Raw genomic sequence first — 121,896 nt, 5'->3', positions numbered from 1 at the left:
CCTTCTGCGGGGAGATTCTTTTTCCATCCCAGAGCAATATTTCCTTTTTTTTGTGTGGGTGCGTTGTCACACCCATTTCCCTCTTCATCTACTATGCGTCTCCGTGCGTATTTGTTTTTGCTATTGTCACTGTCCCTGCCTTTGTGTCTGTGGGATGCTGGTTTGCCTCCTCATCCATCTCTCTGTCTCCCTCTATTTGTCTGTCAGTTCCTCTCTCTCACTTTTTGGACCCTCACATACATCCCTCATGCACCACCACCACCATCACCACCGCCAATGAAACAATCACACCCCCTTTTTGCCGGGTTTCCCAAAACCACCTCACTACTGCAAAAGTGAGAGTATACAGTAGACTATATGCACAGTCTGCAAAGGACTGACAGGGATTTTAACTGGATACGTCACAACTAAGGGGAAGGGGAAAAGGGAGGGACGGAGGAGAGGAGAGAAGAGGAGAGCAAACGATGAACGGAGACGGAGAGAGAGAGGGAGTACAGAGGGGTATATTGACTCAAAGCTGGTCTTCATGCTCCTTAGTGTGTGAGAGACAGAGGATGTGAGAGCAGTCAAGATGGAGTGCTGGCACAGATGAAGACTGTCCCTGGGTTCGTATCCGAGGAAGGCTATATTTGTGCATGTGTGTCTGAGTGCGTGTTCCTGCATGCAGTGTTGTGAGCCAATGAGTTTGCAAGCAACATGCTGCAAGTGATCCTTTGTGCATGCGGGTACCCAAGCAGTGAATTAGGGTGTTGTTACATAAGAGCGGATTGACTGACTGAATGAGTGTAGGTATTGGAAATTGGAACAGGCATTATGTCGTCTTTAAATATGTGCGAGGCTTCAACACTCATTTGAGTGTATTTGAGCACTGTAACTTTGTATCGAGGGGAAGGAGGGAGATTACGGAAAATGCAAGTTTTCAACTCATGTTATGTTTAGATGCAAAGTAGCTGTGTATTTAGTAATGCTTCCCCAGCAAAAAACTTCTGTGGGATTATCACACCGGTGTGAAAGGGAGGAAGGAGGAGCCGGTATGATTCCAAACACCTAGTTTGACAAAGGGGTCTACATCCCAATCTTCATACCTCAGGACTGAAGAGTACAGCTTAAATGACACTGTTGTCATCATGTTGGCCCAAAAGCTTTGCCAGCTGTAAAAAGAAGATGGCAACAATTTATCAGCCAATCAGGAATTTACTCAACAATGTAGATAATCGCTGAAGCTATTTTCAAGCAGAAGTCACACCTGTGTTCCCAATTTATCAACTTTAGCTCCCTTCATTTGATTGGAAATGTTAATATCAGTTACCTCATATAATTTGCCTTAGATGGCTACGCCTGTTCTCATAGAATCAGGAGTTGCAGTGCGTTACTAACTGCTACGACTATTGTAACTTACTGGTAGTTTGCGCTTTGATATCTTTGTGTGATATTTTTTTAATACGATTTTCAAAGGCAACGCAAGACAAATCCCTGAACTCAGAAGAAGCTGATGATTTGTATTCAGATAACAGATCTCAAGCATGGGGAAGGGTCGAAGGAGAGAAGGGAAGGACGCCATATGAGTTTTTATGGGGGGGAATATGTGATATGACTTCGCAAAACTACACAAGACAAATAATAGAGAGGCCAAACATTGAAATGGATATTTTTGATTCTATTTTTTTTTATCATCATTTATTGTTTAAAATTTAATTGCGATTAGTCATTTTGGGCAATATGTGTGGAAGGCTTGAGAATGTATAAAATAAACATGGGGCAAAATACTAAGGCCCATAGACAATAGACACAAAAACCAACACAATAAACAAAAAGTCTTACCTGAGCTAAAATCTTTGTAGGTTGTCTTTTCCAAATTTATTTCAATAGGAATGAGTTGAATTGGCACATGGTTCAGTAACCTTGCAGTGGACATAGCTATTTATCGTCTCTGGCTCTGATCAACATTGATGGAAATACAAAACCTGGGTGAACCTTCAACTTTGCAACCACCCACTTACTATGTGTGGTCAAGACTCCTTTATCAACACTTACAAGAATACAATGATAGCTTGCTGACTTTTTTATTTGACTTCAAATTCAACCCTTCTGTGTTCAAGCAGCCTTCTAGCGTCCTTCAGTTGGCGTTGAGTCTGAAATACCGACGAGAGCAAACGGTATGAAACAGTTCCCACCGAATCCTCATCGCTAGTCTCTCTGCTGGCTCTTTGTCTTCCGGTGGGTTGCAATGCCACATGCATAGGAAGAAAGGTTTCGGAATGACATGATGGACATTTGTAGGAGGATCAAGAGGGAAGACCAGGGACACATCTTCAAACATCACGCCTTGGTGGCAATATTCTTCTAGTGATATCTTTAGCTTCTACATCTAGTCAATTATATTCTGATGGCATGTCTGTTTTTTTTATATCACCTATAGAATTATGTAGGTCTTCAGCAAATGAATGATTAATTTAAAGGGCGTCTCTCTCTTCACTATGACAGCAGCAGTAGACAAAGAGAACAGTTTGTCATTTCCTGATCATGAGATCCCTGTGATCACTAAATCAAACCATCTCACTCCTAATGGAGGGACAGGACTGCTGGGGGGATTCATTAGAAAAACATGTCTTCACTCTCCTAATGATGTGAGGAGAACAGGAAATGATAGCATTCAGCTTAGCAGGGTTGAAGTTTGGAAACAGTTTTAACGCTTCATTTAAAAACAAATAAGCTGAAGGCTTCAACCGGTATTGTGAGAATGTTGCTCGGGGGGCTTTCAGATGAGGGGGTGAAAGAGATAAGGTGGAGATGAGAGGGAGGTGATAGAGGAGTGAAAGAGAGAGATAAGGGAGGGATGAAGGGGAAGCTACTCGAATGACATCACTTGTTCAAACTTTACAGCATCACATTTGAATATTCATTCAGAGCAGAGACTTGGTGTGCCGCTGACACAATGTGTGAGTCACGCTTCAAGTGGCAAAGGTTCCGGTGAGTTCTATTTTAGCCTTTTAGAAGTCAGGATCGCATCAACGGATGAAAACATATTTCCGTTTTCTCCGGGGTGTTTCAGGTGTGTTATGAATCTCAACACATATTGCCCACGTTGACTCGCTTGAATGACCCCTGCTGCAGCTGCTGTTGTACAAACTTGCAGAAAGTGGAAAGCAGGAAACTCAGAGGAGGTGGCTGAAGATGTGTTGTTTTGTTGTTGTTGTTGTTCCTCACCTGGTCCCAGCTGTTATTCTACTTTTCACTTTATTCTTTTTCTCCTCTTCTCACTTCCAAATTTCACCCCGAAGGTCCTGTTTCCACAGTCCACATGAGCGTCTCCAAACCACCGCCGCCCCCGTCCACCTCCCACCTGACTATCCCTCCTTCCTCCACATCCACCCCTTCGTCATCCGCCTCCTCCCCTTCTGTGACACCCCACTCCACTGCTCCCCCACCTCCCTCACCTGTCAAGATTTCTATGCAGGAGCATTTTGCCATCAATGTGTGCCCAGGCCCCATCCTCCCTATCCCGCAGATCTCAGATTTCTTCCCACGTTTCCACGACTACCCCTGCACGCCACCACCACCGAGGGAGAAGAAGATCCTGAAAGAGGAGACATTTAATGGGGAGACGGGTGGAGGCTACAGAGATGGAGAGAGGGGAGGAGACAATGATGGCGAAAATGATGATGTTGCTGACTCTGATGACGATGACAGTGAGTGACATCATGGCTATTAAAGCCATACTTACCCCAAAAAGTGTAGTACACACAAATGGGTGCTTTTATGCTGCTGCATCACTTCTTTGAGACACCAGAACATAGGAAGAGCCAGCCACGTACATGTAGCTTCGAGCTAATGGTGCCCCATCGCTAACAACTACAAACAACAGAAAAACTGTCCAAAAGCATCAGCTAACAAACCTTCAAGTGCATCGTCTCATATAAAGCACACAACAATGTCTGGTTCTTACTGCATTCTGGAGTTAGAAATAGTGACGCGGGGGTGAACCTATTTGTGAGCTTTCAACACTTGAAAGGCAAAACCTATAATGTATGCAAACATTTTGAGTACAGTCAAGCAGAAAAACATTGCTGCCAGTTCTGAAACTTTGGAGGGAAGTTTTTTGCATTTTTTCCCCCCGCTGAAGCACAACATATGCTTACAGAGCAATTGTGAATTCAAGCAAGGGTTTGTCACTCCTGCTTTATGCAGTGCTGTGCCTCCAGTGATTTATTATACAATGTTGCAATAGTTGGCCCCAGCATATACATTTCTGCTCATTTCCCGAAAATTAATCAAACAAGACAGATCAGTTCAAATTACGCAGTGTCATCTTTTAAAAAGGCACAACAGCTACAAATATGACTCAGAGTATATGAATGTGTATGTGTGACCGAGCGTGTCCCTTCCCATGGCAATGATTGCTGTGTTTTTGTATTTCCAGCCTACCTGGGAACACTGGAGTTCACCCTTCTCTTTGATCAAGAGAACAACTGTCTACACTGCACGATTCACAAGGCGAAGGTAAATACAATTTCTATTTCTTCTTCATACAAACAGACTGTTGTTAGTGTATGTGCGCGTATGTGTGCGTACGTGTCTATGAAGTTGCATAATCCTCCCTGAAAGCCCAATAAAAACAACGCTCCTCCAATGCTTTTATGTTTGTACAAGATGACAGGCCACTTCTCTAAACCTTTTTAAAGCAAAATGTTTGCCACACAGCCTGTCAATATAAGACAATCTCATGGCACCAGCAAATGTTTGGAAATAGCCCCCCGTTGCTAGACTTACACATTGGGTATGGCCAGTGTGCAAGGACACAAGCCTTGAATTACACGTTGTGTACTGTCATATGAGGTTAATTATGTAAAACTGACTGAATGGTTCCCTTGAGGACAACACGAAGGAGTTGAGGAGAGTAGGAAATAATGGCATGTAAGGAAACACCCAGAAGCACGATGCGACGCAACCATAGAAGAAGAGGTCTGTCATCTTTGCTGTCTTTTACTGACCCTGTCAGTTGTGTGAAGTGTTTGAGGGCATGATGACGTCACCTTTGACACAACTGTGTGTTTGTTTGTGTGTGTGTGTGTGTGTGTGTGTGTGTGTGTGTGTGTGTGTGTGTGTGTGTGTGTGTGTGTGTGTGTGTGTGTGTGTGCGTGCGTGTGTGTGTGTCTGCATGTGTCCACAGGGACTGAAAGCCATGGACTCCAATGGGCTGGCTGATCCATACGTCAAGCTGCATCTTCTCCCCGGGGCTAGCAAGGTCACCGCTCCAACCTTACCTCAGTGGCAATTAATGTAACATGCTAACACACTGTGCGACACGCTCTGTCCCAGGCACTGACACTCCCTCAGGAAGTCCTCGGACACACACAGACACTGGCAACTAAAGACAAAATTTATTCAAAAGCATTATTTACTTTTAGGAAATGACATCCCCCTGGTCACTTCTACTATGAAAAGGTCAAATGCTGTCACTAAAATGTAACATGGCAGCTGGCAAATTTAGTGTCGTTTCAAGCCATTGAGCGGGGTGCATTTCGGTTGGTTACAGCTTAATGCAACTTGTTCGATGCTTTGCTTTATTGAACACAAACATGTTCTGCTCTGCTGCACTGCTCTTGTCTTGTTTTCAGTTCAAGCAGCAGGAAAGATAAGGTGTTCCACAACAGCAAACCCCCCCAGCCACACCACAATGCAACATGTTGTCAGCCATTTTGGCTCAAGGTTGGCACAAAATCAGGTTATGATAAGCACAAGGAGGATGCCTGCCCAGATAGGTCGAACGAGGGCACGCTGTGAGGTCTAAGGTGCTAACAATAACGACGTCTGGAGGATTTTTGTCCTCCAGCCTTCCTGTGTCTTTCCTATTGTTATCGTTCTCCTTTGCCGACTTTCTACCTCTATCTCTGTCTCTATCTGGTTATCTCGCTGTGACCCTCTTTGACCTTGAAATACCAACAGTGTGCAGAGAGAAGGAGACAACTGGGGGGGGGGTGTTGGAGGGTGAGAAGGGGGGGCAGATGAGGGGAGGACAGCAGCAGGTGGTTGTCATGGAAACAAGGAGGATTGTTACACGGCTCACGTCAACAGGCAAGTGTTGATGAGGGAGAGGGGTAGCACGCGTGCTTGTGTGTGTATGTGTGTGTGTGTGTGTGTGTGTGTGTGTGTGTGCGCTCGCGTCAGTGTGTAGGTAAGTACCCATGACCTGTCATCTGTTAAATATCCACCAGACACAGGCCACGTCACTTGAAAAGTGAGAGCATGCACATGTGGAATAGAGGATGACGAACACACGCTCACACACACCTGCACTCTTGCCTCAGCATGTGAAAGGAAAACAAAAGGTTTCAGTTTCAAGAAGGGATTGAGTTGTCAAATCACGGCCAGCCGGAGCCACATGTGTCATCTGTCCCACACAGTTTCGCCCCCCCCCCCCCCCCGTGCTCTTTAACCAGCCAGTTTACTCTCAAGCATGTTGTTGGGTGCTGCAAACACACAGCAACACATGTGGCACATGACCTTGATTATATGCAGACACGTTCCGGCTTTACTCACAGTCACACGGAGACGTGTGATGTTCTCTGCACAACCCTCTTCCTTCTCTAGCACGCCCTCTTTCTTTCTCTCTCTCTCACATTCACACACACACACACACACACACGTACACACACACACAGAAAAATCCTGAATGAGAAAATTCAGCCAGCTTCTGTTCATCCACAGCTCTGGGAAGTAAGGAGGCAGAGAGAGAAAGCGTGAGAGAGAGAGAGCCAGAGAGAGCGAGTGTGGGATAAGTCGAAAGATCCATACAGACAGATGGAAAAAAGAAAGGGTGAGTGAGATGGACAGATGGCGAGCTAGCGATAAAACATTTAGAAACAGAGGCAAAAACACTGGTCAAGTGGGGAAATGGAGGCTGAGCAGGAAGACTGACTGGTGTGTTTGTAGATGGAGCATGTGGCTCACTGACAAATATTCAGCCCAGTTCAATCAATAAGGAGTGGTGATTAGTTGTGGGATGTTGGTTCAGTTGAATGGTGCTGTGCAACAACACTGTGAGTCACGACTCTGCCTGTGCATGTCTCCTCCTGAACATGAATGAGTCAAACAAACAGCATAAGTCCAAAGCACTTGTTCCCTTTATGGAGCAAACCCTGGAGAGCTGACTCTTGTTGATAAGCCAGACACTTTCCAGTAGAAAATAGAGGATAAATGAAGGGGCAGTGATGAGGATGAAGGAAGAAGTGGGAAGAGGAGTGGAAGAGGCAGGCTGGCAGAACAATAGGAAGGGTTTGGCATTTGGCCCTGAGGCAGTGAGAGACAGAGAAGGACAGAGAGATGAGGTGTTTATCTTTGACGCATCAGACATGAGCAGAAGCTTTGTGACAGAATAGCACATTCTCAACCAGCTGGACATTCAGAGAGAACTAGCTGTTTCAGATTGGTGCTGGAAGATCTTTTTGAGTGAGTGAATGAATATAGAAACACAGTTTAGGAACACTGTAAATTTAGCCAACATTGTGCCTCAGTAAAAGTGTTAAGTTTAAATGCTGAAGCCTTTTCTAAATGTTTCACATTACAATACCTTACCTGGCCTATTTTTGCTCAGATGTGGTGCAGGTCAGGTTGTTGGAGTGTAAACAGGAAATAAGGCACATGGAATTGGAACTGGATACTCTTGTTGCACTCCCTTCTCTCCCTCCCTCACTCTCTCTCTCTCTCTCTTGCTCCCTCTCTCCCCAGAATAAGGATAATGTTAAACAAACCATGTAACTGTTCTCTGATTGCGGTTATCTACTTTGAAACCACTTTGAAACACTCTGTTATTGATGGTCATAATCACAGCACACTCAGAAACACACCAACACTAAAACCTTTCAGTGAGGTTTTGGTTTGTCTGAAAATTAAAGACAGTATCCCATGTTTATGCACCACAGCAGACATCTGAGCGAACGGCAAATTTTGGAATGATTTGCTGATATGGAGCTGTTTTTAACAGTGGCGTTGAAGGCAGCTAGCATTCCTCGCTAACTGGGAGGTTTCCGACAGCTGTCTTATATGAGTAACTCATGCTGTGGTTTGCCGTCAGCTCTAATATCTATGTATTGGTTTGAGTTTTTAACACCAAGATTATTGTATAAAAGATGCTTAAAACATCTTCCTCCTCTCGGTCTTCATTTTCTTCTTGACAAATCAGCTTACAGATGCATTCCAGCCACCTTCTGGACTGGAGTGTATAGACTGTCGCTCCAATAGCAGCAGTATTACTCTCTTCTTTTCTGCAAGAAATTACACAGAGTTTGACTTGAAAAACGCCAGTTGACTCGAGACTTTCCTGAAAGATTATTCAATCCGTCGGGTTTCAGGGGGGTAGGCCTACTGTGCCCCAAAAATGATGTTTTCCTAAAGACTCGAATGTGAATGTATTATTTGTCCTCATTCCAAGTTAGCAGAGAGCTAATCTTAAATAGCTGATCTGTTGTAACATGGTCATCGCATAGCCAAGGGTTGCTGCTGTACAAAAGCAGAAAAAATATTTTGAGCCCCTGGGAAATGGCTTGTTTCACTTTCAGAATTTTATCAAATTGGTCTAATAGCATTTGGAAAGTCTAGAAAAGCCGCACAGTAAAATATTTTTCCTTATGACTATTGTTACATGCTATTAACACAGAGCTATCCAGCAGTGGCCGGTTTAGGCAGGTTGATGTGTCTCATCCATGTAATGGTGCCTTTAAGCCAGCATACATACAAGTTTCCCATTAGTCCCATTTAAAAGTAAATGTAAGGGAAAAAAAATCTAATATGTACAAAGAATTAGAGCGGCATATCAAGACCTGCAGTGGGAATACAGCCTTGAAATCCTCCTGAGGCAGGATGTCTCAGAAATATTCTTATATTTTATCTTTGGGTTGTTGTTACGATGCAGATAGACAGCAACTAAACTAACATTAAAAACTAAGGCTAAACTAAATCAATACTCTCAAACTCTTCCAGTCTGTCTGTCCCAAGCTCATGTGGCCTTAATGAAAATGAATATTTAGAAAGTAACTAAACTGCATGAAAAGAAAAAAATCCATAGAATTCCCCGCTACAGGTCAGGTTATTTAGCGCTCTGGTCAGTAACTGTAGAACTGGACAATACAATGTGTTCATAACAATGAAGGAACAAGTGCAGCAGTGTGATTCTGGTTTTAGTCCATCTGTCTTTTTTCATGTGTTCTTGCAGCCTTTTAAAACTTCCATCTGCGATGTTATTATTCGATAAAGCTGCCAATAAATGAAGATGAGGTAAAATGTTCAATGGTGAGAACAAAATTGAAACTAATTGAAAGTAAAATACCTCCAAATTCTACTTACAGTTCTTAAGTAAATACTTTCCCTCGCTGATCAGTTGTGCCTTTGGCTCTGGGAGCTGTTATTAACCCGCATTTCATGACAGGAATTCATGTACAGCTTCAGCCTTTGAGCCAGAGGTTTGGCTTTACAGGATTAGTTAGTGGGGAAATAGCTCTGCGTAAGTCAGAGAAAATGCATTTTATTACGATGCAAGAATTATTTCTAGGTTTCATAAAATTAAAAGAAACTCTGCAATAAAATCCAAAAGAACATATCCTGAAGGCAACCGTAGGGGTGAGGCAGTAAGCGACTGTGAAACCTTATTTATGGATGCTGAGGCTATTAGGGACTTGTGGGCAATTCCTCCTCCTGAAAGCTTTCATTTTTCATTCAGAATATGTTGCGCAGTTTATTTGGCTGCTGTGTTGTGATGTGTTGGAGACACTGTGCTTGTTTTGGACGTCCGGCTAGCGTTAATGCACTGTCTTATCACAACTGAAAGGGAGACAGATGGACAGGTGAGGCGAGGGAAGCCTTGTGTCCTCTTACTCTCCTCTACAGATGTCTGCTCCTTCCTGAGGGACAAAGATAAATGATTTCGCCTCACTTTTTTTCTTTCCCTCCCCCTTCTGTCTTGATCTTTCAGTGCTTTTTCATGATCTCTCCTTCTTTCATAGTGATCTGATGAGTTTGTTCCCTCACCCTTTAATCACTCCGTGATTGAATTCTCACATTTCTTTCACTCTCCCTCCACAGGCAAACAAGCTCCGCACAAAAACCCTCAAGAACACGCTGAACCCAGTGTGGAATGAGACGCTGGTGTATCATGGAATCACAGCGGCCGACATGACCACAAAGACACTCAGGTAGGTTCTCAGCTGTGACTGTCAATCTGGCTGGCAATTAGCTCTTGTTCCCCAGACAGCCAAATGACCAGTTTATTAAGCGAAGGATGAAGATTCTCTAGTGAACTGCCACCGGCAAACTTTGCTGTCCAGTGGACTTTGCCAGACAATTTATTATTGCAACCCGGCAGCACCAGCCAACTGCTCCATTTGCTGTTGCTCCTCAGGTGTTGGCTGTGCAGTGAGTCTCTGCCCACCCCCCCCCCCCCCACATACACACACACACACACTTTCCCAGAGTCTCCCCATATGGAGTGATTGAGGTCAAGTGTTACCATCTTGTCCCAAAAACTCTTGTCATCCTGCATGTTGATTGAGAGGCTGGGTTTTATGTTTGTGAACTTATGTGTGTCGCGTACAGTCATTTCCACAGTGGATTTATAATCGGGTTGGATGGGATTGTGAAAGGAAACACACACAAAAGCACACACACACACACAAACACGTACACACACACACCTGTTTCCACCACACACACACACACACACACACACACACACACACACACACACACACAAATGCAGCCAGTCAGGTGTGTGCTTATCCTCCTGTGTCTACGTCAAGGACAATCACTGGTAGGAAAGAACATGCATGGTTCCTCCTCTGCACGCCGAGAAAATACAAACACACACGCGCATACAGACACACACACATACGCAAACAAAGCACGTCCTTGAGCTTTAACAGGCACGCACACTCGGAAATAACATTTACTTGCCCTCCCCAAACACACATGCTCAGACACACACAAATGATAGCTTGAGGAAAGACCCCTCAAACTAAAGGAAGCCCACCTGACCTCTATCCAAGGACATAGACAACAGACCCAAACCAGCATGGAGGCTGTGGCGCGAGGAAGAGGAGGAGGAGGAGGAGGAGGAGGAGGAGGAGGAGGAGGGGTGTGTCCACAGCAGTGCAAGGGATGAGGAGAGAGAGTGGTGGATGCCAAGATGAACAAAGTGAGCAGGGGGGGAAGTGGGAGTGATGTCAAGTGACAGGTAAGGGGGTGGAGAAAAGAACCACGGAGGCCGAGACTGCGGTGGATGAGAGTATAGAAGGATGGAGAGAGAGAGAGACGGATAAATTGATGAATGAGTACATTCACTTAGTTTGGAAAGAAGGGCAAGTGATTGGGAGGAGTTAGTCAAGGGGGAGCCAAAAACCAGGACAGTGAGATATATATGAAAGAGCAAAGAGTGAATGAAACGCTTCCTGACAGCAAGGGAAGAAGGGACACGAGTGACAGACAGAAAGAGGAAGGATGTGGTCTGGCACCGGCACAATACCTCCACCGATAAACAGGCATTGTTCTCGTTACTCTACAGAAAGCAGAAAGCCGCCAGAGAAAGAAAAAGCAGACAGTGATCCCCGGAGAGATGTTTACTCACTGGGTTGTGCCCTGCTGCATTCTGCTCTGCCGGTCTCAGCAGAGAGCAGAGGAGGGCATGTTGTACTGTTTGATCCCCATGCTCTGTGCACCGCTGAGCAGGAGGACTCAGCCTCTCTGAAGACCAGCCTCAAGGCCTCCACGTAGCACAGATAACGGTTAAACAGCAGTCACACCAAACCTGACGTACGTTGCTTTTGATGTCAGAACAAAGACTGTTTCTGAGAAGCAGTTTTCATTCAGGTATTTTTACTGCTGCTCAGATCTTCAGTGTCTTCTGACAAAGGTATTTTTTGAAGTGGAGAGTGAATAGACACACAGTGATCAATTTTGTCATTCCCTCACTTGTTTACAGTTATAAAGATGATATAAACATGCTTCAGTAGGAGTAAATGTGTATGAAAAACTGGGGTAACACTTAATTTTAAGAACCTTTCACTAAGCATGAACTCATAGATAATTAGGTCCCTATAAATTCTTATAAGATGCATATTTCATGTTAGTAAACCTGAGAGGTGTGCATATGTAGCTTATTTGATGCTGTTTGAAGATTTTGACATATTTTATTATGTATTTAATAGCACTTAACGAAGCATTTTGTAGCCACTTGGTGTAAAGCAAAAATTATCAAGGATAATGAGCAAGAATAATGACGTATTTATATTACTAAAGCCTGTTTTATGTTTCCAAAGGCTTTATTACCTATTAATTAATCTTATCACACGCACAGCAGCATTTTACGGCTACAGGGGCAAAAGCGAGAGTTTCTGAGGTGAATAACATCAGAATAACATCTTATTAACACGAATAAAGCCCTTAGTATGCTTATTGAGACTACATTACCTATTAATTAATGGTTATTACAAGCACCACAGTGTCACAAAAGCTGGTTATGAAATTACTTGACTTAACAGTTAACTCAAAGTAGTTATAGAGTTATTTTCTATATTCTGTATTAAACAGCCCTTTTCCCACAGCACTTAATCTCCAGGACCACCAGAGGTCCAATCTGTTATTACGACTGAACCAACTGAGTAAACTCATAACCATTTTCCTCAGTCCAGACTTCATGGTTGACCTCATACCAGCTAATCCTTTAATTGGTGCAGGAAGGCTGCTGGAGCTGCTCAGGTCTGGAGTGAAAAGTAAACCTAACGGTACAGAATTCTCTACCCTGAAAAATAATTCAGTCTTTTATTGTGATCTAAAATCATAATTGTCACAATCAGAAGTAATTTCAAACTTCAACAAAAGTCATTTTAATTGAAGTCCATTTTTTTTTTCATGTATTAATTGAAAATAACTTAGGAGCTGCAGTACTGGAGCCAAATAGATCGTTTGTTCTCTTTTGAAGTTTTAATATGAGACTAGATGATGCTGAACATTGTTTAATTTTATTGAAGCCAAGACTCATCCCCCCCCCCCCCCCGCCCCAACAGTTACTGCAGTCTACCGCTGCCTTTAAACAACATGATTTAGAAAGCTGTAATAAGGTGGCACTTCAATCTTTCCCCTCCCGGCTGCTTCATAATGGAGGTTCATGAATGTCTGGGGTGGAATCTGGCTCCTGTGGGATTTTATCACTAAAATGATCAGGCTGCAAGTTACCAGAGAAGAAATGAGCATGTGGAGGTGTTTTTGATGAATATATCCTGCCTGCGTGCGTACGTGTGTGCGTGCGTGCGTGCGTGCGTGCGTGCGTGCGTGCGTGCGTGCGTGCGTGCGGGTCTTCCAAGTCTAAGTCTATCCATCCCTCTGTCAAGCTTGGTAATAGACTCTTACTGTCCTCGGCTCTGGGGAGATGGGGACAAATCTAGGACTTGACTCAGTATTGGATGGCGGATGAGGCTGAAATTGGTTACTGGATGCCTCAGGTGATATGTACAGTCAGGTGCTGATATGATCTGGGCGAAAAGAAATAGTTTGATCAGAAATTATATGCTGGAGTAAGAATTTAGGTTGTGGCTTACTTGTTTGGGTTTTTTTTGGACAAAGAATTGATTCTTGCTGGTTGGTCTATATTCACTTGTTGAGGCTGTGTGCTTCAGACTGTGCATTCTTCATGTATGTTGTCCGGAGGGCAGGTACACGGTCGATATTCCTTTAGGGTCTTTAAGATAAATCAAGGGGGTACCACAGTACATGGTTGGTTGTATTAATTCCCCCATCAGAGTCACCGCTTTAGCTGAATTAAAAGCTCTCCATGGCTGTTGCAGCGGCATAGCACAGTGGCAGCAGCATCATTTACCTCTGTGGGCCTCAGAAGAGTAAAGTAAAGCTCACAACATTAACGCCCAGACATTTCATTTCACTGTGACGTTCTTCTCCCTTCACCCACCCACTAGCTCAGAATGATGCAAGTACTTCCACGATATAATTGTCGTCCTCTCTGCCATCTCACTGTCTGAGCTGCACTGCTACTGACCTGCCACTGACCTTGGTGCAGCTACCGCCCAGTAGGAGAGAAACCGGAACAGTATAAATGTGCCAGGGATTATCTACACTAATGAGGTTCCAAAGTACTGATTTCTTCAATTGCAGTATGTTTCTAGTTTCAGAAAGAAAAGTAATCTAATGACTCCAACGTGCAGCTATGTAACACATCTCCTCTTATACTGTCTTACACTGGCTGTAGCCTAGCTTTGGGAGATGCACTTAGAGGTCCAGTCTCTGGAGCAGCAGCAGGAAGCTGAGCATCAGGAGCATTCGGCACAAAAATGTCTGTTGTTGGACTAAATCTGCATCGTGCCATGTACAGTAGGAATAGAAAGCTTCACCCATGTTAGGCTCGGCTTAGCACGCAACCTCAAGGAGGCTGTGATTCTACAAAATTGTTTTATCTCAAACACCATAATTACCGTACTCGAATGCTCCCTTAAACCAGTAATTTTAAGAAACCGTGTAATTTCTCGTCACAGCACTAAATCAATATTGTAAATTATATATACATTGCCTTGAAGAGTTTAACTAATGTTTGGGAACGGGGAGTAATGAAGACTTAACCAAATGAGAGATTAAATTCCTATCCATGGCATTAAAGGCAATGTGACTAATTCATTGACAGGCTAATGCAAAGATTAGTATATACAGTGTATGAGCTTTAATATACCAGTAAGCTTCGTGTATGCCAATTATGTTCTAAAAGGGTAAAAACAAGACCAAAGCAAAGGTCGCCCTTGTTTACATCAGAGTTGAATTTCTTCAGACTCCTTCAAGACAATTTTTTGTGTTAGTTTCACTCGTTCAGACAACACATAGGCCTGCTAAAACTCCACGGTAATCTGATGTAATTCACAAGGCTGATTTTGACAGCAACTCCACACTGAACTTGGCACCGTAGGTTGAACAGATTCCATGAGCATCTGCTTGATTTTTAGAGTAACTCTGATGCTGGAGTGGGAGAGGGTGCGAGCAAACCGGATGAACTGAACAGAAGGCCTAAAGTTGTTTTTTTTTGTTTTTTTTTTAATTTTTTGGGAGGCGGGGACTGGTGTCACATTTCAACGCAACCTTCGACTCATCACAGACACCCTACATGTATGACAGAGCAAAGGCACATAAATCATCTGACAGCCGTGGTCATGAGTCAGAGTTATTTCCGGGCTTCTGCTAGAACTACTCATCGGTTATGACTACAGAGCTTGTATCCAGCATGTCAAACATCAAAAAAGGGGACAGGAAGAGAACAGGAAAAGATGGGGGGTGGGGGTTGCGTTTTTGTATGAAGGTGGAGCGGGAAGAGAGAAAAACTGACATCCATCTGGGAATATTTGAGCACAGAGGGAATATTGTGGCAGGTGATGAGCTGTGAAGACTTTACTGTAGCAGATGGAATTGTCACCCTCCATCAACCATCACCATCAGACTGAAAAGGTGTGCTCTGTACAAGAAATCACTTTACAAAACTAAAGCAAGATCACATGGATTCAGTTGTCTTTTGAGAGTAATGTCATATAGAACTTTTTGGCATTTGGCGTTTCCCATGTAATGTCACACGTCTGGCCTTTGCCAAGGGGGTGATGTGATCGTCGGCATGTGTTTGTCAGGAGGTTAACTAAAAACTAGAGGATTATGATAGAATTTGGTGTGAAGACGTGTAAAATAATTAATAATAAAATACAAGGAACAAGTGCTTAACTTGAGGAGGTGCTTTGAATTAAATTGTTGATTCTGGATCTGAAGACTGCTCAATGTTATTGGCAGGATGTAGCTTTTGGCTGTATGTCTGAACAAATCAGATGAATTTTGATCAAAATCCTTGGCGATGCATAATGAGGAAGAAAGTTGGGAAGAACATTTATGAAAGGATTTGGTGAAACTCTGTTCATAGTATGTGTCCAAGTCTCGTTAGCTCAGGTATCCTGCTCAAATTCAATGGCTGCCGTTTTTCATCTCTGGGAGAAGGGACATGCATGGACTTACATCATGATTTATACCTTTACGTTTGTTTCCAATGTATTGTTTTTCCTTGAAATGATAATTATTAACATAGATTAAATAAAGGGATGAAAGTATAACTTGTGTCCCAAAACACACCTTTGTTCATTTATTCAGTGAAATCCCAACCATCATTAAACTCATGCACAGCTAAAGCGCACAGGCTGAAGATGTTAACATGTTGTTGTCTTCGCACCAATGACAGAAGACGCTTGTTGTGGCGATGTTGTGGTGACACAGTATAGGGAATGTATATCGTAACGTTAGCTTTGTAATTCTAACGATGGCATTTATATTTCAAGACTCATAGATGTGCTGTTCATGTCTGAAGATTATCGTGCAAAACAAGTAGTGTAAATCTCTGAGTTGCTTTTTCCTTTTGACTATATATCTCTCCATTACCGTTTGATGGGAGAACAGTCAGGAAATTATTAAAATACCTGAGAAACCTGTCCTCCTCAGCAGTCACACAACTTCTCATTATTCATGAAGTTGTTCGTGTGAAACCGGAGCCTTGTATTGCAGATGGAAGCAACGGAGGAGTTGATTGCTGATGCTTGCTTCACTATAATGAGAAGGGGGTTCATCTTTAACTTGACTCTCCTGCTTCTCTTCTTCTCTTATGTGCTTGATTTGTGTATGAAGGCTGTGTGTGTGTGACATGGACAGACTCGGGCGAAATGAATTCATTGGAGAGGTGAGAGTGGCACTGAAAAAGTTGAAAGAGGGTGAAAATAAGCGCTACAACATGGGCTTGGAGAGAATTGCACAGGTAGGTGTGTATGCATGACTGAGCATGCACATGTCAAATGGTGCACACATGTGTGTGTGAGTGTGTGTGTGTGTATACACACACACATATAGATATATATATGTATGTGTGTGCGTGTGTGTGTGTGTGTATATATATATATATATATATATATAAAGGTGTGTTCCATTGTGCATGTTTGCCTGAGGGCTATCAAGTATCAATTTCAAATGCTGCATTATGTTGTGAAATAGATATTCACCTGGGGGCTCGGAAGACTATAACCATGATTTCTCTCTCTCTCTCTCTCTCTCTCTCTCTCTCCCTCTCTCATTACAGAATAAAGAATCTAACAATCAAACAGTGGAGCAGGGAGCGCTCGTGGCAGAGGAGGAGGTAACTCTATCGTCGGATTTATCAATTGTCATTCTCCACCAAAACGCGTCTCATTGTATTTCCTTTTATACCCTAAAGCTTTTCTCATTTTTGGGTAAAAAAAGTCGTATCGATCTTTTCTTTTCACCAGCTCAAAAGAAATAGATTAACCGGTAGCTTATATATATATATATATATATATATATATATATATATATATATATATAAACTAGTGCTGGGGAAACTACTAGCAGGGGCACCGTATGGCAAGAGATTGTAAATTATGAGTGCTATCAGTCCAGCATTGCTCTCCTCTGGTGGTTATCTAATTTCTCCTCATGGTTTTAGAGACAGAGGCTAATAGCTTTTGGTCTCCAGAGAGAAGAAAGCAGTGTCATTTTCCAGGCCCAGATAAGGCTTTTAATTATAAACTTTCACTGTTGTTCACGCAGGCACACATGTAGGAAACACTTCTGCAACAACCAGCGTATTTAAGTATGAGGGTGAGAAGGGTCCTGAAACAGTGTTTTTATGTACGATTATGAGACTGCTGCAGTATTTAACGCCGTTGTGTGTATTCGTTGAAAAGAGGGGGGAAATGTCATGACGGGAAACAGGTGCTGTGTCTGACACTCTTGTTTTCTTTGTCGCCAGCGTGGCCGCATCCTGGTGTCACTGTGCTATAACACGGAGAAGGGCTGCCTGCTGGTGGGGATCATACGCTGTGCCCATCTGGCTGCCATGGACTCCAACGGCTATTCTGACCCTTTTGTCAAAATGTGAGTCATTTCAGAATTTTTATGAACGAACCTGGTTTCCTACAAATGATGCTCATATGCAACAAGTCTGCAATGGACATAAATGGGCAGCAGCAGTGTCCACCATCAGTTTGTGTGAGTTAAACACTAAATACCCACTATCAACAGCACGGTGGCTCAGGTTCATGTCTTATGTGTGTTAGAGTATTGAGCGGCAGTTCTTTTAGTTTGGCCATCGTTGTGTTTTTGTTTTTTGCTTTCTGTAACTTTACCTGTTAGCCCCTATTGCTTAAAACAGCCATGTACTGACAGTAAATCCATATCATGAAAACTACGCAAGTCAAGTACAAGAACCTCAATGATCTCAAGAGTCTTTCTCTGTTGTTTTGCTCTGTCATGTTGGAAAAACTGAACTTTTTCCACTGATTTCTGAGAGGTCATGGGAAATGTGTGAGCAAAGATGAGCTAACAGGCTACAAGATAGCTAACAGGCTATTGCTCTATCTGCTGCAAGTTCTGTAGGGCTCCCTGTTCATATTATACACAACTCAGTTGGGGGGGGGGGTAGACACAACTAGCATCTCCACTCTGTCTGATCAGGTGAGGTTTCTATCCATCCATAATCTGCATATTGTACAGAATCACAAACACTAGACACGTCATTGTGAGAACAAGGCATTAGGGCATATTCACATTTGTAGCCTGTTTATTTATTAATTTTTCTTTACAATTCAGCAATTGAAATTGGTTCGTTAAACTTACAGCTGCTGGACCGTCATTTGTTGATGATGTTTTTTATTGAGAGGACATATCATTAATGTAAAAGTCAAGGTGAGGTAGATGATCAGGATTGTTTTGGCTCATGAGTCTGTCTCTAAAGGCTTTGCTTGCTGAGACTGAAGAAAATCTCCATGGTTTTGTTGCATAAAGTGGGTGGAAACGGTCAGAGACTTTGAATAAATCCTTCATTGCAGAATCAATCCAACGTCTTTAACACAGCGCTTCACTGACATGCAGCGCACATTTATCTCAGTTCAGAACTAGCAACTAACATTAGGACATCCATGTGTAATGATTATGAAGCTCTGCAGAGTTAATCTTGTTGAGTACCGTTGGACTTGCCTGTGGTTTCACACTTTAACTCTCTACCTTTCCAAGTCATATTGTTTTGTAAGGCCTCTCTCAGCCGTCTCAAGGCCTCCTCTAAACACAGGGAGAACATCCAACATTGTACACCTTAACCAGCCTGCCAGAGAGGCATGAGTGGTGACAGATTAAACCCACTCAGTTTAATCTCTGATCTGTCTGCTGCACTTAAATACCAACAGTGCTTAGAAAGAGCGCTCCCACACAGGACAGTGGATCCTGAAATCCAGCACCACCTCCAGAGGTAGGAGGCTTTGAGGCAGAAGGTGCACCAGGTTGTTGAAATTGCCTGTAAATGATGTTTAATGGCTCTTAAGAAGGCTTTAACTCTGTTATTTGGCATGATGCAAATGCAGTTACATGTAGTGCATCAGTGAGGCTTTGCTGGGTTTTCACTCTGATTGTGTTACAGCCTGAGTATGGCGGAGTAACATGGAGAAATAGAGACGGATTAGCTGGAGTCTCCTTGTATGTTTTCTGTAGGTTTCCATTAGAAACTGGTTCTTGAAATGCAGTGAATGGAAGAGAAGTGCACTTTGGAACAGGCTGAACGAGCGGGAGAGCTGGAAGGAAACATTTACATCTGATGTTTCCTGTAGGTTGTTCAAGCGGGAAATATTGAGCACCCACAATATTGAGATATTTCTTAAGTTTTTTTTAACCAAGACAAGAGAGGGGAAGGTCATGTGTTCTCTTCCTCTCTCAGACGCGCTTTCTTTTTCTTCATTCTTTTCAGGGCATCAATCCAGCACAAATCCAGTACTTTATCAGACCATTTTAATTTAAGTGCTTCTCTGAAACTCTTTTCTTTTTTACTAGGTTTCATCTCATCCCCTTTTTGTTGTGTCTGTGTCCTCCTATTGTGGCTTTCATTTCCCTCTCTTTGAGTTTACATGATTTCTTCAAGCCCACTGCACTTTCATTACGTGGATTTTTTTTCCTTAAATTTTCCTGCCTTCCAGGCTGTCTTTTTTTATCCTCTTTTGTACCAGGGACTCATCACATAGTGCCTTGTTCAGCAGCTGGTCTGCAGTTTATTTGTATATTTCTTTATTGGTTTCCACCGCAGGACTTTTCTACCGTCACTCTTAACGTAATAGACTGGTTTAATGAAGTTAACTTGGACAAATAAAAAGAACAAATAAAAGATTTAAATATTGCTGTCGTATATAAATGATGTCCATATATTATGCTGAGCAGGTACTGTAAATTAGCATAAGGAATGAATTTGCTTCACCAGCTTTGAGATTTGTTTCAGTCAGCATTGATGTCCTCAAGCTGCAACACCATCAGTTGTCCAAAGGAACCTTTAAATAAAACGGTTGATGTTGTATACTTGTGGATTTGTGTGTGTGTGTGTGTGTGTGCATGTGCGCGTGTGTGTATTCACCACAAGTGTGTGAGCGTGTGTGCATTTGTCCAGAAGGCACTTCCAATCGGGCTTTACAGTTTGACTCATTGAGTCTTTTCAGGCACACAAGGTCAGACAGATCTGCATCTTTGGCCATTTGAAAGTACAAATAAACATTTTAAAGACAGCACGAGTTCTTCTGAAGGGCTGTTTTCTACACAGTAAAATTTTTAATAAACACATTATCCTGCTGCAGAAAGAAACATGTGAAAGCAGAAAAAGAGCAAAACATGTCAGATATTTCCTGCTGACCAAGCACACTGCCATGCATCACAGTTTGGTTCACAATCTCTTCCCCTCCGATAGCTTGCGTGGAGCGAAAATCCTGACTCGTCACAGCAGCGCTTGTAAATTTAGCTCCTCTTTCCAATCATCACCTTTTTTTTTTTCCTTGCACTTTTTTATTTTTGCATCCCCACGTTGTCGCATCTTGAACACCGGCTCCCTCGTCCACCCCTCTCTTCCATGCTGTCTTTGTCTCTCTCCACAAGCACGCTCTCTCTGCAGTTTCCATCAGATTACTGTCGAGTTTTTTTTTTTTCTTTCTTTTTTTTTGGTACCAGATTCTCGTGACTCCAGCAGCTAGAGAGTTGCTGTCATGTGATCCCCTCATGTGGTTCCAAGGACATTTCACATACAGTATGAGAGGTGAAAAAATGTCATGTGCGCCATGTTTTGAGTGTTACAGCTGTCTGTGAATCCCTTTAAGTGTGTGTGCATCCCTCCTCTGTTGAGTGGGTTTATTGACTTCATTTAATAACATTTGCACAACAACACAGCATTCAGGCGAAAACATTAAATGGCTTGTCAAGAAGACAAAGACTTCTTCAGTGGGGCAAGATAAACTGAACAACAAAAGGACAATGTGATTCATGCTTAGCTTCGCTTTTTCATGCTCATATCTGCGCTGATATAATTACTGATCACTGTCATTATTCATCCTGTTTACACAGGAAACACACAGATCCCTTTGTTAGATCACCATGAGGAGTCTGATTCTGAAATTATATGGTTCAGAGGTAGCATGGTGGTCCAGCAACCGAAGTGTCGCTGGTTCGATCCTCACTTCCCCCGGTGACCATGTCAAAGTATCCTTGAGCAAAATACTGAACCCCTGATTGCTCCTGATGGCCCTGCGACGGACTGGCGACCCGTCCAGGGTGAACCCAGCTGGGTTAGGCTCCAGCCAGAGGGAGATTAAACCTGTTCTAATGTTTTTATAAAAAGATAAGTCGTGCTGTTCCACAGACTTACAAAGTAAACGCTGAAGTGTACGTTTTATTTACATATAAATCCTATGCAGCTGAACTGTCAGGTTTTCTAAAAACTGCACAAGGGTGCTGTGTTTATGGGCTACGTTAGTTTCCATTTGTTTTATCTCTTATGTCACCTCTGACATTGTTTGTCCTTCCTCGTCCATAATACTTTACTGTGGGAATAAACAAAGTAGTTTAATGGGTCATTGTCGGTGAGGAAAGGCTGTCAGTTCCTGTTAACCTCTCGCGTGAGTTTGGGTTTGTTTTTCAGGAGGATTCGAAGCACAAATGCAATGTTAGTTACAGTAGTTTCCTGTATTCTGCTACTTTTGAGGAAACAGACAGCAAACAGCTGAGGGGATAATCCTCCCTATCTCTATAGACCAGCCTCCCGTGTTAGGAATTATTTTTCACATTGAATTTTCTGCGGTAATTTGAGCATAGTTTGATGGCTGTACAGAGTATTGTTATTTATGCTATCATTATTTTGTATATTACTGTCAAATGATCTTTTGTTACCCTGGAGATTGGAAACCCCCCCCCCCCCCACCACCACCACCTCCACCACCCCACCCCCCCACCCTCATTTGAGCAGCCTTGAAGAGACTATGTAAATTGTGATTTGGCACAGTTCAGACTGAAGGAGCCCCCCGGCTTCCACCTCAGCGTCTCATAGGCTGCCGGTCACATACAGACTGTGTTTGGCTGCTGCTCTCAAATCATTCTTTTCTCTTCCTCATGTTTGTCTGTCTATGGAGAAAATTATATCAAATGGTCATAAACTAGAGTCAGATTATAGAAGTTATTCAGTAGCACGTCATGACCTGAATGGTTTGAACCCCCGTGATGTATATACATACAGTGAGGTTCTTGTTTCTTAAAAAAAAATACCTTCCTTAAAAAACACATTCTCTATTTGTGAATGAGTGCAGTTTCTTGCAGATTTCATTGACTACCTCCACCAAGAAGGCCACGCTTTGGTGAAGGTATTCTGTCCGAGTGCCCTCAGGTGATGTCACAACATCACACGAGAAACTGTCAAGTCAGGCTTCAAGGTAGATTTATTTATGATGTCTCAACACTGTGGGTGAAATCTGGTTAGATTTAGACCCAGAGAAGAGAGGACGTACATACAGACATTTCCTTTATCTGGGTCATGTTTCGCCAGCGCCCCGTCCCGCTAGGAGAAGTGTGGCGAGTCGTGACTCTGTTTACTCTAATGAGAGACGTGAAAACAAATCAGAGGAGAATTAACTCTTTTTGGAGACCAGTCTCCATCTCAGCAGCACGCTCTCACAACATCTGGCATCACATCTCTTCTCTCTCTTCATGCCGAACCGTCTGCCAACGTTAGTTTCGGCTTCATAAAGAGAAAGTACGAGGGAGATTCATTAAAGAAGAAAGTGAAGTAAAAATTCATCCACACATCATTCAACCCAGCCCACAGAAGAGACAGGAGCGCTTCAAACCCCCATGTTGACTTTCTGACTCAAGACTTTATTTTGTCTCTGTTTTTTTCAATTCATTGTAAATGATTTCCCTTCGATACATAATTGATATTGCAGTTTAGTTTTATGGAGAAAGGCTTGTCTTCCTTTTACTCCTCTACTCAGATTAAAAATGGAGATTTTTATAGCCCTGGAGATTGTTTCCTCAAGGAGGAGCTGTGTGATAATCTCCAACAATATTCAGAGCCTCATTACAAAGTCAAACTTGATGAATTAAAGGAGGGTGTAAGAGGCCAGTAATTCATATCTGAAGTATTTTCAAAATTTTTATACTGCATGATTTTTCAGCCACTTGGATGGTTGAAACCTCATATTAGTTCTGACTTGCCTAAAGCTAAGAATAACATACATTTCAACCTATATAGAATTTCCATAAATTACATGGATTTTCCCCTATTGTTGGTTTTATGGCGTACATGCATTTGGCTTTTAAGAAAGAACACAAACACGCACACGGTTCAAACAATTAATATTTTCTAGCTTCATTTTGAATGCATGCGCAACATGCTGCTGGGTTGTATGCCCTGATGCTAACTAACACTTACCATTCACTCCTATTCTTTGTGCAAAGCTAACAAGCTAAAAGACAATCAGTGAGTGAGGGCATATATTTCCCAGAAAGTCGGCGTGATCATAGATGCTGGCATCGAAAGGGCAACATAATGCATGCACAGTGAGGATGATGGATCTTTTCATATCTCCCACTGAAAATCCTTTAAGAAGCGATTCCTTTATGGTCAGTACGGAGAGGAGGAACGATCCTATCGGTCCTGGTTAAGATAGAGAAGCAGCAAAAAGATAAGCTGCTTTATTGTCATTGAACAAAAAAAAAATCATTTGACTCCCAGACAAGCAGCCAAAGACACCATCAAAGGTTAAAAAAACAAGATAAGATAAAAAGATAGATTTGATATTAATAAGTGAGGCAGCAAAATATTAATGATACAATCATGGGAGCGGCACTTATCATTTATGACAAACTGAATGTTTGCGTCTCTTATTTGTCTCTTCTAATTGCAGCTTCTGCTGCTCATTTCACGTCAGGAACGATGACATGTTGTAGTGCTGACACAAGCACACACTGGATCATGTCTTTTGTGTTTCCTATCAGTTTCTCCTCCTGTTCCTTCCCCACCTGCATCCTCACATCTATTTCACTCGCTCTGATTCCGGCTCTGCGGTGACAGCCCCAAGCCCCTCTCATGCATCAGCTGTCAGGCATAGCTTCGTCACTGCTGGTGGTGGTGGTTGGGGGTAGGGGGGCGAGGGGGGGAGGGCTGGAAGAGTGAGATATCTCACTGCATCTAGACTTTGAATTTATGCTGATGATGACTCTCATTGCCCTCTAGCAATCCTTCTGTCGCCCCCTCGCTGGAGCGTACACTCCTTCAGCATCGGCACTATTATCATCTTGCACTGGTCCTCTCTCTCTTTCTCTCTCTTTTTCTCTCTCTCTCTCTCACTATCTCTCTTTTGCTCCCTCACTGTCCCTGTCTTTATAGACTTCTGGGTCACAATTATCTCAGAAAGAGATTTTGCAAACTTTCTGTCTTCATTTGACTCTGCCATTCAGCAAGGTCTACTTTCATGAAAAGATAAAAAGTCACGGATTAATTACTTCTGTCCCAGAAATGATTAATGTTCTGGTGCTTTTAAAAAGGTACAATACATTTCAAGATCTCGGTTATAAAAACTCCTTTCAATTTCACACAGCACAAAAAAAAAAAAAAAAAATCTATGGGAGCCGAGTCTCATTGAACTCGAGTTTCAGATTTCCTTAAATGTTATTCAACAGGTTTGGCTTTGTGTACTGACCGAAAAAAAAAAAAAAAAGTTGGGGAAAATGTCTTGCCTGGTTCCATTTAAAGGTGATAAAACGTCTCATTAAGGACACACACTTTCCAGTTTTTTTTCATTTCATCTTTTGAAAAGATCAGCTCATCTTTTTGTCCAGAAAGAAAATTATCCAACTTCCCATAGTAGTTTTTTTGTTTGTGTTTTTTTAGGGAAGTAGAAGAAAACTTGAGTTATTTATTTTAAGAACTGGACCAAACTTAAGCTCTTGCTCTCGCTTTTGTTTCTCTCTCTCCTCAGCATCTTGCAGCCAGACATGGGGAAAAAGTCAAAGTACAAGACGTCGGTGAAGAAAAAGACTCTCAACCCTGAATTCAATGAGGTGCAATTTAGCTTACCTTTCAAATGATTTGTCTTTTTTTTTTCACTTCTGACATGTGCTCCAAGCGTCAATCTGCATGTTCGCACTAAAAATGCACTAAATTATGAATTAAATTACTTTCAAGTCTCATGCTCATGAGTCACTGATATAAATATCATCCTGTGTTCACCACCTGCACAGGAGTTTTCATACGAAGTGTCCCTGGACCAGCTGGCGAAGAAAACCCTTGAGATCTCTGTGTGGGACTATGACTTGGGAATGAGCAATGACTTCATAGGTATGAAACTGAGGTGTTGAGGGGTGGAGAGGACAAAAAAAGCAGCAGCAAAAGTAGGTGACTGTACCAGAGCGTCCCTATATGAATGCAGCGCAATTGCAAAAACATCAAAACCAGGCCGAGCGTGGGCGGCGAGAGGAGTAAGAAAAATGCTGAGGGGTAATTATGAAGCTCGAGTAGCGCAATTGAGCAAAGCAAAAGAGAAATTGAGAGGAAAAGGAAATGGAGAGGCTTTAGAAAGACATTTTCTCTGGTTTCCCCCCTCGTTCATGAGCTCAGCACCTCAGATTGCTTCCACTTCATCAGACTACTAAACAGCTTTGGCGTGGCCGTGTGTGTATATCATGGCAGCAGATGCGTAGTTCAAAGAGTGATGGGGAACTTGTGGGGAGGTACAGCAAGAATGGAGGCTCAGCCTGTGAGCTCGAAGGTCTTCAGATGGAAGTGTTGTACTCTGACGAAAGTGTGTGTGCGAGACAGTGGGTGGGCGGGTTGTAGGGAGGCACCCAGTGTTTAGATAAGCCCGATGAGTTATTATCCCTGCTGGGAGAAAAGGCAATCAGTTTTAACATACAGCCCCAGATAGCAGCTCTTCCCTTGACCATTATCATTACAGGTTTAGCGACAGCAGCCTGCCAGTTATGCTAATTGGGACCAGGAGAAAAATGACATTGAGATGAAGACAAATGGTGAAAAAAAAATGACTTGATAAAGAGGGCAAGTGAATGCAATAACAAGTGGGCTAATAGGTTTTTGCAGTAGATAGGGAGGATGTAAAAGGTGAGATTTTGGAGATACAAACTGTACGGTGGAGGAGAAAAGTGAACAAAAACTGAAAAATGAATGCAAACAAAAAACCCAATACATCAAACCATGATGGAGCATTTGATATCTAAGAAGAGATGGGAAATTTATCCTGCACGCCTGCTTATATCTGAAAATTATTATTATGTTTTACATTTAAATAATCACATTACAGAAACAACCAGCACAGACATGAGGGACGAAGTGCAGAGCATATTCTCACCACAATGTGACAGCTGAACAAATGCAATTCAGGGATGTTACTGTCGTTCTATGAAGTCACATGTGATTGCTACTCCAATTTTTAGCATTCCAGCGAGGTAAACAGGCTTGACATTTGGGCGAAACAGAGTACAGCACGGAGTATCAGCATATAACATCCCATATAACATTAAAAGGCTGCGATCACATGAATGAATGCAAAATAAGCCAATTTCAGTTGAATATGTGGGGGCTTGCATATTTCCCGCATTTTTTTTTTTTTTTGCAAAGGTTTGCTGGAATGTTGGAAAATGTTGCATTTTCCCTTGATACCAGAGCTAGAAGTGTCAACAAGTCAGTGACGTGAATTCTGTGACGCTGTATGACAGTTCAACAATTTTAAAAAAGGGAAAACGTCTTATTCACAAGGTTTATAAACTCGGGGGGTGGGGGATGTTACGTTTTCTTTTCTTTTTACAAATATCAATTTCCACTCCAAATTGTATATTCCTTAAAATTTTCAAATTATGAATCAAAATCCTGTGACTTTTGTTGCAATTTTGAAGGAAAATCAATTATTTTTGACAGCAACAATGACAAGAAAAAGTGATGGTCTCTGCACAACCCTCTTCCTACTGCAGCACGCCTTCTGTCTCTCTGTCTCTCACTCTCTCACACACACATACCCACACACACACAAAAACCTCCTTGAGGGACTCCGCATCAGGAAGAAATAAATTGATCCATACATCATATCATATATATGTATCTTAAAGAGAAATATTTTTCAAACTTGGACTTATTTTATTTGCGTTTAAATGACCGAAAGTGATGAAAACTATCGGAGTCGTTTCGATATTCAGCAAGAACACTGACGACAACTGAAAATTCGCTGCAACTGTTATACAGGGGCAACATTCTGCATCAGTCCTCTAGAAGAGCTGGTTTTTGCAGCTGACAGGCTTAGAATGTTACTATCAGTGTCTGACAACACCACTGAAAGGATTGTGTGGAACTATTTTGATCTGAAGTCCCTTACTTGGTGGATGGATGGTTTCTTCGGTGCTCCCTCTGGACTCGGCTGTCTCTTCCACTTCATTTTGGCTACATGAAAGAACGTGTCCAGCACAGCTGTGTGGATGAGAGGGAAGAAATAGACTGAAAGTGTGACACAGTGTGGTGGAGTTTTCAGCTCTCACTGGTGGACTCATGCACATCACTAATATAACACCGGCGCTCTTCCTCTGTGGGCGTCGGATCACAGCACCCACAGCATCACCGCCATTTTCCAGAGCTCAGCGGACTCACAAACCTGTGGTCCTGCTCTAGTGTAGTCTGGATCAAATGCTATGGACAACCATTGCATTCTATATATACACTACCAGTCAATAGTTTGGACAAACCTTCTCATTCAAAGTTTTTTTCTTTACTTGCACTACTTTCTACATTGTAGATACATACTGAAGACATCAAATATTTGAAGCAAGATATATGGAGCAAAGAACAATTGTTCAGTAACTGCAAATATGTTTTATATTTTAAATTCCTCCAAGTAGCCACCCTTTGCTTTGTTGACGGCGCTGCAAACCCTTGGCCTTCTCTCTATGAGCTTCATGATGTCGTCATCTGAAATGGTTTTCACTCCACTTCAGGATTAATTCGTGGAATTTCTGGCCTTCTTAATGGGGTTGGGACCATCAGTTGTGTTGTGCAGAAGTCAGGTTGGTACACAGCGGACAGCCCTTTTAGACAACAGTTAGAGTTCATATTATGGCAAGAACCAATCAGCAAAGTAAAGAGAAACAACAGTCCGTTGTTACTTAGAGAGCTGAAGGTCAGTCAGTCCCGAAAATTGCAAAAACTTTGAATGTGTCCTCAAGTGAAGTCACAAAAACCATCAAGTGCTCTGACGAAACTGGTTCAAATGAGGATCATCCCAGGAAAGGAAGACCAAGAGTCTGCTCTGCTGCTGAGTATAAGTTCATCCAAGCCACCAGCCTCAGAAATCCCGAGTTAACAGCACCTCAGATTAGAGCCTAGATAAATGCCACACAGAGTTCTAGCAGCAGACACATCTCTACATCAACTGTTCAGAGGAGACTGCGCTTATCAGACCTTTATGGTCGAATAGCTGCTATGAAACCACTACTATGGAAAATCAACAAGCAGAAGAGATTTGTCTGGGCCAAGAAACACGAGGAATGGACATCAGACCAGTGGAAATCTGTGCTTTGGTCTGATGAGTCCAAATTTGAGATCTTTGGTTCCACCCGCCGTGACTTTTTGCAACGCAGAAAAGGTGAACGGATGGTCTCTACATGCATGGTTCCCACCTTGAAGCATGAAGGAGGAGGTGTATTGGTGTGGGGTTGCTTTGCTGGTGACACTGGTGTGGATTTATCCAAAATTGAAGGCACCCTGAACCAGCATGACTACCACAGCATCCTACAGCAACATGCCATCACATCTGGTTTGCGTTTAGTTGGACCATCATTGATTTTTAACAGAACAACGACGCCAAACACGCTTCCAGGCTGTGAGAGGGCTATTTGACCAAGAAGGAGAGTGATGGAGTGCTGCACCAGATGACCTGGCCTCTACAGTCACCTGACCTAAACCCAGTTGAGATGGTTTGGGATGAGATGGACCAGAGTGAAGGCAAAAGGGCCACCGAGAGCTCATCATCTCTGCGAACTCCTTCAAGACTTGGAAAACCATTTCAAGCTACGACCTCATAAAGCCAAGAGTGTGCAAAGCAGTAGTCAAAGCAAAGGGTGGCTATTTTGAAGAATCTAAAATATAAAAGATGTTTCAAGTAATTTCATACTTTTTTGTTTCCTACATAATTACATGTGTTCATTCATAGTTTTGGTGCCTTTAGTGAGAATCTACAATGTAAACAGTCGTGAAAATAAAGAAAAAACTATTAAATGAGAGGGTGCGTCCAAACTTTTGACTGGTTGTGTATATATATGACTTATTTGCTGTACTTCCCTCATGTCACAAAGGTTCCACTTTGATTAAGTTTCAGCATAACTTCTCCTGTAAACATGTCAAAACACACCAGTACAGACTTTGAAAGTGGAACTTAACCAAAAGATTCTCTCAGTGATGTTGTCAGACTTCGAAAATAACAATCTGTCACTGGCTTGAATAAAGACTCCTCATGGACTGACTGTGACTTCTAGAGTTGCCTGATACCATAACACAGCAGAAATCCTGTAGTCAATATGTCACTATTGGAGAAGTTAAAGTAATTTGGGTCTCTATTGATCGTTTCAACCCAAACACATGGGAAATTGGGGCCAGGTTGAAAAATACCAGAAATCAAGTTCAAGTTGGTTGATGCAAATCCAAGTCAAGTCCAAAGCCAAAAAATCTCAGACTTGGCAAAAAGGTTTCGATCAATAAGTCTGAGGAGTGCAGCACCAGTCTCATCCTGACTTACAGCCTTTCTCTGAGATGCACTTGCAGCGCTGCACTTTAATGTTATTTAGCCACGAAAGCAATACTAATTCAATGTGAGTCTATGAAAGATGTACCTGCTGATGTCTAATTTATTTCTTGTTGTACCAGGCTTAACCAGCTCAAAGCTTTAAACTTGAGTGCTTTTGCTTTCAAGTCCCAGGTTCCTTTTCTCAACTTGTTCAAGTGTCGTCCAAGTCCCTGAGTGGCCGCGGTGAAAAGCCTCCATCATAGATGAGCGGGGACGAGACATAAAAATGTGGATGATGTTTTCTCTCTTTTATTATGTTGCACTCGTGTTGTGCACACAAAAAGTGGAGAAGGTGACTGTGTGTGAGTGAGACAGTTGCTGCCTGGAGATGGAATAGTTACTTGACTGATTCTAGGATATTTAGTCCCCCCAAACCAGTAGAGAAACTGTGAAGGGTTCTAGGTGCAGGTCCCAAAAGCTCTTTCTTTGAAGCACACTGATGCCTTTAGGTCTACAGTTGTGCCAGATACTTAGTTTAGCGCAGGCATTACCGAAAGAGAAAAACGAGGAGGATTTGTGAAGGGTAGAGATAAGCAGACAGAGAAAACAGGGTTAAACCTGCGTGAGTGGCGGAACACTTCTGCTCTCCTTCCTGTGTGTCACCTCCTCCTCTGACTTCAGCTCCTTATCCCTCCTCACGTCACCAGGGCTGACTGGTGGTTTGTCACTAGCTACCCGCAGGCTCAGGGAGCTTCAGTTTGTGTTTGGGAGGTAGTGGGAGGGTTGAGGGTGATTATCCAACAGGACAGTCAACAGGTTTCGATCTGCCATCCAAGATGTGTGTGTGCGTGTGTGGGGGAGGGGGGGACTACAGGGTACGAATAACAGACAGGCTTACTTTTCACCGCTCCCAGCACCCCCAGCATCGCAGGCAGTGTTCAATGCCGAAGTCAGATGAATCGCAGATCTACAAGGGAACCGTGTTCGCTCGCGGCTGTCATTTTCAAAGGCACTGTTCAAAGGCAGCATTGCCAAAATACGGTCTTATAAAATTTCATGCTCCATTAACTGTACAATCACAGCCAAGGGAATGGCTTTGTAATAACCCCAGTGTCACAACTGGCTGCCTCTCCACCAACGCCTCCATCATCTCCACTCACTTTCACCTGAGTCATTTCCTGTTTCTCTGCATACCCCCCCCCCAACCTCCTGCTATCCTCCTTTCCGTAAATCTTTCTTTATCTAAATCTTTCTCTCGGATAATTCCTCATCTCATTGTCTCTGCCTGAAGGAATTAGTCTATAATGTCTGTTTACTTCCCTCCGTCCATCTGTCTGTCTGCTTGTTGTTGTTTTTTAATCCACGAGTCTAAATATAATCCTTTTTTTCTAGAATTTTCCTTTCTCTTTTTACCTCTGCCAAGAATGTAATGTGATCATCGGGATGTGTTTGTTTGTTGGCATGTTTATTTGTTTGTTTGTTTATGGGTAGAATATCTCTGCAACTAATGGAGAGATTTTAATGAAATTTGTTCAGTTCATATTTCTCAGAAAAAAATAAAATCATTTAGAGGCAGTCTGGATCAAATTGGACATCCTGATGACGGCTTTACGGCCATTTGCAGGATATTAGCTGTTTCCTTCCGAACACGTCATCGATGGAGTTCAGTCAGAGTCCTTGAGACCTTGTGAATCGGTTGAAAGGATCATCTTCATTGTGTTCTGGATCAGTGACCGATTTTTGATATCACGGTGGATGTGTTAGAAACACCTGATCATATTTTTATCGAAACCTCCTGACGCTGTGTATTTAGATAAAGGGGCAGCGGCTGCCGTTAGACGCAAGACCATCTTTTCCCATCTGGTTGATTTTTTTTTTTTCTCGACGTGCAACAATATGGTTGTTCATACATTTCTGATGATAAAAAAGGCAGCCATGAAAAAAGTTACTTGTTGATCCAGAGGACTTATTATTGCTTGCTGGGGACAGAAAGTGAATGAACAATAACGTTGATATTATTTTCATATTCTGAATCCTTGATTCTTCCTCCAGGTGTTGTTCGTTTTGTGAACCATTTTCTCTTGACTCTTCTGTTGTTTCTGTCCTTCTGGTTCCAGGTGGAGTGGAACTGGGCATCAATGCAAGTGGACAGAGACTCAGACACTGGTTCGAGTGTCTCAAAAACAAAGGGAAGAAAGTGGAATACTGGCATACGCTCACACAGCAAGGAGCCCCAAACAATGACAAACCGGACTAGATTACACAAGACATTAATGCAAAACACAAACACACACACACACACACACACACACACACACACACACACACACACACACACACACACACACACAAGATGGCTGAGATCAAGTGCAGTAGTAAAAAGAAAGAGGATAAAACATGCAATAATGAAATGAAATACGTCATATAATGCCAATAAATACGGCACCAAATATTTGTATATGATATTCATACTACTATTAGTGATGGTAAATAAGGTGTAAAACAAAACTTTTTTTTTAAAGGTGAAACCAAATTGTGGCGCTGTCCTCATTAAAGTGTTGACGTAACAAAACAATACTCACAAAATTGTGCTTTAGACCTTATATTATTGTGGATCATAGTTTATCCGTCAAATTTACACCAAATGAAGAGATTTGAGACAAATATACTCACAATTCATTCCGTGAAAGGGACCAACAGTACAGTATGTGCACCCTTGTGATTCGTAATGTGGTACATAGTTCCAGGATCAGGATGTTAAAAAAAACAACAACAACAACAACAAAAAGGGTTCTTTTATTCTGAGATTTCTCTATTTTAGTTGTTGTTGATCTGATGCAAAACACAACATATTATAAAGCACAAAATGATCCAGTCGGTGGATTTGTACCTTTACCGTTTCAGTGTTCTCGTCCTTATGTCTTTCATTGTCTTTTTGGTGACAGTGGCTTTCTATACACCTTCATAACAGAGAGTAATGTGTGTGTGAGTGTGTGTGTGTGTGAGTGTGTGTGTGTGTGTGTGTGTGTGTGTGTGTGCGTGTGTGTGAGTGAGTGAGTGAGTGAGAGAGAGAGAGAGGGAGGGAGAGAGAGAGCGCGCGCGTGTGTGTGTGTGTGTGTGTGTGTGTGTGTGTGCGCGTGCGTGTATGCGTGCAGGATGGGCTACGAGAATATGAGTGCCTACAGTTTCTGTCTGTGCAGTGTGTGTGTCTGTCTGTTTTTCACGTCGTGCCCCATTTCAAATTTAACTTCAGAAGCACAGCGGTGTGAAGAAATTAATAAAGGACAAAAAAGACACACACATACACGCAAGAGTGAAATCCTCTGCCACTCACTTACACAAGCCTCAGTGTGTGTGAGCGTTCCTGGCTGCTGGGGGACACTGATGAGCTGTCAATCACGTGCCAGACCTTTGCCTCCTTGCAATGCCATCATCGAGCAACATTTAGAATTGAATATGTCGGGATATATAACCCCTGAGCACTCTTTGTGACTCTCCTGATAAAAGGCCTAAGTTGTGGGTGCGTGCAGCTTGAGAGAGAGAGAACTAAGACTGCTGCGGTGGGAGCCTTTGTTCCTTTACTTTGCCTCATCAATATGAACCTGATTTCGACAATTTTCTTCCAAAACTTGAATTCTGCAACCACAGATGATGCAACATGTTCCCCCTGAAGGGTAATATCACAGCCCTTTAGTTTGAATAAGAGGCTTTTGATTGATCCTGTTATATGATTCATGAAAAGAGGGCTGGTCTAATACATCTTTATAGACTCTGGCAGTTTAAAAACAACATGTGAGGTATTTGGCATCTAAACAACCAGAAGGATTCGTTTCTGTGATTTATTTTATTAAAGAAACACAAACACATGTTTGGGAAATGCACATATTTACCATCTTCCCTTGAACCAAACAAGAAGATGAATTCAATTCTGTCTTTTTTGTGTGCAGCAAGAATCTGAGACCCACAGACCAGCTGGCTGCTCCTTAGCTTAGCACAGTGAATGTTAGTGGGCAGTGCTGACCACTGCACCACCGTGCCACCCAAATGAAGATGACAAACCATAATTTTTGATTGCTTTTGATTTGGGTCTGCTAACACTTCCCACCCACTAACATTCACTGTGCAAAGCTAATTAGTGGCAATCTGGTCTGTGGGTCTCAGCATTTTCTACCACTTATCTTGTTAAGGGTCACAGGGTGGCTGGAGCCTATCCCAGCAGCCTTTGGGCGAGAGGTGGGGTTCACCCTGGACAGGTCACCAGTCCATCACAGGGCCAACACATAGAGACAGACAACCATTCACACTCACAGTCACACCTACGGTCAGTTTAGAGTATCAATCAGCCTCGTCCCCTCTTGATGTCTTTGGACTGTGGGAGGAAGCCGGAGTACCAGAGAGAACCCACGCAGGAACAGGGAGGACATGCAGACTCCACACAGAAAGATCCTGAGCCGGGACTTGAACCCTGAACCTTCTTGCTGTGAGGCAACAGTGCTAACCACTGCACCACCGTGCCGCCATCCCCCACGACCCTTAACAGGATAAGCAGTGGAAAATGATGATCTTGATTAGGAACAATCGTCATCATCCTGTCTTACAAAGTCAGGCATGAATAACAGTCGCTTTTCTGTTCGTCAACAGACAGGTTGTCTTTGTGACTGAACTTTTGAGGTGCTGCGTGTATCACTGCGCCCAGTCAGGAAAATAGTTCCAGCTGTACGATATATCGGATTTGACGATTACCATGTCCCAGCTTGTTCTTTTATGACTTGTTCTCTTTTGTTATATAATGCATGCAAAGATCATTTTCGAGGAGTGTGTTTGACGAAGGTATGCTAACCTGCCCATCCACTACTATTCATTGTGCTAAGCTAACTTACAGCCAGACAGTCTCTGTGGATCTCAGCTCAATGCGGCACACACACAGGAGAGGAGGGGATCTATCTTTTTGTCAAGCTCAAGGGAAGAAGGCAAAGAAGAATATTTCCCAAAAAGTCGATGTGTTCCTTTAATCCCATTATTTCTGCTCCATTAAATATCAGGTTTGGGTTTACCCTCTAAACGGCAGACGAGAGCTCTGCATCCATGTCTGAGATATCTTGTGCAGTTATCACACACACACACACACACACACACACACAAGCACATGCACATGCACACTCTCTCTCACAAACATGCTCACACGCACACACAGAAGGTAAAGACAGAAAAATAATTACAGACCAAAATCCAAAGAACTGAGCAACTACATTCAACTGTGCTGGTGTGAGTCGGTTCACAGAATGGGTGTTATGGGTGTTTCTGCATATTGATGGTGTATCTGGCGATGCCAATTTATCTGAATGCCTGAGAGGATGTCAAATGTACTCCCCCGCTTCATCTATCACCACAGCTCTGGCTTTACACCGGTTCACACCCTCAGTCAGTCAGTGGCCTCCGGGAGTTTTCTAACTGTTTTGAATCAATCTGGCTGCTCACATTCTCGGTGTCCTTCGATAACCTTGTGAATGTCTCATTGTTGGCGGCAACAGACGGATCCTTCGATGGTGAATTAGAGTGAAAAAATGGCCTCTGATGTTATTAAAGCTTGGAACGGAACTATGTTAGCTGAAACACGTACATTCAGTGACTTTAACAAGAGGGCTGATGGGTTATTCTGTACTTTCTCTATGCACATCAAAACTCCGAGCACGACAGCAGTGAGATAATCAAACGATGATACTAACACAATGCATTCTGGGAATACTCAGTATTGTGGGGCGAGGCTGGGTGACAGTGAATTTTCTGACTCTTGTCCATTGACCCTGCTTTGCTTATGTACTCATGTTATCTGCAAATATAGCTGCATGTTTAGCGATCATCATCAGCTTGTATAACAAGAGTGCAACCATCGCCGAAATATTCTGAATGCTGATGTTTACAGTTTATGCCACCGAGTCCGTCTTTTACCATCAGTGCGTGTTTGTTTGTATATACAATGATTCAGGGTATTTTTTTGCTCTGTTGCTGTGCTTTAACGGGCAAGCTCTTGCTTCAACAACAAAAAAAAACCTTTACTGTCACAGATTTTGACACTTGTCTTCCTTGAATTGATATGAGTGGTAATGATCCAGGTGGGCAGAGGTGAATGACAAGACTGCAGTTCCTATGTATCCGCTGTCACTGTCAATCGCACAGTTTGGCTGGCATCCTGTGGCGGGTTTGTGTAACTACTTCTCAAAATAAATTGAAGTTGTTTCAGTGGTCCTCTGTCCTTCATTTGACAAACTTTAACATCCTAAAAATCAATCGGGAGGCAGCAGCATAGATGTTGATATGACCTTTATTTGCCTTTTTTTTTAGAAAAGCATACGCTGAAATGTCACTCCTCGCGTGAGAGCTTAGCTGATTTTGAGAATTGATCTTGCTTTGCATATGAAATCTGGGGAAAAAAGAGAAAAGTGATTTTTTTTTATTGTGAAAAAAGCGCAGTGAAGCAGACTAAAATCTTTGCACGTCGTGTGCTGTCTTGTTTTGTTACGCATCCACTCCTCTCTCATGGTTCGGTCACTCTGCCGATAAAGAGTGGCACATCGGCCAGGTCACTCCACAGCAGCATGATGAAAGGTCTCAGGGCAGAGAAGGCAGGGAAGGAGCGAGCATGCACCACAGTGGTGGCGGCACTTGCTTCTACGCCTTGTTCGGTCAGCCTGAGGAAGGCTTTGTGTCTGGCATCATTCAGGATCAGCTGGTCTTCAGAGAAGCCGCACAGGTTTGAAGCCTCGAAGAGAGAGGACAGTCCTGGTTGGGGAAGAGACCACATAATCAAAAGAAAAAAAAAACTGAATGTAGTGTAAATGAGTAAAGGCAATACAAACCCAATTTTTTCATGAGAATGTTCATGTTCGGCTGGATCTCTAGTTTAATTTGGGGCAGAGTGACCTCCAATTGTTGAGGGGCTGCTGTTCTCATTTGTTGTATCATCTGACGCACAACAGTGTCCGTCATCCTCTCCTCAACGTGTTGTAGGTCTGACACTTTGTTGGAGAGAGGCAGCAGGATGAAGAGGCTGTTTTCATCAGTGAGGGCAAACCTCGCTATCTAAAAAGAAAAACAACAAAAGAATAAATTCATGAATTAATTAATCCAAACACTGGTTTAGTGGAAATTACTCAAAATTAAAGATATTTTCAATCCATTCACTTCAGTGACACTTTCCGCAAGCTGGAAGTGTGTTTGTGGCAGAAGATGTGCCATTTACCTGTGCCTTTAGGTCCACGTCGTACGCCATTGTCGCCAGGTATTTATTGTGATAGAGGAGAGGAACCGTGATCAGATCCCCATCCAGTTTCCTGAAAAGGCCTTTCTGTGGTTTCTCCTCAAACTTGACCTTCCACTGACCTGACACACATGCACACATACACATACACATTATGAATTCCCTCCGCCATCTCACACACACACACACACACAAACACACACACACACACATCCACCTTACTGACCGCTGAAGGAGACAGCATTGAGCAGGAGCAGCTGGCTTTCCATCGACACTGAATCAACCACCTCTGTGATTTTATTATTGGTTTTATTTGCCACCCAGCTGTTGATCATGAGTGTATTTTCCTCACTGGTCTTCAGAAGCTTGACGGGCTCTGCGTCATAGAACGACGTCGACTGATTCATAAAGGACTCACTCAGACTGATTTCTGAGGAAGAGAGCAAAGAAAGCAAGATAAGCCGCAGAGATACTCAGAGCTTTGGCCGACCCTCTGTGTCTTTCTCTTCCTGGAAAACTTATTTTGTTTGGACTGAGAGCAGACAAGGACCTGGATTATAGTACACCTGAGAAGCCACCTGCAAGGAACTGGCCAACTTCTCTCTCAGCTTCTTTATCTGGACGTGAACACAGTGGAAGTCATGTGGAACACAAACGGCTGTCTCAATGGCTCGGCGGGTGTCACCTCTTGCACCTGCAAGTCAGAGCAAAAATGAATAGAGCAGTACATCAAACCAAAATATGTGACAAGAACAAATACATTTTTAAGCTGCATTATATTTTTGTTGTTGTCAGCATGCCAGTTAGCAGACACAACAACCTCCTCCAGCAAGGAGGGTCTCTGGTGTTCGCTTGTCTGATGGTCTGTCAGCAGGATTACACAAAAACTTGAGGGTTTTCACCACATGGTGGAGCTAATTTAAATGGGTCAAGGAATAACCTAAAACATTTTGAGGCAGGTTTGAAATAGCGCCATCTGATGGCAAGAGCAAATTACTTTTTGTTTTGTTTTTTTTTGGTTTGTTTTTGACACTTCGATGTTCTCTACTTCATAGGTGACCAGTCCAACTCAAATTAAGCAAAGAGCACCCTTTTGCTCCGAGGCACAACCACAAACTCTAGCACGCATGGGGTTGTTAGATTTCCTTACTGCTTGCAGCTTTAATTTGGGCCAGAGCACAAAAGGGCCAGGGATCAAAAGTTCACCTTGGCAGAAGTATGAGGTCTTTCTAGTTTCTTCCTAGGACAAAAAAGGTTGTGCAAATATATTTTGGCAGTTTTCTTACACAAAACATTTGGGCAACATCAGTTTTTGGAAACTTGCGCTGGAATAAATTAAAAAGCGTTGATGGGAACTAGGGTTGGCTTCAGCTTCAGGAAGTAACAAACATTTACAGCTGTGGTTCCCTTATTTACTTCAATGAAGAAAACATTTCACTCAGAACAATGAAATGTCTCACAGATGTGTTTTTAATCAACAAAAAGAAATCCGATTTTTGTTGGGCTTGTAATATTTCACTGGCTTTTTTACATAAATACAAAAATATCACCAGAAGCATCCTTCAGTGAAGGATAAATAAAATAGATAAAAGCAAATAAGGAACACGTGGTTCCCCTTTCTTACCTAACAAGAGATGGGACAACATGCCGCTGATACTAATAGGAGAGAAGAGAAGGTTGGAAGAAGGATTTGATTCTCTGATGTAGGAGTACAACTTAAAGGAAAATTCTGCCATTGATTCCTGCAACACGGGTTCCCCCGTGCGACTGTTCTCATCCTGGCAGGGCTCCCACTTGTCCGTGAAGCCTTCGCACGAATAAGGAGCGACTGTAGGTGCGACTGAAAGGAAATTCAGCACACGGTCAAATTTGTTTTTATGCACGCTTTTTGTAAAATGAAACAAGATTAACTGTTTTATATTACATTCAATATCATTATCCCATGAGCACACATTTTTGTTAGTTTTCCATTTATTCCATGATGGTGCAGTTTTCTAAACCTACCTTCAACAACCAGATGTACGGTGCTGAGCTTCTCCCCTTCAAGAGACTCACACTGGTAAATGCCAGCATCCTTCTTGATAGTGTTTCGAAGAATGATGGTCTGATCGTGATCGCTTGGATAAAGCAGTTCCAGTCTGTTATCATCACCGTCAGAACCATCATCTAGATTCAGCCTTGTCCTCTTGCCTGCGTCCGTCTCTTTGAACCAAACTGCATCGGCCTCAACTTTGCTGGAAGGTGGGAAATGGCACGGCAGATGAACAGTTGAGCCCTCGATCGCACGTAGGGAGTAGATAAATGATGCTGTAGAGAGAGACACAAATAACTTCTCTCAGAAGTTTAAGTAAAATGTTACATCCTATAGAATGTATATTATTTAAATGGAACTTCACCTGAAATGTGTAGTTTTGCCTTTCCAGTACTCTTGAGAATACAAATACATTTGTCTTCCTTTTTGACGCCAGGATATGAAAAGAACCACCAAACATATTTAGCTTGAAGTTGATGGGGGCCGACAAACTCTCCAACTCATTGGCCGGTATAATCCACGTCTTCTTTATCCAGCCAGTAATTCAACCAAGCGTGGATTATACTGGATGATACCATGGAGAGTTTATAAATGGATGTTACTGAGTAGTTTTACTTCTTCTATTTTGTAGTAGTAGCTATTCGCCACCATTCGCTTCAAGCTATAAGTATATACGTGGCTGGCTCTTTCTACATTCTAGAGTCACAAAGAACTGATGAAGGAGGTAAAAAAATGATCTGAAACACCAAGTTTATTAGTACTTGAAAGGCGAAAACCACTTTTAGGGGAAGTATCAACTTATTGAAGTTGTAGTGGCTGGTGGTACATGATACTGAAAGGTGTTTCTAGTCGTCTGTATAATTCTGATATTCACTTACATTCATGTAATGGCCATAACATTCGAAACACCTCACCGAACTCCAGTTCAACACCACTGCAAACCATAACCTAAACAGACTGACACCTCTCTGGCCTCATCAATCAAAACTGAACATAATTATCTTGATCAAACCGATTTTTGTTGTTGTTGTTGTTGTTGTTTTTTTGGCAGAGTCGTTGTTCTGGATCATATAAGACTTGAATGTTCCTAATAAAGAGGCTGGTGACATTATACGTAGATATACATTTCTAGACCAGTTCAACAGACTCGATGAGTATCAAGAAAATGCAGTACAATATAAAGTACAAATACAAAACTGTGCATGTATGTACGACATACTATTTTTTCTTAACTTCTCACCATCCACTGTTATGTTGTAGGTCCTGATCAGTTCCACGTTGTTTTCCTTGACCAAACACACGTACTCTCCTTCATGAGCAGCAGTTACAGGCGACATGGAGAGGTACAAGCCACCTTTTTTAACTTGAGCTGCTCCGGGTGACAGAGCACTGGCAAGGTCTTGACCTGTTTTTAGACAGAAGATGCAACTGAAAATATACTTATTCATGTAGTCTTGCAATAGAGCCAGAGAAGTTTAGTGATAATGTTATGAAACCGTTGTATTTCCAGGTGATGTCTGCTCCAACGAAGTCTGTTTGGAATGAGAGACAGGGCAGCTCCACAGTGGAACCGGGTACCACTCGGAGTTGTGCACATGAGGAAAGCTGAACGGGGACAGAATGTTCAACATCTGATGAAAAAAGAATCTAAAAGCTCACGGTGTCGGTGAGAATGGCTGTTGTTTAAAGCCTTCATTCAACTACTCAGTGGTCATACTCCCTGCCTTCACTTATTCTGTGTTTATCATGTGAATTTACCTCAAAAATGAGCTGCACCAAGAGGCAAAATATGGCTGGACGACACATCTAAACAAGAACACAGAGGGAGAAATAAAGATCCAGCAGTCCGATGGAAAATTTCAAAATAAATATGGCACCAAGCCGAGGGAAAAAAAGAATCGATATGTGGCGCAATCTCTGAAGTTCCTTAATTTTATTCTGTTGAAACGGGATCATTTATTTACAGCTTTCATTTGCTTTAATATGCAGAACCTTAAATATGAGTTTCACAACAATGTTAGGATATTAGGTACAATTATTTTTAAGAGTAGTGCAAGATATACTGCAAATAGTATTCCTGCAGTCAAAAGAGTAGTAGTTGCAGAAATATAAACAACAAAACTCACGCTTCTTGAATTCCAATAAGCATCCAAATGCAGAAATGGTACCAGTCTGAGTTCCTGACAATCCCACAGTCTTCACCCAGACTGAGAGAGTCTGCACCCCAAAACTGAAACTGACATCTGAGACGGTTCTGGTCTAGAGTTATGTGTTTGCATAACGTAGGTCATCTGACTTACTGGAAATCACATGTTTTCATGTGTTGTCAACAGATACCTAATTTGGATGATTTGAATTCCTTTTGTTTAAAATATAATGAATTACATTTGCAGTTCAAAAAAGGTAAAAGACCACATTTCCTGGAATTGGTATTTTAATTTCCACTCAAGTGGAACACATTTATACTAGTTTGGAGAGGATGAGCTCTTTCCCTTTGGTTGGTGGTTTGGTTCCCTTTGGTAAGTAAAGAATAACATGTTCTTGCCTGAGGTATTTTTCATAATTCCGCTGTCAAGGGGGCACACTGTACAGACAAGGACATGGTGAAAACAGTATCACATTCAATTATATAAAAGACAATGTGACAATAAGTGTTTTAATGGAATGACATCATCACATGGTGCTGCACTCAAGAGATTTTGAAAAAATCAATGTTGTATTTTTTATTCATATGTTTTCAGGCATTCAGCTCATAATCACCAGTTGGAGGAAGTGAATCTGGCTGTATTTAATATCAGATTATTTTTAAGTGTTTTCACTTCTTTTTTTGTTCAACTCGTGGTTTCAAACTGTTTTACATCCGTATAGAAATGAAAAAACAAAAACCCAATCAATTTACAAAATCTCATTTTCTTGCATAAAAATATAAGTTGTATTTACACTGATTATCTTCATAGTCTTACATTATTCATGCTGATGGATTATTTTCTATCCATCCATCCATTTTCTTCCGCTTATATTCCGCAATCAAATTTTCCTCAAACTTGACTTTATTAGGATGTGAATAATTACTGCAAATTATTATTATTATTATTTTGTTTTGTTTAGCTTTTAGTTTTCATATGTTACTTAACCAAACAGCACATGGCATCACTGAAATCTCCATATTGTATTGTATATAGTATTTTTTAATCTCTTCAAAAAACCCTCAAGACCATTTAAAACAACACAATCCTTAAAGTCCCCGCTAAGACAATTTTTAACTCAGAGTTGGTCGTTTATAAAAAGGTTAAACAATCGGAATTCATTGATAAAATCTTATTCTCTTTTTTCAAACCTTTCATCAAGGTTACCTGACAGTTATGGGCCTATTTCTCTTTTATACTAAATGACTGCATGGTGTTGCCAAACCTCTTGCGCACCAGTTAACTTTATAGAGTTCTACTTTTTCTGCTTGTTGTCCGAGTCTGTGGAGCTTCCCTCGTCTTAGGCTTGGAATGTTGTTTGTGTCACTACGCCTCTCACTGGCGAATCGATCGACAAAGTTCTGCTCGACTAGGCGTCCTTGCGAGGATCCGCTGGGCGTCAAACGTCAGGCCTGTACAATCGAAAGCCGGTTGTTAAAAAAAAAAAAAGTGAGAGCGAGAGACCCAAAACTTTTAGAGAAACTCGTAACGCTATCGTGAAAGAGATATATAATTTTAAAGGGCTTCAGACAGATTCACCAAAGACTTTACGGATATGTGAACCACCTAAGGACTTGGTGGGATCGAGTTGAGCTTCCGTGAGGAAAAGATTTGGTTGAAGACAGTAAGTTTTCCTCCGAGTCATCTGACCGCCGAGCGGAAACAATAGCAGAGAGCGACAACCCAGCCTCCGAGCTCCTACCTTATCTCATACATGGAGACAGCAGAGAGGATATTTTCTTACTTTGTTGCTAATATGTTTCTTGGCATTTTCTTCGACATAATTTTGTCATATGAAAGACGTTGAACATGTACTTCAACATTATTTAAACGGCTTTTGGTGAAATGTGTAGCCAGACAGAAATATCTGGAAAGCGTCTATGTAATTCTTGTTTTGCTCTGCGTGGCATTAACGTTATACTGTGTCCTCTGACAGTTGTAAAAGCTACGTAATTGTAAACAATGAATGTTTGAAATCAGACCAAAGGGGGAGCTCAGAGAAGACATCTTTTTTTTTAATTGAACGAAATATATATATATATATATATATATATATATATATATATATACATATATATATATATATATACATATACATATATATATATATATATATATATATATATATATATATACGCAGACAATATTGTCTTAGAATACTATGAAAACAAAATATTACCTGACTTTTTAAAAGATAAACGTGTAAGTAGGTATTTATTTTACCTCTCTCCTGGGTTCTAATCTCTAAGGAAACAAACCAATATTTGATTTCAATTTGAAGCAGTTCACAGCATGAGACTGAGTCAAAGTCAGAATCCCAATATCAAAGTGAGTGCAGTTGTGTGATTATAAATGTCCCTCAGATCTCCGTCAACTTTGAATAAACTGCACTGTTGTTTCCAGCTTTGGATGGTGTCTGGATTGCTCTCTTTGATCCCGCTCAGCTTCGTCTTCAAAACGTTTCAGCCTTGGTGGAGCTTAATCAAGAAGACAACTTTTTCTGTTCCAGAAATGTCTAGACATGGGAGCATTAGTCATGGCTCTCAATTTATTCGCACTTGCTCTCCTTCACATCCACAGTGAGCATCCAGCAGAGAGACAAGAGGGTGTAAGAGGCGATCACCATGGCAACACAGTTCACTATTGATGACGCCTTCGTATTGGAAGGAGATGAGGAGGAAGCCATCTCTGACGCAGAGACGGAGGCTTGGAAGGGTCGAGACAAAGACAGAGAAGGAGGAGAGATCACATTTGGTCCTCTAAGTTTCTCCAAACCTCAGACTCACCCTCCACCTGCGGCCGCCGGCTCCCCTGAACACAGTAACCTGAAGTATCAGGTAGTTCTACTGCATGTGGTACATGTCTGTCCATTTTTCCCGAATGACACTACAAATCCTTTATCATCTATTGTTCATGTTAGAATCTGGAAAATGAAGACGCCTTGGGCAATGGCAACTCCTCTTTTAATAACTTCTTCAAAATCAGGTGGGTGATATAGGTGGGACGTTTGGATCTGATCTTCCTTTCCCTGCTTCTGTGTGTGTGTGTGTGTGTGTGTGTGTGTGTGTGTGTTTTGTTTGAAAGTGACATCTCTCTCTGCTCCGTACACAGTGACCCTGCCACTCTGTCCTACTGCAGCTCTCAGTGGTCCTTTAGCACCTTGAGTTCTGTCACACAGCTTTCAGCACATTGCTGCGGGTAAGTTCTAACATCTCTCTCTCGCTCACACATACACACACACACACACACACTCAAAAACAGAGTTATTTAAAAAATAATAACATGTTGCTCAGGTGGATTTCTCATCCATTGGTGAAGAAAAACAGAAGGGTGGTTCTTGCTTCCTTCCTTCTCCTTATCACTGGAGTCGGTGAGTCAGAAGTGGAGATTAATTTACTAATTGAATGTCAAATAACTGCATTTTACCCTTTTTTTTTCATGCTTCATCCTATTAACCCATTAGTTTCAGCTTTCTCTAGTTTAGCGATACAGGAATTTAATTAGCTTTTTTATCTGATAAAATTTATGACATAAATTAAAGCAATACTTCAACCAAAAAGTTGATCTTTCCTATCAGGTACAGATGGCATCAGTAGGTGTCTTAAACACTCAAAGATGCCCCCCATGCTACATAATTACTGCTTGGTGACACCAGTAGTCAGAAAACAGCAGGCACGTCATCTGCCTGAAAGTAATGGAGATCAACTACTTCCAACTTCTAAACCGTACAAAACATCCCTTCACAAACTCTCAGGTGCATCATCTGCCTAATCCAGCCTCTTGCTTATTTCTCTGCAGTCGGTTTTCATTTTAATTCAAGATCAACTAAAATGAGCATTTCAAGAATAGTGTGGCATTGAAGTCCTTCTCGCTCATCTGAAGTCAAACTTGAAGTGTTCTCTTTGGATTATTTTAGCTCAGTTCTAAGTGTTTGTGGATAATTGACGACACAGCCACATAAAGAACATTTAGATCACACCGGACAATGTTTTTGAGAGTTGACAACCGTTTTGCTGTGGTTCGTAGTGGGCCCTCACTAACTTGAAGCTAATGATGCTCCTGTCCTCACATTGATCATTTGTGTTTTTAACTGTTGCTTGCTGGAGTTACGAATGTAGAAATTCTTTATGCATTCTGGCTATTCTCGGTTCTGCTGATTCACAGTTGTATTGTTTCTTTCTAGCTCTCATTTTCACTGGTTTTGTCATACAGCTGAATCCAATTGCAGGTAAGGAAAGAGACGTGTTTTAAAAGAAGAATTTGTTGTTTCATGATTAAAGTTTGTACATGTCTACAACACACTTCAGTCATGCAACTAAGAGCTGAATTCTCCACATCACAAACTGATTATTCCTCATGCTGAGCCATGATCATATTATGGTTATGGGTTTGAGAAAATAGAATGGCTGTGTTTTGTTCAGACTATTGTCAGGTTGGTATTGATAATTATGGAAACAAAGCTATGCAAACCTAATATAAAAGCACAATAGAGGGATGTTTGAGACGATACAGCATCGGAAAATTAGTTAAAGACATAGAAATGTCATAAAATAAATTAACAAATCAGGAATGATATAATTCCTAAAAAAAAAAACAACTGGGGAAAAAAAACCCAATATCAAAACAGCGTGATGATATAGCACTGTTTGGATGGGAGTCTATAAAGTGTGGCAAGAATTCGTTGTTCAAATATTCAACAGTAGCTCTTGTGACACTCACACGCACTCACACGCACGGTGTGTAGTGAAGAAGCCACAGTCTGTCAAGGCCGCACTCCCTTAATGCCGTCTAGCTGTATCTCCAGACCTGCTGCTTGTCTTTCCTGGTAGTCTATAGTTTTGCTATTTTGACAGACGTTTTTCAACGATCTTTTCATTGAGGAAGTTCATTTCACTTCAGAAGGTGACTGGGTTGAAGAGTCGGAAATAGGCATAATAGCTTTTTTAATGTCACTCTGACTGCCAACGTCGTTGTGTTCAGGTGTTTCGAGTGCCATTTTCTTTGTTCCTGGATTTCTTCTCTTCATCCCTGGAGGTAAGTTGATTGTGCTTTTTGAACAAGTTTTTACACACCAGTAAAAACATTTGAATATTTGACAAATAAGATATACATTTGTACGGTTCTTTCAGTGTATCATGTGATTTACATCAGCTGTGCGGTTCGTGGAAGAAGAGGCTTCAAGTTGTTCTACCTGCCTTATTTTGAAAAATAACATTTCATTGAAGTTTTCACTCCATTTTTTTTTATATCTTCAAATGAATTCTATTTTGTTGCTTGTAAGAAAAAAACCTTTTGTCACCTTATTGTTTTTTTCTTGTCATTGTAATGACCACTACTAATTCAACCACTCAGAGCCTCCGCTGTCCCCACTACATGAACTGACCTGCAGTATGTGTCCTCACATGAGGATGTAGGTGTTGCCTGTGTTTTCAATGTGTGAATAATGACTGTGAAATGACAATAAAACTATTGTATATTTTAATTTGTGGAAGTTTGTATTTGAAACTGGGGCAAAGTGAGAGAGGAGTTCTGAGAGGCGCAGTCTATTAAAAGGTTTGTGTTTAAGAAGTAAAAAGCTTCATACAAAGGGAAAACACGCTTCAGTGGACTTTAAAAAATCCTTGTAATGAACATCACAACACAGATTATCTTGCTTTTACCACAGCTGCTTGCCAAGATGTAAAAGGCAGTGCATTCATTTCAGTTCTATTTTCTTCATGGGCTAAAAGCAGTAATGGTATTGATGTAAATGGGTTTTAGGCTGTTCCATTATGTTTTCATGGTGTGTACCCCCACCATCAGCATGCAAGTACATTAACACACTGGCTAAAGCAGTGAGTGGACCTGTGTAGTGTTCCACGCTTGGTTAAACACCTTCATGAAAGCTCGAGGACCAGCGGCTCATGTCTGATGAGGCTGTAGAATGGGGGGGGGGGGGGGGGGGGGCAGTAGTACTTATAAAGTAATCAATATCAAGAGTAGCGTATATGTGTGCAACCCTTACACATAAACAGTATATCAACTATGTATTTCACTAAATAGTGAAATAGAAGTGCACATCTGTCACAAGAGGAACTGTTACTAGGGTGGAAGGTGTTCCCTACAGAGGTCTGTGGACCAACCTGAATGCTGAGACATTTTTCTGGAAAGGTTACTGTCGCATTATCATTATATTTGGTATGATGACAGTTGCAACACTACCTTCTGAAAAATCTAAAAATTACAAGTGAAAGTCAATAAGCCTAAGCTGCAAGAGGAAAAAATATATTTCAATGAATATATAAGTCCTAGTGAAGTATACTAACGTCAATCTGAGTATTTTGTATTTCTTGGGTGTATTTAAGGGGACGAAAATAAGTTTTGCCCATCCCAAACTCAGACGGTAACGCCGCCTGCCTGTAGAGAGCGCTGTTGAAAGTAAAATTGCTTTCAATGAAACGAAGTGCCTGAGAAACCATAAAGGAATTAATATCTCAACTCGACCTTTTCAGATAAAATATACATGTCTTTTGTAAGCATCTACCAAAAGCACACATAACTGACAGCCAGCAAATGAGGACAGGATATAACTTGACCGTTAGCGGCGATAACGCTCTGCTTGGTTGGAAGCTGACCCCCCCCCCCCCCCCCCCAAAAAAAAAAAAACGAAGAAGAAATAATAGTCGCAGTAGTAGGGTAGTAGTCGTAGAAGAAGGAGAAGAAGAAGAAGAAGACGGTTCTCGGCAAATATCGTCATCTGCCGCTAACTGAGACTCGGGCAAGGATGGAGGAAGAGGCACGCAAGCTTCTCGAAGAAGGAATAAGTAAAAAATTGGTCAGCCCCGGTAAAGGAGCGCTATCGACTTTCCCCAATGGAACAAAGGTAAATCGACACTTTTAGCGAAGAAGCGAGTCGAGTTTGATGCTCTGAATCTGCTGGAGAAAGACGACAGAGAGCGTTAGCTAATGCTATCCACTTTATCTGCCTTACATGTCAGCTAACACAATTTATTGTAACCGTCAAGTGTTTCGTACACCGAATTTCTGTGGGTGACGGAATGGGCCTTGTTGCATTTTGGTTATCGAACGGTTGAAAGTTTATCTTTGTGAGCAGGAGACAATTTCGCCTTTATGTTCATTTTTTCATTTGATCAAAAGACAGGGGCGGGACAGGATGGCATGTGTTTATGACTGTTGATTGGTCGGTTCACCACGCCCATCAATTTTCTCTGGCTGTGATTGGTCAGAACTAGATGTACCACGCAAATTTTCTCCGGGCCTGTCATAATGGCTAATGTTGTTACCATATTCGTTCCAGGGATAACGACATAACCTGCCACAGCGCTATCAATGCTCTGTGTTTTAACAGCTCCTTAGAAGAGTAGTATTTGAGTTTAACAGCTCCATCCTGATTGTCTTCCTAGGTAGTCTTCCACTACCGGACCAGCCTGTGTGATGGCACAGTCCTGGATGATTCCAGGACCATGGCAGGCACCAGCAAACCCATGGAGCTCATCCTGGGCAAGAAGTTCAAACTGGCTGTGTGGGAGAGAGTGATCATCACCATGAGACAAGGAGAAATAGCAGAATTTACTTGTGACACAAAGGTAAGTGCGTTAGTTTTAAGAATGTGAAAGACGTGGAGGTGTGTCTGTTTTCTAACTCGCTCTCTCTGCCTGTGTCATCACTTCTCAGCACACAGCACTGTACCCGCTGGTGTCCCAGTCCCTGAGGAACATCAGTGTCGGTAAAGACCCCCTGGAAGGCCAGAGACATTGCTGTGGCATCGCCCAGATCCACTCGCACCACTCGCTGGGGCACAAGGACCTGGACCACCTTCAGGCTAATCCACAGCCTCTTGCCTTCACCATCGAACTGCTTGAGGTAGGCAGGTGAAGTTATTTGAGTTAAAGGCGGTTGTGATGTATCGCGTAGTATTTCCTGTGACATTTTTCTAGGCTCGTGATGATATCGATATCTTTTTCAGTTCCAAGACCAAAACAGTGTGCTTGACATTATCCAAGCAACCCAACAATAACCTCAATAAATAGTAATAAATAAATAGTTTTCTTAGTCATGAAAGTGTAACAAGGCCATGAGGAACTGTGTTTTGAGCTCCAGTCTTTGTCTGCTCAGGTTCTGCCTCCAGGATCGTTCCAGCTGGATGTGTGGGCAATGACTGATGAGGAGAAACTTGCGCTAGTGCCTCAGATTCATGAGGAGGGCAACATGCTCTTCAAACAGGGCCAGATAAAGGAGGCCACAGAAAAATACTACAATGGCATTGCCTGCCTCAAAAATCTACAGATGAAGGTTATTTGTGCTTCCTTACAATCTGAGATTTCTTCTTTGAGCCTGTTTATTATTACCCTGAATCTACATACAATGCAACGCAGTTTTTTCTGAACTTCTCCCTGTATTTTTTAATCTCTCCTGCTCAGGAGCATCCGGGAGATGAAGCCTGGATTAAGCTTGATCACATGATCACACCACTGCTCCTAAACTACTGCCAGTGCAAGTTACTCCAGGGCCAGTACTACGAGGTCATCGAACACTGCTCGTCCTTGACCTTCAAGTATGAGGGTAAGGAGCCGCTAGTAAGAACCAAGAGATTTCAGCTCCTGTTTCAGATGTCTATTCTTTGATGAGTAGCAGAAGTTTATATGAGATGGGTGGAAAGACAGATATACACTCAGATCACTTACAACCTGAATTATTTTTTAAATAACTGCTTAGGTTGAACAGAAAAATGCTTCCTGTTCATTTTACCCTTCAAGGTCCTCAGTGGAAATCAAACAAAATGCGCATCCTCAAAAAGGTTTCTTTAGTAAATTCCCTGATGCTAAAACAACCATAAAAAGATATGAAATACTCTTCATCAACACAGATTTAGGCTTCCAGTGGATGATAAAACAGCCAAGTATAGAACAAGCAGTTATTTACTTTCCCTGCAATCTCCATCCTCGTGGATTTGGTGACACCTTCAGATTCAGGTTCACTTCATTGTCATTGTAACTAGTACAACAAAAGGGTAAGGTGCAGAGAGGATATATCAATATCAAAACAAAATTAGAGCAATATAAAAACAAAGTGATGAGCAATGTGCAATATACAGGTTTATGAAGTCTAGGGAAGGCCTGCACCTGTAGGGTTGATAGCAGTAACAGCACGTCAAGTTGAAGGGGCGCCATTCGATTTATCGGGTCTTTGTAATTGATTTTGGACTCCTGCAGCGCGGCTACACATCCCTGACCACAGAGAAAGCTTTATAGATCTTTAGGGCACTGCGACTCTCGCTGTCTCTCTTCCTGGTGTTTTCCGCGAAAACAGTGTGTGTAATTTATAGGGCTAGAAACGATTAGTCGACATTGTCGACAAAAATCGATAATGAATGACAATGAATTCCATCGTCGACTATTGTGGCCGGACGCGTTTTTCCAACAGAGTGAGGCATCTCACTTGATTATAATCTCTGCCGAGAGTCGCTCATGGGCAATAGCGACTCTGTCTCTGAGCGGTAACATACAGAAATGGCGGCGTCAACATCAGGTACGCGCACCAAAACTTCTTAAGTTTGGGAAAATTTTAGCCTGGATACGGCGGATAAAAAGACTACTTGCAAAGTTTGCAAAGCAGACCTTGTGTGTCATGGCGGTACCTCAGTGATGCAGGAGCATTTAAAGAGAAAGCACGTCGGGCAGTTGAACGAAACGGAGTCTGACTCGCCTCGGTGAGATTCAAGTAACATTCAAGCCAATACGATTTCTATGACATTCATAGTACATTTTATAAGCGAATCTTCGCTATAAAAGAGACCCTGAGTGTTATGCCAGACTGTGCCTGACGAACGTATTTTAAATTAAATGCATGCACACTGTGCCTCATTGGTTTTAGACAGGACATTTTTATTTAATTTTTGTACAAATCCACAGAATGTTCAATAAAAGATGTATTTTTCATCGTACCCATCTTTCTTGTGTTAATTATCATTTGCCACATAATTAAATCAACTTCATGCTAAATTTAAGAAGAAAAAAAATTATCCGATTAATCGACTAATCGTTTCAATATATTATATAAAATATTAAAATAGTCGTTAGTTGCAGCCCTAGTAATTTACCACTCCCCTTTGCCCTCCTCCGTGGATGCTTCCCGCTGCACCCACGCCGCTGTTATGGTCCCCATTCCGAGGACTTCTGTAGGGCTGGCGAACACCGACTAACACACCCTCCTCATTTCGCCTATGCAGGAGTTCAGCGTAATTGGACGTTATTTGCAACCACTTCATCAGATTAGTGACATGACATAAACACGGCTCAGACACTGATAAAAGCAACTTACCGTTTCAACACAACCAAGTCAGAAAGGAACAGCGCTTTCCTTTAGCTTCAGGCTAGCCGCTGGTTCAGCTTCGTACTGGCGCAGGTTATGAAAACAGTCTGTGTGAAGTGCCATGAACAAACATGGAGCTGTTTTTCTTCTACTGGCCTGGTAAAAGCAAGTCACAACAACATTATTTACCTGGAGCTTATCTTTTCAGGAAAGCGAAACAATCACAAAAATAGGAGAAAAAAAAACATTTGCTGGGAGCCATTGAAGCTATGAAGTTAGCCAGGACACTTTGACATCTCAGGGAAAACACTTGAAAATAGAAGCTGGTAACACAGTGTGCACAGCCAGCTGAAACAGCCTGCACAGCCAGCTGAAACAGCCTGCACAGCTTCCTTTTAGAATGCATGCAGCTCATTATGTGATGCTTTGGCATCGTTTAACATGAGTATCGGACTTTGTAGTTAGATTTAAGGGCAGAAAAGGAAAAAAAGCACATTCTTGCAGCAGCAAAATGAACACTTGTCATTTATTACAAGCTTTTGCAATAACAAATGTATTGCTCTACCTTTTATGAGCAACTTTGATCTGACTGTCCGCTGGAACAGCGTGGATCAGCTGGGCACTGTGACTGACGGTGTTCTGTCACTGCTCCTCCTCCCATCACTCCCTGCAACGCTGTGAACTGATCCGCTGTCAGAAATGCTTGAACTTACCCTGGTGTTGTTGGCAGGTAGCACTCCAGTGCAGTCTTAATGACAGTTTAGCTCCAGAAACTCTCTGTACCTCTAGAGGACCAGTAGCATTAGGAGATGAGAAGAAATTACCTGCACAGACTAAAGTGATGTCCTAAAAATCCTTGTATAGTAGTTTAAAATGTAATTTTAACCATACCTAAACTTGCTTGCTTGTCTATGTGGTGTGTTCACTCTGATCATCATACAAGTTAGATTGTCCTCCGTGGTCTCACTCCTGATATGCACAGACAAGGGTGATGAGCGTAACGTGTAAAGTTGCCCCGTGATAACTGAGCTCTTCCCCCTCCTTTATAGACAACGTGAAGGCCTTCTATAAGCGAGCTAAGGCCCACGCTGCAGTGTGGAACGAGGCAGAAGCTCGAGCAGATTTCGCCAAGGTGCTGGAGCTGGATCCCTCACTGGGACCATCTGTAGCCAAGGAGCTGCGAGCCATGGAGGAGAGAATCCGCACCAAGGAGAAGGAGGAGAAGGGTCGTTACAAAGGCCTCTTCAACACACCGCCAGCAACTGCCACCACAGTCAGTCCAGATTGAGTTGTTGTTGTTGTTTTTTTTTGTTTTTTTATTGCACTCCACCAGGATCTTAAATATTTATGCCCTACTGTAGTATAACTTGTTAGTATCTTACTGGTTCTCTCTCCTGACAGGGATGAAAACCTCAGTGGGTTGAAACAAGAAGATGCCTGTGAATTTCAAGGAGGAGGAGAAGCCCTAGGACACTGCTGGTGTTTAGTTTTATCCATGCACCCAAGCCAAACACTTTTTTTAGGCCACCCTGTCCTCCATGGTACACACAGAGACATTCTCCGTACTGGTCATACACACACAAAATGTACTGATATTTAACAAGGTGCAATTTGTATTTCTGCCTTATTGCTTTATACATTCGCTCCAACTGTACAGTCAGTCTTTGACCAGGGTGTGCTGACATCTGCTTAAAGCCAAAAACAGCGAACCTCAGGTCTGTACCAGCCCTGCTAATCTACTCTCACCATTCAGACTTCTTACTTAGCCTGTTGAGATTCAGAAAATGGCACATGCTCCTCTGTCATAATGGGCTTCCGCAAGCATGTTACCCTTAGCAACAGCTCTTATCGGATTTTCTTTAGGTTTGTTTTTTTTTTTTCATGAATAAATGACCAAATGTGGCACAAATTAATTAAGCCTAATCTTTATTTAGGAATCTCACTGCTCTTTTTTTCCACACAAGTAAACACACACAGAAATTGTCGAGGTTAGGGGCCTTGCTCAAGGGCACCCCAGTGACACACTGAGGGAGACAAAAGTGCCGCTGCTCCCCAATCAAGTGACCCTGCTGTCACGCGCTTGCTTCTCTAGGCTACCACTGCCTAGCTTATGTATGTTCTTGCTTTTTTTTTTTTATCTATATACATATATGTTCAGAGCAAATATGACAATACTCCAATCTCTAATCGTACGCCAAAAGGAGCCATTACATAGATAAGACAAAGGTTATTTTTTGTAGAAAGTCCCAGAGTACTTCTTTGTACCAGCAGTCATTATCTCATCGATGGGACTGGCAATGCGACAATCTTTAAATAACACACTCGGCTGTGTTATGTACTTCATTTATATACACATACATGTATGTATAAGACTAGTTATGTTCTTTTTGTGAAGATTTATTCAGCATAGCGCTCAGTGTCTCCTTCGTGTCCTATGTGAGAAACACTTTCGTATGTGAAGCAGTGGCCCAGTGTCCCCGGGCTGCGTTTGTGTAACTGAAATAAATGTGTCTGTCCTTGCTTTTGTGTCTTCTTCTTTTCTCACTTACCTACAGGCAGATAAAAGTAAAAAAAAAACAAAAAAAAAAACAGGTCATGGGTACTCTCTTTAATTGTTTACCATTCCCTAATTGTGTTACCAAGAAACCGATTTCCAGAAGCACAAGCTGAATGAACATCAGTGTTGGCTGGACTGAATGCAGTGGTGTAATCAATACTGATCATCGGTCTCGCTCAGCTGAGTGCCAACATCGGTGCAGGGAGAAGCCACAACAACGTCTACATCTGTCAATACACAAATTACAAGAGGCCAGACTTTTTTTTTTTTTCCTGTTATTTAATTAAGATATACATATTGAACTGCAAAAATCTGGTTTACAAAATTTCCACAATAACAAATTGACTTGAGATGTACATAGTTTCTTATTGAAATGATTACACACTTCTCAAACTAGAAAATGAAAGGAACTGGGTTATATTTCATTTGCTCTAAATGGACACAAGCAAAAAAAAAAGAAAAAAGATTAAGAACTGGTTGCAGGATGGTTCTCAGTAAGTCCTGATGACAGGCGCAATTTACTCATTGCTTTCATTTTATTCTAAAAAAAGGAAGGTTAATCGGGTCAGTTGTCATTGTTATACCAATATTATAAACATCCTCATCCATTTAACTTATGAGGGTTTTTTTGCACACGGATTTAATTAAAAATTTTTGAAATACTCCACATTCTTTCAAAAAATAGGTATAAAATTGCATCTTGCATTCCACCCCAGATGTCACACAATGTTTTTCATGAAGAAAACGGGGGGGGGGGGGTGTGTGCAATGGAGATGAGGACATGATGCAGCTAAAAAATGCCAGCTAGGAAGTAGAGGATGGATAAGAAACTGTTTAAAAAGGGATGACGGGGGATTATGAGGTGGACTGGGTTGCAGAAGGAAAGACGCGGGGTGGTGGTGAAGGGATCATTCCTAAAGGTTATGTGCGAGCGCTTCTTTCAGTTTCTGCAAGACACTCCCTGACCAGTGCACGGGCATGGATAATACCTGGAAGAGAGACACCATGGAAGGAAATCATTACTTGGGCATAGACAGTAGGATATAAAATCCGGTTGCCAGTTTCAATGTTCTGTCGGAGGCAACCTGAACACAAATAAATTATATCAGAGAACATTAGCATTGCTGAACAAGTGTTCGAGACAAAATTTGGTTTAATGGTCTCTTAATGGCTGACTTTCACAATGCAGCCTGTTTGGTAACAAACGTGCCTCGACCTTAAAAGTACACACATGTATCCATATATTCTGTCAGTTACACATCCAAATGTCGCCTAAATGTATTTAAAGTGGCTTTTCAAGCTCCTCTGAGGAAGTTCTTTGACAAGAACAATTCTGAAGATAAGCCCAGCATCACAGCAAAGGAGGGTTTCTGCAGGTTTCAACAGTCGTTATGAGATGATTATGAAAATATCACTATTTAGTTTAGCTGAGCAGAAGCGACTATTGGAGAAGCTGAAAGTAGAAATTGAATGACGCTGGAACACAAGTGTATGGGACACCAGAGAGACAGAGGGGAAAGGAACCCTGTTCTAACTTGAGGAAAAAGGACTCTGTGACATCCGTCATGATTATGGCTGATCAAGGTAAAGCACAGAAAATCCAAGCTAGTTGCTGGTGGCGGCAGCAGCACTGCAAACTAGAGGGAGACTAATGCCCATTCTGCTCCAATTATCAGGTGCAGGAACAGGTGGACTGAAATCAGCACGTCTCTACCAAATGACATTTAAATTGTTACTTTTACTAAAAATGCAACATAGTGATTATGACGGTCAGAGTCCCTGGAACACTGCTGGTCTTTCTCCTGTTGCTCAAGAAACTGCCGCTGTTGTTTTCATAAGGACAACATTGTTTTCTCCAGTAAAAATCAATTACTTCAGGGCTCTGGAGGAACACATATGGACCCAGTGTACTATAACTTGAGGTTACAGGCCTTGTTTTAATCCCTTGCTGTGAATGTTATTTTGGCCTGTTTAAACTCCTATAACGTCAGCTCTGCAATGCTTCCGCCATATAAACAATTAAAATGTCAGATGCTCTTATTAAGTGTGGAGAAAGTTTTAAATGATAGGGTTTAAGTTTATAAAGTAATCCTAGTTAAACAGCTGCTTTGCAGCTTTTCTTTCCAATTTTGTGTTGAGCTTGATGTGCCAAGTCATCTGTGGCGGGCACACAGCACGCCAGTGTTACTGAGATGCTGGCCCTCAGCGAGATCCTGGTAGTTTTCTAATTAGAAATAAGTGGGCTTCTCTGGAGGTCAGCTTCCAAATTCAGCAGCTAAGCTTGTTGGAGACTGAGGGGCATCTGAAAGGCTTGATTAAGGGCCAGTGTGAGAAATGAGGAGTTTTTATTAACTGTGAATCATCGACAAAAATTAGCATAATAGGTTTCCTTGAAAGACACCGTTCATCTACTGAAGCCTCTTTTTTTAACCAATGTTTAGCTGATGTGTATCATTAAAGAGTTCACCTTGGGGATGAAGAAAGTATTCGAATTCTGATGAGTAAGTACAGAGAATCTCTTCCTTTTAATGTTGGACGAGGGCCACACTGTTGATGCAACTTTAGTAATTGAACTTCAATGTCACAACTTGGTCATTACAAAGAACTGTTAAAATCCTATTTAAGGCATGTAACAGCCGGAAGTTCAGAATGCTTTGTTGGGGAGAAAAAAAAAGGGCGAAACATCACTCCATGAGTTGTTGGCCAAGATCTGCACACGTCCTGCTATCCTTCACTTCCACGACAGTATGGTCAAGACGAGGGACAATCACTTTCCCATTCCGTTAGCACTTGAATTTCCTCTAGCTGATACAAACCCATGACATGTGCAACACACCTCGCTTTAGCCTCTCCATGGCACTCTTACTTCCAGCGTATGTAGGCCTGATCTCACGGCTCATCTCCTCGATGACAGACAGAAGCTCACTGTAGGTGGACCCTTGAGACACTTTGACGGGCTGTTGGCACAGAATAATTCCTGGTTAACTGCGTTCATTATTAGTCCTTTATAAATGTCAATATAGTAAAGTTTTTGTCCTGCAGAGAAATTTCTCTTTTTGGTCTTGAATAACTAAAAAGTTTGGGAAATCCTGGACACTGAATTGTTTTAGATTTCCATTGAAATCATTCCATCAGCCCAGCTGGACTATCCCACCACAGCATGTGGGCCACATGGCTGCTGCAGCTTTACAACAACAATCTTCCAGTACTGTCAATATGGACAGTACTGACAGAACACTGTAGAAATGAGAGAGAAAAATCCTATTGTTTTCAGCTGAATTAAATGAAGCCACATTCACAGTTCATGTAAACCACAGAAATTAGTCAGCACAAGCAGTTAAAAGGTCATTTTGTAACAAACCCAGAGTACACAAAACTACTAACCTTACAACTGTACCCACACTGACGTTCCTTTACATAATAAACTTTGAATTTTTCATGTCAGCTCACAAGTAATGAGCACTTCCAAAGAGTCATGGGTGTTTGGCCAAAGGTCAAACGTGTTCTATATTCTTCATGAATAAAACAAAAACTGACTTGTAAGTTGGAGAAACAGTTTTAATTATTTGGTACATTATTATTTCAGCTTTGTAAGGTTGTAAACACGTCCATGATGTAATGTGCTGCCTCTAAAACGTCTATGGGAACTCTTTTGACACCAAAATCATTGTGTGTATGTTATCAAATGAAGTTAAACACTCGGAAAAAAAGGCTGATTTAACTCCTTTCCCACAGCCAGTAAACAAGATCGCCTTTCAGTCTTTTCAGTAAAAGCCCATATCAAAGGACACTTAACCAGTGCCTCCGAAAGACGTCATCAGATCAGGATAAGGATCAACTGCAACATCAAATCACGAGTTCCTCAATGAAAATCCATCAAGAACATTTTGATCTATTTTGCTAACAGTCAAACCAACACCAGTCATCACATTCCATCCTGGGCAGAAGGCATAACTTTACAGCAAAACATACCTGGACGAAGCCCATTGAAGGGGGACCGAAGTCACTAAACGCTGGTCTGAAATTGGATGATGATGGCAAAGATGGAGATGGCACAGAGGAGCCTGGACAGCGGAGGAGAAAAGATGGAACACCTTTTAGAGTGTGCAAGAAACTTATTTTCATTTCATCTCAATAAAGTATAATAAATCGATAGCAACAACTGCGCTGATGTAGGGATGCAGAAGTATGCACTGCAAACAGTATTCATTTCTATTGAAGAGAGTCTAGGTTTAACCATAACTGACAGTTTCACCTGCCACGATAAAAATCCTGGTTTTGTGTACTGCTGAGCCAGAGGGACGGGGGAGAAAACTATGCTAGGCCCTGGGGAGAAAGGTTTTATTGATATAGCAGGAGGGAAACTAAAACTTTTATATTCCATTTGTGGTTCCCAGTGCCTCCTGCAGGTATAAAAGCACTGGCAGACTCCTCTCAGTGGGCCTGAACCATCATCATGACATGATGGGCAACAGTCGAGTAGCAAAGTCATGAACTAGCAACGGTCGTCTGACTGAGGGGGATTTCTGGTAAGAGGTCGACCGCTGTTTAGCGCTGCAACAGTGTTTTACCAGTGGGACTCCTGAAGGTTCCCAGTGAGATTACTGTGAGAAACACTACAACTCCCACCGACCAGACAAGGTGAGAGTGCAGCGCTGCCAATTATGTCTGTAGGTGACACAGGAGATTGGAACCAGCAACCTCCATGATTATAGATGATGTAATACACCCCCTACACTACCTGGAGGCTATATCCATTATAATGACAAGGCTCTAAAAATACTTGTTTAAGGAAGCCTGCCAATAAACTATTAATTTTTTCATAGTACAAATGAAGTTGTTTGCACACTTGTAGTAATTTCAGTAGTTCACAATGTTGACTACAGCCTTTTTGATCAGAAATACTGTATGTACTTTTCAACTCTTCTTCATGCCCGTACATCATCTTCTGTTCGTGGCCCATATACTGTATGTCCAATAATTCATGGCAAGTAGTCAATAACTGCATGGATGATATAAAGGCTGTGTGGTGTCAGAAAACCTGGAGGCGTGTGGTTGGAGCCAGATGGCGCAGGAGCTATGGGTTTGTAACTCATGGCGATGTCTGCAGGCAGCTCCCCGTATGACGCGCCACTTCCTTCAGACCCGTCCACCCGGTGCTTATACAGCTTTACTGGTGTTGCTGAGCTCCTAAGAGCTGTCAGAAGCCACGGACACACGAACAATACAGGACAATGCTATTGTTAATTGCCCATTTCAAAGAAGCACAAAAGGAAAAATTATATAGACCTGCTGAGAAATAAGTGCATAATCTACAACAGTCCAATCCTGAAATTGATGCTTTTAATTTCGCGACACCTAACAACAACAATGCTTGTTCATGACAGTTTGTACTAATGAATGGGACAGAAAAACATCAGACTGAAGATTTGAGGTGAGAAATAACTGATTATGCTTAATAACCGAGCTGTTATGTAACACTGGCTTCAAGCAGTTACTAATAAATTCAATGCAGACATTACAGCTTTATTTTTGTTTCTATTTACCACTAGTCAACCAGAATATCCCTGGAGTGTAGGCTTTGGTCAGTGTCAAAATATTGCAAAGTTGAACTATTAAATATTCAAATGTGTCTGATTCATTCCCACTGATCAAACCGAGCTGGAGCTGACTACAGGCACTATGCACCACAGAGCATAATTGTTTTGTTTTTGTTTTACTTCTTTGCACCAAGAATTAATAACAGTAAACAGAAGCCAAAGTTTAAATGTACAGGAGGGGGCTGGGAGCAGAAGGAACCCCAGGAGGCTGAAACAATAGCCTGTCAACACCTCAGAGTTTTTAAGATTTAATCTGTTTTATATTTTAATCTTTTATTTTCTGAGATTCAAAGCTTTTTTTTTGTATATAAAAGATATTCATTCCCTCACATTATTGAGCTGAAAAAAAGACTGACAGAAATGCCATGCAAAGGAGACAAATATACTAAACAAAATTATAAATTTAATTTTTTCCACAGCCGTTTTCTCTGAGCTTCAGTTATAACTCAAAGATTTCATCTGTGCGCTCAAATGTTGTAAATGTTGTTGACAGCAGCTGGTGCTTTTAACTGATTAACCCATTACTGTTTTTGTTTTACCATTTTTAAAAAAGGTACATATCTTGTATGTGTAGCTTGTTTTCGTCCCCATCGCAGAATTCTTTCAAACTGACACCACGATGCATTGTTAAACACATAATTCCTGCTTTGAGGGAGATTTTCTCCTCAGTTACACAGATATTGTGATCTGTCATTGATGCCTTGCAAATTGCCTGACTTCCGCAGCTTTGCTGTATCATATTAATATTATCATGAGCCAATTATCATAACAGTATCTTACAACAAAATTCTTATCATAATAATTTAAGTTTCCACAAATGTATACAACACAGCAAGCATTTGTCATGAACATATTTATGCAGAGTAGTTGTCTCTAGCATTAGATTTATACATAGAAATTTGATTATATTTGTCGTAAATAATAAAGAGCAGACAGCAAGTAAAGATTACTAAAAGCTAGGTGAGCCTTTACTTCTGGCTCCCTTCTAAGCTTTCTTTAAAGCTACATTTTTGCAGAACATTCTCCAGTCATACAGGGGAACCTGCTTGTTTGTTACAGAACCAATAATTCATCATCTGAATATTATTTTTCCAGTTAAAATGACATGCAATTATGACCCTTCACACCGCAAATCACCAGAAATAACTGCCAACTTAGCAACGACACTTTATCTTGTCAGTACCTGTACTAGTTCTTCAAGTTGTGTGTGTGTGTGTGGGTGTGGGTGTGTAAATATGTGCCTCTATGTCCACTTAACACCTACATACTGTACATAGAGTTTATCAGCACTTCACAAGTTTGCTCTCCTGTTGGATTTTAAACTTGTTCGCAATTACAATAAATTCGGCTCTAACTGGATAAAACACCTGGAAACGTATCTTTAAAACCTATCGTTTTCACTTTCGGCCGCATAGACGTGTTTTTGTTTTGTTTAATGTGTGGTGTAAAGCACGTGGACACTACTTCTGTAAATGAGGATGCGATACGAATGAACCTGCCTTGCCTGAATCCTCCTCCCTGACACCGGAGCACGATGTTGACAGTGAGGATGGAAGTATATGGCCCAGCAAATGCAGTAATTACAGCGTATTACTGGACGCCTGACTGCTTAACTTCTCATTCAAAGCCAGCAGGTAACATGTCTGACAAAACTGTCAATCTTTGGGTCATCAAAAGCCATTTTGGAGCGCGGATGTGCGGGAGTGACAGAGCACACCTACGAGAACAGAGCCGAGATGTGCTGAATGAAACAAAAGCTGACGTTAGCTAAAGAGGAAGGTGCCAAGCTAAATTTAGCTAGCATTCGCCGGTTAGCACAACATAAGGAGAACGAAGACAATAAGGCTTGATTAGGGACCGTTAAGCTACATGTACACGGTAAACGATAGAACGTTACAGGATACTGCTGCGGCCATAAAGAACTCCACAAATATTTAACAAGAATAGCTTTCCTTTTACCTTTTTTAAAGAGAGTTATTATCCTCTGTGGGAAGCAAGTCCTCTTCCTGTGACCGAGCGTGAGTCTGCGCAGAGGCGAAGGCGTAGCGTGCGAGCTTTTTTTTTATTTTTAGACCTACGTCATTGGTTAATGGAGTAACCTATGACGTCTCTTCAAACCCAGACGTAATAATGGACGACGATGAACATTTCTTCTTCTTCTTCTTCTTCTTCTTCTTCTTCTTCTTCTTCTTATTATTATTATTATTATTATTATTATTATTATTATTATTAGGGCCTGAGGCTGAAGGTACTTAAGGCGAAGACCCTATTATTATTATTATTATTATTATTATGTAAAAAATACATATGCAACGATATTGAAATGGTCAGAACAAATACGACTACAGAATATAAAATATTTGTAAACAGCATATTATTTGTTATAATGTAATAGTAATCCTTTTACTTGCCCCTCGCTAATGGTTGAAACAAAAACACAGCATCTGTTCTTGTTTTGTTTTGTTTTGAACCATAATCCCAAAAGGCTGTGTGCAAATGTGTTGAATACAGGCTCATTACTTCGTGGATTTCATTGTAACTGTTTTCTTTTAACATTAGAATGCTTTCACTGTTTCTCTGTTTTGTTTTTTTGTTTGTTTTTAGTTTTAGTTTTTTTAAGCTTTTTTTAATTACTGTAACTTTTTTAATACGCCTGTATTTTTACCTGATCTTCACAAACTAGATTCACAAAGTGTTCGAAGAGAAAGTGCCAGATGAGCAGACAGCAGCAGGAAGTGGAGTTTCCAGCTTCATCTGACACACATTCCTGCATGATTCTATTGACAACTGACAGAAGTCCTAATGATTTAATTTTTCATCAGGCAGGTTGTTGTCTCAGCTTTCAGATGAATCTATGTCTCTGGTGGAGCTAATAAGAATAGGAATAAGGAGGTTCCGGGTTCGAGTCCTGGCTCCATCACAGGATCTTTCTGTGTGGAGTCTCCATGTTCTCCCTGTTCCTGTGTGGGTTCTCTCTGGTACTCCAGCTTCCTCCCACAGTCCAAAGACATCAAGAGGGGACGAGGCTGATTGATACTCTAAATTGACCGTAGGTGTGACTGTGAGTGTGAATGGTTGTCTGTCTCTATGTGTTGGTCCTGTGATGGACTGGTGACCCGTCCAGGTTGAACCCCCCCCCCCCCCCTTAACAGGATAAGCGGAAGAAAATGGATAGACGGATGGAAGGATGGACAAAGAGGCCTTATTTGTAAGTCCACAATGCAAAGTCAGGGTAACACTGAGCACTTGAATCCTCCTGTTGTTCTTTTTAGTCGATGTGTACAAAAAAGTTTAAAAAAAAAACAACCTTTACTATTTTGTCTTATATTTTATATTTATTATACTTATTTTGAAGCCCCTTAAGCTTTGCTCTATGACAGCTTCAGCACTAAATGAACTGCACAGTCTTACATTTTTAAAGTGAAAGTTTTCATCAGCACATGCCGATGGACTGTTTGATGAGCAAGAGAGGAGAGAGGGGAAGAGAACTGGATGAGAAACAGAGGAAATAGACAGCAAAAGAGCTACTAAGGTGAAAGGGGGAGTATATTGACAGATGGGATGCTGAGTCAGCAAACATTGAGCCGAAGAGGATAGTCGGGGGTCAATTTTCAAAAACGAACAGAGCATCGGCGACACTCCTCAGTCTAACATATACCGGTAACTGCTTCATCAATCTCAAGGCTCTATTTTCTTTAAAGTTTTATTCATGCTGCTGGAAGAACTGATTTTTTTTCTCATTCTCATGCGAAAGCTAGCCTATGTCCCTGAATGGATTTCTGTTTTTGCTAGAATAGTGTCCGAAAGATTACTGTTATTAGAAGATACTGTTGTTACACACTTAAATACTTCGTGGATCTCAGCAGTCTTTAAATTGTGAACAAAAACCAATCATGTTACAATGCTAAACTGCAATATGCTGTGTCTTGTTTCACTTGTTACTTTTACTTATTTTACTTTTCTCACCTATCATTTTATCTTGAACAGTCAGAATAAAAGAATACAAACACTTTGGATACAAAACCAAGGGGGTTCCTCTTATAGGTAGCAGATGAATGGTATTTCACTGTGCATCGTGCAACTCTTCTTCTTTCCTCATAATATTCTGAGCGGGAGAAGTCGCGGCTCTTATCTTAAGCACCTAGCTATTGCAGTAAAGAACCATGAGGCAGCTGATCTAAATTTAGACTACACTCATAACTACACAATTCATGTGCATAGTACTTTTTTATGATCAGGTGACCTTAGTTGTCCCGGTTACAAAAATAACCATGTAGCTCACATTGTAGTGAGAGTTTTGATTCACTGTTGAAAGTGTGTTTTATTAGGTGGATACTATCTTTTACTCCAGTTATGATCACTATGAGTGGGAATGGTTGTCTGTCTCTCTGTGTGTTGGCCCTGTGATGGACTGACGACTTGTCCAGGGTGAACCCCGCCTCTCGCCCGTAGCCGCTGGGATAGGCTTCAGCCCCCCCCGCGACCCTTAATAGGAATAAGCGGAAAACAATGGATGGATGGATGTGATCACTATGACTGAGTTTTTTGTATATATGACATATCCTGTTGACTTTGAGAGTATTTCTCCTTTGATTCTCTTCAGTCAGTACAGCAGTTCAGGCATGCATCCAGAGATTATTACTGTCCCGCTCTTGTCTTGAAACAGTCTGAAGTGGTAGCAGAGAGTGATACTTCTCTGGGTTGTTGATGCCTAAAGCGAGGCTTTTTGAACAATGAAACAGTTGATTTTGCCTGAAATCACATCTTGTCTCTGTCTCAACTCCTCAACGACCTTCTATTTCATATTTATGCAAATAAGTCATAATATTCCACATGATATCCCTCTCACAGAACACACAGAAATAACTTGAACTTGAATTCATATAGAATGCCAAAGGAAACACAAAATATACTGATTTTACATAACGTGCTCTTTATTGTACAGGGAAGGTTGTGGGCTAATGATCTCTTTATACAAGACCATTTTATGTGAAGCTTCATAATTATTAGATGATTAGAAATGTAGAACAACTAGAATCAACAAAGATCTCCTACTCACTTAAGTGGAAGGCAGTAACCAAACCACTGTAGAACAGAGCTGCTGCTTTTATGAGATTGTGGTCGCAAGAAGTACACCATGTCCCTAGAGGCTAGTTTCCTTCTCTCTCTCTCTCTCTCTCTCTCTCTCTCTCTCTCTCTCTCTCTCCCTTGCTCACACACACACACACACACACACACACACACACAAATTCAAGATTTATCTCCAGCTTTGTGAAGTAATTATTAGCATTGATAAACATAGATCATGCATCACGTAACCTATAATGAACTTCTAAGTCTCACAAGTCTGCAGAACACCATTGCCATCATTATGAATGATTAGTTTATATTCAAATTGTCAGTGCAGGTCATGGCATGGCACTGACTGCCATTAAAGTAAGTCACATCTTTTAAAAAGGGATCTCTTATGACAAAAAAAAAAAAAATCTCATTATGAATTCAATGCTTGAAGAAGTATCAATGAAAGTTCCATCAAATCCTATTAATTCAAATCAAATCACAAAGTGTCCGTGCTTTCTCAGCCCAATGCAGCAACAGAGCAGTCACATAAAAGCAGTTAGAAATAATTATATGCACTTAGCGAGAGCTCACGTCCCTGTTGCACCTGGTACAATGGCAGTGGGAAAGAGGTCTTGAGTGCAGGGGACAATGGTCTTCTCTCCCGTGAAGAGAAGTGCTGGAAAATACTGAAATTCCTATTTGTATTACACAGCTTTTAGAGTAACATAAGCTTTTCATGAGAGAAAGACAGACGAATGTCTGTTGCGAGGATAGAACTTTGTTCACGTCATCCGTCTTTTCAGCACTGCTAATCAGGATGACCTTTCTAAGCTTGAATGTACTTAGTAAGCATTCAGATTAAATAAACCCCTTGAGTTGATTTAAAGATAGATGCTGCATTGATTGAGGCACTTCAGACAAAGATGAATACTTTCAGTACAGTCATCTGGGTTGAATAAAAGCATCTGTGATCTACGAAAAGTGTTTCTGAGAGGTTCGGGGATTAAGGACACTGATAATAATATAAATGAATGCAGACAAACACTACTGTAAATAATCAGTTTTCCTGAACTGAGCATTGAAGGAAACATCAGGAAATAATAAATCCTTCCTGCCCTTTATCAAACTTTTTTTTTCTTTATTGAATTTGTTGTTTATTTTAATTCTATTTGGATATTATTGTCTGATTTTTGTTTCACACATTTCTAAAGTTGATTGAAACAAAACTTTCCTTATATCCCACTGCCCTCTTGTTTCTCCTATGTGGACATAAATGGGACCTTTAGCCTTTAAAGCCATGATCTACATTGTGGAGACTCGACAGCTGACTTAACGCTTCTTAATCAGCTTAGTAGCCTCGCTCACAGGCCTTTAGTTTAGTGTGTTGACTCACACTCACTATTGCAAACATTGTTTACAAGAAATTGGGTTTGATCATTTGGATTCCATTGTGTTGGAAAGATTGTCTTTAATCCTGTCCAAAAAGGACACTGGAGAGCTGTAAGCATCACATAATAGGGTCCCTGGAGAAGATTATGTTGACACCCTCAGGACAGTTTAACTCAGCCAGGCTTTGCTCCTGCCCTCTGCTCTTTCTTTTTTGAGAAAAAAAAAACAATGTTGTACGATGTTACTGTTTTTAACCCTTTGTCCCATCATTTATTGGATTGATACGCAGTTAAAGTGGAATGTTTTGCTCTGTAAATGAGTTGGATGCTGCTGCTGCTGCTGCTGCTGTAGATCTCGTTAAACAACTGTTAGGCCTTTAAAATAGTTCACCAAGGGCCTTGAACTGCAACATAAGACAGACAAGATGGACAATACCAGTTGGTGTTAGTGTGAGATTGAACTGTTGTCTCACCTAGAGTCCATTGTCAGCTTGTCATTGTCTTCATTACTCGCCTCTAACTGTATTGAAAATACAAGTCACAGCAAGTCCATTTTATACAAAGGCAAATGAAGTGGATGAACTTTATCATGGACTGATAATATTGCGTGGAAAACAGAATGAAACAGGCTAGAAAATTCTGTTTCCTTGGTTTCTCTAAAGGTCTGTTATAAACAGCTTTTCTATGTAGTTTTCTTAATCAATCACGTAAATTTGAGTTTCAAGACTGAAAAAAATGACATTTATTTGTGTGTCTCTTTTGAACAACAACCCTTTTTCTCTTCCAAGAAATGTCAACGTATCAAAAGAATGCTTTTCTATATTTTTATCTCACCGCACAAAAATAATTTCAAAAATCAATTGAAGGCCTAACCTGCTCATGGCAGAGGTTGCTGCCATCCGGGGTGGATTGGGGCAAAAATGGAATTTGTTCATGCTCAGCTCACCTTCCAGATTCACAATTTGTTTGGGGTCTGGATCTTTAGAGACATTTATTCCATGATTCTGGAGAATGGGTGGAACGGTGATGCTACTGTTGCTACTGTTGCCTGTGTGGACTTTGCATGTTCTCTCCATGTCAGCGTGGGTTCTGTCTGGGTACTCTGGCTTCCTCCCACACAAAAACCATAAACATCCAGCATTCCTTAGGTAAAGTAGCTCTGTAGTACAACATATACTGTGACTACAGAGCCTCGTAGCTGTATGGATCCTGTACTAGAGAATTTGATATTAATAGATTATTGCATCAAATGATACTGCCTAACATTAAAATCAACTAAACTGAGCACATTTCCATTTAAAAAAAAAAAAAAGTATTTCAAAAGCTTTATGAACAGTTTCTACCTGAACCAAGAAACACAAACAAACCAGCAGTCAGGTTGTGCAAACAATGCCTCGGGTGTTGTTGACGTTGTTTTATGCTTGGTCCTCTACAGGTGTCTTTCTATTTTCATTGCTGAATTTATTGAACTTGACACCAAAGAAAGAGATATTGTAATTTTAAGTGATTTCTGAATAAATTAAAGTGAAGTATTGTTTCTTGCTGACAGGTTGACCTCTACAGATCATAAACCACGATATAGTTGACTTATCAATGTTTGAGAAAAAGCTGAACATTGTTGTTGCACATGAACTGAACTGAACACACAACTCCTCCTGGTCTAACACTGCTCCTGCGCTTCCTTGATGATCAGAGAGGGGATTTTTTTCTGTGGAAGCACAAAGGGAAATAAGTTTAGGTTTCGAAAACTTTCTCTCTCCTGTAGTCCTCATTAGTAAATCAGACAAATGCGCAGGCTTTAATTAATCTCTCTCTCTCTCTCTCTCTCTCTCTCTCTCTCTGCCAAATAGGCACACAAAAAGAAACATCTAAGAGTGTATATTAGTGCCAGCTCCCCAGACTGGTTGGGATAAAAAAAAAAAAAAAAGCCAACATTTGCTGCCTCAGGGTTTGGCCTTGTTTGCTTCAGCCAGAAACTACCACTGCATCACAGATTCATGTAAGACTCTCACTTTTAAGTGGAACTCAAACACTGGAAATGGGGTGTGTGTATGCGTGTGTGTGTGTGTGTGTGTGTGTGTGTGTGTGTGTGTGTGTGTGTGTGTGTGTGACAGAGAGATCTCTATCTATATTTGTATGTTTCAAAACTATCAGACACTATACTTATGGATGCCAGCAAGCTTTGCCTTGGTGAAATGTTGGATGTTGCCAGTCTGAATAATGAAAGCAAAAACATTCATTCCCTTTTTTTGTCCCTGGATATTTTGATATTTTGTCCCTTGTCCCTTTTGTCTCTGGATATTTTTCCCTTCTATCACAGAGGGTAGTGATGTCCTTTCTGCCTAAGAATATATGGGACCAGTCAAATGTCAATATCTGACAATAACTCGCACTGTTAATTTGAACCCCAGCCTTAGAGCCAACCTTAGAGACACCCTATCTAATGAGATCGGTACCCTGGATGACTTTGGCCCCCAGCATGACTGTAAGGAACCTAGGAGTTCTCTTCGATCAGGATCTGCCCTTTAATGCCTACATGAAGCAAATTTCTAGGACTGCTGTCTTTCATTTTATGAAACATTGCTAAGATCAGACACATCCTGTCTCAAAATGATGCAGAAAAACTAGTCCATGCCTTTGTCACTTCCAGGCTGGAAGACTACCCTCCAATCAGGCTGCACCAGTTAGTCCCTAAAGACTCTCCAGCTGGTCCAAAACGCTGCTGCCCGCCTGTTGACGAGAACTAGTAGAAGGGACCATGTCTCTCCTGTACTGGCTTCTCTGCATGGCTCCTTGTCAAATTCAGAACAGAATTCAAAATTCTCCTTCTAACATACAAAGTTCTCAACAGTCAGGCTCCTTCATATCTGACAGAGCTCATAGTCCCTGTTTCCCAGCCAGAACCCTTAGCTCCCAGGATGCAGGGTTACTGGTGGTTCCTAGAGTTCTAAAAGTAGAATGGGTGCCAGAGCCTTCAGCTATCAGGCTCCCCTCCTGTGGAACCGTCTCCCAGTTTCGGTCCGGGATGCAGACACCCTCTCTACCTTTAAGAGCAGACTTAAGACCTTCCTTTTTGATCAGGCTTATAGTTAGGTCTGGCTTAGGCTGGCCCTTAGACATGCTGCTTTAGGCTTAGACTGCTGGGGGATCTCCCATAGTGCCCTGGGCTTCTCTCTTCCTCTCTGTGCTCCTGTATGTGTCATACATAAACCATACTCATATGTGTTACTAACTCGTCTTCTTCTCTGGAGCCTTCAGGCTCCTCATAACCCAGACCCTGGGTGCTGCTGGAGGAGGCTGCAGACCTAAAGAGGCTCAAGCTGCCACCCGTAGCTCCACCTGCTCACGTCCCCGTCTGTCCATCAGTCTCTTCCCTTTCTCTCTCTCTTTATCTCTGTCCCTCTCTTTCCTTTTGTATATCTGTTGTCCTCCATTATCTGTCTTTGTCTCTGCCCTGCTCTCCTGCTCTCTTTCCCCCCAACCAGTCAAAGCAGAAGGCGGTCCCCATTGAGCCTGGATCTGCTCGACGATCCTGCCTGTTAAAAGGAAGGTTTTCGTCACCACTCATAGAGAAGAGACTGTTGGGTGTAACTTCATTGGAGGAGTGTGGTGCTGGACCTGCTGTACTTGTAAAGTGTCATGAGATAACTTTAGTTGTGATTTGGCGCTACACAAATAAAACTGACTTGACTTGTGTCTTTCTTCTCTGTCCAATACCATCCTTGGAGACATCCCTGTTTTTATGTGCGCAGCTTTGTCTTTATGGTCTTTGACATCACAGAGGTACACAGTCAAATCAACATAGCTACTGAGTGCAGGATCAGGCAGAGCAGTGTCCAGGGACCTGGGGCGTACCCTCCACTTTACAAGCAGTGATCAGCTGGAAGAAACTGATGCTGAATTGAGTCACCTAGCTGGATAGTGTGGTGGCCGGTTGAAGTGATGGCAGCTGAATAAGAATAGCCAGGAGCTGTCAGTGTGCTATTGCCACAGAAAGCTGATAAACGGCTGCGTGACACCGATGAGTTCTGATCACAATGTCAAGGTTAGTGCGTCACATTCATGCCCACAAAAACATGTGACCTCGTGACAAGCCACAAAAATTACATGTGCGTGCATTGCTGTCTTTGTGGTGGTGTACAAGTTTCACATTTTACACAACATATTTTCAGTTCATGGTAAATGATTTCTAAAAAAAAAAGACCTTATCAATGTTTACACATTTACTTTTCTCTCCTTTATTCTGATGTTAACGTTCCACTGAAAAAAATGGGCCTTCATGTAGACAAAGAGTATACACTATATGCAGTGCTGGCCATGCTGCTTCTTTTTATCCACAACAAAATGGACAGAGTTGTTCAAAGCTTCAACTGTTTCTTGAAAGCTGGAATCAGTGTTCATGAAGTTTATCATAAAATTTGATCAAGTCATTTTATTTTCATGGCCATTCAGACAAAATGGTAGGAACTGTTCTCATTAATCCTGATGAAGAGTGAATTTATTGTGGGATTTTTTTTTTTCTCACAGCATTATTTGTGGTTACCAAGAGAAGACGATGGCTGGTGAGTGTACATATTCCATAGTGGCCCACAATACTTACATTTTTCTGATTTAATGGCATGCAACAAACAATTACATACAACCAGGAAATGCTTAAACTCATACAACAAAAGTAAGTGATGCCCTACTTTTAACATCTTCATCCACACACAAGGGGGGAGCAGATGTGCACGTGAGTGGATGACAAATAGAGGAGCTCGTGCTTGTGTCTCTTTTAAAAACAACAACAACAACAACAAAAGTAAACAGAAGCAGCGTGCAATACTTTTTAATGACTGGACTAGTTTTTGAGTGCATCGTGAAGGCTGGTGTAGGAAGCAAGAGGAGTAATTTTGTTCCTGTTGCTTTAGGGCACTGTCAACAGAAGGAGGAGGTGCTCCAGAGGTCCAACACATTCAAAAGCTTAATTTAACCATGAAGAGATTCAAGTCTACAACATGTCTGATTCAAGTTCAAGCTCTGAAAGCTGTATCAATAATTGTCAAGGAAATTGTCTGTTCCTTTAACAGTTTGTTTATTCCGATAATTCAAATTGGTTGTTACACTGTTTTTAAGACATCTGCATACTTTATTCCGAATAGCATTTCCACACCTCTAGACCCCTGAGGTCCGTCCATTTCAGGGCCATCACAATGAGCCCAGGAGCGTCGTCCTTGAGAGCTCCAGCAGTGACGTGCAGCTTAATAAGGCTGCAAATGCGTGGAAGCCCTCAGTGATGAAGGCCTCCTCTGCTAAAGACCCAGAACAAATGAAGATCGACGAACTTCTTGGGTCCCTGCGCAGCATCCTAAACAAGCTGACGCCTGAGAGGTTTCATGCCCTAACCACTGAGGTGATGGAGCTGCCTCTGGACACGGACGCTAGACTGATGGGGGCTGCCAGCCTGATTTTCGAGAAGGCCATAATGGAACCTCACCTCTCAGGCACATATGCAAACATGTGCCGACGCCTGATTAACATAAGTACCGAATTGTTTTCCAGTCTTTTATTCTTCTGTTGTGCTCATCTTATCATTTACTCGGTTAAACACTGTTTAACACTGTTTGTTTTCACTGTGACTGTTTTGTCATTCATTTAATAGATTAATTAGGTTATACGCTGAAAGACCTTACTTATCGTTTTTGTTTCTTCCTCTCAGTTAAACGCTCCCGCCTCAAACAGGCAGGGAAAGGTGACTTTCCATCACCTGCTGCTCCACCTCTGCCAGGTGGAGTTTGAGAAAGTCACAAATGATGAGGCTGCTGATGTAAGAAACTCGAATGTATTTATTTTTCAACAGCAATTTTCTCAAAGCTGTTTATTTGACAGCAACACCCGCTTGTGTGTGTCCTCAGGAAGTGGAGTGTCAGGAGGCCCGGGACAAAGCCAAGCGACGCTCCCTGGGGAATATGAAATTGATTGGGGAGCTCTTTAAGGAGCACCTGTTGAAGGAGTCAGTGATGCATAGGTGCACCAGAACTCTGCTGAAAAACGCAAACGAGGAGTCACTGGAGTACCTTTGCAAACTCCTGTGTACAGCTGGGCGTGACCTGGACACCAACAAAGCCAAGGTATTGAACCATGAACAGGCCTATGGTTTGGAACAATGTTGCAGCTTCCAATGTCTCTAAGCTGTTTCTAGGATTGACCGTTATTGTCTGTTCTCTGTCAGGTTCAGTTGGATGAATATTTCCGCCAGATAAATGGCATCATCAGGAAGGAGGAGGTGTCCGCCAAGATACGTTTTATGCTCCAGGATATGGTTGACCTGAGAAAGGTAGATATTTACTCATCTCAACCAGCACGTACAGATGGGTGACTAAGGAAAAACAATGGTGTTGGGTTTTCGGCAGCTACAATGTACATGATCTTGATGGAAATGTGGGATATGAAACGACTAACGTTGGACCATCCTTTATAACCATCGTCTTTCTCTGGGTTGTAGAATGATTGGGTGCCTCGTCGGGAGGAACAAGGGCCAAAGACGATTGGCCAAATACACAAAAAGGCAGCAAAAGAGAAGGAGGAATTCTCTAAAGTCCACCAGCAGCGACATGGACAAGACAGGATGGGAGGAAACACAGGGGGCTGGGGCCCACGTGCAAATAGCCGTAGCAGGCCTTGCCAACCTCAGGATGAGGCTCCCATCACCCAGAACAGACCCACCAAAACATCACCCAAGATCACAAAGGTAAAGTCCAAATCCTTTGCACTGCAAGTCCCTCCTGAAATGACCAAACACTCAAGTTCTTTTTGTAGAGTTGTTTAGGATTGATGTCGTGGTTTAATGTGCAGGGCTTTCAACTTTTGTTAAATATTGTTTCGGATGTGCAGGAAGAAATAACTATTTCTTTTGTATCGTATTTCAGAAACGGGAGTTCATGCCAGCAGAGCGGAAGCCAGCTGAACGTGGGACGAAGGTGTTCTGGGTGCAGGAGCTTCACCAGCACCTGGACAGACTCCTGCAGGACAAGGCCAGCAACCAGCGCATCAAAGACTGGCTGGAGGTTTGTAGCACTAATGTGGTTCTTATCCAGTAGCAGATCCTTTCTTTTACCTGTCAGTGGCATAACAAAATGTGTTCCACCAACATTTAAGAGGACGTGATCAATTTTCCTCTTTAAGGTTCTATTATCCCTGGGAACCCAGGACCTCATGGTCTCCAGTCTCATGATCTACATCAATTCTCTTTCACTGTTTTTCAGGCTAATGTTGATAAAGAACTGGCTACCTCCAACCAGTTTGTGAGTGTGTTGGTGACGCCAGTGTGCCAATCAGCTATCAGAGGTACGTCTGACTACGGTAGGAGTGGGGACATGGTTGCTGATGCGTCAGTTGTCTGTCCACACCCAAATGACAATGTCTTTCATTGCCGGCCTTGAATTGAATTTTAATAGACGTTTTACCTGAGTTTACCAGACTTGATTTGCTGGTTTCAGGTGGTGACCGCTACTGGCTGGACGCTGCATGTCTGAGGGAGCGAGTTGGTCTCCTTCAGACGCACCTGAGCAATGAGCAGAAACAGCTGCAGGCTCTCTACGCCCTCCAGGTCCCGATGAGACGGATGAATCATCCACAAAGTGAGTGTTGTCCTCCTACAGAATAAAACTGTTACAATACAAATCAGTACAAGGTCAACATTAACGTCTTGTTCTGTCCCTGCAGGACTGCTACTGATGATTTTTGACACCTTGTTTGAGGAGGATGTCATTTATAAAAACACTTTCCTCAAGTGGAGATCCAACAATGACCAAGAGAAGCGAGGAGACAAAGTTTTAGCCCTGGAGTCGGTGAAACCCTTCTTTACTTGGTTGAATGAGGAAGAGGAGGTTCACCGGCAGCCAGCACTGCAGCAGCCCCCCAGTCGGCGCGCGGCAGTTCAGAGGAGCCAGAAGTTCTCAGCAAGGCCAACGCTCTTCAGAAGGGCAATTCAGGAAGCTGTGGGGACTCCAGGACAACAATTTCAGAGAGGCACCCGCCAGTAAGACTCAATCATGTACTGGTGCCTCTCTTTTGTCCCCTCCTTGTCCTCTTTTCAAATTGGAAAATGTCTTAATTTCATGGAGAACCATATTTGACAATTAAAACCCAAAGGTTAAAAAAGTCCATTGTTGTGATATTTTTTTGCGATTTTGTGAAATGTTACATAAAACTTCTGAATTGAAATGAATTTATATGTCTTGTCTGAACTGACCGGGTTTATTGAAGAGAATATCAGTAATTATTACAAGATGATCACTCTTGTCTACCAGACACTTTTAAGATATCAAAATTATTTAAAAAATACACAATAAAAATCTTTAACCAAATTAATAAGCTTCAATTTGGTGACTTAAGACTGATTAAGACAGGTACTGATATGTACTTTGTTTCTGTCCATCGCTCATGCAAGTACTGAAATTTTAAAGTGGCTTTAGTTTCCTTGAAAGGAAAACATATGAACCAAAAGTTACATACATGGATCACACGTGTTTAGCTCCGCCTGTATCTTTGCATACGTGTCCAACTGTGTATCAAACCTTCAAAAATAGATGCCAAACATAAATGCCATTGAAAAAAACTTTATGAACACACATTAATATTGACAGTCTTCAACAATAACCAAAGAGTGATGAACCTACATCAAGTGGAACCATAAAGCTGCAAGTGTTTTATTTTGGCATAATGTTAACATCTTCTATTGTTCTGTAACTCCCACGAGGTAACAAACAAACTCAAAATAAAGAATAACACTTGCAGAAAAAAAGAAAAAGGATAAGAATAAGAAAAAGAATAAGAATAAGCCTTTATTGTCATTGCAGAATACAAGGACTGTGCAATGAAATTTTGTTCTGGCACCTAATATCCCAACTTTTCAATTTTTCTTTCACATAATGCGCATTAACACCGAATTTCTTCTTTTTTTTTCTTACACATAAAACATGCTTTTTCACAAGGAACACAAAACAATACATTTCCAGCATATTCGGATTCCACTCTTTTATTTGCCACATAAATGTGTCCGACGTTATGCAGGATTGTCTCGATAAGCCTGAGGAAGAAATCTTTACAGTGCTGACGAACAACCCATCAAAGAACTGACAACACAATCACAAAAGTCTATACTTAATCGAATCACAACTTTTCATATGGACGTGGGAGAAAATATTTTTTTTTTTGTTTATAAATGTATCCAGGTTTATCCAAATAACACGCTAATGTTGTGTTACAGTAAAATACTGATTAATTGTGCGTAGAAAGACAGTATCAAATGTTTCATTGATACACCACAACATCTCTCTCCTTAACTCAGTACTTGCATGTCTTCTCCAGCAGATTTTCTATTTCCAGCACATGTACGACTATCTGCCCTACAGCCACCCAAGAAGAATGTCACAGTTTCTCCATAGCGCATGCTTCTCAGACATAGAACGTGAGGGCAGCTTGTAGTTCGGGCCTTGATATTTCATCTTTTTCTTTTTGTCCTTTTAAATCAATCCATGCCTCACATGCTGAAATAATGTCACATAGCAGATAACGCAATGAAATCAATACAAAGCTCAGCACACCGTCTCAGTACATTGTCCTCTGCATCTTTATGCACCTAGAATCGCTGGACATTGTGACAAAAGTCTACCCTGTCTATTTTCCTGTTTCTCCATGGACATTGTATGAACTTGTGTCTTACAGATAGGTTTGTGATGTTTGGATCACAGTAGGATGGTCTCATCTCGTGTAAATCAAAGTGTGAACGGTAACAAATCTGATCAGATTTTCCTGAACGAGTTGTTCTTGATATTCGGCGGTTACATTTTTTTTTTTCCCCACTAGAAACAAGATGAAGCAGCATTTAATCAATGTGAAAATGATTTCATCCCCAGCATGTTTAGTTACCCACTAAGAGGCTTTGAGTTTATGCAGACTTATAAACAACCAACATAAAAAGGCACGCTATCAACACAGGGAGTCAGTGAATGGTACATTGTCCTTAGCAGTTTTGGGAAGATCCGAAAATGAAATTGAATTTCAGCTGCACCTGGATCGAATGAAATTTGTGAGCACTCTACTGAAAAGACACAGAGCAGACAGTTGCATCAGAACATCCACGTCACAGTCCGGTATGTGCTGAGACTTTTTGTACCAAAAAAAAGAAGAAACAGAGAAAGAAAGAGAGAGGGAAAGAGAAAAAAAAAAAAAGCAGAGTGCTTCCATCTCAAAGACACAAACTACAGCAGTGTTACGTAGGAGGACTGACAAATCCAAGTTGATCAATCACTTTTGCATAATTTATGAATAGAAATGTTACAAAAACTACTTTTAATTATGGAGACAGTTTCAAATCATTCTGGGAGCAAGCTATGTCACAGTCACCCTGCCCAGCAACAGCTGGGACGCTGCTTGAACCTTCTACAGCCTGTGTCTCACACAGTCTTGTAAATCTGATCGGGTGTTTAATCAGAACATATTTGCCATGCTAGCCAAAATCTACCAACGTCTTAAATTAAAAAGGTTTTTTTTTTATTGTCTTTGCCTTTAACTTGCTGAATCACATGATTTGTTTTCAAGAATTTTCAAAGAAGTCACCCATATAAAAAGTTGAAGCACCCGCCCGCTTAAATCATTTGTCTATCACAGTGTAGCGCAGATTAACTTCAACACATCCACACATTGACATTGTGATTTCAAAAAATCGGCTGCTGCAAAAGAACAGCTGTAACTTTGCTGCAACCGAAGATCAAACCTACAGGGGACCGCAAGACTCACTGTAAGGTTGTTGTTGTTTTTTTTGATGAGTATAATTTTACATGGATATTTTTGGCACCTGCACTGTACACATGACTAAACCCCCCTGCTGACTTTTAGTCAAAATTCTGTTTGACTACAAGAATCTAGGTGGGTCCTTAATCTGGTATTAACACATTATCTCAGATCAGTGGATTTATATAAAGTAAAATTGACAGTTGTATGCTCTTCACTTGTAGCTTGGGTGGAGGCAGTCATACCTGCGTATGCACTGCAGGGCTGCATAAAGTGCAGCAATCATGAAAATCCATTCTAATGGAGTCCCAGAGCCGGCGGGAGACAAGCATACAAACAAAATTACAGCAATAAGAATATAATATGCAACCACAAAGAGAAATGAAAGTATTTCAATTACTGGGGAAAGTGTCTTTGTTACATGAAGGCCAGCGAAGCTTGTCGCCCCCTTTAAGACGTATCTCCACTAAATCCTCCTATTACTGCTGCTGCCTCCAATCATTATGTTTAATACATTCAGTATCTTTATTGTCTATCTTTACCTGCACATTCGTTTTTTTCTGATACCATGTTTATGGCCAAAAACCTGTGAAAAAAAAAATCAAGTATTCAAAGCAATTTTACTCAAGAAAAAGAGGAACAAATTGTCAGCAGAGGCAGAGAGCAATTAGAAACCAGATGGCATTTACAGTTTCTGATGGGAAGAAAAATCAACTGAAAGCCAACCTTGACTTCCAGGTTTACATCCCTGCAGGTTTTCAGTCAGCTCACAGCCACGATGGGCTCCACTGAGAGGATGTCTGTTCTCCCTGAGGGGGCCTGCCTGGCCGTGAAAAGCACGTGTGCATCTTTAAGCTGATGCGATTCACTGGAGGAGGCGTGGCTGTGCTGTGAAGCGGCGTGGCCTGGGTTTGACAAAGCATGTATCGGCCTTGGGGACTCGTGGTTGTCAGGCCAGGCAGTTCTGTGACAAGGAGCTGCAGGCTGGAGCTCTGGTCCCAACCCGACCATCGCCCTCCGGCTCCTCTTGCACATGTCCAGGAGCAGGTGGAGCTCCTGGCGGAAGGTGGGATTCAGACAGCAGTAGATGAAAGGGTTGTAGCATGTGGAGCTCATGGCCAGCCAGTGAAAGCAAAAGTAAAGAGCGTTGGAGGAGTGGATGGCTTGGCTGGACAGCAGCACCACGTAGCAGTTGAGAGGGAACCAGCAGACAGCAAATACCCCGACCACCAAGAGCAACATGGCCAATGTCCGCCGCCGTTTTTTTCTCTGGGTGGCGTGCTGAGCTGTTGTGGTGTCACCTATGGCGTTGTGACGCCACAGCCGGCGGGCCACTGTGGTATAGGAAGCCGTGATGATGAGCAGCGGTAACATGTAAAGTAGTATGAAGGTCAAGAGGTCAATGTACTTCCAGTAGACATCTGATGGCTCGGGGAAGTCTGGGACACACAGGCTGCGTTCCTTCTCCTGACTGGTGAGGTCATCAATCCCAGTACAGAGGAAATGAGAAAGGCACATTGGTGAAAGAGCTGGTGCTCGAGAGATGAGGAACCACTCAGATATTCACGCAAAGTACAAGAAATAAGAAGATAATAACAGTCGAACATTTAAGGAGTGCTTTTAATTATAGGGGCACTTGAAAAGAAAGTAACTGTCATTTTGTGTTATGTGAAATGTAGCAATTTTCTGATCATGTTGGACTGATGACCCTCTGCCAAAGACTGTTTTTTAAATGTCATGACATTCACTCATCACTCCGTCACCTCCACAACCTGCTAACTATCCAATCTCAGCTAATCACCTGGCCCCTGCTCTCGCTTCTATCCTCTGAGGCTCCATTCACTCTAGTATGGTTTTTTTTTTTTATCTTAAAGCCATTAAGATTTCATCTTGAACCCACACGACTCCACAGTTTTCAAAGCCTGAAAATTAAGAAAACCTGCCTTTCTGTACAGAGGCCAACACCATGGACCTCTGAAAACAATTCGACTTCAACATCCTGATCAAAGGACACTACCGGTCCTTCTTGGATTCATCACATGACTTTTTCCCTCAGTGAAATACTACAACCGCAGAAGAACAAACACGAGGGTGTCTGTAGATATAATGTTACTTACCGAATGAACATGTGTGACAAGGGAAGAACGCACATGGACTGTTCTGACTAGCTCTTTTGAGTCTGTGAAGCCATCATTATCTTACTGAGTCCAGATTGCATCAAGAAATCTAGTCATCATCATCATCCTCTGCCACACTGAATGCCTTCTTAAAATGTTCATTGTACTCCCTTCCCACTGGCACAGCTTCCTCCAGTGATGAATAATGATCCTGGTACAGCTCAAAATAGTCAATTTGCATGACTTCCATCCTGTGTTTTCCACGTTATGACTGTCCTGTTACTCTTGGTAACAATGCCACCCAGGCCGGCCTTGTGTCTTGTTTGTACCCAGATGATTACCTTGTTATTTTTGAGTATTACATCTGATTATTTAGGGGTTTGAGGCCAAGGCCCTTGGACAACCGACTCAGTTACAGCCCCGCGCCTGCAGCTCTGGCTTCACCTCATCGTCAGTGCAAATGCAAATAATCTCTGCTCTCAGTGTTTATATTTCTTGCAGCTGAACAACCTTTGTACATCCAGGTTACATCAACACATTCATTGTACGGGAAGCTTTCACTGTGTGCAATTAAAAGCATGTCGCCATGGTTCGAGATCGATTCAAAAGTGACGCTCAATCATTTGTGTACAGATGCGTTTTTACACTCAGTGGATGCAGAGTTGTAGCAGTCATGTGTGTGGTTACCTGTAGGTGAATGTGAACAGTTTTTGGTAGATTGCATGCGGGAGGGAGAAGCAGCTGGCCATGATCCAGATAACGGCCACCCAAATGCCGCCTTGTGCCGGAGACATCCGAGGTCTTAAAGGATATAAAATCACCTGAGAGAAATCACCACACACGATCAATACAGAAAGACACACACTGACTATTGCAAGAAAAGTACTAACCAAGTACAAACCCCTGTATTTGTACAATAAGGACCCACTGTAAAAGGACTGTCCCAACTGTCATGCCCTTGCTTACAAAGTAAGCTAATGTAGTCTGGTCATGCTGATAAAAATACTCTAAAAATACTTGTTGACTCAGAATTGCCATTTGATGCTCAGGACATGTACAGTAAGTGGTGGAGCCTTTCTTACCCTGAGGCATTTAATCACATTATCACTCTTTAAGAGCAGGTCGAGAGAAGGTCATTTTGCTTTCATCGCACCCAGCTGATGCGAATGCCTGCTCTATTTAAACCAGATGGAACTTCAAAATCTTTAATTTGCGCAAACCACTGTTACCAGGCTTTTAACACACCTGGAGAAATGTCAACACCACTCCTTGCTGTCCCTCACCACTTACCAGTGACTTTTAGAAGTCATTTTAATATTTCACTGCTGCTTCTCATGACTCCTGCCGATTTGAACAGCCCACGTACTCGGTTGGAGCCTCTAGCGGCGTCCTTCAGATGGTACCACAGCTTACCGCAAATGTTGAACTTCAGTTTTCCCATCAGGCAAACTTTCTTGTTAAATGTTCTCCTAAAAACTTTCTCTTTTACATAACTGATGAAATTAACTGTACTGGAGGATGCCATGTAAGTACTTTGGATTTTACGTTCGGCTTTTGCTGTAAAGCAATGTGGTAAGTTCTTTTTAAAGTTGCTCTGTCAACAATACTATTATCAGTCGTTAGTACACCAGGGGGAGAGGGCTGGGCAATGTTACTTAGATGCTTCCTGAGGCTGGATGAGTGGTGCAATAGTGCCAAGGTGCTTTGTTTTTATCTCTGTTTCATTTATGCGTCTATGATGCTGTGTTTTTATACAGGTTATGTGCATTAGGTTAATGTGCAATATACACAGTCTGTAGTTTTTATGTATACTGTACACACTCTCGCCTTCAGCTGGATCATCTCTCGTTTTGTCCCTTTATTGATTTTCTACAGTAAGAGCGTCATCCACCGTGACTGAGAGAGGCGAGACATTGTGTGCAGTATCACAAAAGTCACGCGCAGCAGAAGAACGCAGTAGCCAGACTCTGAACGCTACCGATGGGAGCAGAAAAAGAAAAAGAAAAGTTCAAGGCCGCAATCACAAGAGTCACTGCTCATCTGAGACTATTTCACTTGAAACTGCTGCTTGAGAATTTCCACCTCAAGGGTTTTAGTTGGGTATTTTTGCCTGAGGCTGTTTTGAAAGCAGGCTTGAAATGAGATGGAGATTTAACCAGGTCGCACGCAGATGAGCAAAAAGGCCTGGACATTCATGATTAATTACTGCAAGAGGCTGTATAATATCAGAACATGAAAAACAACTAAACAAGACACAGCAAATCATCAAATGTGATCAGTTCACATAATCAGGCCCATTACCATCGACTGACAATTGAATCAGTTTTGGGCAACAGAAGCAGTTCAAAAACAACACCATTTGGCTTGAGTCTTGCATCTTATTTAGAGTGTGACACATAAGCCAGTGATAATACTATCAGAACAACTCAGGAGGAAAACAACAAAATATAATTTCCATCCATTAATCTTCTGTGTTCGCTTTGTGAGTCTGTACTTTCTTTTAACCAGATACAAAAAAAAGGCAGGTAAATACACAATAAAGGTTGATTAACACAGAGAAATATGACTCAGAAAGCACAGAAATCTCCAGTTTTGTTACAAGAAAATGTGCTCTAAATGACTCACGAAATGACCTGAACAGACTGGAGCGAGAGGAAGGGAACTGACAGCAGGTTGTGTTTGTTTTTGCTGTCGAGGCACCTGAATGGTTGAGTAAATTTGAGGGGGAGTTGAGAGTTGGATAAACTGCTACTGTGGATTTATTCTTTTCTTTATTTATTCATTAATTTTACATTGTATTGGGGGAATCATTTTGCAATAACAACAACAGAAAAAAAATATCACCTCAGGCTGTAACAAAATGTGCACAAGAGAAGATGAAATAAAACGAGCAGCCTCGTAAGACCAGAGCAGCCAGTGACGATGACTCGGTTTGATTTGAATTGAATCTTCATTTTAAAAGGTGTCAATTACAGATATGGCATTCATAGAATTAAAAGGCAGCAGAACAAAACAACTGTTCAGTGGCCGGGAGGACTGTGTCTGCTCTTTTATTTTGTCCGTTATGCGTACGAATTCAAAATGCATTCTTTTTTTAAATAATGATTCGAAGTGCTACGCTTCTCGCCGAATATCACAGAACGGCAGAGGGATTAATGTAGGCAATGTTGCAAATGGTTACGACACGTAGAGGAGTGTCAGACACAATGCTCAAGATTCAGGTGCAGCAGGGAAAGAAGAAGCTGGCCGTGCTGCAGATCTACTCTCACTTTATAACAGGTAACGCACGCCTGCTGACAGTAAACTCCCTCGAGCAAAGAGACGAGGGGTTTGGTTTATAAAAAGGGTCAAGTATCTTTTTTTGGGGGGGGGGGCTATGACTTATGACAAATACTAGTTTAAATAGACATAGATGAAGCAAAAATGAGCGAGGGAAAGGGTACAGTCTGCCCCTGAATAATCCAAGGGCTATTATATGATTACATATTATATTGTTATATTAAGGGCTATTACATCAAAACCACATGATGGTGGCGTTGCAAAGGCTGAGGACACATAATTGATGAAGTAAAAGGCTCCAAACTTAAAATGAGGCATCCATTGTGTCCACCATCTCTCCAATAGCGGTTGTAGGGAGTAAAAATGACATTCGTACGAAGCAAACAGGGCTCCATGAAAGTAAAAACTGACAAGAAGAAGAATAAATCATACAGCTACCCAAGGATTAAATGAGGAAATGCAGTTCTGTCTCAAACTCTGTTCACTCATGAGTGTGAAGAGTTGCAACCTGCATCAATTTTGTTCCTACAGAGCGATGGAGAGGTGAGGCAGCCTGCAAGGACGGAGGGGCGAAGGGAGCGTGACAAGGTTTGGAGCCTGACCATGGACTGCCAATAAAGAGAAGCAGGTTGCTGAATTAGATTCACGCAGAGATGTGGTACAAGTAAATCAACCAGGAGATGGGAGTGATTTAAGAATTTCGGCTGACACTACAGCCAGGAGAACTTTGCAGCAGTCCAAACAAGTCATTCATTACAAAATGTACAACAGTGCGCACACTGTTTTGCTCTCAATAAACAATTTTCATTCAGTTTCTCGGTGAGAAAACCTATTTAATCCATCAGGTCTCAGGCAAGCGTGAGAAGAGGGACAAAAGTTCTTTAGGAGACAACAGTCTTATATGGGATCATACACCTGCTGGTCAACAAGCCCTGCTGCTTTAGGACCAGCAGGTGGTAAGAACAAGCAGCACAACATGATGACCACAAGATAAACACAAGTTGGAACATCAGAGCCCCGTGGCTTGAAGGTCCCAGGTCAGAATCCTAGCTGTCCCAGGCTCCTTCTGTGTGGAGCTTCCTCAGGATGCTCTGGTTTCCCTCACCGTCAGAAACCATGTCTGCTTGGTTTATGCTCCTGTCTGTCCCCTTGCCCGTAGAGAATGGGTTACATGCAGATGACGGCTTTCACTGCATCTCTGTAAAGTCATAATCATGATTTCAAGCAGTTCGCTGTGTGCTCCGGCAGCTGGGGCTGAGCGCTCCCAAGGCCGTCGTGTCAGTGTCTGGCCTGAGAGGTCATGAGCTTTTAGCATTGCAGACTTTTGACAACACCACAGGACTTCCCGCCCGTACGGCCACCAGCATTATTTTGATATTTGATTGAAATTAAGTTGCGATGTCTGTCAGCGAGATGCTGACTACTGACGGCGGCTGGCGTTGACGTGTTGTTGATTTTACAATGTGTTGACCAACTAAATCCCAACCTCTTCCAGGCATCTTGTTGACATACACAACATGGAGATATAAAAAAAAGAATATTTATATTTTGTTGATTTGATTCCTCATAACGAAATTTTGGATTGTGACATTAAATCACACTTTTAGTGTGGTGACTGCAGGAAGTCCAGAGACGACAGGATACTGCACACAGGAAATATTGGAAAGAAAATTTAGTATCAGGGTTTGCCAAGATTCCAAGAGTTGAAGCTCTCACTGATCACTGCAGCTATTCTGTATAAATAACTCCAGCAATTTCAAAGTTCATGAGACATTGCGCATGTGTATTTATACTGTAGGTGTCTGTTCAAAATTGTTCTTCTTTCCCCTGCGACATCAGATCCAACACCTGTGATACATGGGACATCTAGTTATAGGAATGTTATGGGAACTGTAGACTGTACTCCAATCTATCATTCATACGTCGTCGAACATCACTCGGCTCAGAAGAGGCGCCTTAGAAATGCAGTGAAAAAGTCAGACGTCCCCATCAATTATGGTTTGCTCAGGAGGTGCACGATGTAAGGTATTAAAATCGAAACTTTAAAATGGAACAAAAGTGACGTTCAAGTGATATCGAGCTGTTGAACGTCGCATTTGTTCCAGATGAAAACTTTCCATTTTATTTCCTTGAGAATCTGTGCAACACAGAGCAAAATGCAAGATAGAGGCAAGGATGTTTGCTGGATATGACTGATGATGTGATACATCAAAGAATAGATTACGTGCTGTTAACAATCATTTCAACTTGAGTGACATTTCCCATTAGCTATTCAAGGACATGCTTCTCGACCAGTGTAATTCCGCTGCTCGATTGTGCTCGCAGTGTTAGCCGGGCAGCAGCTATTCATGTCTCCAAACTAATTATCACAAATAGCCTTAAACCTCTGTATCTGGTTTTCATTGACTTCAAAGTCAATGAAAACCTTTCAGCTTAATGTCATGCTTTTTTTTTTCTTTTTTTTTTTTTGGCACCCCACCCTCAGCTCTCCAATTCAGCACCATGGACAGTTCATGCAGGAACTCCCAGTGCCTGACAGCCCGTGATTCAAGCAGACACTTAGCCAAGGTCCTCAGTATTTAGTGTGTTCACACTGAAAAATGTAATAGACTCAGCACGTAGGCAAAGGCGCAATCCCAAATCCGTATCAAATTTATTTCTTGTTTTTTTTTTAATACGTAGTTTGCACATTGATAAAACCAAAAGCAGTGAGCATGCTAAAGAAATCACGAGTCGAACTGAAGCACAGAACTGGAGAGCCCACGCGTGACCTTTAAAATTCTGGAAGCACGTGATAAATCAGATCGGAATCTGTTCTGTTCCAGCGCTCTGCGACACCTTCAACATTATGTGTAAACACAAGCAGGAAGAACCCCTTCATGAGAGGTCAGACAGAAGATGCGGTGCCTGGTAAAATCAGACGAGCTTAGCGTTTAGCGTTTAGTTATTTGAAATTCTATTTTTTTTTAAAAGTCCATTTGTTTAGCTATTATCACTCGAGAAGTGTTTGCCTTGACCTTGAGCTTGGTGACCAGCCAGCAGTAATTATTGGACTGCTGTCTCTGCGCAGGTGAGGCAGTTGGACGCTGAAGGAATTACGACCAGTCGGTAACATTCAGGCTGCTTTCACACTTACAGTTGGTTTGCTCTGGTTTGCTCTATATACTCATAACATCAATAAACTCATAAGCTTAATTTTAATGAGATTTGGAGCCCATTTTTTGGTCTTAATTAATAGCACTCGTACATTTACAGCTCAGCAGACTGAGCTGCTGATTGGATAAATCCACATATCTTCAAACACTAAGGTCACTTCACAATGTAATTTATTTTGTGTATTTACATGTTTGTTGTTGTTTTTAAAAAAAAAAAAAAACTATCTATGTACGCTTCGTCTCAGTGTTCTTTTTGTTGGGAGTTTTGTTCCCTTTAGAAGAAGTTGTTGAATTGTCATGTTGTACATCAACGTTTTGTATTTTGCATAAAACCCATTAAAAAAAAAAAACATTTGCACTTCCAAGCAAACTTTACAAACCTGTTCTCATTGTGTGATACAACCTAACGCTCCATAACAACCATGACAAGGACCTTGAAGTTAGATTGTTTAGTTAAGAGCCCAAAATATGGTAGCATGCATAAATACTGTAAAATCCTCAATGGTTTGCATTTGCTTGATCACAGACGAGTTACCATGCAGCCGTGAGGGGAGAAAAATGATAATTTATTCCGAAATCTCCATTTAGCATTTAAAACAGGGGAGCTTCAGAGATGCTTTAATGATGACAGGGTTGTTTTTTTTTCCCCCGCCCCATGAAGAACCTTCATCTTGAAAACTCTGCTTCGCTTTGATTCAAATGTGTAAAAATTCAAGGGAAAAAAAAAAGAAAGAAAGAATTTCAGCTATTGATCCGAAGAACTTGTGAATTTCTTATTCGACCAAAAGAGAATAAATTGGATGGAGAACACAGGAAACGAGATTCAGCCAAATGACAGGAAAGACTGAACAGGCTACGGACACAGACCATCTGACAGCTCCAGCACACAAATTACATGTGGAATGGCAAACGTGGGAAAACTGGTGAGGTCGGGGCCGAAGAGGTCAATTTAAGAGAGAACAGTTGCATGGACAAGAACGCACGAAGAAGGAGTCCAGCAGGAAAATGACACCCTAATACACTCATCATCCCACGCTCAGTACGGTGTAACGCTGAAGCCTATAAAAAAAACAAAACAATCCCGTCACTGCAGTATTCTGATCAAATATACTCCTATGAAAAATAACAGGTGTAAGCTGTAAAGCTGTAAAAGGGGTAGTTCCACTTCAAACGAAAAATTGTAATTATCACGATTTTCTTACCGTCACGATGACGGAAGTTCAGGTGAAGTTTTTTTGTTTTGTTTTGTTTTTTCTTCTTCCTCCAAACGCTGTTGGAGGTTCACAGGCAAAGGTGGTGCAGGACTGGTGACCAATTTTCCAAAGTCATACGGATGTTCAACCATAAAACGTCTCCAGGCTGCTCGTCCAAAGCAGCCCAAGCCGTCTCGACAGGTCGGGCTGTTTTTTTCCTTTTTATGAGAAATGACGGCGCCACCATGTCTTTCTTGTGACTGGCTGGAAAATTTGGTTCATTTCTGTTATTTGGAAGATTACTGCGGCACCTTACTTTCTCCCAACCTCCAAAAATTTTCCCGACCTGCCATCGGCACAAGGGCGGATAGATAATGACAGAGTATTCATTTTTAGGTGAACTATCCCTTTAAATGGCAAAGCTCCTCCGGTACTTCAGACTTTTATGAAACGAGATGTATTGAAAACGCGCCGGGAGAGGAGACCGTGTTCCACCTGCGACGCCCTCCCTCACAGACTCAAGGCGTGGCTTTAACAGATGAAGACGTCAACATTTTCTCATCAAAGTTTCTAACTTTCCTATCATTATTTTTGTTAATATCAGTATTCCAGCTCTGCATAGTGGGGTGCGTACATTACAATCGCATCTTCTGTCATTTCAGCCAGATGAATGTAACGGTCTCTGTGTTTACATCGACTACCTGTCGGGGCTATGCGTGACCCCGTGGCGAGCGTGATGACGGACGGTGTTTCTTCATGCCGCTTGCTCGGGAGCGGCGAGAGCACAGCGCTCCGGCGTGTTTCTCCTGCTGTTCGCTGTCAGCTTTCATTGATATTCTCTTGACTCATTTGGTTTGAGGCTTTTACTTACTTTATTTCTTGGTGTTGTACCTTTTAGAATTCTAATTGCTTTATAAAAGATTTTGCAAAAAAAAAAAAAAAAAGTCCTCTGGCTGACGTATTTACACAACATTAATTAATGTGTCTTGTCCTATAAATAAATGAAATTAATAGGAAACCAAACGCAACTGCAAAGCCATTATCACAGAGCTCAGTGTCCTCAAGTAGCTTACCTTCTTCAGAGGTGGTGCTGCAGTTGCTGGTCCTATTAGTCATTCAGTTCGCACTTTCACTGTCACCTTCATCAGCTATGTATTTAGTCTAGAACTGCTTTATTTGGTCCATGGCAGAGGAAAGCAGGAACTCTTTGTGCCTGTGTTTGTGTGAGCTGTGCAACATTAGTCAGGCTTTTTAAATTTGTAAGTAAAACCTCAATGAATTTATCACTCAGCTGCACACCAGAGCAGGAATTTTAAACATCCTGGCTCCTTAGACGAGCGAACACCTGATCTGATCCTCACTGGAGTTTTGATTAGCAATAGCAAAGAAAACAACCCCTTAAATGAGCTGTCGGATCAAAAACCCACCTTTGGTACTTTTACTCCATCCTTTTGTCACATTTACTTCATTATCAAGAGTATATCTACTCTCCTTTCAGTTGCTTAATACAGTATAATCAAAGCGTTGGACCGAACCGAGTGGAAGACAGAACTTTTTTGTAGGATTGCTTTTCCTTCTCGTGCTGCTTGTACGCAGGGCTGTGTCTCCCTTAACTTGAACTTCATTTAAACACTGAAGCCACTGAATCCTAAGAACTATCTTAAACAGCTCAGGTATAATTTGTTTGCTTCTTGGTGCATTAGGCCTGTCGTAATGCATTAGTGAACCTCGTGCTACCTTAATAGACAGGCTGTGAAGAATGCTGCACTCTCCAGGAGCAGCTAATGTTGGACAGCTATAAACACTTACAAGCAGTTTGTTCATCCATTTTACATTCTTTTATTTATGGGCTTCCATTTCTTTCTGTTTTTCTGGGTTGAACAACTTGTGTTGCTTTCATTCGTTCATTTATTTTGCTCGTTCACTTTTTTTTTCAGTTGTCCGTTACAGAAAATCACGGTTCGGGTTAAAAAAAAGTAACCTTTTCTGAATGTTTACTAGATATTCTACCGAACAGATGAAGCTGTCCGTGATACTGATGCTCTGTTGGCTACAACAGTCACAAAAAATAATTCGCCACAATGGTGGACACACGAATAAAAAAAAAAATTTAAAAATTAAAGTCAATATTCTCCTAAAAAATGATGAAATATCACTTACAAAAATGAAGTTGTCTGTGTGGAAAGTTGGTAGCTTGGTGAAATTTCACTACGTTAACGTCCTTCCCTCGGCTGGGAAAGGAGGAGCCATGTTTGAGAATATCCCGGGAATTTCAAGACAGCAAACGGCGTTTTCTATTTATCTTAACAGCTTCAACAAACTATTTCTCAATTTGCAGAAATCTTAGTGAGACTTGACTTATTTCTTGAAGGTCTAAATGATACAGGTTTTTCATGAAATAAAATCACGTTGGGTCCACCATCCAAGGAAATTTGAAAGTCTGCTTTTCAAAAGTGTGTATTAACCGTCTGGTACTCCGTTGCCTGATTTCAAAACCATTTTTGACTCATCCCTGGACTGTTGTTACACATTCTCTTTTTGTCATGAGAAATCATCCTAATGTTTGCATGAAATTGAAAGTGAGTATTTGGAATGGTTCCACTTGATTTATTTATAATTCCTCGTGGTGTAAATCAACAGCCCATTGTAGTAGAGCTTTCATGGAGCAACAAACTAGGATTAATGTGGTCATGTGACAAACCTGGCGACGGTCCAGGGCGATGGCAGTGAGTGTGAGAGCAGAGACGTGCAGTGAGCAGTACTGTGCAAACCTGCTGATATGACACATCGTCTTCCCAAACACCCAGGTGCTGTTGACAAAACGGACCTGAGGGAACCACACACACACACACACACACACACACACACACACACACACACACTTGTCACTTCAGAAGACCTAACCACGAGTACCGCAGCCCAAAGTTAATTCAAAGTAATAAATCATATTATATGGCCTCACTTCTGTCTCTAAATCTTTATTCTGTAACATAAATGCCCTTAAATTGTTCTAAAAAACAACAACAACAACTTTAACACTTTATCTAAATGTCACAATTATGAGCAGAACTTTGCAGTGCTTATGATTTATAAATGTGCTTAAGTACATGCATAAAAATCAACAAAAGGCAACCCAAGCGTATCAAAAGTGGCTGATGAGATTGTGATGAACTTATGGGAAAACAACACTGGACAGAGGGAAACACTAAGCTTGGACAGCTTAGCGATAGCAATAAGTTGTAATTGTTATTTCATTGATTCTGTTGTGGAATTTGGTAACTTCAGTGTCATCAGTTTCTTTTTTGATCGAAGATCCCAAAGCGTTGAAACTCAGTTGTAGGTAAACACAAATAGAATCTGAACTCTAACACAAAGAGTGATTAGAGACGAACCTCACTCCAGTTACTTACATGATAAATAGATCAGTAAAAGTTGAAACTGTTAAATCAAAATATCAATTTGTTGGTTCACAAGGGTGAAGAGAGCCACTAATTGACAGATTACCTGCTGCGGTAGAACAGGCAGCTGCGGAACAGCTGGAAACATCTTTATATAAGAGATCAGTTCAACCACACTCAGTTACATTGGGGATTCATTCCTGAGCAAAACTGTGAAGCTGTCTGTTCTTGAATGTAGCTGGATGAATTAGATACAGGAGGGCAGGTGCAAGGAACGCAGGAGTCTCTAGTGCTTCTAACCAAGTACCACGTCAGAATAACGGAAGCACAGCAAGTACCACCATTATGACCAAAACTGAAAATACAGCAGCGTAGTGACTCCATTCAGCAGGGGTGGTCCTCAGCCAGAAAAGGGTGGCCTGCCCAATCTGGGGATCAAGCGTCTCGGGATCTTGATCACGCGTGAGGGTCGTACGGGTGATGACCGAAAAAAACAAGATTGTGAATACAAGCGGCCGAAATGAGTTTCCTCCGCAAGGTGGCTGGGCTCTCCCTTAGAGATAGGGCGAGGAGCTCAAACATCTGGGAGAGACTCAGAGTAGAGCCGCTGCTCCTCCATGTCGAGAGGAGTCAGTTGAGGTGGTTTGGGCATCTAGTGAGGATTCCTTCGGAACGCCTCCTTTTTCGGGCATGTCCAACCAGGAGGAGGCCTCAGGGCCGACCCAGGACACGCTGCACGGATTACATCTCTTGGCTGGCCTGGGAACGCCTCGGGAAGAACTGGTGGAAGTGGCTGGGGAGAGGGCGGTCTGGGTTTCCTTGCTGAGGCTGTTGCCCCTGCAACCCGGACCCAGATAAGTGGAGGAGGACGATGACGACGGAGCATAATCAACACTGTCTTGTGCCGTTTGTTGCTAACATGAGCAGCAACAGGTGCCATTGATGCTCCGGCTGCAAAGCATAACGGGAATGAACGTGACCATGTGGTGGTCTGAAACTCTGCAAAACTCATTGTGAATTACATTTCGGTTTACGTATTTTCATTCAAAATATGCTTTTGATCAAGTTTCTTTGCTTTTAAATGTTTTTGACTTGTTTTATTCTTTAAAAAAAAATTATATATATATATATATATATATTACTATTTCTGGGATGTTCACACATCACTTGAAAAGCTTTCGTAGCACCGGGTGTACGTGTACCACAGTTTGAGAATCACGAGTCAAGACACAGCAAACAAATCAGACTTTGACCCTCTAAGATGCCGTTGAACATTCTGTTATGCTGTGATTTCAGGGACTGCAGGTGGGGAAAAAAATCAAGCACCTTTCTCATTTTGAGATTTTGCCTTTTCCTTTTTTCAAAAAATTAAGTTTAAGAAAGTCAGAGTGTATTTTTGTGTTGGGTTTTGAAGGAAGCCTGGAGACTCATCATTGCCAGCTTATTTCAGATCGATGTTTGTGGAATGTTTTGTTCCTCCGCGAGAGCTGTGCCAAAGTTACTGTACGCAACATCCAAGAGTGACTTAGGGTCTCACTCCCTGCTCTAAACAGCTAGAAACCTACACCTCATTATTTCCATTGACAAAGTTAAAATATGTTGTTGTTGTTGTTGTTGTTTTTCTTTTTAAACCACTGATTCTCCTGCACGGTTTGAGAAATGGCAAAATGTCAGCTCCTGGTCTGTCGGACTGGAGTTCAAATCGTTCACATACACTACTGTTGTTGCCTCCCAGTACTGACTCCAGTATTGTGTGTTTTGTGAATCCAGTTTAAAGAACTAAAGGTGATAGGTGTGTACTACTGGAGTGGGACTGGACCCAGAAGTAAAATACAGAGTGAAGACTCAGCACTTTGAGCCCTCTGAACCGGCCTTGATGCGCTACACACTTGTTGGTGTGTTTCTACTGTTTTACAGCAATGAAGAAGTATTGATCATTGTGGTTCTGCTGATGTTCTCCCTGTTCCTGCATGGGTTCTCTCTGGTACTCCAGCTTCCTCCCACAGTCCAAAGACATCAAGAGGGGACGAGGCTGATTGATACTCTAAATTGACTGTAGGTGTGACTGTGAGTGTGAATGGTTGTCTGTCTCTATGTGTTGGCCCTGTGATGGACTGGTGACCTGTCCAGGGTGAACCCCGCCTCTCACCTGAAGGCTGCTGGGATAGGCTCCACCCCCCATGACCCTTAACAGGATAAGCGGAAGAAAATGGATGGATGGATGGATGGATGGATGGATGGATGGATGGATGGATGGATGGATGCTTCCTTCCACCGATACTTCACTGCCGATGTGACAAGTTGACAGTGAACAAAGTGAAAAATATAGGAAGCCTACAAACTACACTAACTACTTACTTTATATGTTTAACATAACGAGTTAATGATCTTGAGGTATGGAAGCTTGTTTCCTCCTGACAGTGAGTTCATTGATATGGTCAGGCAATAATCAAGCTTGTTCCTCTGAGATAACTCAATTAAAAAAACAATTAAAAGTCTGCAAAAGTAAGTGTTACTCGTTCAGCATGCAATAATGCCAAGACGCTCTTTACACACACACACACACACACACACACACACACACACACACACACACACACACACACATGCACACACTACAACCTACAAGACGCCCGCACATGATGACGACAAATGGCGCCATCTGTTGTTGTCCAGATGTATACATTACTACACTGAACACTTCGGGAGTCAACTTTTGCAGCACAAAAATATTTATGTACAAATCATAAAAGCACTTGTAGAGGTAAAGTGTGTATTTTTGAAGGCTGTTTCTTAGAACTGAACACACACACATTGTCATGTCGGCCTCTTAATCAGCCAATAACCAACCAAGTGCAGTCTTACCAGCGTGAACGGCGTGTTGAGCACAGTGATGAAGATATCAGCCACTGCCAGGTTCATAATGAACAAGCTGGTGGCGGACTGGGCGCGCTTGTTTTTCACCACCACATGACACACCAAGGTGTTGCCGAACAGAGAGATGACGATGATGAGAGAGTAAGACGCCACCAGGAGGGCTTTGACGCAGCCGTCCTGTGACTCCCCTCCACGGCGCTTCTTACTGGCCAGAGAGCGCCAGTCCTCCAGCAACCCCTCGTCAAAGTCAAGGAGGAAAAATCCCGAAGAGCGATTATCCAACTGAGCCGAAACATTCAATAATTGTTCCAAAAGTGAGGTGTCGTTGTGTCTGTGTCCCGCTGCGTCTCTGTAAGGGCTGGCCATCCAAACCACCAGAGATAACCAAACACACACAAACCTCATGATATCAGTGGTTCTGTTTGTGAGGGAAAAAAACAACTTTCAGGTGAATTCTCTCTCTCTCTCTCTCTCTCTCTCTCTCTCTCTCTCTCGCTCGCTCTCTCGCTCTCTCGCTCTCTCACTGAGGTGATGCTGAGGCGGGAGCCAGCAACAAGTTGTGATGTGGCTCAGCCGCGCAGCTGCTGCTTTTAAATGCGTGTGTTGAGTGAGTGTTTGTGTGTTTTAGTGTGTGTGTGTGTGAGAGAGAGAGAGAGAGAGAGAGAGAAGAAAAACTGTTGCCGCCCAAGACCCCCCCCCCCCCACACACACACACACACACCATCATGAGATTCCTTTTCACACTAGTATAATGAAATATGGCACATGAAGGCATGCAAGGTGACCACCTTCCTCACATGTTCTGTATTACTGTTGCATCTGATACCATCTTCAACCGTCGGGACGCACCACAAATAAAAATTTGGTTCGCAAACTCAGCTGAACGACAACAGTTGGGTTTCACTGACCCACACTGACCCCAACATACACTATGAATTGGCCCTCTGGAGAAACCATTAAGCCGCACTGCTTCAAATCAGCGCTCCCAGACTGCAGATATTTCATTGGTAGAGAACTGCACTAATACAGTCTCATTTTCCCCATCTTCAGCTTTCAACATTGGACAGCACTGATGATCAGAAAATGAACTGAGTTCAGTGAGTTGAGAGAAGGGCAGCGAGATGGAAACTGGGCTCATCTGAGCTCCGATGAAATGCCACATGTCCCTCTCGCTGTTTTCTGATTGACTTGGTCTTTTAAAACTGAAAGTCCAGTCTGCAGAATGAGAAGAGCAATGTTACAAGGACTAACATCGCTCTCTGTGCCAAGACCATACCATAAATAACCCTTAAGAGCAGAGGCGTATTGGGAATTTGACCAACCACTCCACTGTATTCATTGCCCACTCAAAGGGGCGACTGATAAATGAATGCAATCGGCTACAAATGCACTGCTCTGCCTCTTGATTTGCTCTCCCAGGCTCGCCCTCCTCCCTCATTTGACAGCTGGTTCCTCCAGGTCGATGTTTGCGCACCGACAGGGGCACAAACCACGTTCACTGTCAAACCGGTTAATTAGGGATAGTGGACAGATGCTGTGTCCCCATTGGTGATATGCTGATATTTGGGTCAGCTTAGAGGTTCAGGTACAACACCAGGAGCAGAAATCAATGAACAGCTCAGTAAATCAGTGTTCATGTATGTACGGCAGCTTTCCTCCACACGCTGTCCTTGCTGTAATGAAGTCATGTTTTGCCTACGGTGGATCAGACAAGCCTCCGGAAAATGTGGCATACTAATGCAGATGACGGACACTTTGTTAAAAATTCCCTGCTAAAGAGAGAGGAGGCTTTGACCTCAGTGGTATCAAGTAAGCAAGTAAGAGTGAAGGCACATCGTTAGATGCTCTTGAACATGAAATGTAATAAAGGTCTGACAGTCTTCGTCATTGTTTGACATGAGTAAATTAGAATGTTATTATCATGACCCCACTGTTCAAAATGTACCAAAAATTACAAATTACAATTAAACACAGCACAAAACTGCACCACTATGCAATTATAGGCTCTAGGTAGGGACAGGGACAGGGATCTATGGCGCCGGGCGATTGGCCATTTGCACTGTGAGTGCGTGTTTAGCCCTAAACCACAACTAATAGCACAAAGTGGCAGTAATTAGTCACCTAATCATTTATTGGTGTGTTTCAATTGTGACATCAATCAGACAGCCTTGCTTACAGCCCAGGTTGTTTCAAGGACTCACTGTACTGCTATTTCAGCGGCGCGCACATTTCAACTTGTGAGAGGTGGGCAGGCATCTGCTGGGGGGGGGGGGGGGGGGCAGGTCTGTGGGGAGGCATTGGCGTCGGCTGAAAACTAGCGATGACACTTGTGCCTGATCGAACGCCAGCCATCAAGCATCCATCCAAAAACACATCCCATGACAACTACGGCTTGATATTATTTGTCTGTTGTCTATGTTTTGTTAGAGTTAGCAGTGCTTAGCTGGAAGTTGATTGTCACTTTCCAAGCAATAGATGTCCCGGTTGTATCTGCAGAGTAAGGGGGGTAAAAGGAAAAAGTAGAATTACTCATTTATCAGTAAGGGGATGAGAGTATGACAGGTTTTTCACATTCCTCTTCAACAATGATATTGTATTTAAAAACAAAGGCCATGCTCCAGGAGTAGTTTCCTCCCCCAAATGTAGCAGCTGTACGTTGCTCCACAACTTTCCAACCTCTCCCCTTTATGTTCCAAACACTGTTGTTTCCCAACTGATATGCCATCCCCGAACGCATCGTACGATGCTAACCATAGATAGTGTTAGAAACATGGCGACAATCTAAGCATCTAAGCATTGATCTGCCATTGATTGCTTCGTAATGTTAGCTGTGAAGGAAATCGACCCAGTTGACCAGAGAGACTTCGATTGAGGATGATTTTCAAGAGAATCCGTATTTAAAAAAACTCTTTTCAGTAACAGGAGGTGAGCTGAGTCAAGCAAAGTGGTAGTAAGCAATGATATTTCCGCTCTGGAAGGGAAGTTAAGATGACAAAATAGCGTGATATCCTTGCACCGGCAAAAAAAATAAGATGTATTAAGCATCAGCACATGCCATACATACAGGTTGGCTGGTTCACCCACAGCGACATCAGTGTTCTAATAAGCAGCACTTCTGCATCATTTCCATGGAAACACAGTGGGGTGGTATCCCTATAAATCCTGGATGGTAGCTTCATGGTGAAAAGCTGAAAATTTAATCCTGATGTGAAGCAGCGAAACTCTTATGTAGGTATCTTGAGTCCTCCTCCAGTCGTACTCAGATACCATTCTACTATTGGGCAAGCAAAGCACATCGTGCTACACAGCTTGCTAACTAAATTGAATGGAATTTCACCCGCGGCTCATAATTTTGCTAAAACCAAAGCAATCACATCATCTTTGTAAAACAACAAGCAACTGCTGGAAAGTAAAACTATACTAAAAAAAAAAAAAAAGAATAAAAAAAGGCAAATGATAGGAGCAACCTCGGAACGCTCACTTCGTATTCATCCTGCTCTTTCATGCAAAATGGAATTCTGTAAATAAAAATTGATGGTTGGGATTCGATCCTAAACAAATTTACACGTTTCAATATGTGATGAATGCATGATTACAGACATTTGACTTGTTACGACCTGGATCAAAAAGCCAAATGAGATTCACGAACAGAATGAACACAAATACCTTTTATCGCGGAAATTACACTGACCTGAAAACACACTCAGCACACCAGTGCCTTTTTTTCCCCGCCGCTTATTATTCAATCCAATTTGAGTCTGTTTAAAAAGAAAGCGACATGAATGTTGTGCTGTGTTCTGGAATGACTGGTCTAGCAGGTCAATCTTATTTTGAAAAGGAACCATTGGCGCTCTCTCTATTCATGGCAGATAGCCGTTGATGTAGTTGCAACAGCATTCAACCATCGCTCACTCCGCTGGTGGGTACACCTGTGGTCCACATTTTTCAATCTAATAAATAAAAGTAATAAAAGTGATATTTTTTTCCAAATGTGTAATTATAGTATTGCGGCAACACTTTTTGGCTGCTTTAATTTATCCAATCCCAATTTCTAGATAGTGTTCGACCTTAACGGTGCACATCAAATCATCAAAAATTGAAATGTAATTCCAATTTATTGACAGGAAAGAAAAATCACAAATGTATTTGCAAACAGGTTGTAACTCCATTATCAAGCTATTAGCATGAGGCTGACTTCTCTCCACCTCCAACACCCTGCTGTTTAACGACCAACCTGCTGTCTGCCAAACCTCCCTTAATGCACCAAGGTGTTTTCAAAGATTTAGATCTTCTGCAAACGCTCTTATAATCTCCTTACATTTCCTGCCAGCAACACATGATATGATCAGAGGCCTGTAACAGCAGAGCCTTTATTCTTGGGGGTGACTCATATTCACTGCTGCAGTCATTTTCCCTCTGTAAAACATGAAGAAATGCAACGATAAATATAACAGAGATTTCTAATAACCCGGCTGACAACGCCAGGCAAACCATTAATAAGACAGATTTCACACAAAGTGGTTTGAACTGAATCCGGACAAAATGCCATTTATTGCTGTGTAAGAGACAGTTTAACTAACGTTTCATCAGAATGTTTATTTTATGTTTTTGATAATAATAACATCAGTGTTTGAATTCTGTAACTCAAAACATGACAAATGTAATAAATAAGAGTTTTAACAGTATTTTTTGATTTAAAATATTCTACCGGTTAAAAAAAATGTTTTTTGGTTTCAAAATCTTACGATCTTTATTACAAAGTTGACGCTGAGGTCACAGGTCAAAGGACCAGAGTTCAGGGAGGGGCACACCTGTTGCACTGTGGCTCAGAAGCCATACGGTGGCAGAGAGAGCCAATGTGGCTGCAGAGGAAAAATGTACGGCCTCAAATGAACGATACTTCGCACGGTCCAAGAGGCACACGCAGTAATCGTGCTTTGGTATTTTCTACTATGTCATATTTGTGAATAACATCTGATGGAATTCTTTTGCATGGACATTTTATTTAATGCACTTTCTGGATGCACACTAATGTTTTGGGACTATACGAGCCTCAATCTTCTCATTCGACAAACTTGCTTCAGAAACTTAAAAAAAACAACAAAACAGGACGATATATTTTGACTCATTATATCTTGTCTTTTTTTTTTTTTAGTTTTCACAGTGTCTTATGATGAAAGGTGGAGAATAAAACACTACAAGGACATCTGCATGATGCATTAAATATTCCGCTGGACCGTGTAATTACACGCCACATTGAAGTATGTGCTGCTAATTACTGGTGTCTAAAAATTATAAAATTATAAGTTATTAGGGTGTGTGTGTGTGTGTGTGTGTGTGTGTGTGTGGGTGTTGGAAGTAAACAAATAGAAGTAGAACAAAGAGAGAAAGAGAAAATCCATTCGGATTCAAGTAATTATCCACTGGCACAATCAGCCCCCTGGAAGGTGGGCGAGAGATACAGGTTGGAGCCGGGCGCAAAACTCACCGATGCATGACAGGGGTTGTCCCATTTTACTTCATCTTCATAGGGCTGCTCCTACTGCACACATCCAGCATTCACACAATCACCTGCAGGTTTACAGCATTTACTGTAAATGAAAAGCAACAGGGTGGGCTTCCTGCACACTGTCACAGTTCCTGTTTTTAACGTGTTCTCCATTACATCCAGTCTTCAGTAATTGGGCTCCGCAGAGTCAGGGAGTAGCAGTCACCATAACAGGCTCGGGGTTAAATATTCCAGTTCAATCACTGGTTTTATATGTTCAGGTAATTTGATGAAGCCCCGTGATGTGGCGTTAAGTTAGCTGGTTGCAATCTGATTTCCCTCCATTTCACATTTTGTATCCCATTCCAAACACGTTAGCAAGTGGTCTCAGCGAATGACAGGCTTGGATGTAAAGACAGTCATTAATAGCTCCAGCCACTCCATCTCAATATGTTAGTCTGACTTTGAAAAGATCCACTTCGTCTCATATCAGTTTGGCTAATGTGTTACTATTACAGTCCAGTTTTATACAGACACGATGAATCAACTTTTTCAAGCCTGAATAACTCTTGCAAATCTTTTTAGCGCCTAATATGGTGCTTCACTTGCTCAAATCTGGATCTGGACCAGTGGATGCAGTACAACAGCTGAATCCAGGATGCCAGTACCGGCCATCTAGCAACCCAGGGGATGCTGGGATGAACATGACCTACATCAGTGGTTCTCAACCTTTTTGTGTCGCGACCCCATCCAGAATTTGGTGGTGGTGTCAGTTCTTGACCACAGGCAGAATATTAAATTCAATAAATATCTCTTGCTCTCTTACTGCAACACATCCATACAAAACCATCAGCTCCTAGTTGAAGTCAGCAATCATGATCAATCAATACAGAAGGATCTGCAGGGTGGAGGTCAGGTCTGTATCTGCCTCTGATTGATAACCTCTGATTGGATGGTACTTTGTGTCTTTAGATGTGTGGCGTGAGATGAATCAGTCAGAGACAGGGAGTCTTCATGGAACGCAGGTGGAAAAAACATGTTGGTAGAGGAATTTGAGAGAATAGCTTCAACTGGGAACACCCAACTTGACCCAGACAAGAGACTTGACCTTAATCAAACTTGAACCAAACCTCAGAATAAACTCTTTAGAGAGGTTTGATCTCAAAGTTACTGCTGCAAGTCACTTGAATCCTTTTCTGAGAACAGAGGACTGTTATCCACATTCTCAGGTACGGCTGAGATTTCTGCGACTGCGACTGTCAATAACTTCCCAGGAGGAGACAATTCAAACTCTGCCGAGCCAATCCAATCACCGGTCATCCCAACGAGGCAGAGCAGAAGCTAGTCTTGCACTTACCTTTGAAAAACCGGAGTAAAAGCAACAGTGACCCTGCTGTCACTTGATATTCTGTATGAAGGGCCTTCATTACACCATGAAAGCACACGAATGCAGGTTGGTGTCAGAGAAAATGGCCCAGCACTAAACAATCACCTGAATATTGTCAGATCACTCAGGAGGGTTAACGAGGAGTGCAATCACAGTCTCGGTAAGCCAAGATATTAGCGCATATCGGCACCTAAAAATAATTGCCTGAGTCATTTTTGACTTTTTTTTTTGTTGTTGCTTAAAACAACTCATGGTGTTTTGTCTCCATTTTTTGTGTGTGTGTGTTTTCTGAAAAACTGGAAAAATGACTAAGGCAATTATTTCAGGGAGGTGACGATATGCGACGTGTCATGAGAAAAGTATGGAAGTAGCAACAGCCCATGGCCACCACTACTGTTTGTTATACTGTTAAGAATAACAAGCAGATTCTTAGAAGCCACAGATCCAGCAACAGGAGGAGTAAATGTGTTCGTAGTTAAGCATTAATGGGATGTGAATGTGAACAGATGGACGGGAGCCTTGGGCATCACAGGAGAGCCAGGTCTTGTAGTATAAGTAGGGGATGATTAAAGATGAGCCTGAGCGAGCCCTAAATCGAACCGAAAAGGAAAGTTTGAAGTCCACTCCTAAGCGTAGGGAGGGTGTCTGCCTCCTGACTGAGACTAGAAGATGATTCCACAAGAAAGAGGAGCCTGGTAGTGAAAGCTCGGCGTCGCAAGTTCTCTGGACCCTACTAACCGCGAGTCGCAGCTTGTTAAAGTGCGATGAGCAATTTCAGACACGATGGTGGCTGACCTTGAAAAGCTTTCTGAGTTCTATATTCTAGTCTGGATTTTACAGGGAGCCATTGAAGAGACTCCAGGTGAAATACAATTTCTTGCTTCACGTTAGCACGCCTGCAACAGTTGCAGCCCGATAATAAGACAGCAATAATACAGCCTGGACTACGTACATGCACAGAGAGGTTTTTCTGCATCGTAAAAGTCCCTTTTTGTTGCGATGAAGAACCAGTCCCAGAACCTAGAAATGAGTATTACATGGGCGTTGAAGGACATCACCTGACATTCAGAGTTTGTTGTGGTACTGGAGGCTAAAGAACTCTAGACTGACTAGATAATGAGAAAAAGCAGAGTCAAATATGATAACTTCAGTTTTTTCAATTTAATAACAGGAAATAGCATCCATGTATAAAGCTTTAGGCTAGCTGAATAGTTTCACCTGATTATATTGGTATTTGCAAAACGTTTACAGATTTTGTTGCCCGAGGGAGTTTGGATTAACAACAGCGAATCCTGCGTTAAATTTGGGTCACAAGAAAATTTTGTCAAAGGTTAGCAAATACAGTAAAAAGCCAATAATACCAGTACAAGAACAGAACCTTGTAGAACCCCCGTGTCCAACTTTGTGTGCATATAGCTTTCGTTGCTTAAGCTTCCAAATGTTAATCAAGCTGATAAAAAGGACTACAAACTAACAAACCAATCAAATGTTTCAAGCTCTAATAGCCTGGGATGATTAATTATGTCAAAATCAGCGCTAAGATGGAAAAAGTGTGCAGGTCCTTCTGTGAGAGGTTCTGTAAGAGGTACTTTGAAGTACAGTGGAGATAAAGACAGATGGATCACATCCATTGGCAGAACATCAAAAAGCAGCCTGAGAGGGACGAGGTCATGGGGAAGGAAAAGAAATGAAGGAGGCTACTTCCATAATGCTGAGGGAAGAAAGAGTTTAAATATATAACATTTTGATGTCTTATTTTAGGTTCCTGGATTTGAACATGGATTTGTCCCAAGGTCATTAATTTGATCTGTAATTGGACAATATAACGACATTGTCGCTATGGAGACCAATAGACCAGATGGATCCAAATTAGCAGGGTGCAATTTTCTTCCAAATTTTCATGATTGCTGCTTCAGTTGGTGGGTTTGGGAGGTGTACCGCAGCACTTTCCTCACTGGTTTCACTAGATATCCTTTAAGAGGAGCAAGAGAGTAAATCTGATTTTTGTTCAAAGAGGAAGACCATCCATCCATCCATCCATTTTCTTCCGCTTATCCTGTTTAGGGTTGGGGGGGGGGGGGGCTGAGGACCACAGCCTCAGACTTGGAGGTGCTAATTCTCATCCCAGCCTCTTCACACTCAGCTGCAAACTGCCCCAGCAGGAGCTGAAGGTCATTTTTTTGATGGAGCTGAGAGGACCACGTCATCCGCAAAAAACAGAGACGAAATCCTCCTGCCACCAAAGTCATGAGCTAAGGAGTTATGACTCCATTTATTTCCACTGAGGAAGAGCGGAGGCCCCAGTGTGTGTATTTGGTGAAGTGCTAAGCAGTGACTCGTGAAACCAGAACACCTCAAACGCCCACTACACACTGAAGCAGTCCAGGTCCACCACTCAAACGTACACTACACCAGTACCTCGGTAGATTATTGAGGTGATGTTACATTCAGATGCGGGAGTCTTTGTCGCATAGCAACAGAATGCACATTTCAGGAGTGCCCATGTCCCCCGGCCTGTGCTGGACCCTGCAGCACATGTTGCATCTTCTATAGGAGCCTGTACTGAGTGAGTGAGTTCTATGTGTGTATTAAGTGTTAACTGAATTACTGAATGTGTACTCAATGTCTACTGCTATAAAAGCCGATTCCAACAGAGGTTCCAGCTGATCTGCTCACGTCGCATAGTTCTCCATCACATTAGATGAGAGTATTTATGTCAAAGCCTTCACCCAGTTACTTATTTCTATATTTCTGCAACATAATTCGGGGTTTCTTCAGTGACCAAAACATTAATATATATGTCAGTATTTGGCAACAAGTGGATCTTTTCATTGTAACCTGAGAGTTCACCAGAGTGACGCGTAGGGTTGGAAACAAAGTTCAGATTCAGGACCAGAGTCCTGCACGTGTTCCGTGTGTCCTCTGAGTAAACCTGCTGTCTACCCCTGCTGAATGGAGTCACTACGCTGCTGTATTTTCAGTTTTGGTCATAATGGTGGTACTTGCAGTGCTTCCTTTATTCTGACATCGTACTTGGTTAGAAGCACTGGTCGGACAGACAACCATTCACACTCACAGCCACACCTACGGTCAATTTAGAGTATCAATCAGCCTCGTCCCCTCTTGATGTCTTTGGACTGTGGGAGGAAGCTGGAGTACCAGAGAGAACCCACACAGGAACAGGGAGAACATGCAGACTCCACACAGAAAGACCCTGTGCTGGAGCCGGGACCTGGAACCCGAAACTTCAAAGAGGAAGTGAAAAAGAGAAAAACCTGAGATAAGAAAGAAGTTAGGATGTCTTTTGGGAAGACATGGAAAAAGAGAGACTTTATTTTATATCTTATAAAAGCACTACTTAACATACTTCCTCATTTCCTGTGAGAGTGATCATTTGATGGTGTTACAGGTATTGACAATGTTGCTCGATGGATGGTTAGAGAGAGGGTTTTTTTTTTTAAGTTTGATGAAACGGGAGAATCAGGATAAATTAAAACACTCCCATGTATTAACTAACAGAAGCCATCAGGAGAGCAAGATCTGCCCTAGATTTATTTTAGTCTTGATTCACCACGTCCAAAAGCTCAAACCTTTACAGAGAGGGACAGTTTGGATAAAGAAGCTCCGACCCAGCAAGGAGTGTCCTAACATCTGTCCCAAAGGCTCCTTTAACAACCAGGCTAAAGAGTCAGTCTGCTTGAATCCACTCTACAAACCAAGCACTAATCTTCCTTTAATCTATTAAAACCGAGTCCTAGTCTGCTGGCCCCACATACAGCAGGACAGACGTCTTCAGGTTGGGCTCAGTGGAACATTGAGACACTTTCCTTTCTGTGAAACTTCCCTCTCTTTTTCTCACACATACTGGATACCCAGCTGCAGGTTTCTCTTTACTGCTTTTATAAATAGCACTTTAAACAAGACTCTTTTATCCATCTTCTTTTTTTGCTTCACTTTAGAATGACAGGTTGTTCCGGCAGAATAAAAATGTTTTGGGGGGGGGGGGGGGGGAGGTTTCTGGAAACTTACCAGAAACTTTCTGGAAATTTTCTGTGGAAAGTTTCTGGTAAATTTCACCTCTGTTAAGTAGGCAGGGCAGTCTGTGGTTGAGTTTTTAATTTAGATAACGAATGAAATCATGGCTTTAGGTTAATAGAGGTCTCCATCTGCTAGCATACAACATCGTCCTCTTGGCGGATGGTGGAGGGTTTTGGTGAAGAAAACCGTTCTCGGCTTGGCATCTTATCACTGTTTCACGTTTCGGCTACTCGAAATTAAAGCCACGAAGAAAAAGTAAACGGCCGTGAGTGGTTATGGGTAGTGGTGTCTTAGGATATTGAGCTTCTCTGAGATTAGTTCGCCAAATAACTACAAATCCCATAAGCCTTTGCTACAGTAGCCTGAGGTTTGTTTGGATCGCCCTGAAACTGAAAGGTGAGGATGAAGCTGCATTACCGTAAATTCTGATGTCCTCTCAATGAAACCGACTTTTAAAGTTGGCGTAACTTACACACATACCTTGATAAGTGTCGTAACTACCTAACTAACCTTAAAGAACTCAATTATTTCGTGCACAACGTGAACGTAAATGTCGCACATCCAGCTAGCTAGCGGTGACACCTGCATCAAAACTCCCATTACTGTCACTGTTTAAAGAAGGTTGATTCAAAGGCACGGCCACTTTACAGGCTGGACACTTGGTGATGTCGAAGAATAATAATTAAATATATAGCAGTGCTAACTAGAGGAGATGAAGAATGTAAGAGTGATAAATCAGTCAGAATTAATTGGGTGCCTATATGTTAATAGCCGTGTGTGTGTGTGTGTTTTCTCCTCAATTATAGCCTTATTTTGAGTTTGTGGGAGGTCTTTGATGACCTTTATGTCTTGAGCGTTGGTGGCTGTTAACTGAAAGTGAAGTGTGTTGTTTATTCGTGTGTCTGAGTAATTCAATGTAGATGATGTGAGTAAAAAAGAAAAATACAAAAGATTCCTCTCAGTGGAACTAAACTCCCAATGGAACATGAAAGTACATCTCCGTACTGTTGTCATTTGAATCATAGTACTGTCATAGTTTTTTCCCCCTACGCCATCATACAAGTGCAGGAAATGCTTCAGGTTTTGCACCGCTTCAATTGTGAGAAGAAAGTGAATCTGTTGGAATTTGTGATGTGTTGTTATCTATGGCTGGATTCACTTCGACTGTTTGTACTGAAAGTCACTTAATATGTCGCTAAGTGCTTGTTTGAATGAAGACCAGAGAGCCGACCAACTAAGGCTGGTATCTTTCTTTAAAGAAACAACTCTATGAATCAAGGTCATTGCAACGGAAGATCCTACCTTATGATTCACAGAGCAGAATAATCAGACATAAAAAAAAAAAAAACATTACAACCTGAGGCAGTTCAGCTTTTCAGGGACAGGTGTATTGGGTTATTAAAGCCAAACAGCTCAATTGTTTATATTGAGAATTACATTTTAATGAGCAGGGAGGTTATCAAATTCCCCCTAGGGCAACTTCAGGTGAAATCTGCCCCTGTGACTTTAATTTTAATAAATATCAGTGCTCCTCTAATTTATTTTAGATTTCTTTCGCGACTCGACTACAAGCTCTTGTCGTTGCCCGCTACATCTGTAATATCTGTTTTCATGCGTCTTGGATTCTGAAACAAGAATTCAGGTGACATGGAGTTCCCAGAAGATCTCAATCAGCTGGAGCTTCTGAATACTCATGGACATCTCATCCCCCGGGGGGCAAGCAGCCTGTGGACTGGAAGCAAGGATGAAGAGGAGGACATGGAGGAGGAGGAGGTACAGCACAGTGAAGAGTGGTATCTACAAAAAGAAGAAGCTCTCAAAGACACACCGGTGGAGTTCATTCTGTGGGCTGCAGAAAAGAACCGTGTAAGGTTTTGTTTTTACTTTTGGTCTGTTTTAATAACTATGTGAACAACCCTGATGTAGGAGAACTGAATTTTGTTATCCTTCCATCCATCCATCCATTTTCTACACTGCTTATCCGTTAAGGGTCGGGGGGGGGGACTGTAGCCTATCCCAGCTGACTTTGGGTGATAGACGGGTTGCCAGTGAATTATTTGTTAGTGTGTAAAAGAAGACACACCGTACTTGACTGTGTTCTGGGAAAACAGTTATAAGTGACGAGAGGGATTTGTAGCCATGGCAACCTTTACATGTCCTACTTTGCTATCTTTATAAAAGGGGAAAGCACCTTGTGAACCCTCTCTGTGATTCAGATGGTTTTTAATTTTAGATTTCACTAAGAGTGTCATAGAATACTAATGCTTGTCCTCTGTGATCGATCCTCCAGCTGTCAACAGTCCTCAGGCTGTTAGCTGCTGATCCTCTGCTGGTGCACTGCTGCGATGAGGATGGTTACACGCCACTGCACCGTGCAGCATACAGCGGCCATGTGGATGTGATCTCTGCTTTACTTACTGCAGGCTCTAAGGTGAACACCCGCACCATCGACGGCTGGACGCCGTTGCACAGCGCCTGCCGCTGGAGCCGCATCTCTGTGGCGACGTTTCTCCTGCAGCACGGAGCCAATCTCAACGCCCAGACTAACGGTGGGCTCACGCCACTACATCTGGCTGCTTCCCACACCAGCGCCTCCAAAACAGACTCCGCCCACACATTAGAGCTCCTCCTCTCTCAGCGCCATCTGAAGGCAGGGCTCCGCAGCAACAGCGGGGAGACTGCTAGTGAGCTAGCACGACGTAGCGGCCCGCATCACTTCCTGTTTGAGATGGTAGAAGACTGCACTAATGTGCTACCCATCCCATGACTGGAGAGCTCCACGTTTGTGTTTTCCTGAAGACTTCGGAGGCACAAACTGATGGCTGAGGCCCATTTTGAAACCTGACAATATTCCCACTCATACCTTTATGACTTTAAGGAGTTCTGGAGACTTGGATGAATATTGTCCATGTGTAGTTTCTACATGGTGGGAGGGTTTGCTTGCACCTCTAGGGACTGCATTAAATACAGGCCAGTGTGGGTCTTCTGGTCCCACACTTTGAAATCCAAGACAGTCTCCAACTTGAGAGGTTTGTACAAGTCCCTCCCTTGCTCTCTCTAGCTGCACTTCTGCTGTTGTCATGTGCACTTTGAGATTTTGCAATAGAAGAAGTTAAACCACCACATTCTCATGTACACCACATCTCTGATACGCCTCGATGGCTCAAGTGTGAAAAAAATGTTGGAAGTCAAAGGTCAAGGTCACACGGACAATGCAGCTTCTCTAGCTGCAGATAAGAGAGCTGTAAAAGTCTTAACTCAAGTGTCTTTAAGTAGAAAACGAATATCCCATCAGGATTGTGATGGTAAAGCACCACCATTCAATCCCAGCTTTTATTAGGGCTGCAGAATGAGGGCTTGAGTCAGTGGAGAGATCATTGTTCGATCGGCAGCAGTTGGATGGAAACATTCCCGTGTTTGTTTTGAGGAATAACCATTGAATCATTGTTTTCTGATGATTGGCTGGTTGCGGTCACAGTTCTCCACTTGCCACCGGAAAGCCACATTGGAGTTTCTCCATCCATTATGATTCTCTGCTAGTAAAACGAAGAACATTTAGTAGTTTGACTGAAAACTCGTGGCTTTGTTCCTTAAAACTATTTATTGTAAATGACGGCCTTCATGTCCAAGTCAAAGAAAAGAGTAACTCGCTGTGCCCGTTTAAGCATGTTTGCTATCGATGTATAATTTCTATATAAATATAGAGGTGCTTCCACTTTAACCTCCATTGTCTCTTCAGGCCAGAGAGCGCAACGCAACGACATACAGTGGATATAAAAAGTCTACACACCCCTGTTCAAATGCCAGGTTTTCGTGATGTAAAAAATGACAGCAAGAAAAATAATCTTACAACTTTCTGCACTTTTAAAGTGACCTTTAACCTGTACAACGCAACTGAAAAACAAACAGAAATCTTTGAGGGAGGTGAATTAAAACTAAACAACTGAGAAAATGTGGTTGCATAAGTGTGCACACCCTTTTATAACTGGGGATGTGGCTGTGTTCAGATTTAACCAATTACATTCAAACTCATGTTAAACTAGAGTCAGCACACACCTGACACCAATGAAAGTGCCTCTCATCAACCCCAAATAAAATTGAGCTGTTCTAGGAGGCTTTTCCTGACATTTTGTAGCCACAACTTCCAGAACAAGCCATGGTCCGCAGAGAGCTTCCAAAGCATCAGAGGGATCTCATTATTCAAAGATATCAATCAGGTGAAGGCTACAAAAGAATTTCTAAGGCATTACATATACCATGGAACACTGTGAAGACCATCATCATCAAGTGGAGAAAATATGGCACAACAGTGACACTACCAAGAACAGGACGCCCATCCAAAATTGACGATAGAACAAGAAGAAAACTAGTCAGAGAGGCTGCTAAGAGGCCGGCAGCAACACTGAAGGAGCTACAGGAAATTCTGGCTAGTACTGGTTGTATAGTACATGTGACAACAATCTCCCGTCTTCTTCACATGTCTGGGCTATGGGGTAGGGTTGCAAGACGGAAGCCTTACCTTACCATAAAAAACATCCAAGCCAAGCTTAATTTTGCAAGAAGACATCTGAAATCTCCCAAACGCATGTGGGAAAATGTGTTATGGTCCGATGAAACAAAGATTGAACTTTTTGGACATAATTCCAAAAGATATGTTTGGCACAAAAAATAACACTGCACATCACCAAAATAACAGTGAAGCATGGTGGTGGCAGCATCATGCTTTGGGGCTGTTTTTCTTCAGCTGGAACTGGGGCCTTAGTCAGAGTGGAGGGAATTATGAACAGTTCCAAATACCAGTCTGTACTGGCCCAAAACCTTCGGCCTTCTGTGAGAAAGCTAAAGATGAAGAGGAACTTCATCTTTCAGCACGACAATGACCCAAAGCACACCTCTAAATCAACAAAAGAATGGCTTCACCAGAATAAAATTAAGGTTTTGGAATGGCCCAGCCAGAGTCCGGACCTGAATCCCATCGATCATCTGTGGGGTGATCTGAAGAGGGCTGTGCACAGGAGATGTCCTCGCAATCTGTCAGATTTGGAGCGGTTTTGTAAAGAAGAGTGGGCAAATATTGCCACATCAAGATGTGCAACACTGATAGGCTCCTACCCAAAAAGACTGAGTGCTGTAATAAAAGCCAAAGGTGCTGCAACAAAGTATTAGTTTAAGGGTGTGCATATTTATGCAACCAGGTTATTTTCAGTCTTTTATTTTTTATTTTTTCCCTTTACAGGTTTCAGTCTTTTTTTTTCAATTGCATTGTACAGGTTATAAATCACATTAAAGGTGGAAAAAGTTGTAAGATTATTTTTCTTGCTGTCATTTTTTACATCACGAAAACCTGGCATTTGAACAGGGGTGTGTAGACTTTTTATATCCACTGTACATGAGGTAAGGAAGTCTATACCTCCAGGGTTAGCAGCAGTTGCCTTGTAAAGGGCATGATAGAAGTAGTAGTGCAGTAGAGGTAGTAGTACTGAAGGAGTAGTAGTGCACAATACATAAGCAGTAGAATTACATTTCTGGAGTTTCACAAGAAATGGTAGAAAGGAAAATTGCAGTAACCTTCTAAACCACTGAAGTGAACCGTGACACAAGTGCAGCTAAACTTGGATTACTTCAGATTAGCACTACGGAGGCATTTTTAAGGGTTTGGTATGAATTTTACTTTCTCTTTTAAGAACTTATGATGGGTTTTACTAAAAGGTGCTAACAGAGAGGTTGACAATGAAACTGGATGGAGACCACACAGTCAAGCTACCACCTTACAGGAGGTAAGAAACAATACAATACACATAAAAGATATACCGCCGCCGTCCCGACCGAGGAACATTCGCCAAAGCAGCTTCTGAGGGTTGTACTGACTTGGGTCACGAGGACCGAGTTCCACCACCGAGCTGCGCCGCGATCGTCTCCACCTGCCTGGATCATGCAGTTGAGGAAGTGAGGTTTCAGGATATATTGTGATGATGGAATGTATCTTCTTCATGACTTCAGAAGATTAAAAAAAAAAGATGCGATGTTGGTAAAACTCACAACAGTGCTGGCTAGAGATTGATCATTGTCCAATAAATAGTACGAACTTTGAAACCACGACTTCAGCTAAGGTGTCATCTCCAACATTTAAAAAAAAAAGGTTTGTATTATTTTGGCTTGAGGAAATCAATGATAATGCCCTTACATGCAGTTAGCAGGTTAATTATCCACCTGTTCTTCCCTCTTGAAAGAATTATTACAAGTAGTTTGTGTTCATTCATTACAAATTATTTCATGATTTACAGATGAGGACTGAGTGAAGTCAGTCGGAATGATAGACACTTAGAGAAAAGTAAAAAAAAAAAAAGTTGCTGCCAAGGAGTAAAGTTTTGGAGAGACCGAACACCTGTGTTTTAGTTTAATCGGGACTACAGAGCTTCAAACTTGACACCTCTCTCAATCTTTCATCAGGTTTTTTTTTTTTTTTTTTCCAATGCAGAAGATGCACAGGCAAAGTGCAAAGAGGCTTCAGATTCACTTCCTGCAGAAGCTCATTCATGAAGGAAGTTCCACAGCGGAGAATCTGCAGTAATTAGTGATTTGATGGTTCATCTCCTCTTATAGATGTCTCTTCCTTTCAGGGGCAGAGGAGGAAAACAAAACTTGCATCTGTAATTGCCCTGACAGAATCCTTTGTGCGATGAAAACGCAGTTTCCGTGTGCTTGTCTCAACCCTCAATAGTCACTCAAAATAGAAAACAACCCCCCAAAAAAAAAGAAAAAGGAAGTGATAATAAGAAATAACAATTCCTTGTTAACTGTGTGTGACATCAGCGTGTTGAATACAGCAGCTGCTCTGCGGGAACCACACCAGTCTAGAATTCTATCTGTCAAAAAGCTCCGTTAAAGGCTGCTTAGACAATGATCGTGGAGCTGCTGACACGGGGTATTGCTTCAGACAGAAGTCACACTACATGACGCTCTGACATCTTTGGAATGGCTTCTGTCACCGACTGCTGAAGGTTATAATATCAGCTGTCTACTCAAATCTGTCATCCAAGAAATACTACTGAAATTAAAAAAAATCTTCAGATACTCTTAGGAGTTGAGTTAGTACTGGTAATCCACCGGCCTATAAAACATAAACTCTCTTTTTAAATGCTTATGAAAGAACTACGACCCTTCCAACGTCCTCTTCATATTCTCCTTCTCCTCTTAATGAAATTTTGGCCTGAGCCTGACCATTGCTATGGTAGATTTCTTTACCGAGCATTGTGGGCTGATAGCCTGATGGTGGCGCTACACAGCAAGTGTCAACATTTAAAACTGTAAATCAAACCAGCCAAACGGGCTGTCGACTTGCGACTTCTACATACAGAATATTGAGCCTACAGTGTAACGAAATGTTTTAGTGAAACAGTTGCTGCAGATTCACTCAATGAATATTTAACATTCACAGGGGGAAAAAAAACAGAAAATGTTCATGCTATGGTATTCATCTAGAGTGGAAAACTTCATCTCAATAGCTGTTTTTGTTTTGACTGAATTCCTCCTCATCCCAAAAATGACCTCAGTGGCTTCTCTCTCCTCCTCTCTGTTCCTAACTCGTCTTCGTCTCTGGAGCCTTTGGGCTCTGCCCGACGTTCCTGCCTGTTAAAGGAAGCTTTTCATCGCCGCTGTTGCAGGATGTGTTTGCTCATGGATTAGAGACTGTTGGGTGGAACCTCATTGAAGGAGTTTGGTGCTGGACCTGCTGTACTTGTAAAGTGTCATGAGATAACTTTTGTAGTGATTTGGCGCTACACAAATAAAACTGACTTGACTGTAGATGAGACTATAGCCTGTCTTTGACTTGAAACACGACTAATAACACTTTCAAATCGTTGAAGTTTCAACTCTAGAGATTCGATAAAGAACCCATTGGAATGTCTTCTAGCATCTACTTGGTTTATTAATCTTATTGCTGTTTTCTGCAACATAATCAAAGGTTTACCGAATAACAGGTTTGTTGCCCCCACACCATCGTCCACTGAGCCCGAGTCGAAGAGTGGACTGAGGACACAAACTGGGGGTTCTGTTGTTTTCACACGGAAGGCACGGAGATCCCAGAACAGAGTTATCCTGCCAAATTAAACCGACAACAAACGCAATTGTTTTTCTCCTGGCTGAAATTACTTAAAAGGTTCAATGTTGATTTCATCCTGGTGAATTCACCCTCAAAATGCTCAGCACAGAAGCAATTAAGCATCATTGACATTCTTCCTTGTAAACAATGTCTATGTCTCATCAATAATCACCGTAGTCTTCAGCTGACTGAACATTCCAGGGTCATTAAAAGTGGCATTGAGACACAGGTAGAACACCTCGGCTGAGCTGACACGAAGACACTGCTCAACAAAGTGACAGTGGAGAACAGGCTGGGGGCGGGGCAGTAAACACTTTCACTTTAATGACTGTCATTGTTGTGAAACAAAACTGTTCAACCATTTATCGTATCAGCTCTAAGACGTACCGCTGTCAGAACAACTTCACAAATAAAGCGTTTTTGTCTGCAACAAAAAAAAAAGGGGGGGGGGGGACAAAACTATTTCAAAGCTCAAAGATGATCAATTGGATTTCTGACTTTGGCTTTTCAATTAAAGCTACCGCGCATCCGTACATGCACACTTCCATGTAAACAGTACTCATTAAGCTCACCAGTGCTGCGGCGGTTCTACGCGTTCGAGGATCCAATTTAATCAGCTCAGTTTTCTTTTCAGTTTTCTGTCAGTCGCCTGCTGAGGAAAACAAAAGCTGATTTTCATTATAACAATTCAATGCACTGTTGTCTCAAATGTTGGTAGAAACACTGGACGGTCTCCAGAGATGAGGAGCGCTCCGTCCTTCCTTTCTACCATCATCTGAGAGTAAAGTGAGAGTCTGTCTCTGCGGGACTTTGTTGCCACCCTTTGTGCAGGATCCCGGTTCATTAGAAGTAGGGACCATTTTTAACCGACTTCAAGACGCTAAAAAGTTGATAAACCAACCACATGCATTCAACTGTGTAACATCGTGTTTCCGGTGGTGTGTGACATTTATTAAAAACGACACACCAGAACTGCAGAAACTGACAAAGTCCCTCTAAATGATCCCGTCACTCTGGCTAGAAGACCATCCTGTTCCAAGCTTTTCATCGCAAAGTTCGATGTTCTGTTGACTCAGTTGTTCAATGAACTGCAGAATAATTTGCATAATTTGGCGCCTCTGTGGATGGAATTAATAATGCCTGAATGTTGTGAAGACTATTTCCTCACTGCATAACTTCTTGGTGATTCCACCCTGTGAGTGAGTACCTCACAGTGTGTTGGCTGTTATTTCTCTCTATTAGATTTTAAAAAATGGACATGGTCCTTTGGACACGCAGAACAATGACAAGTTCTGCTTGACAATCAGGATGTAATTGGTTACACTGATGGATCACTGTTCCCGCAATATAGAAGAACATGATATTATTATAAATGTCATGGCGCGATCATGGTGCAGCTGCAGAACGAGGCTTTGCAGTGATTCCTCCTCTCAGAACAGTCGTCGTCGCTTTTAAAAGTGAATAAAGCCAATCTAATCTAACCTCGAAAGATCTGTTGAAATCTCCACAGTGGTCGGCCGCTACCAGCTGAAACAATCCACTATGTTCATCAGCAAGTACCAATCCACTGCACTCTAAACAACTCGTGTGGAGGCAGTGATTATTCATGTTTAAGGCTGAGAAACCTGATGATGAATGCTAAAATGGTACAGACTAAAATCTAATCATGCATACGGATATTCAAAAGGACATGATTCATTTAAAGCAAACAGCTAACATGCTAAAGTGAACCAGACATACACTTGGACAGTTTTTCCACCGTTAGCCTTGATGAGCTCAGTTCAATAATTTCCTCCTCTAAACCATCCACCTGTCTTCTAGACCCCATCCCAACCAAGCTGCTTAAGGACTCTCTACCCCTCGTTAGCACCTCCCTCTTAGACATGATCAACTTGTCGCTGTTATCTGGTTACGTCCCACAGTCCTTTAAAGCAGCAGTAATTAAACCCCTTCTCAAAAAAGCAACCCTGGATCCAGACGTTTTGGCCAACTACAGACCAATATCAAATCTTCCATTTCTCTCCAAAAATTCTGGAAAAAGCAGTTGCTAAACAGCTCTGTGACTTCTCCACAGCAACAGCCTATTAGAGGATTTCCAGTCAGGGTTCAGGATTCATCATCGCACAGAAACAGCACTCGTCAGAGTTACCAATGACCTCCTACTAGCATCAGATGAGGGACTGGTCTCTGTGCTGGTCCGATCTCAGTTCGTACTAAATAATGATAAATCCTCGGAAACCACTGCAGTCACTTATGGTGTTCCTCAAGGCTCTGTGCTTGGACCAGTCCTCTTCACCCTTTATCTGCTTCCTCTTGGTCACATTATTAGGAAACACTCAATTAATTTTCACTGCTATGCTGACAACACACAGCTGTACTTATCAATGCATCCTCATGAAATGAATCAGCTGACTAAACTGGAGGCCTGTCTAAAGGAGATGAAAACTTGGATGACCCATAATTTCCTTTCATTAAACTCTGATAAAACTGAAGTCATTGTCCTGGGCCCAAAACATCTTAGAGACACCCTATCTAATGAGATCGGTACCCTGGAAGGCATTACCTTGGCCCCCAGCACGACCGTAAGGAACCTAGGAGTTCTCTTCAGGATCTGTCCTTTAATGCCCACATTCAGCAAATTTCTAGGACTGCTGTCTTTCATTTACGAAACATTGCTAAGATCAGACACATCCTGTCTCAAAAGGATGCAGAAAAACTAGTCCATGCCTTTGTCACTTCCAGGCTGGAAGACTACCCTCCAATCAGGCTGCACCAGTTAGTCCCTAAAGACTCTCCAGCTGGTCCAAAACGCTGCTGCCCGCCTGTTGACGAGAACTAGTAGAAGGGACCATGTCTCTCCTGTACTGGCTTCTCTGCATGGCTCCTTGTCAAATTCAGAACAGAATTTAAAATTCTCCTTCTAACATACAAAGTTCTCAACAGTCAGGCTCCTTCATATCTGACAGAGCTCATAGTCCCTCATTACCCAGCCAGAACCCTTAGCTCCCAGGATGCAGGGTTACTGGTGGTTCCTAGAGTTCTAAAAGTAGAATGGGAGCCAGAGCCTTCAGCTATCAGGCTCCCCTCCTGTGGAACCGTCTCCCAGTTTCGGTCCGGGATGCAGACACCCTCTGTATCTTTAAGAGCAGACTTAAGACCTTCCTTTTTGATCAGGCTTATAGTTAGGTCTGGCTTAGGCTGGCCCTTAGACATGCTGCTTTAGGCTTGGACTGCTGGGGGATCTCCCATAGTGCCCTGGGCTTCTCTCTTCCTCTCTGTGCTCCTGTATGTGTCATACATAAACCATACTCATATGTGTTACTAACTCGTCTTCTCTGGAGCCTTCAGGCTCCTCATAACCCAGACCCTGGGTGCTGCTGGAGGAGGCTGCAGACCTGAAGAGGCTCAAACTGCCACCCGTAGCTCCACCTGCTCACGTCCCCGTCTGTCCATCAGTCTCTTCCCTTTCTCTCTCTCTTTATCTCTGTCCCTCTCTTTCCTTTTGTATATCTGTTGTCCTCCATTATCTGTCTTTGTCTCTGCCCTGCTCTCCTGCTCTCTTTCCCCCCAACCAGTCAAAGCAGAAGGCCGTCCCCATTGAGCCTGGATCTGCTCGACGATCCTGCCTGTTAAAAGGAAGGTTTTCGTCGCCGCTGTTGCAGGACGTGTTTGCTCATGCAGAAGAGATTGCTGGGTGTTAGGTAGACCTGCTGTACTTGTAAAGTGTCATGAGATAACTTTTGCTGTGATTTGGCGCTACACAAATAAAACTGACTTGACTAAATATTTCTTACTTCTGATATACAGTACATCCATGCAAACACATATTTCAGGAATGCTTTCACTGTGAAACCTGACACAGATTTGATTCTGATAATTGTTGTGAGTTGTGAATCCTGGTGGTCTTAAAGAAGGGAACTGTGAGACTGAGTAATGCTTCGAAAAAAAAAGCGGCATTCTTTACCACTCATACTGCCAGGCAAATTCATAATCATCTAGGAACCACTCTGAGGTAGTGCAGCTCTCTCTCTCTCTCTCTCTCTACACATTTCAACATATAACAAGGCAGCATGAATGCAACGCGTCCCCTGCAGGGGCTTCCATCTAACAGTTGTGCCAGAGCTGAGGACAGCTTGATTACAGTGAGGGGGGTGTATCTGCTCTCACTCCTTCACTCTTTCCTCTGCCCAAGCTCTCTCTCTCACACACCCATACCCACACATGGAGAGGGAGAGAGCTACTCAGAAACAGGAGTGGCAATTAGAGGGTTATAAGAGAGGGAAAGCTGAGGTGAGGGGTGAGGTGCTTTTGAGAGACCTAACTTTCTCAGCATTACCATGGTAACAAACCAATGTAACTGACTGAGATCAGAACTAATGAACTTACACCTTTCAAAGAACCACACACTTATGGATCGGTGGCTTTGGCCTTCACATTTACGCTCTGTATGCCACAGATACAACAAATTTAGCATTTTTAATTTGGCTTGGTTTGCGTTCATGCCATGTCAAATTCCACAGCTGCGTTTTTAACAATGTTGCCAGGGTTCATTTCAGTATTCGTGACAGTTGCATGATTAATCCTCTTACCGTCCTTTCCCAAACCTCCAACACTTCCACCTGTGCTACGGTACGCATCTCCATGCACTGTCCAATGAGAGTACATCTTCTCCGCTTCGGCCATGTTTGATTTGTAAATCGCGCCCCATGAATGTATTAAAGCGCGCCGACGTCCATGCGCACAGAAGTACATCCGCGCAGCGGTGCACAATAACGTAATATAGATCCTATTTAGAAATGTTGAAAACAACATCTTACTTGTTCTGTAACATGTACAAACGAATGCAAAAAAAAAAACACAATAACCAAAGTGTAGAATTTTGGAAACTTTTAATAACCGCTGCATCTTGATTTTTTTTCTTCAAAACGTGCATCCATTCACAGCTGTTCTCCCGACACAGTCGCATCTGAACCTGTGAGCTTCCTTTCCTCTGTCGTCTATGTATGAAGGACATGTTGTGTCACATTAAAGTGATTAAGCACTGCAGGTTCATCATATTTTTGCTATTTTCTGTCCCGTGCTTTCAAGCTTAAACTTTAGATTTCTACAAACCCTGACCAGAGCGACAGTCCACGTCTAGTGTTTAAAATGTGACCTGCTTTTCGATTTTTGTAGACACGTCAGCTCACCTGAAATGGGAGGACCCGGTACTACGCATAGATCTTCATGATAGAGAGTCAAAAATAAATTTGGAGCAAAGGAGATGATTAATTGCATCCATTAATGATTAAAATTGTGAGCAGAAATACAAAATCCAACAAGGCTGAGACTTTCTCCTTAAATCTGTGCAGGTGCAGGAGTTTGTTGTTGTTGTTTCATAATTGAGAGCCGGTGGGATTGTAAATCAGCGACACACGGGCGGGTTGTTGCTCCTCACACTGAGACTCAAACATGGAAAGCCATGCTGGAGGGCAGCACTGGCGGTTTAGGAATTTTTTTTTTTAAATGGTTTAAAAAAATTCACGTTATAAATGTACGCAACACCTTTCTTAATAAATCATGCAGAGTTTTTGGGAACAAATCTTAGTGATTCACATCTTTTTTTCATGAGAAAATCCACAATTACTGCTTTGATTTCCATCCCGTGGATACAAATAATTCGTCTGATTTTCCGGAAAATTACTCTGCTACCATGGTGTCCACGATTTGCCGGATTGGAGCTCACGTAGATTTTCACAATTTCACTTTTATCGTGATTTCAGCAGGTTACATGATTGGTTCCAGGTTGTTCAAGCGAAAATTAAGTGGTTTGTTTTTTTTTGCATGCAAATCCGGGGGCTTTGTTAAGGGTAAAGCTCATCATTTGACTGCCACATAAATACCGAGGTAATTACACGTTGAGACATTAATCTGCAGCGTGTTCACGTGAAAACCATTTGGTATGGAGATGAAGCTGAGCAAGTGCTCAGGGAGGTTTGTGACTTCTCCTCGGAGCTACTGTGTTTTATGATTACATTCACGACTGGAATATTTTCAATTTATTACATGCCGGCAACTAGAATGTGTTCATTATCACATGAAAAGAAGAGGTAAACCTTTAATTACAAATTTAACTTTAATTTGCAGTGCTAGAAGTCATAGAAGCACGTTTTACATTACAGGCTGCTTTTATTCTGAAAGGAGACTGGACGGCCCTTCTCCAACGGACAGTGAAGACTGGACTAGATGGTTCTTACCAGTCCATGACTTTGGTAGTCAAGACATCTCGCTGCCTTCAGTGACACCCTGAAATTTCTTTTGTTCCTCCATGTTGTTGCCATTTTTTATTTTGTATTTCTTGACAACAAATACAAGATTGAAATTCCTCACCTCCCCGCAGGCCTCAGGGTGTTTCTGGATGATTTTTCTTTCCACAACTTTTCATCCAAGTCGTCAAATGAATTATTCAATTGCTCGCTTCTATTTATTGGGGCCTGAGCCTGAAGGTAGTTCAAGGATTTTTGATCCAGGCGCGCGAAGCAAAAAAACAAAACAAAACAAAACAGAAATTCATGTCGGATTGTATCAGCACATATTAAAAAAAAAGGAAAATTATGTGTTTTAACACAACATATGTTAAATAAATGTTTACCAATTCTGTTTTTTTCAGCCAGTTTTATCCAAACCACTGAAATTTGCAAAGTTTCATGACATCACTCCTGTATTTGTGCGACAGTTAAATTTGTAAATCATAAAAAATGGGACCTGAACTTCCCGTTGAAAAAACAAGTAACCGCAGCCTGTTGTACGATGTTACTGTCCAACAAAAATAAAATCATTTCTAATTTGAAATTGTCAGTTTATGTAGTGCCAGCACTTTACACACCACCACACAACAGTGTCAAGAGGTTGTGATTATGTTTTTTTCTATAAACTCAGCGAACCTTCTACTGCTTGAAAAAGAATGCAAGTAAAAACTGACAAGATGTGTTTTCCCACTTGCTGACCCTCTTCTCAGCTTGCTTGCAGGAGAAACAGCCTCTGGTTCCAAGAAGACTTTAATTTAAAAAAAAAACTGATTTGCTGGTGATAAACCTTTGACATTAAATCGAGGAGTAAGTTTGTTTCATCTCTGCAGGCGCTGCTGAGCCCGGATCGACACCAAATGTTACGGTGGAGGTAAATAACATATAGGCATTTTCATCTGCCTCTCACTCATGGACAAATGAAGTCTGAGCTGCCAGTGAGGATATTGACGAGCTTATCTGAAGGTTTCTGTGTGTCAAGGACTCAGCATGCAACTAGGACATGTCAATCAAACTACCAAGCCTGTGTGATTGATGCTCACCTAATATTAGATGCGTGTCTGATCATGTTTTGCAGCCCTTTTGGCACAATTCACATTTCTCTTGTTAGTGCTTCATCCCTCACATAATTTCCCTCCACATATCATTTGCCATCAGTTTTTGAAGAGTTCTCTGTGTTTTGCCTTCCTGATATGACTATACGTTTATATACACATATGTAACTATGAGTAATATCGTCAGCTTGCGAAAGTAGGTCTAATTGTTGTCCAACCACAATAGACATCGACTGAATAAAAAACTAAGCCACACTGCTTTTCTTATTCTTATTACTGCCACAAAGGGCAAAGGAGGGGATTTTTGTTTCATTTGTGTGTGTGTGTGTGTGTGTGTGTATATTCTTTAAAATATGGCAGTCTTTCAGTCTTGATCAATGATGATAGTTAGTTTGCTCAGTTGTCATAGAAACAGCTCAACAGGTTATGAGCCTAACAGGTTAGTTATGAGCCTTCAACAGTAGTCTAGTCATAAAAACCTACCTATAGGGACACATCATACTTTAGATACATATTGTCTTGTGAAATAAAAGAATTTGAATTCCGTAGAAATCCAACAATGTGCAATGGAGGTCTGTGACTTTTTTTTTAAGTCTATTTCCATTACTGAAGCACCGGAGCACCAACTGTATGTGATCATCTCAAACAGACCCAGCAGCGCATCTACGTCGTAGTGCTTCTATAGCTTTAAAGCTGCATGTGGATCAGATCTTCCTCTCTGAATCCTAAACAATGACTTTATCTTTTGCTAGTTGCTGCTGTGAATGTTTCTGGGATCCACTGCCAACTAATGTCTGATTTTAATCATTTCGCCCCCTACCCAGGGTCGTTACAGCATCACTAACTCTTCAATACAATATCAATACAATATCAACATCTTGTCACCCAAAAGGTTGATGTAGGATTTTTTTTTTCTCCATGTGGGGCAGATGAACTTTTTTTTCAGGATATGAATTGCATTATTATTTTGTGGAACCATAACTGCAGGCCACTGTTTCATTACTTGTACTCGAGCTGTTCCAGATTAAATAAAGGTGTTTATTAGATACACAGCATGACCGCTTGAGGGGACTGAAAAGTTGGCGGTCAGAGGCTAACTTCCCACAGATGAGTCACACTCTGCATGCTTTGCAGAACACTGCAAACACAGAAGTTTAACCCTCACATCAACCTCCTGAGCATCTGACACGTCGAGGGCCTTAGGCATTCACATAGCTGTTCCTGGTTTATGGAACAACACTTCCATCTAGTGGTGTTAAGGGTGAATTGCAGGAGGTACAAGGAGTTGGAGGCCATGATTCCAACAAATAATTCTTAACGTTCAACTGATAAATAGCAACAGTGTTTTCCCCAGAAATAATAAACACAACACAAAAAGTAAAGCTTTAAATTTTTATAAGACTTATAAAAAAGAAAAAATAACATAACACAATAACCAAGGCGTGTCATACATTGAGTTTTTTCTTTGTTTCTCTTGAGTAGTATTTACAAACAGGCTTCTGTACAGATCGCAATAACTCAGAAATGGAAAAGGCTACATATAGTTGAGCAGAGACAACCAGTTAACGTAATGATAATATATATTGTTATGTACAATGTAACTGGCAAGGCTAGAGCAAGAGAGAACATAAAGATTCTGCAAAAGATTTAAATAACTTCAAGTATCCGTCTTGAGGTGTCATAGAGATTTTAGTCTGGTGGATGCAGATTTTCAGCAACGATGAAAAACTAAAAATCTGATTGCGCTGCAAACCATGCAGTGCGACAGGGAAAAGACAGCTCTAGCCATTGGAAAAGATGACACAGACAATGCAAATAACATGGAAACACAGAACAATCACTTCTCTGATAAATGCCCACTTCTTAAGAAACACAACCACAGGGAGTCTCCTTCCACATATAAAGTGATATCCAGCTTATTGGCCTATAGCACGTTTTAACTGCTTTGAATAACAAATGTGCAACAGGCAGAAAAACATCAAACCTATAGAAATGTGAGCACACTGTTCCTCTGAGAAGCTGGGCGTATCCTTATTTCAGGAAGGAGGACACGAGTATAACAGCTTTCCTGACAGTTTTCACCATTTCTGGACTTTGAAGTTTAACCTAACATTTCTAAGGTATTCAAAAGTAACACCTCAACATTCCAATGCCATTTAATTGTCTTTCACATGAAATCCACAAATTCCACTCTGGAGTTTGT

The 121,896-nt window shown here is 41.9% G+C and overlaps 7 protein-coding genes and 1 long non-coding RNA gene across 10 annotated transcripts; 4 read left to right on the top strand and 4 right to left on the bottom strand.

The window, feature by feature from the left end:
* Nucleotides 1-323: 323 nt before the first annotated feature.
* doc2g (double C2-like domains, gamma) lies at nucleotides 324-36,385 on the top strand. Its single transcript, XM_086211536.1, has 11 exons — nucleotides 324-605; nucleotides 3,282-3,689; nucleotides 4,421-4,500; nucleotides 5,171-5,245; nucleotides 10,078-10,187; nucleotides 16,696-16,822; nucleotides 17,141-17,197; nucleotides 17,831-17,955; nucleotides 25,350-25,431; nucleotides 25,612-25,708; nucleotides 32,267-36,385. The coding sequence occupies exons 2-11, from the start codon at nucleotides 3,302-3,304 to the stop codon at nucleotides 32,404-32,406; spliced, it is 1,281 nt and encodes a 426-aa protein (XP_086067662.1). The 5' UTR covers nucleotides 324-605; nucleotides 3,282-3,301; the 3' UTR covers nucleotides 32,407-36,385.
* A 74-nt stretch (nucleotides 36,386-36,459) lies between these two features.
* On the bottom strand, nucleotides 36,460-41,725 carry serping1 (serpin peptidase inhibitor, clade G (C1 inhibitor), member 1). The gene is made up of 11 exons (XM_086211533.1): nucleotides 41,566-41,725; nucleotides 41,198-41,245; nucleotides 40,936-41,044; nucleotides 40,680-40,844; nucleotides 39,412-39,714; nucleotides 39,032-39,247; nucleotides 37,958-38,101; nucleotides 37,634-37,837; nucleotides 37,390-37,529; nucleotides 37,007-37,229; nucleotides 36,460-36,929 (listed from the first exon to the last, which is right to left on the bottom strand). The coding sequence occupies exons 2-11, from the start codon at nucleotides 41,243-41,245 to the stop codon at nucleotides 36,685-36,687; spliced, it is 1,797 nt and encodes a 598-aa protein (XP_086067659.1). The 5' UTR covers nucleotides 41,566-41,725; the 3' UTR covers nucleotides 36,460-36,684.
* A 39-nt stretch (nucleotides 41,726-41,764) lies between these two features.
* On the top strand, nucleotides 41,765-47,107 carry tmem134 (transmembrane protein 134). 2 transcript variants are annotated; one of them, XM_086211535.1, is made up of 8 exons: nucleotides 41,765-41,958; nucleotides 44,206-44,462; nucleotides 44,546-44,610; nucleotides 44,737-44,823; nucleotides 44,919-44,995; nucleotides 45,809-45,853; nucleotides 46,606-46,659; nucleotides 46,755-47,107. In XM_086211535.1, the coding sequence occupies exons 2-8, from the start codon at nucleotides 44,250-44,252 to the stop codon at nucleotides 46,835-46,837; spliced, it is 624 nt and encodes a 207-aa protein (XP_086067661.1). In that variant the 5' UTR covers nucleotides 41,765-41,958; nucleotides 44,206-44,249; the 3' UTR covers nucleotides 46,838-47,107. The 2 variants fall into 2 exon arrangements, with proteins under 2 accessions (XP_086067661.1, XP_086067660.1); XM_086211534.1 differs by lacking the exon at nucleotides 41,765-41,958 and adding an exon at nucleotides 43,006-43,249 and having other exon boundaries at nucleotides 46,755-47,104.
* Nucleotides 47,108-48,269: 1,162 nt separating this feature from the next.
* On the top strand, nucleotides 48,270-54,456 carry aip (aryl hydrocarbon receptor interacting protein). The gene is made up of 7 exons (XM_086211532.1): nucleotides 48,270-48,487; nucleotides 49,029-49,211; nucleotides 49,300-49,488; nucleotides 49,741-49,917; nucleotides 50,046-50,187; nucleotides 52,986-53,209; nucleotides 53,338-54,456. The coding sequence occupies exons 1-7, from the start codon at nucleotides 48,389-48,391 to the stop codon at nucleotides 53,341-53,343; spliced, it is 1,020 nt and encodes a 339-aa protein (XP_086067658.1). The 5' UTR covers nucleotides 48,270-48,388; the 3' UTR covers nucleotides 53,344-54,456.
* A 312-nt stretch (nucleotides 54,457-54,768) lies between these two features.
* On the bottom strand, nucleotides 54,769-62,150 carry cdk2ap2 (cyclin dependent kinase 2 associated protein 2). Its single transcript, XM_086211531.1, has 5 exons — nucleotides 62,053-62,150; nucleotides 59,535-59,690; nucleotides 58,466-58,557; nucleotides 57,330-57,450; nucleotides 54,769-55,482 (listed from the first exon to the last, which is right to left on the bottom strand). Exons 2-5 carry the CDS (start codon nucleotides 59,587-59,589, stop codon nucleotides 55,415-55,417), a joined length of 336 nt encoding a protein of 111 aa, XP_086067657.1. The 5' UTR covers nucleotides 59,590-59,690; nucleotides 62,053-62,150; the 3' UTR covers nucleotides 54,769-55,414.
* Nucleotides 62,151-75,281: 13,131 nt separating this feature from the next.
* LOC147257527 (G protein-coupled receptor 83-like) lies at nucleotides 75,282-93,703 on the bottom strand. The gene is made up of 4 exons (XM_086210323.1): nucleotides 93,326-93,703; nucleotides 89,764-89,889; nucleotides 80,123-80,256; nucleotides 75,282-78,789 (listed from the first exon to the last, which is right to left on the bottom strand). The coding sequence occupies exons 1-4, from the start codon at nucleotides 93,701-93,703 to the stop codon at nucleotides 78,081-78,083; spliced, it is 1,347 nt and encodes a 448-aa protein (XP_086066449.1). The 3' UTR covers nucleotides 75,282-78,080.
* Nucleotides 93,704-104,534: 10,831 nt separating this feature from the next.
* On the top strand, nucleotides 104,535-109,174 carry ankrd49 (ankyrin repeat domain 49). The gene is made up of 3 exons (XM_086211530.1): nucleotides 104,535-104,646; nucleotides 105,886-106,116; nucleotides 106,541-109,174. Exons 2-3 carry the CDS (start codon nucleotides 105,898-105,900, stop codon nucleotides 107,015-107,017), a joined length of 696 nt encoding a protein of 231 aa, XP_086067656.1. The 5' UTR covers nucleotides 104,535-104,646; nucleotides 105,886-105,897; the 3' UTR covers nucleotides 107,018-109,174.
* A 741-nt stretch (nucleotides 109,175-109,915) lies between these two features.
* Nucleotides 109,916-117,032, bottom strand: LOC147257525 (uncharacterized). Of its 2 annotated transcripts, XR_015117614.1 has the most exons (4): nucleotides 116,944-117,032; nucleotides 112,927-113,006; nucleotides 112,223-112,350; nucleotides 109,916-110,244 (listed from the first exon to the last, which is right to left on the bottom strand). It is a non-coding gene; the product is annotated as an uncharacterized LOC147257525 (long non-coding RNA). The 2 variants fall into 2 exon arrangements; XR_015117615.1 differs by lacking the exon at nucleotides 112,223-112,350.
* Between the last annotated feature and the right edge of the window lie 4,864 nt (nucleotides 117,033-121,896).

The sequence above is a fragment of the Aulostomus chinensis genome, chromosome 8 (assembly GCF_037954235.1).
Source record: "Aulostomus chinensis isolate RoL2024-O1b breed Wild chromosome 8, RoL_Achi_v1.0, whole genome shotgun sequence".
In the NCBI taxonomy this organism is placed as follows: domain Eukaryota; kingdom Metazoa; phylum Chordata; class Actinopteri; order Syngnathiformes; family Aulostomidae; genus Aulostomus; species Aulostomus chinensis.
Note: the sequence above shows the minus strand (reverse complement) of the source record. Positions and strands in the feature narration are given on the sequence as shown.

What these genes read in the sequence shown, in the direction of transcription:
- doc2g (XM_086211536.1), top strand. Translation starts at nt 3,302, where the DNA reads ATGAGCGTCTCCAAACCACCGCCGCCCCCGTCCACCTCCCACCTGACT. An exon ending in GCACGATTCACAAGGCGAAG is followed by an intron (nt 4,501 to 5,170) that starts GTAAATACAATT and finishes ATGTGTCCACAG; the next exon opens with GGACTGAAAGCCATGGACTC. An exon ending in TCAACCCTGAATTCAATGAG is followed by an intron (nt 25,432 to 25,611) that starts GTGCAATTTAGC and finishes CCACCTGCACAG; the next exon opens with GAGTTTTCATACGAAGTGTC.
- serping1 (XM_086211533.1), bottom strand. Translation starts at nt 41,245, where the DNA reads ATGTGTCGTCCAGCCATATTTTGCCTCTTGGTGCAGCTCATTTTTGAG. An exon ending in CTACAACATAACAGTGGATG is followed by an intron (nt 39,715 to 40,679) that starts GTGAGAAGTTAA and finishes CTCTCTCTACAG; the next exon opens with CATCATTTATCTACTCCCTA. An exon ending in ACGTGGACCTAAAGGCACAG is followed by an intron (nt 37,230 to 37,389) that starts GTAAATGGCACA and finishes TTTTCTTTTTAG; the next exon opens with ATAGCGAGGTTTGCCCTCAC.
- tmem134 (XM_086211535.1), top strand. Translation starts at nt 44,250, where the DNA reads ATGGCAACACAGTTCACTATTGATGACGCCTTCGTATTGGAAGGAGAT. An exon ending in AATAACTTCTTCAAAATCAG is followed by an intron (nt 44,611 to 44,736) that starts GTGGGTGATATA and finishes CTCCGTACACAG; the next exon opens with TGACCCTGCCACTCTGTCCT. An exon ending in TCTTCTCTTCATCCCTGGAG is followed by an intron (nt 46,660 to 46,754) that starts GTAAGTTGATTG and finishes CGGTTCTTTCAG; the next exon opens with TGTATCATGTGATTTACATC.
- aip (XM_086211532.1), top strand. Translation starts at nt 48,389, where the DNA reads ATGGAGGAAGAGGCACGCAAGCTTCTCGAAGAAGGAATAAGTAAAAAA. An exon ending in TCACCATCGAACTGCTTGAG is followed by an intron (nt 49,489 to 49,740) that starts GTAGGCAGGTGA and finishes TTGTCTGCTCAG; the next exon opens with GTTCTGCCTCCAGGATCGTT. An exon ending in CTTGACCTTCAAGTATGAGG is followed by an intron (nt 50,188 to 52,985) that starts GTAAGGAGCCGC and finishes CCTCCTTTATAG; the next exon opens with ACAACGTGAAGGCCTTCTAT.
- cdk2ap2 (XM_086211531.1), bottom strand. Translation starts at nt 59,589, where the DNA reads ATGAGTTACAAACCCATAGCTCCTGCGCCATCTGGCTCCAACCACACG. An exon ending in CTTCAATGGGCTTCGTCCAG is followed by an intron (nt 57,451 to 58,465) that starts GTATGTTTTGCT and finishes CTGTGCCAACAG; the next exon opens with CCCGTCAAAGTGTCTCAAGG. An exon ending in CATGGAGAGGCTAAAGCGAG is followed by an intron (nt 55,483 to 57,329) that starts GTGTGTTGCACA and finishes TCTCTCTTCCAG; the next exon opens with GTATTATCCATGCCCGTGCA.
- LOC147257527 (XM_086210323.1), bottom strand. Translation starts at nt 93,703, where the DNA reads ATGGCCAGCCCTTACAGAGACGCAGCGGGACACAGACACAACGACACC. An exon ending in TCGCCCTGGACCGTCGCCAG is followed by an intron (nt 80,257 to 89,763) that starts GTTTGTCACATG and finishes GATTTCTCTCAG; the next exon opens with GTGATTTTATATCCTTTAAG. An exon ending in CTGTTCACATTCACCTACAG is followed by an intron (nt 78,790 to 80,122) that starts GTAACCACACAC and finishes TGACCTCACCAG; the next exon opens with TCAGGAGAAGGAACGCAGCC.
- ankrd49 (XM_086211530.1), top strand. Translation starts at nt 105,898, where the DNA reads ATGGAGTTCCCAGAAGATCTCAATCAGCTGGAGCTTCTGAATACTCAT. An exon ending in GGGCTGCAGAAAAGAACCGT is followed by an intron (nt 106,117 to 106,540) that starts GTAAGGTTTTGT and finishes TCGATCCTCCAG; the next exon opens with CTGTCAACAGTCCTCAGGCT.